General features: G+C 36.4%; 9 protein-coding genes across 9 annotated transcripts; 7 read left to right on the forward strand and 2 right to left on the reverse strand.

Moving 5' to 3' along the window:
• The first annotated feature begins 21,239 nt into the window (after positions 1-21,239).
• On the forward strand, positions 21,240-30,171 carry LOC145584116 (uncharacterized). The gene is made up of 5 exons (XM_081641041.1): positions 21,240-21,811; positions 23,357-23,420; positions 23,907-23,960; positions 28,051-28,640; positions 29,937-30,171. The coding sequence occupies exons 4-5, from the start codon at positions 28,058-28,060 to the stop codon at positions 30,035-30,037; spliced, it is 684 nt and encodes a 227-aa protein (XP_081497167.1). The 5' UTR covers positions 21,240-21,811; positions 23,357-23,420; positions 23,907-23,960; positions 28,051-28,057; the 3' UTR covers positions 30,038-30,171.
• Positions 30,172-51,668: 21,497 nt separating this feature from the next.
• LOC145570077 (uncharacterized) lies at positions 51,669-54,035 on the forward strand. The gene is made up of 5 exons (XM_081629075.1): positions 51,669-52,448; positions 52,586-53,328; positions 53,427-53,738; positions 53,808-53,907; positions 54,000-54,035. Exons 1-5 carry the CDS (start codon positions 51,669-51,671, stop codon positions 54,033-54,035), a joined length of 1,971 nt encoding a protein of 656 aa, XP_081485201.1.
• Positions 54,036-57,739: 3,704 nt separating this feature from the next.
• LOC145584124 (uncharacterized) lies at positions 57,740-59,824 on the forward strand. Its single transcript, XM_081641045.1, has 3 exons — positions 57,740-58,299; positions 58,475-58,591; positions 59,235-59,824. The coding sequence occupies exons 1-3, from the start codon at positions 58,105-58,107 to the stop codon at positions 59,694-59,696; spliced, it is 774 nt and encodes a 257-aa protein (XP_081497171.1). The 5' UTR covers positions 57,740-58,104; the 3' UTR covers positions 59,697-59,824.
• A 707-nt stretch (positions 59,825-60,531) lies between these two features.
• Positions 60,532-62,896, reverse strand: LOC145570089 (uncharacterized). Its single transcript, XM_081629086.1, has 4 exons — positions 62,891-62,896; positions 61,349-62,835; positions 60,708-61,265; positions 60,532-60,613 (listed from the first exon to the last, which is right to left on the reverse strand). The coding sequence occupies exons 1-4, from the start codon at positions 62,894-62,896 to the stop codon at positions 60,532-60,534; spliced, it is 2,133 nt and encodes a 710-aa protein (XP_081485212.1).
• Positions 62,897-111,348: 48,452 nt separating this feature from the next.
• On the forward strand, positions 111,349-112,254 carry LOC145570096 (uncharacterized). Its single transcript, XM_081629091.1, has one exon. It carries the CDS (start codon positions 111,349-111,351, stop codon positions 112,252-112,254), a length of 906 nt encoding a protein of 301 aa, XP_081485217.1.
• Positions 112,255-115,984: 3,730 nt separating this feature from the next.
• Positions 115,985-117,421, forward strand: LOC145570132 (putative F-box/FBD/LRR-repeat protein At1g78760). The gene has a single exon (XM_081629136.1). The coding sequence runs from the start codon at positions 115,985-115,987 to the stop codon at positions 117,419-117,421; it is 1,437 nt and encodes a 478-aa protein (XP_081485262.1).
• Positions 117,422-118,252: 831 nt separating this feature from the next.
• On the forward strand, positions 118,253-119,704 carry LOC145570138 (F-box/LRR-repeat protein 13-like). The gene has a single exon (XM_081629146.1). The coding sequence runs from the start codon at positions 118,253-118,255 to the stop codon at positions 119,702-119,704; it is 1,452 nt and encodes a 483-aa protein (XP_081485272.1).
• A 1,379-nt stretch (positions 119,705-121,083) lies between these two features.
• Positions 121,084-128,242, reverse strand: LOC145584131 (calcium-dependent protein kinase 20-like). Its single transcript, XM_081641050.1, has 7 exons — positions 127,605-128,242; positions 125,780-125,923; positions 125,535-125,687; positions 123,582-123,697; positions 122,656-122,823; positions 121,466-121,690; positions 121,084-121,333 (listed from the first exon to the last, which is right to left on the reverse strand). The coding sequence occupies exons 1-7, from the start codon at positions 128,125-128,127 to the stop codon at positions 121,238-121,240; spliced, it is 1,425 nt and encodes a 474-aa protein (XP_081497176.1). The 5' UTR covers positions 128,128-128,242; the 3' UTR covers positions 121,084-121,237.
• A 3,660-nt stretch (positions 128,243-131,902) lies between these two features.
• On the forward strand, positions 131,903-135,650 carry LOC145584140 (arginine-specific demethylase JMJ22-like). The gene is made up of 2 exons (XM_081641056.1): positions 131,903-133,197; positions 135,216-135,650. The coding sequence occupies exons 1-2, from the start codon at positions 131,903-131,905 to the stop codon at positions 135,451-135,453; spliced, it is 1,533 nt and encodes a 510-aa protein (XP_081497182.1). The 3' UTR covers positions 135,454-135,650.
• Positions 135,651-144,179: the final 8,529 nt, after the last annotated feature.

The raw sequence follows: 144,179 nt of genomic DNA on the forward strand, positions 1-144,179 counted from the left end.
GGTTTTTAATGAACAGTCTCACAGAATCTTTTTCACTTGGTACCTCGATCATTTTAGCTGAGGTTTCTCTCCACTTGTTAAAGAAAGCAGTGAAGCCTTCATTCTCTTTTTGTTTGAGGATTTCAAGTTCTCTATGGTCAGTTTCGACTTGAATGTTGCATTTGTACCTATCAACGAAAGCGTTTGCTATGGATTCCCAGGTAGAGGTCTTTTCTTTTTCAAGAGAAAAGAACCATTGTTGGCAAACGGTCTCGAGAGATAGTGAGAATAGGGAAGGGAAGACTTTCTTATCGATACCCTTGATACTCATTATTGTTTCAAATGCCCTTAGATGGAAGTAGGGGTTGTCAATTGCTCTAAATTTTGGGATGTCGTTGGCACTGAACTTCTGTGGAAGAAGATCTTTATCCACCGAGACCCCTTGGGATGTGAGTTCTTAAAACTTGTAGTCGCTGGACAACTTGCTTAGGCTCTCTTGCATGAGGTCCATTTGTTGTTGTTTCACGGGATCCTCGATCTTGAGTGCGAGAAGCTTTAGTGTCTCAGTTACAGTAGCCAGTTGGTTCTTGAGATCATTGACTTCTTCTTGAGTTGCCATTATGACTCTTGCTTTCCTCTTGCGGGCTATAGGTTTATCGAAAAGTTGGATTTGTACGAAGAGGTTATCTTTGATTAATTGTCCTTCCTTTCTTGACCACGCGCTGTGAATTAAGCCAATTTGCGTTTTAATTACTTGACTCGAATCAATTTGACTTTATGGTTTTTATTAAAAAAAAATATGCATATTTTTAGGGAGCAAAAATGTACATGTGTTTTTGGGGAACAGTATTACTATTTATTGGAGGATTAATATCCGACTTACCCCCCTAAAAAAAATGACGAAAAGACGCGCGCACACAAGACTCTCTTAATCATGGTCAAGACATGTGCATTGGTGTGTGTATGGAGTGTAAGTGACATGTTTGGACTCTTGTGTAAGACCATGGGACTTAGTGTCTAAACTCAAGCATTAATTTAATTAAGCATCATTGTCGGCAAAATTAACCGAATTAAACAGAAAACTGACTAATTAGACATTAGGTGATGACTCGACAAATAATCCGAACTGTCGGCCAAGCGATAGGACTGGCATCACAATAAGGTGATTGGCGCCAGATTTTTAGTAAATGTCTGGCGCTACACACCATACAGTGGCGCTACAGTTCAGACTTTGGCACCAACGTTTGAGCTTTAGTCTGGGACTGTTTTCGGTATTATTAGTCAACTGGGGTATGCCTAAAGTCGTACTAGGTCAATTCCGATTAAAAAGAAACTTTATTGACTCAAATTAATTAATTAATTAATTAATTAGGCAAAGTTCTTTAAGTCATTAATTTTAATCTCAACACAAATCAAAAAACGGTTAAGAGGAGCATAGAATATATATGCACAACAAATAATGCACAATTAGTCAAGTAGGCACAATATGATGCAATGAGTTCGCAACCTAACCATGGCTCTAGTTCTCTAAAGTTCGGGATATGGTTTAGTCAAATAAGGTCCATGGTTAATTGTCCAGATGTACCGCGTAGAAGCCTAACCGTGAAGGGTTAACGCGTGTGGATAGGACACCGCGAGTTTTTAGAAAAAACTCACTTCCATGGTTTGGTGAACTCAACCTCTCAGATGTACCCTTTGTTGCCTGGAGCGTTCAATCGGGTAGATAGAGCATGAATTCCCAGAGGGTTATGTCCATATGTAGAACACATATGGGTTTCAGAAAAGTGAGAAAAAATTCAATCAGGAAGCAGGATTGAGCAAACAATACGAAAAACCGGTCGAAATTAGAACGCATATTTCTGGCTCAGTATTGGGGGAAATTGGCGCCAGCAAACAGAGACTGGAGCCAACTTTTAACTGTAGCGCTTGGCGCCAATACTGGCGTCTGGCGCTACGGCTAAAAGTTTGGCGCCAAGCTCTGGCCCCTGACGCTACTTCCCACATGCCTCAGCAGCTTTCTGTGCTCAATAAAATCATCCAGTTCCGCGCGGTGTTATTTCAATCCTAGTTGTGAAAGACGTTTCTCAAATTTCCTACGTGTAAAATCCTTATGTTTTTGACTCATTACGGATGGTCTTTCCAATGAGAAACTTTTTATGCATATGACAATAATGTTAATCAAAATTACGCACATGAAATACTTAGAACTTTTCGAGTCTCATCCACTCATTCTAAATCATTGCCGAAACAAATTCAGGAATTAAAATAGAAATCCTCCCCAGTGGAGTCGCCAAAAAACTGTAGGGAATAGTTTCAAGCCTTTAAAATCCCACTAGCTTGAACCCCACTGTGATCATACACTAAAGTACGGTGGCGTCCAAAAGGGAAGAAGATAGAGCAAAAGAGTCGCCAACAAGTTTTTAAGGAACTTGTAAACCGTTCACGAGGTGAAGGTTACACCCCTTAACGATCCAAGAGATCGTCAACTCCATAAGGTCATGAACCAAATAAGGGTTCGGGGATGATGGTACAAATCCAACCTAAAAGAGATTGAACCTGCCCTAATAATAGGCCTCTACTTTATTCTGCTCGTATTCATGTGTGCTTTCTGACTAACATACAATCAATAGGTTAACCCTAAACCTGTTTAATCTATATTGGTTGAATTTAATGCACAAATAAACTATTATTGGCAATCACTTGAATTATAATCACAATTAACCTAACAAGATTATTAATTATCTTATTAAGCGTGGTTACAAGTACTAATTCCCTTTAAACATACAATAAAAGGTGATCAAGCAATAACAATACAAAATATAATATGTGTCAAGCAACATAATAAATAATATCATGATAATAAAAATCATAATCATCATAATAATAATAACAATATTCATAATCATGTTCATCATCACAATCATGTTAAAACATAGCAAGATCCTAGGCATGATACTAACAAGATTAATAACAAACCCTAGCATGTCACTAAGCAATAAAAATCAAAGCTTTAGCCCTAACATGATACTAACATGAATAAACATTAGGAAGAATATAGGAAGCATCGTACTTTTAATCATACTTGATATTAAAGTTACCCTAGACATGATACTAGGAATCAAAATAACAATCTAAGCATGATATCTATATCATAATATCAATTAAACCATTAAAGTACTTACTTGGATGCCTCGTACCTCTTTCTAATGACAAAATACACACGTTAGTAACTTCAAGGAAAATAATAATCAAAGCAATTAAATTAAATAATTGAAAGAGAGATTTGGGACCAAACCCTCAGAAATTGAAACCTTTCACGTCTAGGGCGAAGGCAACTTCGAATATGGCTAGGTGTATCAAGATCTTGTGAATGCGGAATTTTGTATTAAAAAGCAAGAAAGAATATTTATTCTAAAGAATTAATATTAAAAATTGATGAATGAATGAATTGTGAATGAAGAGAGAATTGATAATTCTTGGTGAATGAAAACGGAGTTTTTGATACGATATTTATAGAGAAAATCATCCAAAAAAGGTAATTTAACAAAACAGAGTCTGAAGATCGGAAAACAACCTTGGCGCCAGCCCTGGCTAGTTGGCGCTAGGACCAGTGGTTAGCGCCAGGCGCCAATGGCTAGCGCCTGACGCCATTCCTGGTTCCAGGCGCCAAGGCCTGGGGTTGGACGCCAAACTGATTTTTAACGCGTTTTCGAAAATCTGATAAATTTCTCGTACTGGAAGATAAAATAATATAATTTCAGTCGAAAATGCTATTTGATCTTGATTAAAACTCAGAAGAATCCTAATTGAATCAGGAATGATAAAGACCTTCTAGAATGTTCTAGAAGACTAAAACCATTCCTAATTGCATTAGGAATGATACATTATATTAGGCCCTCCCCTAGATCATTAGGCCGTACTTAAAGCTCAAATCGGGCCCAGTTTAGTAAATTGGCCATAACTTCCTCAATATTCATCGGAATTGGGCTTATAATATATCGTTGGAAAGGTCTTTGCAAGCCCCATCCAACTACACCACTATTAGACCCATATCATGGACCAACCAAACTGGATTGGCTGTTTTCTTAAAATAAAGTTTTCAAAAACAGGGAGAAGAGAAAAAGAAATTAAAACTTTCCGCAACACTAAACCTTTCCACACTTTCGTTTCATTCGATTATGATCCGACGTGAAAGGCACTCATCACCGGGTTTGGTTTTGGGGAGACACAAATGGGTGTCTACAGTACTGCATGTGAGGCTCCTGCAAATAACGCCTATCAGATAAGAATCCATCAAAGGTAATACGAAAGTGTTCAAATATGCAAAGAACCATACCGAGATGATCTGATCTTGGACATAGGCTGTAGACATTCCAGCATGGCGGCCTCCCCAAGAGGCGCTCACTGGAAATTCGCGCGGCGACGGTCTCGCCGGCGCAACCGAGGGAAAGTACTCATAGAACCAGATCTACAAAGAGCAAAAAGCATCAGCAAGTGCTATCCAAAGCTTAGAGCTATACTTTATAGGAGATAAAGTGTACCTCTACGACTCTCCAGAAACCGGATAAAGCAACGTTTCCCGTGAAGGATCGGTGTCGACACGAGTCTCGTAATGCTCGAACAAAGTCAACATAGGCCAAGTTGACCCAGTCATAAGTCCCGATCAAGTGTTAATCGCGGACGGCAGGCAAGTAGTAAAGCAGCACTCTACTACCATTGTTAGGGGAGAACGTCCCTAACAGCAAGATAAGCACGAAGATGCGCACCCGCTGCTCTCGGGTGGTCGCATCATCCTCGAAAGCCGCCGCTAGAGTCGAACGGCGAATCTCCTTGGCGCTGAACTAAGTCGACTCTACCTCAGCACGAGCCCGAATAGTAACCGGACCCAACAGCTCCTCAACCTCAGGAGAAAAGACGCTGACCTCGTTGTCGAACGGCAGCGCAGCAGAACTAAACTCGAGTCCTGTAATAAGACTGAAGTCGGTCGGGGTAACCATCATCTCACCCCAAGGAAAGTGGAAAGTGTTGGTGGTGTGCCAAAAGAACTCCACCAGGGCACGAGCCACTTGCTGACCCCCGCTTGAGGCAATCATGGCCTCCGAGGTCTGAAAAAGCGTCGTCAACCCGCAAGACTCCCAAAGAAGTCTCTTCTCACCGTCAATACCGATGTACATCTTGTACAGATCGCCCAAGGTGTAGCAACCTGAGCCGTGGTAGCGCGTCCTACCAACCTTAATCTCACGTCACACCCTCTCAGAGATATGGTGGACGGTGGAGAAAAACAGAGTCCGCTCATCCCACTTAGGGAGGGGACCAAGAGAAGTGGACAGGTCGGCGTCCTCCTTTACGGGCTCATGCTCCCGTCGTACGTCTTGGGACCGTAAACCCGAACCTCACTGTCAAGCCATGCTACATTGTGCAAAATTATCATAAATCAAAGTTCTATAGTATCTAAGGTTTGGCTAGCCGCATGATACTATGTTCGCAAAAAAAAGATTACGTAGTACTAAAACAGAGCACAAATTCAAATTGAGCATACACGGCATTTTTCAAGCATCTAAACAATTTCTTGCAATACTATGGTAATTATTGTGACAAATTGGTCAAGAATTTGTAGCAAAAATGTCAAGAACAAGCCACATTGTCTTCCCGACTTTAAGAGGTCCAACAATGGTGATTTGTTCGTTTCTCCACCAAATTGAGTCAAACAAGTCTCAAATTATTCCCAAGGCAATATATAAACATAATCAAACAATTTCATGGCATAAAATTTGACAAACAAAGTGAATTAAGCAATTCAAGTTTTGAATTTTTAAGAAATTCGTGAACATTCATGCGCAAAATTCATTAAAACCGGAGTGAGTTTGGAGAAAACTTACATAGATCGGGAAAATGGATTGAATAAGCTTTGATTTGCAACAAATTTGAGCGAATTCGGTTGAAAAACGAACGAACACGAGTGAATTGAAGTTCGCGGACAATTTCTCGAGCAAGGGTGAGCAGCAGCAGCGAAAATGAAGAAGACAAGGGTATATATGGAAATCCCAACTCTAGCGCCAAGCGACAGGCCTTGGCGCCAGACGATAAGGCTTAGCGCCTGGCGCTAGAGCCAGCGTCTGGCGCTAGAGCCATATATACGGCGCCAACAATATTTCAGCGGCGACGGCTTGTTCAGCCACTCAATGCGGTTATTTCGACCTCTTTCAGCGATTTTGGGTTCCTTGGTATGCCAGTTAGCCCCTCTAAGAAATTTGACATGATTTGGTAATCGAATTGATTACATTTCCATAAAGTGATCGACCTGATGAATGATCGTCTCACTTAGCTTAAAGCGCCTAAGCATTGGCTCATCACAAGGCACCGACGTACTGGTTCATAATTCAGAGAGCACCGACATACTGGTCCAAAATACAACAAAAGGCACCGACATACTGGTTCAAAATTCAGCAAAAGGCACCGACATACAGGTTCACAAGCAGCAAAAGCGCCGACGTACTGGCATAGCGGAAGCAAAGTTCAAGCGAGCTTTTAAAGATCGACAAGCGTGGGTCTTCAGTAATTTTCCTCGGAATATTATCACAACAAATGAGGATAGCTTCAGGCGAGGATATCTTCGGCAACGTTCCCTAGCTTGCAAAGAGTTGTCACAAACAATTGAAGGTGATTTAAAGCGAAGTTGTCTTCGATCGTGTTCCTGGCTTGCGGAAGATGGTCACAAAGTGCTAGAAGGTCATTTCAAGCGAAGCAATCTTCTATGGGGTTCTCTAGCTTGCAGAAGTCTATCATGGCAGAATTGGAGGTAGTTACAAGCATAGTAGTCTTCAGGCAGCATTCTCTAGCTTGCAAGAGGTCATAAAAAATGCAGTAATACAACAATTCGGCAGCAAATCGATTACTTTTTGAAGCGTGTGCTCGACGGTGGAAGATACGCGTTTCATAACTCTTTTATCTGTTTAACTAACACTAGTTTGCATGTATTGGCGTTGCAAGAGTGATTTAGGATCGCTGAACGTTCAGAATCATTCTCCGTCCCTATCGCTACTTTGACTTTTGTTTTCAAAACTTGCGTTTCTCCAAACTCAGTCAAAGTGGGGGCTTCTGTAGACACCCATTTGTGTCTCCCCAAAACCAAACTCGGTGATGAGTACCTTTCACGTTGAATCATAATCGAATGAAGTGAAGTGTGGAAAGTCTAGTGTTGCGGATAGTTTTAATTTCTTTTCTCTTCTCTCTGTTTTTGAAAACCTATTTTAAGAAAACAGTCAATCCAGTTTGGTTGGTCCATAGCAAGGGTCCAATAATGGTGTAGTTGGATGGGGTTTGAAAAGAACTTTCCAACGATATATTATAAGCCCAATTCTGATGAATAATGAGGAAGTTATGGCCAAATTACTAAACTAGGCCCGATTTGATACTTATATGCGGCAAAATGATCTAGAGGAGGGCCCAATATGGATTTATCATTCCTAATGCAATTGGGATTGATAAATTGACTTTGGTTGACTTTTTAGAGTTTTAATTAGAATAAAAGAGTGTTTTTAAGGAAAATACGATTTTGCCCTTCTGTACGGCTAAATTTTATCTGAATTAAGAAAACGCGTGAATATAAAAGTTAGCGCCTGGCGACAGACATTAGAGCCTGGCGCTAGCCTTAGCACATGGCGCTAATGTTCAGCGCCTGGCGCTAACTTCTTTTATCCTCGTCGAAACTCTGATTTGTTTTTCTATCCGTTTGGCTGATTTTCTCTATAAATAGCCTCCTAAAACCTCCGTTTTTTATCATCAAATCATCAAATATTCTCTACTATAAACAATTCTCTTCTCTCTCTAAGCTAAAGCTTATTCTCTCTCTCTTTTCTAAACCACCCCTTTTGAATACAAAATTCCGCATTCACAAGATCAAGAAACACCTAGCATAGTTCGAAGTTGCCTTCGCCCTATACGTGAAAGGTTTTAATTTCTGAGGGTTTGGTCCCAAATCTCTCTTTCAATTATTTAATTTAATTGTTTATTTTATTATTTTCCTTGAAGTTACTAATGCTTGTATTTTGTTATTAGAAAGAGGTACGAGGCATCCAAGTAAGTGCTTTAATTGATTTACTGATTTTATGATATAAAAATCATGCTTAGGTTGTTTTATTGCTTCCTAGTATCATGTTAGGATGCTTTCTTTTGTATGATATTTAGGGTTATTTGCTTATATCAATTATGATTTCTGTGATGCTTCTTATGTTCTTTCCTAATATAGCATGTTAGTATCATGTTAGGGCTATATATTTGATCTTTATTGTTTAGTGACATGCTAGGGTTTGTTATTAATCTTGTTAGTATCATGCCTAGGATCTTGCTATTATTATGCTTTAACATGAATTATTATGATTATGATTATGGTTATTATTATTAATTTTTTATTATTATTATGTTGCTTGATGATTATTGTTATTGCTTGATCACACCTTTTATGTATGTTTAAAGGGAATTTGTACTTGTAATCATGCTTAATAAGATAATTAATAATATTGTTTAGGGTTAATTTGATTATAATTCAAGTGATCGCCAATAATAGATTTATTTGTGCATTAATATTCAACCAACATAGATATACAGGTTTAGGGTAAATCTATAGATTGCATGTTAGTCAGAAAGCGCACATGAATACGATTAGAATAAAGTAGAGGCCTACTATTAGGGCAGGTTCAATCTCTTTTAGGTTAGATTTGTACCTTCATCCCCGAACACCAATCATGGTTCCAGACCTATTGGAGTTGACGATCACCAGGATCGTTAAGGGGTGTAACCTTCACCTTGTGAACGGTTTACAAGTTCCTAAAACTTGTTGGCGACTCTTTTGCTCTATCTTCTTTCCCTTTGGACGCCACCGTACTTAGTGTATGATCACAATGGGGTTCAAGCTTGGGGTAATGGTTAAAATATTCCCTACAACTACACTTACCACTACACTTTGACAACACTTTGGTTATATAAGGTCAAATTTGATCATGAAAACACTAGATTAAGCGTTTTTATGGTCGAACTTGACCTTAAAACCATGAATTTTCTTAGAGAAGAGGAGGACGAAGCGAGAGGAGGGGGCGGAGAGAGATAGAAAGGAAGAAGATAAGAGGAGAAAGAGAACATCGAGGATAGAGGAGGAGGAAAAGAAGATGAGAGGACACAGGAGGAGAAAAAGATGAGAGGAGAAAAAGAACACCGAGAAAAGAGGAGAGAGAAAGAGAAAAATATGAGAGGATAGGAGATTTAATGAAAAGGAGGAGTAGGGTAAAGATTAGGGAGCGGAACGCGGAAATGAAAAGGGTTGTTTTAGGGTTTTGGTTTTTGTTTTTCTTTTTTAATTAGATTCCGACGGAATTTCCGTCAAAAATTACCGACGGATCAGATAAAAATTCCGTAGTAAATTTAAAGTTCCGACAAGATATTCCGTCGAAAAGTTCATATTTTCCGACGGATTTTTATTCTGTCGGAAATTTCCGACGAAAACAAAATCCGTCGTAAAAAATGCACTTTCCAAGGGAATTAGGTGTCCGTCGGAACCAGTACGTCGGAAATCGACCTGATTCTAGTAGTGGAGGTTCGAATACTCGACCTTATTACCATCTTGACAAGTTGGTGTCATGAGTCTTCATTTGGAGCTTTTCACTCAGTGTTACGCTGCGTCTTTCTCTCCTTCATTGAAGCATATTCCCAAGTTCCCTTGAAGCGACTTTTGATCTTTCTCTTCTCCATCGAATCATCTCAATTATGATTCAATTTTAATTATCAATTACAAAATCTAGGGTTTATCATTGATTTATTTGTTCAAATTGGGGTTTTTTCTAAGGTGGATTATTTGACTATTAATTGTGATGACTGAAATTATGAAATTTTATAAATAGCCATTTTGTTGATTTTCTTATGCTAGAAATATTTGATACAAGTATGATTTTTGGAGCTTAAGACAATTAAGTCCGATTGGATTGCCAATGTGTATTAGCTTTTTGTTGGCTCCGGCGGGTCGACATTTCAGCTGAGGGGGTTCGGGGGCTCCGGTGAGGTCCAGGTGGAGGTGGTGCTGACTACATCTGGTGGGGATGAGGGTGAAGGTGGTGGCTGGATTGGTTGGTTTTTGTTTTTAGTTTTTTTTTTATCAAAGCTAACCATAGTTAGTTTTTTTAAAATCAATAACACTCATAATGTCTGTAGACACCTAAAAATGTCTCCCAAAAACCAAACCCGATGATGAACAACCTTTCACCGCCACTATTGGTCGGGTTTAGTATTTAATCCCGAGAGTGCCTAAAAAATCGTATTTAATTAAATTCAATTTTTGAATAGTCCATGGATGAGTCTTGATGTTTGGTCAAAGCATAGTTTTAATTTCAGCCCAAACTTATTTTACTGTTTTATTATTTAATTTTAGCCCAAATCTTTTTTATTTTATTGTTTTATTATTTATTTTTGGCCCAAACTTTTTATTTATTTAATTTATTTTAGCCCAAATAATAATAAAATCAGAAAATGGCCCGAAATTATCAATCGACACTTAAAATACTGAATGAATTTAGGGTTAAAAATGAATTTTGACGGAAGAGCGGACTGAAAACTCTCGCTTCACGGCAACAGTCCACCGTGTCACGGGAAACTGTCTCGTCTGACGGTGGGGTTCCCCGTGACACGGGACACCTGCTGTGACACGGGGGTTTCTGTGTCCTTTCCGCGTAAACCCTTAACGCGTTTTCTTCCCCGTTCACTAAATATTTCCCGCGTCACACAAAAAGTACACCGTGTCACGGGAATGTTTTCCGTCTGACGGTGGGATTTCCCGTGTCACGGTACACTTTGCCGTGTCGCGGTATACTTTTTTAGGGTTTTTATTATTTTAGGGTTTCGTGTGTTCCCTCAGCACATTTTTTCTATAAATACCCCCCTCATTTCTGATGTACGGGGCATCAATTAATTCTCTATTTTTCTCTCTTCTATTCTCTAGCCTAAACACTAGCCTACCCTTCTTCTTTCAAAATTCCTTCTTCAAACACTCCCAGGAGTCCATACTTTACTTGTAAATCTGTCCTTAAGCTAAGGCGTGAAAGGTAGAACTGTTTAAGGGTTTTTGCCCCAAATCAACTCTACATTATTGAATTTAATATAATTATTGTTTTATTATTATTTTCTTGAAGTTACTAACTCGTTTATTATTTTGTAGTTGCAAGCAAACAGAATCAAAGTAAGAATTATGTTCCTTTTATTTCTATTATTTTTCTAATGATTTTATATTGTTGGAATTATTAAATTGCTTCTAGTATTAATGTTGGTTCTATTATTCTATTGTTATTGATCACTATATTGCATGTTAAAGGGAATATGTAATTGAAAATCACGCCTAATAAGATAATTTGGACAACCGGTTTAGGTTCCTTTTTAATCTTGTTGTTTAATCAAGTGATCACTAATATTTTAGAAATATGTGTTGCATTAATATTAAACCAATTTAGCCTAATAATAGTTTGGAGAAAATTAAATCTTTGTTTGCATGCCTTTGAGATCGCATGAATTACTTTTCACTATAAGAATCGAGTAGAGGCCAATACGGGCGAATGTGACTCCATGACTCACTTCGTACCATCATCCCCGATCCTCCTTTCGTGGTTCCGAACCATATGGAGTTAGTAATCTCATGGATTATGAATGGGGTGTAACTTTCACGGGTCAATCGTTGTTGCCTATCGTTATCCCTTATCGTGGTTGCCTTTTTATGATCCGTGAACGGTTTACAAGTTCCTAAAAAAACTTGTTGGCGGCTCCCTACTTTGCTTTGTCCTTAATCGTATTATGTCAATTCCCACTTCCTATGAGTGCCAAGCATATTCACCACATGCTTTTACGTAGGCGCACTTTGGGCGACGCCTACAATGTCATATGTAAGATAAAATTCTTAATTAGGGTCATTTTGTATAATAAAAAAAGGAAGGTCAGCGTTGGTGTGTAGCAGAAGTTGGGGGGTCACCAACCGTTGAGAATTTCCCATCTATTTTCTTAGGTTTACATAAAAATTTTCCATCTTCCTCACTTTATTTCTCAATAGCTCTTTATATTTTATTTTCTTGACTAATCACTACTAGAAAACAACGCAATTCCAATGGAAAAAATCCGTCGAAAACACCTCATTTTCCGTCGCAAAACCCGTTTTCGTCGGAATAGGTGTTGTCGGAAAATTGATGTTTTCTGACTGAATTTCCGTCAAAACCAATTTTTTGACGGAATTTCCGACGGAATTTTTCTGTCGGACGACAAATTCTGGCCTAGAAAAGTCCGTCGGTAATCCTTCGAAAAATTCGATTAAAAAAATAATGCACCCCCACCCTTCAACCACCAGCCCATACCTTATAACCACCGGCCCCCAACCAAAACCACCAGCCCAAAAACCAGAACAACTGCACACCAAACCCCAACCACAAACCCATTCTTATCCTACCACCACCGACACTACCACACCAAAAACGAACCCCAAAAAATCAATCCCGAAAACACCAAAAAACGAAAACGAAAACTAAACCCAGTAAATTAAACACCAAAACACGAAAATCAACCCCAACGAAACAAAAATCCCCCAAAAAAATCAAAAAATTAACACCAAAAAATGAAAATTAGCCCAAACATCTGAAAATCAACAACGAAATCAAAAAAATAACACAAAATAAAATCAAACCTGTAGATCTACAAATTTAAAAAGAATTTCATTTAAAAAAAACGATAATTTTATTACATGAAATATATAAATATACAATTATCCAATAAAATTCATAAATTAACATAACAATTACAAAAAAATTAACTAGATCTACAATTACAATTATTGTTGCGTCGTTGTTGTTGTTGTTGCGTGGTTGTTGTTGCATCGTTGTTGCGTCGTTGCTGTTGCGTTGTTGCGGTCGATAGTGGTGGACGGAGAGAGAAGAGGATGATGGAGAGAGACAAGATAAAGATGAGAGGAAAGGGAAGAGGAGAAGATCGAGAAAAATAAAGGGAGGATTGGAGAAGAGGAAAGGAGAAGAGAAGGAAAGGAGGGGCAGAGGGAAAAGAGGAAAGAGAAGAGGAGAGGAGAGGAAAGGAAATGAGAACTAGAAGGGGAAAGTGAAAAGAGGCGGAGAGGAGAGGAGATGAGTTTGATATTTAGGGTTTTTTTTAAAACAAGTTTTTTTTTTTAAAAAAAAAAATTAATTCCAACGGGTACAAATTCCATCGGAAAATTTAATTTCCGACGAAATAATCTGTCGGAAAGTACATATTTTCCGATTGAATAATTTTCTGTCGGAAATTTTCGACGGATTTCCGACGGAATTTTGTATTTCGTCGGATAATTTCGTCTGAAATTTTGGTGACGGAATTTCATGTTCGTCGGAACTGTTCCGTCGGAATTCCACCTGATTCTTGTAGTGTAATTCAACAATTGATTTTATTAATCTTCTCCTCCTCTCCCTCTATTTTTCATTTTCACTAGGGGGTCTGATGCGCGCGATGCGAGCAAAATAGCTAGCCCTGAAGTGTGTGTTCTATGGTTATATATAAGAATATTGAGGCTCGTGATGATTTGGAGCTCTATGGCACTATAATTCTAAGTTTCCGTCAGTATGTATATGAATGCATATATATATATAAATATACATATATATATATGTTTATATATATATATATATATATATATATATATATATATATATATATATATATATATATATATATATATATATATATATATAAATGTTCACCAACTCTTCTATACTAATCTTGTTCATATAAAAAAATTTCATTTTGGAGAGCTCCTTCGGCTCGGCTCCAATTTTGCCATTTGGCATATGATGTGTTGTCGCCAAATCCAACCATAGCATTAATTATTGAAAAACTCTATGTCATGTGTCAACAATTTTGCCATTTGGCATATGATGTGTCGTCGCCAATCATACCATAGCATTAATTATTGAAAAACTCTATGCATTAACTTTCGTGTATTAATGTTAATTTTAATTGATAAACTCTTCATATGCATGACAATTTCCCTTGGACTATAACTCCTTAATAATTACATAATAATAAAGTTAGTAAGAAATTAAACATTACTCCATTTTTATTTTGTGCATTAACTTATAAAAGGAAAATTGTAACCTAATAATCCCACCTTTAGCCGGTCTTCCATAAACAATCCCACCTCTTGAAATTCCAGAAACAATCCCACCTTTGACCCCCCATCTTCCATTAACAATCCTTGACCGGTTGTAATGTTTTGGTAACCGGTTTTCTTAGGTTATATACGACACGTGTCGGATTTTAATAGGTTTAGTCTAATTTTCAAAAAAAAAAAAAAAAAAAAACAAATCTAATTTTAAAAAAAAAAAACAAGAATAAAATCCCCAACCACGCCACTACAATCCTCTCTTCATCCCCGCCCTTTCATTCCCCAGCAACCCTTGAAACCACCACCCTCAGGCCCACCGGAAACACCACCAATCGCACACCCCATCCACGACCATCAATTTCGCACAATTTCAGAGTTCAACGATAATATAATTTGAAGACCCAAGCTAGGCAACTGCAACCAGAAATCGGCGATTGGGAAGTGGGAATTTCGTCGGGGTTGGGGCTTGAGTTTTGAGATTTTCGTGGGGGTGGGATCTCATTGGGTTGGTGCTTGGGTTTCATGGGGCTGTAGGCCCGGGTTTCGTGGATTGAAATTTGTGGAGGTGGGTTTCATGGGGTGAATTTTGTGGAGGTGGTGGCCTGGTTTTCGTGAGGGTGATTTTCTTGAAGATGGTGGGTTTTCGTGGGGGTGTTGGTGGTGGTGAAGGCGATGTGAGCAGTGTTGCCAAGTCTTGGTGGTGAAGGTGGTGTGATTGGTGTTCTTGGTCTTGGTGGTGATGCTGGGTGGTTGGTTGGTGTTCGTGTTAGATCGGGGCTAAGTGGAGTTTTTTCGTGGCTTTGGTGATTTTTTTCGAGGCTGGGTTGGTTTTTTCAGGGTGGTTGAAGGATTTTTGATGTGGCTGGAGAGTTTCGTGGTGGGTGAGGTGTGGGTGGGGGTGGCCATGGCAAGGTTGCAATTCAGGTGGTGTTATGGTGGTGGATGGGTGGTCCAAGGAGAGATTTTGAAAAAAATTAAAAAAAATGATATAAAAAAAAATAACCTGCTTAACAAGTTCTAGGTAAAAGGAATTGTTAATGGAAGATGGGGGTCAAAGTTGGGATTGTTTCTGGAATTTCAAAATGTGGGATTGTTTATGGAAGACCGACTAAAGGTGGGATTTTAGATTACATTTTTCCCTTATAAAATTGTAATCATAGAGAAAAAGATTTTAATGCATTATGAAGTAGTATATATTTTGACATCAAATTTATAAATATTTGTTTTATAATAATTTTATGATTTTAATGTAAAAAAATTATTCTTATAATCAAACCAACTCATATAAGCAGCAAAGTACTTAAGCTATCAAATTAAATAAAAAAAAAAAAACCACTTAAGCTCTTAATGACGAACAAGCCAAAATATATATAGTTCGATTAAATTAATAAATTTATAATGACCCGGGGCATCGCAATAAAATTCAAGTGCTTGACATATATATGAGCTCGCAAATCTACATACATAATCATGTTACACCTTTAAAATTCATAATCAAAATTAAAATTGAAAAGGTGAAAAGGTTGAAATGTCTTCTATACAACATAAAAATATGACTACCTACCCAATATTAAACAATTAAAGAATAATATTCGTTCACATTTTATATAACACCAGGTTCTCGTCAATTGGATTTGCCACCTCCAACCATTAATATACTTCTTGGTCACCCTTTTGTAGTAGGCCTTTGTCGCACCATCTTCTAGTACTCCACAATATTATGAGCACCAAATAAGCTATTATTGAGATGAGCCTAGAAACTTCCATGGTAAACTCTTCTTCGTTACGTAGAAGTATTGTTCAATGTAGTTTTATATTTCACCAAGAAGCCTAACAAAATGTTCACCTTCGATCTCCATGGAGGCATCCTGCATGTTGTCGATAGAGATGGCAATGGATCGGAGGTGGCTCGGGTGATGCTTCATCCGCCTGGCCTCCATCCACCAACGATCCATCCATCACCCGACCCATCCATCACCTAATTTTTTTTCATCCACATCCGATCCATCCGTCATCCATGAATGAATCGGGTGGATCGGGTGATAATTCGGGTGAAATAAATATATAAATAAAACTTTTCATTTTCATAATTAAAATCAAGATTTGAAAAACAAAGTGATCAATTTTATTAAAACTTTGATACATCTTTCTAATACTTGTTTCTTTTTTACTAAATTAAAACAAATGTCAATTCCTAACACTATAATAGACATTAAATTATTAAAAAATGGTATTTATTTTTATTTTTTTATATAAATTTAACGGGTGGATGGATGGCTCGGGTGATGGATCGGGTGAAGGGTTGGATGTATCATCATCCGTATCCGACCCGATCCGTCACTCGATTCATCCATCATCCATCCGTCATCTGCTTAAGTTCGGGTTTTCATTCATATATTTGGATCGGGTGGATGGTTATCCACCGGTTTTGGATGATATTGCCACCCCTAGTTGTCGACGATTTGCTTCTTTAAATCCTATTGCCAGTGGTTGCAGTGAACTTGATAGGAAAAGAAGTTTTGCCTTACTACTTGATTACATAAAATTCATAGTATTAAGGAAAATCCAACCCCGGACATCATTCTTATTGATAAAACTTTCGAAATTCTTAGAAGCTGTAAAAGAATGAAAATAGTGTTGCTCTACTCCAAATGAACAAGAATAGAGAGAAGAAAAGGATTTCACATTGTTCCACATTCAAATGGTCGGCCAAATTACATTTCAGCACTTAAAAATCAAAAGAAATCGATTAACAGATAAAATAAACTACTCTGTTTATGAAAAGATTCAACTTTTAAAAGATGAAGCTAACGAAAGAATTACAAATGGGGTTTCGAGCTAAGAATTTGGGAGAAAACTTAAGATGAATTGAAAATCAATAATGAATAACATTATTAACATATAACAACCACTACATAAAATGAATATCACTTATTAAAACCTCATATTAACTCTAAAATGGAAATTATTCAGCAAGTAAACTTACAAGATTGAACTTCCTGATCGTCCGAGAATTTCGGCAACCGTACTTTCGTTGATCCTTAATTCAATTCGTTGATTTAGGAGACCACCAAATAAAACCACTAAAGCAATCAAATTCTATACTAAAACATCAAAATTAAGGAAAAATAAATAAAAAAAAACAAATAAAAACATAAATAAATTCAAAAGGCAATACAATTGAAAAATTACAGGATAAGAGAGGTTGTTTTGGGGTAAGGTATTGCACGTATCTATGGACGCACGCTAAGTACGATTAACACGTTGAAAGTTTAACACTTTCTTCCTCACTCTCCCAAACCACCATTTCTAAGGTTTTTGCAATTTCACCAAACTCCAACAATGGTGTCCCCTTAACAAACTCCTTTCTACAATCGTCTCAATTCAATTTCAATACACGACTAAATTGCATTGTAAGATTCAATCAAACCAAAGTGAGAGAAAGTGAAGAAAGCAAAAATAAAATTGATTCAGATACAGCATTTCGGATTTCTAATGAAAAAAAAGTAGACCATAAATTTAACAACAAACACATATTGTGAAATTTGAAATTCAATAGTTTAAAAATAAATTAACTAATTAATTTAATTCACCTCAGAAACTAATTCAATGGAGAACTCATAGGTCGCTTCAACGGAAAAGGAAGAGGAGGAGAAAAGAGTGTTTAGGAGAAAGTAAATGGATGAACTTAGATTTTAAGGTTAATAGGGATAAATATATAAATATACGTTTTGAAGGGTATAATTGAAAGAACACTATTCATAAGAGTTTTTTTTCTACTTTTTAAAATTTATAATAAATTTATAAAAGTAGGGATTTAAATATTTAATCACACTAGTCATTTAACAAAGTATTAATAAGGAATCAGAGCTCAGTAACGGAGTATGTCATATGAAACACTAGGCGAATCTTTTTTATCCACACCCTCATGTATTCAAATTCCTTGCTGAGCGCTAATTTATGTGCTACATTGTTACCCTTTCCACCAATATAAGAGAAATTAATATAGAACACTAATTAGCTAAAAACTACCCTTTCTACCATTATGAGAGAAATCAATATAGAACACTAATTAGCTAAAAGCACAATGTCTATTATTATCAACCCAAATTAAAGCATCTTAACTTCCATTACACTAGTTTTCTTTGCACATGATGCGTATGTGCTATTTTGAAAAGTGTACAATTTATACATTTATAATAATTTTAACTACATGGAAAATATGAGTTAAGACAACAATTAGGCCCTCAATTCTTGATTTTTTTCACCTTTTAGGTATTCAATTTTTTTTTCACCCTTTAGGTACTCTAACAAATTTTCAGGCCAACTAACCATACATAATTAAAAACTAATTAAATTACCCTTTAACCATACATGATTAAAAACTAATTAAATTACCCTTTAACCATACTTAATTAAAAAATAATTAAATTATAATTAAAAAAAGTAATTAATTCAACCGTTTCCACAGAATAAAAAATAGCCGTTATAGGCTATTTAAAGGGATCTAAAGCAACCAAAAAAAGCCATGAATACATCCTTGCAAAATAGAAAACAGATTTAGTTTTCTAAGGCTAAATTCATCATACACGATTTGCCCAATTTTATTATTTTTTTTTTTAAAAAAAAAATTCTAAAGAATTATTGCTTCATCCACTGTGTGATTCAGTCCACTGTCATCCATCTACAGCGTCCTAGTTGAAGAATTGCAAAATCAGAAACTCAGCCCATATTGATGATTTTCAATACAGATTGTATACATATATATAAAAAAAATAAAAAATAAAAAAAAGAAGACGAAGAGGCCACAGTAATAGCATACAAATCAATCGGGAGTATAAAAACTTTTTCCAATTGATGATATTCAATAGAGATTGTAGCAATCTTTATAATAGGCTTACAGTAGCTTGAATTTTGGGTGGTTCAAAATCAATAAAATCCAAAATTTTTACTCTAATTTCACAAATCAAACACTTACAAGCCAACAAAACCCATTAATTTAAATTCACTACTTTTCCACTCAAAAATCAAAAGCATAATATTTACCAAACATTTAAACTACTCTAATTGACACGCATAAATCCAAAGTATATGAAACCATTAATTCAAATCCACCAAATTACCTCTTAAAAACCAGCTAACCAAATCCATGATTCAAAAATGACCAAATGTCCCAAACACATCAAAACCCATTATGAAAATTTTTTAAATCAACAACATTTACCCACAATCCAACAACATCGCTCACATATAGAAGCAACATACAACATCACAAGCATAAATTATTCGACAAAACAACAACAAATCACCATTTCAATTTCGTTATTAACCCAAAAAACCAAAATCCCTAAATCGCAACAAAACGATAATCAATCGCCTAAAAAATCAAAAATTTTAACAAATTAACTACTACAAGGTTTTGTAATCAAACATACCTCAAAAAATGGTTGCGATTCTTGTCATTTTCCCCAAATTTGGCCACAATCGAGCTTGTGTTCTTCACCAACCTCCGCGACAAATTTTCCAAGAAAGACAATAATAAAGGAATATGAAAAGGGGAAAGAGAGAAAGCTACACGCGGTTTTTTTCGGGTCGGCCCCACATGACTTAACCCAAGGTACTCAATTCTTAACCAAGGGTACTCAATTGTTTGGGTGGTTTAATTTTTTTTTTTTTACCAGAAATTGGGTCAGAGTACCTGTAGACACCCATTTGTGTCTCCACAAAACCAAACCCAGTGATGAGTACCTTTCACATCGAATCATAATCGAATGAGGTGAAAGTGGGGAAAGTCTAGTGTTGCGGATAGTTTTTATTTCTTTTCTTTCTCTCTGTTTTTGAAAACCTATTTTAAGAAAACAGTCAATCCAGTTTTTTTGGTCCATGGAAAGGGTCCAATATTATTGTAGTTGGTTCGGGTTTGAAAAGAGCTTTCCAACGATATATTATAAGCCCAATTCCGATGAATGATGAGAAAGTTATGGCCAAATTACTAAACTGGGCCCGATTTGATATTTATATGCGACCCAATGATCTAGAGGAGAGCCTAATATTGAATTATCATTCTTAATGCAATTAGAATTGATTATAGTCTTCTAGAATCTTCTAGAAAGTTCATTTTATTCCTAATTTAATTAGCATTGATAAATTGACTTTAGTTGACTTTTTAGAGTTTTAATCAGAATAAAGCGCTTGACGACAGGATTAGCGCCTAGCGCTAATGTCTAGCGTATGGCGCTAGGCTTGGCTTCTGGTGCTAATGTCTGGCATCTGGCGCCAATTCATTTTATTCTCTTCGAAACTCTGATTCGTTTTTCAATCTATCCAGCTGATTTTCTCTATAAATAACCTCCTAAATCTCCGTTTTCAATCATCAAAAAATCATCAACTCTCTAGTTTTCTCTCTCTCTCTCTCTTTTCTAAAATAGCTTTTCTCATACAAAATTCCGCATTCACAAGATCTAGAAACACCTAGCCAAGTTCGAAGTTGCCTTCGCCCTAGACGTGAAGGGTTTGATATTTCTGAGGGTTTGGTCCCAAATCTCTCTTTCAATTATTTAATTTAATTCTTTGATTTTATTATTTTCCTTGAAGTTACTAACGCGTGTATTTTGTTATTAGAAAGAGATACGAGGCATCCAAGTAAGTGCTTTAATTGATTTATTGATATTATGATATAGAAATCATGTTTAGGTTGTTATTATGATTCCTAGTGTCATGTTAGGGCGTTTTGATCTTCCTAGTGTCATGTTTAGGGTAACAACTATAATTTCTAGTATCAAATGTGACAATTATCACTACTACAAACCCCTTAGTTTCTAGACGCTGTTTGCTCGACGCCAGGTAACAAGCGTTAGCATAAAATTTAGTTTCCGTTCTTTTTGGACGATTTTCTACGTCACAATTGGGTCTTGACACAGAAAAGCGTCACAAATTAACATGTCGTACTGCACGTGACTATAATCCATCACGGAACATCAAAATTTTTAGGGAAAAAGTAAGCGGGCTACATAAAAAAAAATTTAAAAAAGAAAGGAAAACCGCCCACAATTCTACAGTATACCAAAATGATAAATTGAACAAATAAAAAAAAGCCTTTTGTTCTCATCGGCACTCCTCACACAACTAAACCCTAATCTCTTTCTATGCTTATACGTTCTCATATGATCTGCTAAACCACTTGCAACTGTTGAATTTTTGTTCCTCTCTTCAGTAATATCTTCAATTTTCGGTAATCCCCTTGCTCTTATCATCAATTTTCCCTAATCTCTTTGTTATAGGCATCAATTTCGTAGTTTTTGGTTGATATATCACTCAAATTAGTTTGCTTATGTTGATATCTTATCAAAATTTTCTTTGTTTATTCATTACATGTTCTGGGAATTCATCTTGATAACGGGCATCAATTGTTGAATTTTTGTTCCTCTCTTCAGTATTATCTTCAATTTTCGGTAATCCCCTTGCTCTTGTCATCATTTTTCCCTAATCTCTTTGTTATAGGCATCAATTTCGTTGTTTTTGGTTGATATATCACTCAAATTAGGTTGCTTATGCTGATATCTTATCAAAATTTTCTTTGTTTATTCATTGCATGTTCTGGGAATTCATCTTGATAACGGGATTTCAAAACGGTGGACGCAGAGAAGTCAAGAATATATATCACAAGTTAGGGTCTAATTAATTAGATACTTCTTTTATAATACTTTTTATTTTTGATTGGTATTTGTTTTACTTGATTATGTTTATTGAATTGTTGAGTTTTTTGTGATAATTTTGTGAAATTTTGATTTTTTTGGGGGTTTGTGGGTTAAAATTTTAATTTTTTTATGGAGAGATAAATTACCACTCTGTTTATCATATGACAAGGTTTACATTTTTGTTGATATTCTTTAATTTTAACCTGATCATCATACAATTCTCCCAAAAGTTGTTTCAGTTTTAGAGCTAAGTTTGTAGCTCATGAATAGGCAGTTGAATATGAACTGTTATAATTTGTGATAAAAAAAAAATGAGTTTGCAAAACAAATTAGTCTTCTAGTTTTCTGTTTTTAAATCCTTAAATGTACATTGTCTTTGTTTAACTTTTAAAATATGAAAATGAAATTCAGCCACTACTGTATATATATACCTACTTATAATCCTAACAACTATAATTGATTTTCTAATCTGAAGCAAAATAAGTTAAAAAAAAGGCATCAGGTTATAATATATCTAGTTTATCGCATGACAGATGTTGCTGCTGTTTATTGTGTGGATATCTTTTGTTGCTATGGTTGAAAAGACTCTATACTCGGTAATTTTTACCCAATTGCTTGTCTGGATACTTGTTCTTATATTTTTGAAATCCATGGATGTGAATAAGTGATGTTCATGATAGGCAAAGATAGTGATTAATATTAATTTGGACAATATTTGATGGCTTGACTATTTTGGTTGACATTCATATTGCTATCTTAGACTTGCTTATGAAGATGACTGAGATTGTGTTTTGGTTTTCAATGCTCATGTCATCATGTGAGATGGAGTACCTATGTAGTACAGTAACATACATATATGAGACACTCTGACTTGATATGTTATTGAGAAGTGATTCATTGAGGGATAACTTTACAATATGTAAGAGCTACTGTTTTTATTGTGCAAAGGTGACTGTTTATATAGTCAGAGGGTTACTTGCTTGCTGGTGCCTCACTTACAAATGGGTTGATTCGTTTTTATCGAGTTGTTCACTTGGTATCTATGTGTTATTATTCAAGGAAAGAGTTTCATACGGTTTTTTAATTGAGTTTCTTGGCTGGTTGCTGTGTTAGTGATTATTAAATGAGTATAACTTGATTAATTTGGTCACCTTGTATTTTCTTATCATTTCCTTGCATATTTTTTTTCTTTTTCGTAAGACATATTGACATTCTTAATCACTCATGATATTGTTGAGCTCATTTATGTTAAACTTTCATGAGAGTTATCTAAGATCAGAGAAGAAGAGTGAGACTGAGACTGTGACTCTGTGAGAGTAACCATCTTATAAGTTATGTGGGGGGAAAAGAATGGAGCCACCCAAATTTGCTTTTTATAATGTTCTTTTTTTCAATAATCTCACAAATTATGTTTAGATAGGGGTTAGGTATGGACTATAATGCATTTACACTTGCTTCTTTACATCCTTCAAAATGTAAAAGCTTACTAACACTACCTTTTCTGTTTTTACAGCCTTGTTCAACATCTGGATTCGCACAGATTGTATGCTCTTACTGTACTTTTGCGGCAAGAGAAGGTACACTCTACCTTAGACATTAGCCCAAAGTAGAATACATTTTTAAAGATGTTGGCTTGATTAGTGTATGTCATATACTTATTTCAATTGTGTAGGCTTGATTAGATTTCCCTAATTGGATGTTTCATGTACACTATCTTCTACTTGCTTGAAAAACATGTGCCTACTGCTTTGGAGTCATATATTGTAGATTTTCAGTGGTTTGTTGAATGAGAAATTCATCGAACTTGTATAACTTTTTATTTGTTGTTGCATGTTTCATTCTAATTTTCTTCTTTCACCCCTCAACAAGTTTGCAGGCTTGAATTACTTACTTACATTATTTTTAAGTGGATAAACTTCTTGATATTATAAGTTTGATGGATGTCTATTTACTTAGTGAAAGTGATGTCCCTATTATATATTGGTTTAAGGATCCTTGTAACATGATTTTTTTTTTTAATGTCATTGTTTTTAATTAGCAATTAATTATATACTTCTTTGTAGAAATGGATACTAGTTGGATTGATTTACCAAGAGGTGATCCTGGATATTTTAAAGGTTGCATGAACTTCTTGAAACTTTCTAAAGAGACTCTTTTACCAAATACATGGGAAACTAAATGCCCATGTAATTAGTGCAAGTTAAATAAAACGAATTCTGTAGAAGAAGTTGGAGGCCATATTTTATATTATGGTTTTTATAAAAACTATAGAAATTGAATATTTCATTGTAAAGATGAAGGGAGTAAGACCTATGATCTAAGTGATGATCAAGTAAATGCAGTAGGTCGAGATGATATGGACGGGTTACTAAGAGCAGTTTTTAGAGTTAATACACGACAAACCGACAAAACTCAAGATCCATCATTTAATGAACAAAGTATTGAAGATGACAATTCACATGACATGGATGAGGGCTTTACCATTTATCGCGAGGTAGATGATGAGTATCAATCAACTTTCTCAAATGAAGAACAGGAAAAGTATAGAAATCTCATGGAAGCTTCTGAAAAAGGCCTGTACGAGGGGTGTACTACTTTTTCGAAACTTTCATTTCTATTGCATTTGTTTCACCTAAAGTGTATGTTCCATTGGTCTGCAGAGTCATTTAATAAAATACTTGAACTTCTAATTGACGCATTTCCCATTATTAAGGAGTTTCCATCGTCCTATTATGAAGGCATGAAGATAATAAATGATTTAGGGTTAGGATATGAGAAAATCCATGCATGTCCAAATAATTGCATGTTATATTTGGGCGAATTCGCAAATAAAAGTGAGTGTCATATATGCCATACATCAAGGTGGAAAAATGTGAAAGGAAAGGAGGGTGATGTAAATGAAAAAGGAAAAGAAGCATGTAAGAAAGGCGAGGCAGCTAAAGTAATGCGGTACTTTCCCCTTATCCCTAGATTAAAGAGGCTTTACATGTCATCTAAAACTGCAGAGGACATGAGATGGCACTTTAATCGTAAGGATGATAAGATTCTACGACACCCTGCTGATGGCGAGGCCTGAAAAAAATTTGATGAAAAATATACAGAGTTTGACGTTGATCCTCGCAGTGTTAGATTAGGCCTAGCGAGTGATGGTTTTAATCCATATCGTCTTATGAACACAAATTATAGTACATGACCGGTGGTCCTCATTCCTTATAATTTACCACCATGGCTTTGTATGAAACCATCATCCTTTATTTTTTCTATAATTATTCCTGGTAAATTTGGTCCCGGTATGGATATTGATGTGTACTTGCAACCACTAATCCATGAATTGAAATTATTGTGGGAAGGTGTTGATGCTTTTGATTCTTATAGTGGAAGCAACTTCAAACTGCGAGCAGCCCTACACTCTACTATTAATGACTTTCCGGCTTATGCTATGCTGTCAGGTTGGAGTACGAACGGCTACAAAGCTTGTCCTTCTTGCACTCATTCTACTTATTCAGACAGATTTGGTGGCAAAATTATCTACACTGGGTATCAAAAATGGTTGCCTATTGATCACCCATATCGTTCACAAGCTAATTTGTTTGATGGGAAAGAAGAATATGGTATTGCTCCGATTTGTACCAGCGGGACCAAAGTTTTGAAGCAACAAGAAGGGGTAAAGTATGTATATGGGAAGACAAAAAAAGTTCCTAAAAAAAGAGGGAAAGAAGCTGCCAATGAACTTGATGATGATTGCGATCCCGATGGTGATCATATTCTTTGGAAAAAGAAAAGTACATTTTTTGAATTAGAGTATTGGGAGCATAATCCTCTTAGACATAATTTAGATGTTATGCACATTGAAAAGAATGTGTCCGATATTTTATTAGGAACTCTTTTAGATATGGATAATAGTAAGGATGATGAGAGTGGCAGAGAAGCCCTAAAGAATTTGAATATAAAACCTCATCTATGGATCAACGCTCAAGGTTACATCCCGCCGGCTGTATACACCATGTCTAATGAGGAGAAAGAACGATTTTTGAAAGTCTTGAAAAAGATGAAAGTTCCTGATGGATATGGATCTAATTTGCAAAGATGTGTGAATCTAAAGCAACGGAAACTTATTAATATGAAAAGTCACGACCATCATATTCTCATGCAAGATATCCTCCCGGTTGCTTTAAGGGCGTCGAATGCCACAAGAGTTATTGACTTGCTTGAGGAGTTGTCTCAGTTTTTTAAAAAGATATGTTCAACTGCTATAGATACAAGAGAATTAGATACCATTCAATCAAAGCTCGTGTTGACTCTTTGCAAGTTTGAAAAAGAATTTTTACCAACATTTTTTACAATCATGGTTCATCTACTAATTCATTTAGTGGAAGAGGTCAGACTAGGCGGACTGGTTCATTATAGATGGATGTATCCTGTTGAAAGGTACTTATTAATATTAATATTATTATTATTATTATTATTATTATTATTATTATTATTATTATTATTATTATTATTTGTATTATTTTTTTTATATAATAATTTTTCTATTCTTTCACATTCACATACAAAATTGTTACTATAATTCAAGGTACTTGGCCTTTTTGAAATCTCATGTAAGCAATAAAGCGCAACCAGAAGGATCTATAGCGGAAGGTTACCTTTTGTGGGAGACAATTGCATTTTGTTCGAGATATTAAGAAAGTGTTGAGACTATGTTCAATAGGCCTAGAAGGAATGAGGATGGTGTATCAAATATTGACAACTATTTGTATAACTCTTGTGGTCGTGTTGTTGGAAAGAAAGAAAATGTCCGTTTGGATGATAGAAGTTTAAAGCAAGCTCATCGCTATGTTTTACTTCATTCTGATGAACTAACCCCGGTGCTCAAGTAAGTAGCATTATGTGTTTAGTTAAAGCGCCCAATATATACTTGTTACTAACATAAAATTTACAATCTCGATAGTGAGTTCCTAAAACTAAAGAGGCAAGAGAATGACGTTGGAGGAAGTCAAGCTGATGAATCTATTGAAAATCAGTGGATAATTGATGAATTTTCAGATTGGTTGCAAAGCCAGGTCATATGCTTTTACATTTAGGGTCTTTTTATTTTCATATTATACAACTTTCTAATTCAAACTTTATTATTCTCGAATTATAGGTCCATAATTTAGATGATAGCACGGTAGATGGAAAGTTAAGAAAAGCCTTAGCCGGTGGCTTGAGTAACCGCGGGAAATGGATGAAAAGTGTTATTATCAATGGTTTTCTCATCTCAAGCAAAACAAGTTTTTTATATTGAGGATGAGATACAAAAAGGGTGGTGTCATATTGTGAAAACTAAGCCTAGGGACTTATCTGATATACCTGAATAATTTGTTTACAACTTTTATAATTTATTATAGATTTGAGTTCATAAATTTGGATGGGTGTGTATTTTTATATTTCATTTAGGTATTCTAATTCATCAAAGTTTGTATTTTGTTAACTTAATTTTTATTTTTATGTTACTACGTAGTATTATCGTCTTGGTTTCTTATTGGTCGAATAAGAACTTAAATCAGAGCTGAAATACAGAATTTAATTCAGATCTGAATACCAGAACTGAATTCAGAGCAGAAATCAGAACTGAAATCCAAAACTGAATTCAGATCTGAATTTCAAAACTGAATCCAGAACTGAATGCAAAAGTGAACGCAGAGCTGATCTTCAGAACTGAAAATCAGTTCTGGAATTCAGTTTTGAATTGTAGCTTTGAACATCAGAACTTGTGTGTGTGTGATTATATTTCAGAGCTTGTGTGTGTGTGTGAGTCATCAGATTTTGTCTTTTTGATCAAATTTATTTCTTGTTATTTCAACTATGATGCATTGATTTTTGTTGTTCTTATTTTGTATTTCAGTTTAGATGTTTAGTTTAGCTGTACATATAGTGTCTTGTCTTTATCTCAGTTTTGTCTTTATATATTGTCTTTACTTTCCACTGATATTGTGATTACATCAGTTCAAAACTGTAATTGAACAAAGTGTTGTTTGTAATGAACCCACTGTAATTGTCATATTGTGATTATAGTTCAGAACTATACAGTTTAGATATATAGTTTAGATCTGTATATCAGTTTATTTTGTATTTTAGTTTGATGTATAGTTTGTATTTTAGTTTATGTCTTGTATTTATATCAGTTTTGACATACTAATGTAGCTTGTCTTATGGTTTAATCAGGTAAAAGATGACTTATCGAAGCAAGAGAGCAAGGGAAATACTTGCTGCCACATCTAAGTCAAATGCTACTGAAGTTGTTTCACAACCCACCAAAAAACAAGCTACTAAGTCACCACAGACTGAGGTGCTTAAGGATGACAAATGGGGACCTTTTTCTCCACCCATTACCACTACAAAATCTGACCAACAACCACCTAATAGTTTAGGATCCATTTGGAAAAACCCTCCTGGTTCAACATCGAGTTCAGTCAAAGAGGTAACTACATCAGGTTATCATAATAAATACCCAGCAAAAGTCCCACCTAATATCCCACCTAATATTCCACAATCAAGTAGACCAAACTCATCATTGAACTCCCTTTTTACTTCTCATAAACCTCCCGAGCAAGCTGTGAGACGAGGAATTCAGAACCTTGAGACTGGTGCTGTTAAAACTTCAGCAACAGCTCCACAGAATAATCAAGAACGACAAAACAGTGGGAAAGAATCAGAGAAGATCCCGAAACAATCTAAGTCTTTACGACCAAAAGCACTTCCGGATTGGCCTGTAGACATAGATTTTGACGACAAGGAGGAGGTTCTAACCATAGGTAAATATTTTTATTAAAGTTGTCTACTGCTTGTTGTTGTTGTGGTGTGTTTCTGCCATGTTGCTTCTGCTTGTTGTTGTTAGGGGGGGTGTGAAATTCTGAACGAAAGAATTTCTGAACCTTTAATTGTATTTTTCTTGTATTTATGATTTGATAATTAGGTTCCTAATTACAGTTGGTAGTCTTGTATTGTTGCTGCAGCTAAGTAGGACCATTAGAACTAGATAGTAATACCATTTGAAACTGTTGAGACTTAAGAGGCAAAATCAGGAGAAACAACAGATAAGTGCAGATGTAATTTGATTATATAAACTGTAACACTCTAGTGGGTATTTACTTGTAATAAAATAAGTTAAAGCAATAAAGATTCAATCTTGGGGAGAATTGACAGCTTTTTGATTAATTAGAAAATGGAGTAACAAGCATAAGGGTAGCTTTAGGCTACTAATCTCTAGTTTAGCACCTTTAGGGCACCACTCTCTAGCTCTAAGTATCACAATGATCTTTCCTAACTAGCACATCCTACCCTCCCTTTCTTATACACACATAATCTGCCAAAAGAAAGAAAACAACAGAAGTTGTTACTGCAGCTGTCAGAGCTCCTCAATGATTGGAGGTTGCCCTGCTAGGTGATTGCCCTGCTGTCCCTTTCCTGACATTCCAATCTACTGACCTCTCCTCCTTCTTCTTGAATAAGTAATCAGCCCATTGCCCTTGTTGAGTAATGCATTCGTTACACAAACTTGCCAAAATATTAGATTGCCTTTATCCTAGAAGAAACTTTCTTGACATGTTATAAAAATTACTAGAAACTGACAAACAGAATACAGTTTCAGTGAGGTACTATGATCTTATTATTCACATGAAGACCTAAGACCACACTCAGTTATCATAACTTCATGAGGAACAAAGCAATCTTTCCGAAGAAAACATGCACAAAAACTCTAAACTCCACTAACCAGATTCTATACCCTTGTTTTTTTAACCTCATTGGATCTTCTAATTTATATGGCATTTCACCTTGCTTTCAGAGATGTGGTCAATTTATGTGATTCAATAATATATCTTTATAAGTTTAATTTTATTGTTTGCTTTAAGGTGCAAAAGTTATTTTAAGATGTTTGGAAGGGTTGCCTTACAAATTACTAGCTCTGAAATTTCTAGGATGTTTAATAGTATTTTTCTATTTGGTTTGAGGTATAACTGATAATATTACTTGCAACTTGCCACTTAATTTGTTTGCTAATCCACTTAAACTGATTATTTCTTTTAACTTAATTTTGTTATTTTATTTAGATGCCAAGGGTAATACTACATTAGTAAGTGGTATTATTCTGCCAATTGATGTATGGAGTAATAACGACGTCCACTACTATGTCGAATTCAATGATTTATGACAGCCAATTAGGAAGGGTGGACATATTTTGGTTAAATTCATTAGTATGATTGCGAAGATGGAGTCACATTGTCCAGTTGGGGAAAAAGATTGGAAAGAAATCGACAAGCATTTTAAAGGGAAAATAATTAAATTCATAAGTGTAAGTATATTCATCCCTAAGACATCCCCTTGTCATTGCCTAAACACACATACTTAGCCGGTCTCTTACTTCTAATAGATTACTTACTGATTTATATTTTTAACTAATTATTTTTATTGAAGGACCGTTTTGTGATTCCTCCTGGTGTGGAATATGACACCAAGCTCTCAAGCGTGCCATTAAATGTTGGAGGCAGTTCAAATACTCTCTGAAACTGCTTTATTACAAGCCACTAGAGAAGAAATTGGATGATATTTGTAATAATGTGCCACATGGAATTACCAGTAGTAACTGGGTTAAGTTGGTAAAATATTGGAATTCGGATTACGAGAAAGTAAGGACAATATTCACCTTATTGTTTACTCTATTAAACGTTATTTAATCTCTAACTAAAAATCTGAAAATGTGATTCCAGTCTATGTCAGAATGCGGTAAAAAGGCACGAGCTTCTCAAAATCAGATTCATACATCTGGCTCTAAAAGTTTTGCAAACCAACAAGCTGATTATGTATGGAATATATATGTCATTTTTTATTTACTTAGGATGTTAGTAAGAGCAAAGCCAAGTTATATGCTTTATATACTATTGTACATATATTTAATGCTTGTTTTGCCTTATTATTTATAGGAAGATGAACATGGACAAAAAATGAGCTTGTTAGCGCTGTGGATTAAAACCCATACGGGTAAAGACGGAAAATTTCTTTTTGACACAGTCACTCAAGATTTTGTGGTTTGGTTTTGTGACAGATTTCTCGTATCATTTTGTGTAGATTTTGTGGTGTGATTTTGTGTTATTTGTGGTCTTACATTGCTCCTAAATGTTGGTATAGGATGATGTTAAAGCTAAGGTTGAAGAGTTGAGGATGGTGCACCCTAAAATGTCTGAACAAGAGCTCGAAGATGAAGCATTTCAGCAAACTATGTATGGCGCTGAGATTCCCGATCGTCTGGTGGGTTACGGACTAGGGGTTAAAAAGGGGGACATTTTTGGAGTACGTGGTGTGTTAAGGAAGGAAGGATATGGAAAAGTTCAAAAGAGGACTATTGTGATGGATAGTTTTAAACAAGAAGTGAATGCTTTGCACAAAAAAATGATACACTATCTCAAGAAAATGAAAAGCTGAAAGACGAGGTCGGACACAACAATATTCTTCTTAAAGCGTTTATTGGACAATTTTCTCAGATTGTAGGTGCAGTTCGTCAAGGGAATGCATCTCCGGGTCTTCTAAACAAAGCATCTGAATTCTTAGGAAAGGCATAACATCAGGTAGCAAAGTCACATTCTCTTTATAACTGAAATCAGAGCTGAAATCTAGAATTGAATCCAGAACTGAATCCAAAACTGAATCCAAAACTGAATCCAAAACTGAATTCAGAACTGAATCCAAAACTGAATTCAGAACTGAATTCAGACCTGATTTTTTGGGAGTTTGAATTCAGAACTAAATTGAGAAGTGAATCAAGAACTGAATCCATAACTGAATTTAGAATTGAATCCCCTGTTGCTTGTTGCTTGCTCCCCTGGTTTGCTCCCCTGCTGCTTGTTCTACTGCTCCTCTGCTGCTTGTTGTCCTGCTCCCCTGCCTAAGCTGGATGCGTGAGATTTCTACGACTTATCTTCCTTCTTTTGCTGCTATATTTGAGCCCAAAACCATGATATAAAGCATGATGGACAGGATAACAACTTAGAGAAAAGTAATCTATTGTAGAAGTTAAAGTAGAAACTCAAAATATTAATCAATACTCGTGAACTCGTAGAATTCAGTTCATTAAAGGTAGTAAGCTATAATTTTAGATCTTCCTTTGCAGACCAAGCTTTAATATAATTCTCTGCTTTGGTGCTTGTAAAAAAAAAGCTATAATTTTAGATACCTAAAGCTTACAGGATCACCTGAGTGAGATGATAGCATGGATTAGTTTTCCTCTGATTTGAGGCTATGATTTAAAGTAGGAACCTGCTGTGACTAACATAAAGGAAGAAAACTGCAAGAAATAATGTAATATAGCTACATAGGGTAATGATAATGATAACTTGTCATAGTGGCTCCCCATTTTTGGGTCAGAGGCTACAATTTAGGGAAATAGTTCAATTCTATATGAATGGACAGAGGGTGCTTAATTACGGCTAATTATTCAGTGATTTAAAGGGGGAAGGGTGTTTCATAATGGGAGTGTTAGTTGATTAATGATTCAATTTTTGTATAATGAAATCTATTGAATCAGTAATGAAAGATTAAAATAGACTTATTAGGAAGTTGCTGTAATTATCAATTATAGAATATTGAAGAGTTATGACGATACACGGACATCAAAGTGATCTGACAATTTTGAAATAATATAATCATTTTTATCTTTTGCAATGAGACGTCATTTACTTTTTTGTGAACCTCTTCCCAGTAGCGCCTGCACATGTTGTAATTTTCCTCTGAAATCTTACACAACACCCACCTGCACAATAAGTGCCTAACAAAAGACGCGCATGCACAAGGCATAGGCTATTGATAGTAGATGATTTCTGTTTTATGGTTCAATGATGTTACTAATTGCTCTTATTCTAGGTTCTCTATCAGCTGTTTAATGATATTTTTTAACTTCATTTAGTGTAAAGATTGTGTGTGTGTGTGTGTGTGTATGTATGTGCACGCGCGCGTGCTGCAATGGCTGTATAATCAGTTAGTTTGGAAATGCTTTAAATGCATAATGATACTACACTCTCGGCAAGGTTTAGTTTTGAATTAATCATAAAACTATTCCCATTATTAGACAAACTCTCTTAAGCTTTCTAATGGACAACAAGAAAGCTTAAAAATTTATAGGCCTACTTTACAGATTTATATATGTGCATTGTACATAATTAATTGCCTAGGTTAAAGTATAATGTCCGTGTTATTGTCTCAAATCGATTATGAAGCTTGAGCCAATATTGTGTAATGTACTAATTTATAATTTGTATTTTTTTTTTAAGATTGGAAAAGGCAATGTAGGTACAACAAGAGAATAGGTCGGGTGTTAGAATCCGACCTCTTAAATTATGTATTCTACTTTATTTTCGTTGTATTTTCCCTTATGTAATGTCTCTTTAGTATTTCTTTTTACTTTCTAGGCTCTAGGGAGAATCATTGTGTTACTGTCATGTCAACGTTCACTTGTAATTCTCTACTAATGCAATATAAAGCTCTTTAGGGAGCGAATGGTTATTCAATCAAAGCTCTCTACCCCGTTGCTATTGCTTTAAGACTAGTGTGTTGTTTAAGCCTTTTTAGATATTGTGCTTGCCTTGTTTTAAAGCATCCCCCACCAAACCAAGAGACCCCGGAGACGCCCTCGTTTCGTCGGTTCCGCTTGTGCCCGCTTCGAAGTATCGGCCGTCACAAGCCTCGACTCCGCACTTGTTGTCCTCGTGTTCCCTCTTGAGACACCCTAGGTTCGTATTGCTGTGTGCTCATGAACCTCCTTTGCTTTAGGCTTGCGCCCTTGTCGCCAATAGACGAGAGCGCCCCGCACGATCCGGTGTTGAATCACTCGAACCGTGACAGTTGGTATCAGAGCCAAGTTTGCCGTAGAGATGGCAGAAGAAGGAGAGATGCATGAATACACATTTGAGGAAATACTTGCTTGGCTTGAAGACAAGTCCGAACAGTGGGCTATGCTCGAAGAAAGGTTGCCCAAACTCGAGGATATTGTGATAAAACAAGCCGAACAAATGGAGAGGCTTGCAGCAACCGTGGATGGGTTAACGGAGCAACTTAACTTCGTGCAAGGCGTTGCTGATGAAGCAAAAGATAAATGTGCAACTTTAATGCGTGCCCAGAGAGGGCTCGGGGGAAGTGGAGGTGCCAAGATAAAACCTCCCAAGCCCCAGACCTTTAATGGTACGAGAGATTCAAAAGAAGTTGATAACTTCATTTTCGACATGGAGCAATACTTTCGGGTCTGTCTATTGGAGAACGAGTTAAAAGTTGATACCGCCACTATGTATTTGGTGGATGATGCAAAGCTTTGGTGGCGCACCAAGTACGCCGACATCCAAGCTAAGAGGACGTCGGTGGATACTTGGGAGGATCTGAAGAAAGAACAGATGGCCCAATTTTATCCCGAGAATACCGAGTTTGTTGCTCGCACCAAACTCGCTACTTTGCAGCATAAGGGTTCCATCTGGGAGTATGTCAAAGAGTTTTTAGCGTGCATGTTGGAGATCCACAATATGTCCAAGGAAGGTCGCCTATTCAACTTTGTGCGTGGTCTGAAGGAGTGGGCCCAAACAGAAATTTGGCGCCAGAAGATTGATACTTTATCGGGAGCCATCGTCGCAGCTGAAAGGATGATGGACTACTCCTCAGAGAGAGGGCAAAGTTTGAAGAAAGGAAATAGTGGCCGACACCGAACCCTCCTAGGAACTCGGGACATGGTTCGCAAGTGAGCTCCAACAACTCGAACAATAGATACAGTAGGAGTGGGGGAGAAGACTCTCGGAAGAGTGGAGCTTCTTCCTTCTCTAGTATACGAAGCACCCCTAGTTCATCTTCGGCAGCCAGACCATTGACGTGTATCCTTTACCGAGGACCGCACAAGTGGTTTGAATGTCGACACAAGGGAGAAATTGACAATCTCCAAAAGAAGTTGTCCTCCATGTCCTTAGAAACCCCTGAAGGTGAAGAAGTCGATGAGATAGAACCTAGTGAAGGAGAACATTCAAGACTGGGGGCCATTCGCATGATGTGTGCTATGGGAAGAGAAGTCTCTGAGGGCCAACCCAGAAACTCTTAGGGCCAACCCAGAAACTCTAAGTTGATGTATATGAATATGTTGGTAAACGGAAAGGAAACTCGAGCCATGGTGGATACAGGTGCTACCCACAACTTCATTTCAGAAAAGGAGGCAAAAAGACTGGGGTTGAAGCTGCAACCAGAAGGAGGCAGTATGAAAGCGGTGAATTCAGTTGCCAAACCGATCCGCGGCGTTGCCAAGAAAGTAACAATGAAGCTAGGAGATTGGAGCGGATAGGTGCACTTTACCGTAGCGCCAATGGACGACTTTAGCTTGGTGCTCGACATGGACTTCTTACACTCTAGTAAGGCAGTCCCGATGCCGCACCTTAGATCTATTCTTGTGCCCGGGCAGCAACCATGTCTGGCCGGGTAGCAACCATGTCTCCTCAGAACCTACGATCCGGGAAAAGGCCTGAAGGGGCCCCTCCTTTCAGCAATGCAATTGGAGAAGGGGTTGAAGAGGAACGAGCCCACGTTCCAAGCAACGCTTTCCACTAAGGAAGATGAAGCAAGTGGAGACCTTCCGCCTGCAGTTTCCGAGCTACTAATAGAGTTCCAGGATCTCCTCTCGAAAGATCTACCAAAAGTTCTCCCACCTAGTAGGACAGTGGACCATGAGATCAAGCTGGTTCCAGGGGCGAAACCCCCAGCACGAAGCCCTTTTCGCATGGCTCCCCTGGAATTAGCCGAACTCCGGAGACAACTGGAGGATTTACTTGAGGCAGGCTTCATCCGCCCATCAAAGGCTCCTTATGGGGCCCCTGTGCTTTTTCAGAAGAAACAAGATGGAAGTCTTCGATTGTGCATCGACTACCGAGCATTAAATAAGGTTACGATGCGCAATCACTACCCTATCCCTTTGGTGGCGGATTTGTTCGATCAGTTAGGGGATGCAGTGTACTTTACAAAGCTAGAATTGAAGTCTGTCTACCACCAAGTTCGCATTGCCGAAGGAGATGAACCAAAAATAGCTTGTGTAACGAGATACGGGGCATACGAATGGTTAGTCATGCCCATCGGCTTGACGAATGCACCTGCTACGTTCTGTACTCTAATGAACCAAGTATTCCGAGAATACTTAGACAAATTTGTGGTCGTGTACCTCGATGACATTGTTGTCTACAACAAGACTTTGGAAGAGCACCTCGAGCACCTAAGATTGGTCTTCGAGAAGTTGAGAGAACATCACCTGTTTGTGAAACGAGAAAAGTGTGCCTTTGCGCAGGAAAAAGTCGGATTTCTTGGACACTTTGTGGGGAAGGGTCGATTGAGGATGGACCCAAAGAAGATATGTGTTGTTTGCGATTGACAGGATCCCAAGAACCCCTCTGAGTTGCGATCCTTTATAGGAGTGGCGAACTATTATAGAAGATTTATTAAGGGATACTCGGAGATTGCAAGTCCCCTCACTGACCTATTGAGGAAAGAAAGTCGTTGGGAATGGTTAGGGCCCCAAAAGGAAGCTTTCTAGAAGTTGAAAGAAGTAGTGGTGAAGGAGCCGATCCTTACCCTTCCAAACATCACCAAACCATTTGTGGTCGAGACGGATGTTTCAGATTTTGCTTTAGGAGGAGTGCTCTTCTAAGAAGGGCATCCTATTGCTTTTGAAAGTAGGAAGCTGAATAATGCTGAGAGGAGGTATGCGGCACAAGAAAAGGAGCTACTAGCCATTGTGCACTGCCTAAGAGGGTGGAGGCACTACTTGTTGGGATCAAAGTTCACCGTCCACACCGACAACATCGCGACGAGTCACTTTCTCACCCAACCCAAGCTGACAGGAAAACAAGCTCGGTGGCAAGAGGACTTAGCCGACTTTGACGTGGAGTTCACCTATAGAATGGGATCCAGCAATAGAGTGGCCGATGCCCTGAGTAGGTGGGCCAATCTTGCTGTGATGTATAAGTTAGTGCCAATGACTGCAAGCAACATTGCCACATCCGTTAGAGATCAAGTTCGTGCTTATCTCCCAGATGATCCGATGACAAAAACCATAACAAGGATGATTGAAGAAGGGAAGACTAGACGCTTTTGGTTGGACGATGGCCTCATCTTCACCAAAGGTACAAAGCTTTTCATCTCAAAAGCAGGAGGATTGAGGAAAATGTTGTTGAAGGAATGCCATGATACGCTGTGGGCGGGACACCCAGGTTGGCAGAGAACCCTCAGTTTACTCGCGATGGGGTACTACTGGCCAGGAATGAAAGAAGACGTGATGAGCTACACCAAAACTTGCCTTGTGTGCCAGCAAGACAAGGTTGACAGACAAAAGCTCGGGGGCCTCCTTGAACCACTTCCTGTACCCACTCAACCTTGGGAGAGTGTGTCGATGGACTTCATTAGTGGCCTCCCGAAGGTGGACCAATTCTCTTCCATCATGGTGGTGATAGACAGGTTCTCCAAATATGCAACGTTCGTACCCATGCAAAAGGCTTGTGGAGCGGAAGAAACGACATCGCTCTTCTTTAAACATATTGTGAAGTACTAAGGATTGCCAAAGAGCATAGTGAGCGACAGGGATACCAGATTCACGAGCATATTCTGGTCTGAGCTATTCCAAATGATGGGGTCTGATCTCAACATGTCGTCAAGCCACCACCCTCAATCTGATGGGAAGACAGAGAGATTCAATGGGCTTCTTGAAGAATACTTGCGTCACTTTGTGAGCGCCAACCAGAAAGATTGGGTGAGACTTTTGGACGTAGCACAACTTTGCTTCAACGCTCAAAGGAGTTCTTCTTCCAACAAAAGCCCCTTTGAGCTGGTCACGGGTCAACAACCTCTCCTCCCGCACACAGTGGCTGACTGGGAGGGCCGTAGGAGCGCTCAGGCTCGAGATTTTACAAGAGAGTGGAAGCAAAACACCGACATTGCGAAAGCCTACCTAGAGCGAGCATCGCGCCGGATGAAGAAATGGGCTAATCAAAATAGAAGGCCAGTAGATTTTGCCATTGGGGACATGGTGATGGTGAAGGTCTTACCAGAACAGCTGAAATTTCTCAGAGGAAGAGATCGTCGTCTAATTCGGAAATACGAAGGCCCCATCGGCATCACTAAACGGATTGGGAAGAACGCATACAAGGTAGAACCGCCTGCGTGGATGAGTATTCACCCCGTCTTCCACGTTAGTCGTCTCAAACCCTACCATCCAGATCCCGATGACAGCAATCGCAACGTCAGCTACCGCGCCAACATCAGAACCAGGACAAGAGCCATCCCTACAACAGAAGACTGAAGCTGTTAGGATCTTAGTGTAGAATTTTTGAGTCGACAAGGTCGTCGACGGCTTAAGTGAGGGAGATTGTTAGAATCCAACGTCTTTATTATGTATTCTACTTTATTTTCCTTGTATTTTCCCTTATGTAATGTCTCTTTAGTCTTTCTTTTTACTTTCTAGGCTCTAGGGAGAATCATTGTGTTACTGTCATGTTAACGTTCACTTGTAATTCTCTACTAATGCAATATAAAGCTCTTTAGGAAGCGAATGGTTATTCAATCAAAGCTCTCTACCCCGTTGCTATTTCTTTAAGACCTGTGTGTTGTTTAAGCCTTTATAGATATTGTGCTTGCCTTATTTTAAAGCATCCCCCACCAAACCAAGAGACCCCGAAGACGCCCTCGTTTCGTCGGTTCCGCTTGTGCCCGCTTTGAAGTATCGGCCGTCACAAGCCCCGACTCCGCACTCGTTGTCCTCGTGTGCCCTCTTGAGAAACCCTAGGTCCGTGTTGGTGTGTGCTCACGAACCTCATTTGCTTTAGGCTTGCGCCCTTGTCGCCAATAGACGAGAGCGCGCCGCACGATCCGGTGTTGAATCACTCGGACCGTGACACCGGGACACTTGAGCATCAAAACAAGTGACTATATTGTCTATAAGGCCATCACCTATGTATTTTGGTTTTTAGTCTTATATTAGTGATGTATTTATTTAGGGACAAGCTACTATAATATGCGACGTTTTTTTTCTTAATTTGTTTTTAATTGTGTTGATGTTTTCTTTTTATAAATTTGGTAATTAACTACGTACTCTTATTATTGTTGATTAATAATTTTTTTTTTAAATCTAGTTATATACAATATTTGTTTATTTTAATTTTTATGTTATTAATTTAATTTATGATAAATTTTAATAACTATAATATATGTATGATGATGGTAATAATTTAATAAAAGGAAAAAAAAAAAGCTTAAAAAAAATTCTAGACGCTTTTTAATGTCTACATATTTTGCACATTTTCATATTTCAAGAGTTTCCCGCCATACCATAGGTTGACACGAATAAACGCAAGACAACAAAAAGCGTCGCTAAATTTAATTATGTGGACATGTAAAAGTGTCGCTAAAAAACTACACACATTTGGGATAATGCGCGAAATACATAATTTTCGACACTTCGTATATTAGTCAGGACACAAAAAAGCGTCGTGATTCTCGACGCTTTTTTGTGTCCCTCGAAATTCTCGACTCACGTATTTTCGACGCTTTTTTGCAGCGTCGAGAAATATTTTTTCGATGCTTTTTAGCGTCGAAAAAAGGCCTAAAAAGCGTCCAAAAAACACGCTTTTTGTAGTAGTGAATTATTCCTACGACGCTTCCCTTTCTCTTCCTAATATTTATGTTAGTATCATGTTAGGGCTAAAGCTTTGATTTTTATTGTTTAGTGACATGATAGGGTTTGTTATTAATCTTAGCTTGTTAGTATCATGCCTAGGATCTTGCTATTATTATGCCTTAACATGAGTATGATGATTATTATGATTGTTATTTTATTATTATTATTATGTTGCTTGATATTTATTATTACTGCTTAATCACATCTTTTATGCATGTTTAAAGGGAATTGGTACTTGTAATCACGCTTATATAAGATAATTAATAATCTTGTTTAGGTTAATTTGATTATAATTAAAGTGATCACCAATAATAGATTTGTTTGTGCATTATATTCAACCAATATATATTAATCAGGTTTAGGGTAAACCTAATAATTGCATGTTAGTCAGAAAGTGCACATGAATACGATCAGAATAAAGTAGAGGTCAATTATTAGGGTAGGTTCAATCTCTTTAAGGTTAGATTTGTACCTTCATCCCCGAACACCAATCATAGTTCTAGACCTATTGGAGTTGACGAACTTGGATCGTTAAGGGGTGTAACCTTCACCTCGTGAACGGTTTACAAGTTCCTAAAACTTGTTTGCGGCTCTTTTGCTCTAGCTTCCTTCCCTTTGGACGTCACCATGCTTAAGTGTATGATCACAGCGGGGTTGCTAGGGGTAATGCTTGAAATATTCCCTACAGTACCCAAACGGTGAAATAAAATAATTAAGTACCTAAAACGTGAAAAAATCAAGAATTGAGGGCCCAATTATTGTCTTAACTCTGTTAAATATATTTTGTACCTCGTAAATGGAGTTAACACAACAAATGGGCCCTCAATTTTTTATTTTTTCACCTTTTGAGTACTCAATTTTTTTTTCAATCATTTGGGCACTCTGACCCAATTTCTGGCCAAAAAATTAAATCAACCAAACAATTAAGTACCCTTGGTTAAAAATTAAGTACCTTGGGTTAAGATGTGGGGCCCACTCAAAATTTTTTCTTTTTCCTCCCCTGTTCGGAATCAAACAAGCTAAGGGATGAAGTAGCTCAAATTTCTCGGTTTCCATTGAAGCGCACCCAACATTCCATTGAAGCGCACTCAACGTTCTCCATTAAAGCAGTTTCTGAGGTAAAATTTTAATTTCTTGTTTTTTTCATCATCTAGTTTCAATTTCTCAATCTAGGGTTTTATCCTACATTTTATTCACATTACACACACATTTAGGGTTCTCCTAAGCTCCACAACATCCTCCATTTCTCGGCTTTCGATTCATCATCCTCCACCGTCGTCTCTACAAGTCCTGGTTTCAATTTGTGCAATTTATTAGGTAGAATTCGATAAATTTTCCTCAAGAACGAAAATATCCAGCCTTAAATTGAGAAAATTTGAGACTAAATTTTGAGCCAATATAAAACGTTTTTTCATACAATAATTCAAGAATCAGCAAATTCGAATCAATTTTGAATAAAAATAAGAAAATTGAGGTTAGGGTTTTTGGTTATATAGCTTTGCATTATTTTTTGGCTTTTTGGGTTAGTACCTTGGGTTAACAAAGAAGGGATGAAGCTGGACTGAATCAAACAAAGGATGAAGCATCTCTGTAGTATTTTGTTTTTAGCAAATTGTGGAATGAATTTTACCTTACAGAATTGGTTTTGGATTCTGGTTTGCAAGGATATATTAATGGCTTATTTTGGTTGCTGTACAATCCTTTAAAAAGCCTCTAATGGCTAGTTTTTTACTTCAAAACAGTTTTATTAAATTAATGCGTTTTGTAATTAAATTTAATTAGTATTTAATTATCTGTGGTTAAAGGTGAATTAGGGTGAGTTAGCTTGCCGGAAAATGGTTTAGGGTACTCAAAAAGTGAAAAAATCAACAATTAAGGGTCTAATTATTGTGTTTACTCTCTTAAATCAGGAGTAACACTTCATTTATCCCTTAAACATTCTCTATCCTTTACATTTCAATAAGTTAAGAGTTATAGATAGATAGATATACAGGATTAGTTATAGATAGATAGATATATAGTAGAGTTATTGATTTTGGAAGAGAGCTGACTAGTAAATATACTAAAAATCCACACCAAAAATGACAGTGTAATCTTTTGGTATGCTCTTAGGGCCTGTTCATATTTACTGAACTGAACTGATTGGAGCTAAACTGAATTGAACTGAACTGATTGGAACTGAACTGAACTAAGCTGAAATGAATATTTTATGAGAGAGGTAAATTAAGAGTTGAACTGAACTGAACTGATTGGAGCTGAACTGAACTGAACTGAAAATAAGTAAATATGAACAGGCCCTTAGTATATACTTTTTTTTTAAAATACTTTTTAAAAAATTAATAGAAAATGTGTCAGGTTTTAACATGGATTAAACCTAGCAATGTGTACTGCTAGTCTAATCGAGCAGAATTCGAACTCATAAGTTATTTATTCAAGCATGTAGAGACTCGGAACTCCCGGCTAATTCAAGGGATGATCCAAGGTTTAGAGAGGTGGATGGGCCTGAAAATTCCAATGGTTTCGAGGACAATACAGTAATACATAAAATCATACAAATGACATACCTTTTATTGGGAAACTGGAAATGTCTTAGTGGATGGGCCTACAACTTCTTTTCTTTTGAGTATTTTTTTTATTTTTTAAAAAAGGCATATGATGTTTAACATTATTGTAAAATATAAATATGGATAATGAGAACGACAATAACTTGACTTTACTTTAAATAGGAATCCATATTGTCACGGTCTCACGCATAATTGTAAAATAAATGTGCAACATTGAGCCTTAAATTTAAAGATGGAGTATGGGAACGACAATGATTTGACTTAACTTTAAATGGGAACCCTTATAGTCATGATCTCACGAAATTGTACAATAAATGTGCACTACTAAGCCTTAAATTTGAAGATGGAGAATGGGAATGACAATGACAATGACTTGATTTGACTTTAAATAGAAATTCTTATTGTCACGGTCTCATGAATAATTGTAATATAAATTTGGCTGAGCCTTAATTTTTTTTAACAACTATAAACTTCATTCTTCTGCCTCTAATGTCAGCTAAAATAATCTCAAACTAGTTCTTTCTGACTTTCTCCTTGAACGAGAGAATTCCGCAGTTTCGCCATCAGTCACCAGTGATTAGGGGTTGTTTAACGTTGTATGGTTCTTGCAAAGAGAGGATAAAAGGTAAGCCATTTGTATGATTTTATGTATTACTGTATTGTCTTTATTTGTAGGAGGAATTGGTGAACTAAAAATTTCTGCATACCCCCCTTGTTCTCATCGTATCAGCTTCTCTTCAGGTTATATTGTTCTCCCTTCATTCCTATAACTTATCTTATTTCCCCTGTATCGATTAATAGTAGAAAGATAAAACACAACGGTTTACTTATATTTATTTCACAAAAATTTTAAAATAAAATGATTTAATGAGTAATAATGATTTTACTGATGAATTTGTCTTAATCATATATTTTTTACCCTCAAAATAGTAATGATATACAAATTACTACTTGAAAACAACCTCGTTTTTTAATTCTTTAATTGTATGAAAAGATTTGGAAAATAATTCAACTCAATGAACTAATAATCAATAACCACATAAAAAAATGGAATGTGTCATTCCTAGTATCGGTTTTAATATTATGTTATTGATGGTTGGCACGGGACCTAGCCTAGTAATAAAGATAAACTAACTCGTTAAAATTACTTAAAAAAAAAAAAAAAAACAACTCCCTTTCAAAAAAAATATCACTATAATTGAAAAAAAAAAAAATAAACATATTCTGTAAAATAAATTAGGACATTTTGTGAGAAACTACCTAATAAAAGAAAAATGTTGTAATATACTACATTTGACCGAAATTCTACCGTTGACTTAATTTTAGGATCTTGGTCTATTAGAACACCCCCAAAACCACCGTGAGGATTGGTTTTCAAGGTGGTAAGGTTATTTTCGGGGTAGTTGGAGGATATTTCAAGTCGGTGATGGTAGATTAATGCTTCAAGATGGTGATTTTTAGGGTTAGAGGTGGTGGTTTTTGGGTTGAAAGGTTGTTTAGATGTAAGGGAGACGATTTCAAGCAAGTTGCGTTAGTTTTGGGAATGAAAGTGTCGGTGGTTTTGGGAGTGTTTTAAGGTCGATCAACGGTGAAAATTCAGTTTAGGTAGTATTACTTCCTCCGTCCCCTTTTGATAGTCCCTTATGGGCTTTTTCCACAGGAATTAATAAATACAAAAAAGAATAGCAAATGTACATTGAAAAAGTAAATTGACATTGGGTATGCAAAAAAGTAGAAAGAGAAAGTAATAAAAGTGCATGGGAAAAGAAAATTTACATGGGAAATTTAAATTTGCACGAATATTGTTGCAAATTGGAGGGAATTTTGGTAAAAAATTAATATAAATGGTTGTGGAAAAAGCAAATGGGGTGAACATTTTGGGACTAAAATTTGCCCATAAGGGACTATCAAAAGCCCAAAAGGGGACGGAGGGAGCACAACATTTTACATTTTCTAAGGTAGTTTTCTCACAACATTTTACCTTTATTATGTAGTTTATTACAATATTTTTTTTATTTGGTAGTTTCTAACAAATTTGGATTCTATCAGGTAGTTTTTGACAAAAAAAAACCCTAAAAATTATTACTCCCTCCGTCCTCGATTGATAATCACTTTTGCTAAAAAATCACGGGAATTAAGGAGAAATAAATAAAGTATATTGAAAAAGTAAATTTACATTGGGTATGCAAAAAAATAGAGAGAGAAAGTAATTAAAGTACATGGGAAATTAAAATTTACATGGGAAAATTAAATTTGCATAAATATTTAGAAAAATGGAAATAAATAATCCCACATTTGCTTGGTCTGACAAAAACAATCCCACCTTTCATTTATTATGAGGCAAACCCACTTTGGTCAGTAATCTTCTTCTAACAGGCTTCAACCTTCTAAAACAGGTTAAATCACCTAAGATTTAAAAACTTCCGGTTTCTTCCCCTAATTAATGCTGACAGTTGAGATTTAATTCAACTGTCATTAATTCTCTCTTTCCTCTACTCTCCCCTGTTCTTCCCCTTTAAATTCCAGTCAGCCCCCTTTCATTTTCTCCATTAAACCTAAAAAGCTTACCCCTTTTTGCTCTAATTTTCTGATTTCTCTCTCTTCGCAATGGCAAGTCATGTTTCAATTGGCTCTGCTTCAAAATCGAAGTCTAGGGGTAGGGCATACTCTGCTCAGTCACAGCTAGGGCTAGTGTATTGCTACCATGACGAGGTTCTCCTCTAAGAACTGTACGCCATGATGGTCCTACAAAGGGAAAGCGGTTCTATGGGTGTTCTTATTGGCCCGTAAGTCGTCTTATTTGTGAAATTAAATTTTCTAGGTTTTTTTTGTGTATTGATGTTGAGAAGTTTTTTTAATTGAATTTTGAAATTTTTGGAGTATTAATTTGCTTAATTTTTATGAGCATAGGACCTGTGGGTTTTTCAAGTGGCATGGTGAAGTTGATGATGTACGTGTGCTGCAACAAGGTGTTGCTGATAAGGGCTCTAGGATCATGAAGCTTGAAGATGAGAATATGTGTTTAACAGAGAGGGTGAAGAGAGGGTGAAGAAGCTGAAGTCCAAGAAGGAGGTGCTCGAGGATGAGGTTGCAGAGATGGGCATCGCAACCACTGAGACAATGTATGAGCTCAAAGAACACAACGCTGACAGGAAGCTCATGCTGACATTGGTTTTCTCCTGGTGCTTTTTCACTTTGGTGCTCTTGTTTAAATAAGTGGTGATGCAGTAGTGTAGACACCCATTTGTGTCTCCCCAAAACCAAACCCAGTGATGAGTACCTTTCACGTCGAATCATAATCGAATGAAACGAAAGTGTGGAAAGGTCTAGTGTTGCGGAAAATTTTTATTTCTTTTCTCTTCTTTCTGTTTTTGAAAACTTTATTTTAAGAAAACAGTCAATCCAGTTTTATTGGTCCATGATATGGGTCCAATAGTGGTGTAGTTGGATGGGGCTTGCAAAGACCTTTCCAACGATATATTATAAGCCCAATTCCGATGAATATTGAGGAAGTTATGACCAATTTACTAAACTGAGCCCGGTTTGAGCTTTATGTACGGCCCAATGATCTAGGGGAGGGCCTAATATGATTTATCATTCCTAATGCAATTAAGAATGATTTTAGTCTTCTAGAATCTTCTAGAAGGTTCTTTTCATTCCTCATTCGATTAGCATTGATAAGTTGACTTTGTTGACTTTTCAGAGTTTTAATCAAAATCAAATAGCATTTTCGAAGAAATTATATTATTTTATCCTCCAGTACGGTAAACTTATCGGATTTTCGAAAAACGCGTTAAAATCAAGACTGGCGTCCAACCCCAGGCCTTGGCGCCTGGAACCAGGCTTGGCGCCAGGCGCTAGCCATTGGCGCCTGGTGCTAGCCGTTGGTGCCTGGCGCCAGCTAGCCAGGGTTGGCGCCACCTCTGTTTCCTGAGCGTCAGACTCTGTTTTGTTAAATTATCTTTTTTGGCTAATTTTCTCTATAAATATCGTATCAAAAACTCCGTTTTCATGGATCATTCATCATCTACATATATCATTCACCAATTATCTTCATTCACAAGTTTAATTAGCATTCTTTAAAACATTCATCTTTTTTTCTTACTTTGTTTTCATACAAAATTCCGCATTCACAAGACCTAGAAACACCTAGCCATATTCGAAGTTGCCTTCGCCCTAGACGTGAAAGGTTTAATTTCTGAGGGTTTGGTCCCAAATCTCTCTTTCAATTATTTAATTTGATTATTTTGTTTATTATTTTCCTTGAAGTTACTAACGCGTGTATTTTGTTATTAGAAAGAGGTACGAGGCATCAAAGTAAGTAGTTTAATGGTTTTTAATTGATGTTATGATGTAGATATCATGCTTAGATTGTTATCTTGATTCCTAGTATCATGTCTAGGGTAATTTTAATATTAAGTATGATTGTTGTGATGCTTCCTACGTTCTTCCTAATATTTGTGATTGTTAGTATCATGTTAGGGTTAAAGCTTTGATTTTTATTGGTTAGTGACATGCTAGGGTTTGTTATTAATCTTGTTGGTATCATGCCTAGGATCTTGATATGTTTATTATACTTTAATATTAACATGAACATGATTGATGTGGGGTTTTTTTTTTTCTTTTTTTGCTCATCTGGTTGATTGATGCTAGTAGAATTGAATGTCCTAAGGGACTAGTAGTTAAGTTTAGTTTTAAGAAATGGACATAAAGTCTATGTAAGTGCAGAAGTATCTAAATTTTTTTGAGAATGTAAGACTTTCTTATGCAATATATATGACTGTTTTAAGTAATTGTTGCTATTTTAGTTATTTCTTTAATTTACTTAAATGTAGCATCATAATTGCAATTATGTACCAAAGTCATTCTTGTTTTTTTTTTTTAAAAAAAAAAATAAATAAAATAAAATAATTGTACCAAAATCATGGACAACATAACAATACTGATACTATCATAAACCAATACCCAAAGGTATGATAAGGTTCACAGTTGAGAAATGGTATCCAACAGTAAACAAAACACTTAACCCAAATCTATTACATAAGATATATTACATGCTGAAAATGAAATCTAAAAGTTCAGGCTAACACAAAATACAGAGATTTCAGCTTCTAGTATTGAACACAAGATCTTTAGGAGGTAGACCCTTGGCTGAAGTTGTAGCTGACTGTTGTGGTGCATGTATACAATCACATCTTTTGCTCCTGATCCTCCAGGTACCTATACAAACAAGTGTTAAGTCACTTAAAAATGAACATACTTAATCATTATCATCTATTGATACAATGGGAGAGGCTTACATTTGAGTATGTAGAGCCATCAGGTGTAACAAACACCCCAAAACCTTGTGGCACCTAAGCTCTTCCTCTGCCACCCCTGGAGCCCCTCCCAGTAGTCTGACTTCCCCTTGTGGAAGAGTCTCCCCTCCCTCTAGCACTTCCCCTACACCTTGCAGCAGTGTTACCCCTTCCCCTGGTTTGAGTTTCTCCCCCTCCTCTGCCCCTGCCCCTTACATTTCCTGTAGCTCCTCCCCTGCCCCTCACATTTGTAGTAGCTCCTCCCCTGCCCACTACTCTTCCTCCTTTACCAATTTTAGAAGGTTGGGATGTTGCTGTTAAATGGACAGATGGGCCTGGTTGATCTTGTGGAGGTGGATCAACTTGCTTTCTAGGCCTGCCCCTTGGTCTCTTTGGAGGGGGTTCTATGCTGGTGGTGGCAGTTCCTTTGTTGGGGCAGCTTCTTTTGTTGTGTCCTTTGGTGTTGCATACACTACAAGTTATCTCCATGTCATGTTTAGTGAGCTTCCATGGGTGCTTAGGGTCTTCAAATGGGTCCTTTCTCCTATTTTTCCTTGGTCTACCAGGGTCTATTTTTATGGGTGGTGGCTCTAACACTAAATCACTCCTAGGCCAATGTCTTTCACCATCCAATGGTGGAATTGAATTTGAATAGAATAATAGGTACGTATCCTTTTTGTAACAGTCATCCACAAAATCCTCTGCATTCTTGTGAGACAAAAACATTGCTGCAACAACATGACAGCATGGGATTCCAGTCATATCCCATTTTCTGCAAGTGCATGTCCTGTTTTCAAGATGAACCGTGACTGTGTCCAGTCTATGGTTCACTTGGAACAATGCTGGGCTTGAAGGAAGTACTTCACATTGAGCAGCCTCCTGTTTTTCCCAGTCCAGTTTCTTCTGAATCCTAGGACAAATTATAGTGGTCCATTTCTCCATCTCTTGTTTTTTGGTCACTAATCTCTTCATTAAGGAAGCTCTTATGTCCTCAAACATGTAAAGTAAATGCTTTGTCCTAGCATTTATAATATACCCATTGAATGTCTCTGCCATGTTGCTGTAATCACATCAGCTTTCACTTCTGTCTTCAAAAAGGCTCTACAGAAGAAATTAGGGTTACATGCCTTGAAAGCTTGAGCAGCAGCTGGATTTGTCTTTGCTAATTTCTCAAGTGCTTCCTTATATGCTTTTGCACAATTCCAAAAGAGGAGCTTATATTCATCCCCTTTGAAGGATTTATGCCAATTAGCATATATATGCCTTGCACAATGTATGTGCTCAGCTTTAGGGAGTACCTCGCTGACTCCTCTCAAAATTGACTGCAAATCAAACCAATACAAAAAATTACAAATTAAACAACAAATACAAGAAAGCAAGAAAAATAGAAAAATGTAATGCAAGCTAGAGCAGGGAGTTACCTGATGCTCATCAGACACTATCACAACTCCAGAACTATCCCCAATGCCAATGCTGTTGCTGAGATTGCTTAAGAACCATTCCTATGAGCTGTAGTTTTCCCCTTCCACCACAGCCTAAGCAATTGGGTACATTTGGTCATTCCCATCTCTCCCTACAGCTCACATTAACTGCCCTCCAAGAAAGGTTTTCAAGAAACAAGCATCTACACAAATTATCTTCCTACACCCTTCCTTCCAACCTTTCTACACACCCTCAAAGCACACATATAACCTTTGAAAAATCAAAGGAGGTTTGTCTTTTTCCATATAAGTCACTAAGTCAATCTGTGTGTTTGGAGTAGACCTTTTCAGGGCCTCCAAATACCTACCTACTTTCCCATAATGCTCCCTCATTGAACCATGTAGTTTCCTATGAGCATGCCACTTCACCTTGTATGCAAAATCAGTCTTCACAATAACCCTATAAGCTCTCCTAACAGTCTCCACAATTTCTTTAGCAGGCTAGTGAGGCCTAGCCTTGAACACATCAAGCAATTGGTCAGCAAGCCAGCTACATTTCAATTGCTTGTTTTTCTCCATGTTTCTAATACAACTGTGGTCAGGCACAACAGTTTTAACTACAAATGCACCCCTCCTAGAATCCCAGTTTCCATACAACCTAAATGGACAACCATCACTACACTTTACTCCTATCCTTTGTTGCCTACTCTTGATAGCCAAAACAATGTGCAAATTTCTACCTTGGAACACTGCAAACTTAGCTACAGCTTCCTTAAAATCATCCCTAGTAGTAAATCTTTGACCAACCCTCCACTAAAAAACTGTGAAATCAGTTTGCTTCCCCGCTAACAGCCCTCTTCTCTCCTTTCTTTGTTTGATGGTCTCTTCCTCATCCCCACTACCAACATATGTGTGAATCTCATCCCCAGAATCCTCATACTCAGACTTAGGGTCACCCTCCCCCTCTGCATGACTGTTCTGAACCACTCCTGCCCCCACTTGTTGTGCAGTAAGGTTATCCTTATCAGCATCAGCTTGTAGTTTATGAGCTAACTCTACAATACTACAGTTGTATCCCCTAACCCTATCCCTACCCCTACCTGTCTGTAATTCATCATCACTACTATCCACCCCATCTAACAACTCTGGATCTTTTAATTGCTCTATGTAATTGTTTCCAAAATTTGCCTCATAAATCTCATAATCAGCTAACCAATCCTCAACCTCAGTACTCCTTTCATTCAGTTCATCTTCTGCTTGAAACAAATACTCATCATCTTCATATTCCTCCTCGCTTGGTCCTAATTCATAATCAGCATCTGACCTATCCTCATCATCAGACCACACATCATGCAACAACAAATCTAAAGGAACTGGACTGCTTGGTCTGTTTTCCTCCCATTCATAATCTTCATGCACTTCAGATCTAAGAAATAATGGTGAAGGTTCAACTGTGTATGTAGGTTCAGTTTGGGGTTTGTGTGTTTCACTGGGGTCTTTATGTTGTTGTGGTTTGTTTGAGACTTTTTCACATGCTAAAGTGTTGGAATCAGCCATTACTTTTGCCTTTAATTTGTTTGATGTGGGAATGGGGACCACCTCAACTGTTGTCTTCCTTCTGTCAGGAAACTCAGCATCTACAATAGATTCTTAGGTCAACCTAGATCCCTTTTTTGGGGTTAATTTTTTAAGCCTGTTTGTTTTACTAGGGTTGTGTTTTGGGCTGCAACTTGGTTGGCTGTGTTTTGGGCTGCAACTGGGATGGGCTGGACTGTGTTTGTTGATCTAGTTTGGGATAGATGGACTGGGTTTAACAAATCAACCTCAACACAACCATGATCAACATACAAATCCAAACATCTAGAACTAAGCAACACTTCCCCCATTGCTCTGACCTCATCATCATTATAGACACTCCTTAACCCAACCCCAACATCAGAACCAGGCATCAAGTAGTATATAGTGTAAACATCAGTATAATTACCATATTTAGCTACCAATTCTTTTGAATAAAACCAACATAAATCATTAGCATCAATGGAAAATGTCCTATACTTCCCTCCAACATAATTCCATGCACCATTTTTCCCCATCTTAAACTTCCCCCCATGGTACAATTTCAGACATACATTTTCCATAGTTAACAAATCAAACCAGGATATTCGTGCAATTAAACTATTTCAATAACCTTAATTCCTTCGATAAACACACAAATTTAACTCCAATTAATCCAATTACATGCAATGAGAAAAATTCACAGTTAGGGTTTCAGAAATTACCTCGAACAATACCACTATCGATTGAACGGAAATTGAATTGTGGCCACGATTCCGCTTCGAAAGTTACCACCTTTGAGTTTGCTAAACAACACCGTGATTTTCAAGAATCTTCAAAGATCAGATGCCCTTGTTCAAAGTGTAAAAATGTTCCTTTTTTAGATGTTGAAAGTGTAAGAGAGCATTTGTATAAAAAAGGATTTCTTAATGACTACTATGAATGGGTTTGTCATGGAGAGGATTTTGATTCTTTAAAAGCATCTGATGAGCCATCGGATCCGTATGTTGACATGATTATTGATGCATTTGGTCAAGTTGATGGTGATCCAATGCATGAAGATATTCGGAATGTTGAAGAAGAACCTAATCCTCAAGTTAAGATGTTTTTTGAGATGTTAGCGGCCGCACAAAAACCATTGTATGAAGGAAGTCGATTATCTGTTTTAGAGATGGCTTCAAGGATTACAAGCTTGAAGTGTGAATACAACTTGCCCCATAGATGTGTCGATAGTATTTCATCGCTCATTAGTTAAGTAATTCCTGATGAGAATTCAATGTCCAAGACGTACTATGACACTAAAAAGGTGGTAAAGAGCCTTGAACTTCCTCATGAGAAGATACATGCATGCCCTAAAGGATGCATGTTATTTTGGAAGGATAAAGCTCACCTTGAAAAGTGTTCAAAATGCGGAGGGGAGCGTTATAAGAAGACTTCTTGTGGAAAATGTGTGCCGGCCAAAGTGTTATTCTACTTCCTGATCGCGCCAAGGTTGCAAAGGCTCTATGCGACTAAAGACCTTGCACATGAAATGCAGTGGCATTCACAAAATTCTAGGGTAAGTGGAACACTCGCCCATCCAAGTGATAGTGAAGCATGGAAACATCTTGATAACACATACAAGGATTTTGCAAGTGAGCCCCGTAATGTTAGATTGGGTCTATGCACAGATGGTTTCTCAGCACATGGAAAATTTGGAAGGCAATATTCTTATTGGCCAGTAATTGTTACCCCATATAACTTGCCTCCATGGTTATGTATGAAGAAGCCGTTTATATTTTTATCCTTGCTCATTCCGGGTCCTAAAAACCCAAAAGGGAACTTGGATGTGTACATGCAACCCTTGATTAACGAACTGAAATCTTTATGGGAAGTAGGTACAATGACATATGATGTATCCACAAAGCAAAATTTCAAGTTACGAGCTGCCCTTTTATGGACGGTTAGTGACTTTCCTGCGTTTGGGATGTTATCTGGTTGGACTACATCGGGAAAGATGGCTTGTCCATACTGCATGGACAAGCATATATCTTTTTGGCTAGACAACGGCTCTAAAGTATCATGTTTGATAGTCACCGTCAATTTCTCCCACCTACACATCCTTATAGAAAAAACCACACTGCTTTTTTCAAAAAAAGAGCAGAAACTCGATTGCCTCCTCCAATATTGACGGTCCATCAACTATGGGAGCAGGTTAAGGAGATTCCAAAGTCCATTGATCCAAAAATCCGTTCGACAAAATCAAAAAAGGTTAAGACAGGGTGGCATAAGCAAAGCATCTTTTGGGAGCTTCCTTATTGGAAAGATTTGTTGATTCGACATAATTTAGATGTTATGCACATTGAAAAGAATTTTTTTGATCAACTCATCCACACAATAATGAATGTGAAAGATACCGCAGTTGATACAGATAAGGCTCGCCTAGATGTTCAGCGATATTGTAAGCGGAGTAGCTTAGAGCCTATTGAATCTGATGATGGGAGCATGATCTTCCCAAAAGCACCATACACTCTTGATAAAGCACAACGTAGAGTGTTGTGTGAATGGATAAAAGATCTTAAGTTTCCAGATGGATATGCTTCTGATTTTGGTAGATGTGTGGATTTACAAGCCTGTAAGATACATGGAATGAAAAGCCATGATTGTCATGTGTTCATGGAAAGGTTGTTGCCCGTTGCAATGAGAGAACTTCTTCCTGATAATGTTTGGAAAGCAGTCACTGAAATCAGCCAATTTTTTCGCGATCTATGCTCTTACACTATTAAAGTTGATGATGTGACTCGTTTAGAAAAAAACATTCCAGAAATCTTATGCAAGTTGGAGAAAATATTCCCACCTGCATTTTTCAATTCAATGGAGCATTTACCCGTTCATTTGCCACATGAAGTAAAAGTGGGTGGTCCTATGCAATACAGATGGATGTATCCATTTGAGAGGTAATATACATTTTCCTAATCCACTCCATTGTTTTCAAGTTTCTTCTATATGATTTATAATTTTACATGTGAATGAGTCAATTTAACTTATTTTGTAGATTTCTTAATCATCTGAAGAAGAAAATTGGTAATAAGGCACGAGTGGAAGGCTCGATTTGCAAGGCTTATCTTGCAGAAGAGATTTCTAACTTTTGTTCTTATTACTTTCAACCTCATGTTGATACGAAATCTAGAGATCTAGGACGCAATGTTGTTGATGATGATGATCTAGATTCAACTATACCAGAATTATTCCAATTTAGCAAAGGTCGTGGCAAAGGTGTCCAAACAAGGTTTTTAGATTCGAAAGAAGTCAAGCATGCACACCACTATGTTCTTTCCAATTGTGGGGTGTTAGGAGGATATGAAAGGTACAAATTTCTATAATTGGTAATTATTTTATGAAATTTGCTAGATAATTAACGTTTTAAGGTTTATAGGAAGTTTGAAGAGTCGATGATGCAAAAATATCCTGGTATTGACCTACATGATATTTGGAGCAAGTTTTCACATGAATTTTCCAAATGGTTTCAGGATTTTGTAAGTTTTTACAATCAAGTTTCGATATATCATTCGCTAAATATGACTAAGGTTATATATTTTATTAATTAATGGCTTGAATTTGAAATTAGGTTATCGAATCTAATGAGACTGATGAAGTGATTTGAGCACTTGCCATGGGTCCGTCTAGACAAGTCAAAACATGGAGGCAATTTGACATCAATGGCTTTAAGTTTCACACTTTTGATTATGGAAAGCACAAGGCAACTATGAATTATGGTGTGGGTGTAATAAGTGAGGAGGAAATTGATTACTTCGGTATTTTAGAAGAAGTCATTGAGCTGGTCTACTTGGGGACCGTAAATGTCTTCAAAACCATCTTGTTTAAATGTAATTGGATGGATTCAGTGAATGGCATGAATATTCATGAGCAGTATAGATTAGTTGATGTAAGCCACTCTAAGAAATACCCTGCATATGATCCTTTTGTTCTAGCACATCAGGTTTATCAAGTGTATTTTACCTCTTATCCAAGCTTAAAGAAAGATAAGAGCCAATGGTGGGCTGTTTTTAAGACTAAAGCTAGGTCAAGTGTGGATGCCCCAATCGATGAGTCAATTTTCCAAGTAGACATTGTTGAGACCCCAACCCTTTGTTCGTCGGATGATGATGATGGTGTTATGTAAGAGGATATGGATGAAATGGAGGAGGACGACTCTGGTGGTGAAGAGGAAGAACAACATGAAGAAGATGAATGGGATGATACTGAATCTGAATCTGAAGAAGAGGTTGATGGAGAGTTAGGATATACTGACAGCGATGACGAGGATGATGATGATGATGATGTGGATGAAGAAGAAGAATAATCTCTAAGCTTGTAGTTTTCAATGTGTTTTCTTTGTTATGGGCTTATTTGTTTGATAGACAATGTGTTTATCTTATTTGTTTGATATATGATAAATGTTTTAAAATTTGTTGATCATATTTGTGAGCTTACTTTTTAATTTTTTTTTTTTTTTAATTATGGGTTATTATGTATATATTAATTATTGTGCTTCTGATCTTTCTAGTTCTTTGGAAATGAAATCCTTCATGAAAAATTCAAAATTTGGCCGGGGAGGTAATCAAGGCGGTGTCCGAGCCAATAATCAATCGGTTGACCAAGAAAATCCTGTGGTCACATGACCGACATCACCACCTTCTAATGAACAAGTACAAGTAAATTCTAATGCTGATGTTGCTGTTGAGAATGATGTGGCACCACAAAATTTGAATGGAGTGGAACAAGGAAAGATTGAGCTCTCACCAGATGGGCTATGGTCAGTTATATTTATCTATGTATTATATTTGTTGTCTTAGTAGCTTATTATCATTATTTATGCTTGTGCTTAATCTTTCTTGCATCAGGTTTGATGACCATACCGTTAGTGGAAATGTCACAAAATCTTGGAAGGCACACTACAACCACCCATACATGAATTTTACTGAGGTGCCACTTATGGTTAGAGATCGTTGGTTCACTGAGTTTAAGGTATGTTTAGAATTTAGTTGTCATCTTAGATATTTTTATAGTGTTAGTTATATTACCCTTGGAGTTGGAATTTGCAAAGAGGTGGTTATGATATCTTTGTTATGTATATATTGTTTATAGTTATATTTATTACGGAGTCTAGAAAAAATGGAGAAATTTGATTTAAGGCTAGAGATGGCTCAATCTTGATAGGTGTCTTTCACATGCTATGAATATTACACCCTCTGACAGCCTAACTCAGTAGCCAAAACCACCCCCATTCGTGCTGCGAAAGCCTCTGCCATAGCCACACGGACCTGAGCACTCACATGACGAACCATCACAGCCATAATGCTGCCATCAGAGTCCCTAATCACAGCCCCCAAGCTCACAACCCACCCTTCCAACACCGCTGCATCAGCGTTGATGCGCACAGTGCCAGCAGCAGGACACCTCCAACAACCACAACCCACAGCAGCAGCACTTCTAACCCCACCAGAGACAACATTCATGTATTCCAACAGCCATGCCAGGTTTGTTTTAAGAAATTTTAAGTACCAATCCAAATGTGTAACCTCTAAATTTTATGGTAGGGCACGCTCTTTCGAATTTCGTTGTAGGATCTTGCTGAAAACTCTGTCTTTCTTGCTCCTATTTACTGCATCATTGCTAACTGTTTGAAAACTCTGGTGGTTGTGTTCTAGGGTTCGCTTGATTTTCTGAAATTGCTGTAGGGCAAGCGGGGGTTGCCTATACACTAGAAGTGTTTTGAATTTTCTGACTGTATAAGAAGTGTTCATTGTTTTGCTCTGAATGTAATATGGGTTGTTGCTGATTTAATCTGTTATATGAGGAGAATGCTTCAATTTTATGTCTTGATTAGGTTACTTATTTATTTGCAGTGAATAAGCAGCATTACGTACTCTAGTTTTTCTAGCTATTTATGAGTGCAGTGTTGTGAATTTGACATAAAATTCTGAAGAATATTTTGCTTCTTGGCTGTAGTTCAGTTTGGAGTCATAGTGAATGATCTAGGATGGCTCATCCGTCTCCCTATTCTAAGTTTATGATAAATTGTGAAAACAGGTGAGAAAGAATAGATCGAGTAGTGGGTAACTCAACAAAATATGTTTTAGCCAAAGAGAAACCTTTTCCTAGTTACTTTCTTCTGGCTTTTGTTTCAAACTAATTGTCATGCAAGCAAACGCTTCAAATTTTCATTTTCATACTAATATTAATCTGCTGTAGCTTCAGGTGAGTTCAGTTTTTTCTGCATGTATGCTTGTAAAATATGCCTGAACTTGTGCAGAAGACTGGGCAGCTTGAAACCTGTGTGTTTGGAAACTAGGCTAGAAGTCTGAGAAGCATAGCCATTTTAGTGTACCGTAGAAAAGGAAAAAATACAACCGTTTCAAATCCTGGGATTTAGTTTCATAAGGGTAGCTTAAAGTTGAGTTGCAACCAGGTTTGATGACAATGCTGTCTTTACGGCGTTGATTTCTGGGTTTCGTTAATTAGTTGCATTGGATAAGCTTTAGTTAACGGTCCCTTTCTGCACCCTGCTTTCCTGACACCAATGCAACCATCGTGAGCTAATATTTGCTGTAATTTCCTTGTTTCTCACATTAAAACCCCATGTTATACTGAAATTCACTTATAATATTGTTTATCAGAATTTTCTTATCACACAAGAGACCTAATGACTGCAGTGTAAATGTATGATCGTATTGCTAATATTTTTGCAAGACTAAAGAGTAGCTTTCATAGTTTTCATGCTGGGCGGCCTGCCTGAATCAGTTTGTTTGGGGATTCGGAGGGGGCAAGTAGCATTCATTTGTCTGCAGTTGGTACGATACATCTTTCGTTTAATTCTATCATGCCGATCCTCGCAAATAATTGCTCTACATTTCCATTCTTACTGGTGGTAACTGGTTCAATCTCACTCTGATGTAAACACGAGTGCGTTTCTCACTCATATGCTCACTAATGTGTGTTTTGTCTATTTTCTGTTCTTTATTGCTTTTCTATTTCATTCTTGCATTATTGATCTAAGCTCACATGAATGAGAAATAAAATCAAAGAATTAAACACTGCACCATCTTTAATCTTCTCTGCTTGCACATACTCATAAGCAATGCAAAACCTTTTAAGCCTATCTAACTCTGCATTCCCATTAGCCCACTGCATGTACTGCATTCTTTCCTTCCTCAACTTTTCCAAAGCAGGTAAGATTTCCTGATCAAGAAGCTTATCAATCTCATCAACTTTACTTTGCTTTTTTTTCAAGTGTTTTCAAAGCAGAATCTTTCTTATTTTCATACATCCTTGTCCCAACAGCCTCTTCAAGCATAGACAATATTTCAGGAGGCTTCATGTTTAAAACTTTTGTAATACGCCCTTGCATAATTAGAAAATGTGGATTATTCACATTGAGCTGCACTGAATGGAAGAGGTTTTGTACCCTACTAGGTTGGGCAAGGTGCCCATTAATCAGATACTTGTTCCTGCCGCCAACCACAATCTGCAAAATTTGAGTTAAAATTATAAATTAGAAATAAAATTATTTATGTATAATATGCTATTTTGAGTTAAAATTATAAGCTTTACATGTTAACTATGTGCAGCGTACATATACTTGGAGAACTGAGTTCGATGCTAAGGCTAGGAGAGAATTTGACAAAAAAGCTGGGGACCGACTTAGGGGCACATTGAACCAAGTTTACAAAATGCCTCTCCATAAGGAAGTTAGTTTCATGACTGACACTGTTCGAGTTGAATTCATAAATAAGCGTAAGCATCCTGATTTTCTGAAACGTTCTAACCAAGCAAGAGATAATCGGTTATCTGGCCAAACATTAGAGAAGTTTGACCCTGGCCATCGCCAAGGTAGCGTTTCTACTCCTCAAGTGGTTAAAAAAATGGTAAGTGTATGATTTTAGAAGCTAACTTGTGATTTTATATAAGATTGAAGCAAGTAGAAAATTTTTAGCCACTAAGAGATGACAATAACTAGTCTTTATTACAATTGCTTTGTAGTCTATGTCCCCTATTTTTTGTTGTATTTTTTTTAGTGCTAACAACTTCTTCTAATACAAGGCAAAGAAAAATGATGGAATTTTACCAACTGCTGTTGAAGTATATGAGAGCACTCATTCTGTTTGTGTGGGCAATGATGAAGTTGAATTGATGGGTGACAAGTCTCAAAAAGTCATGGTATGAGTATACTTCTATATTTTGCTAAGATTACAAAAATAAAAAATAAAAATAAAAAATGTGGTAGTTAATGTTTGGAGATATTATAGATTGTTTATTTGTTTGTGTGATTGAGTTGGAGGATGAGAATGATTTGCCGACATTAATCATATGATTAATGTGGTATGGCACAATGTGAATTGAGACAGGTTTATTTTGAAGCCATACCCTATAGGAGGGGATTCTTCAATTTACAAAGGAGACTCTGCCGAAATTTTTACTAATAACTGTTTACATAAATTATTTTGCTATAAGTGTTACCTTTTTTATTTAAAAAAAAAAAAAAAAAAAACAACTATAATAAAAATACCCATGATCCTCTGTTCCCAATAGTTGTACCTTTGTAATCTGGAACATTTATTAAGAGGTAACTCTGACTGTACTTGTATTCATGTTCTTGCATCATTGATGGGTAATACTCTATTAGCTGCTCTAAAGCAATTAAATTAAATTGTGTTTTAGAAGTCCAAACAAGTTTTTATCCCGGACGATGTCCCGAGTCATTGCTTGTATTTTTATTATAGTTGTTTTTTTAAAAAATGTATTTAGTTTATTTAAGTTTTAACATTTGAGATCATAGTTACTAATACATATCTTAATGCAGGGAGAATATATGGAAAAACTTGAGGAATATAAGAACAAAGGAATTGAGATAAACCCCGACAAATTCTACTTGGAGGTTGTAGGTGGGCAAAAGAAAGGAAAAGTCTACGGTTTAGGGAGTGCTTCACAAATGTATTACAAGAGTGATCCTACTTCTCAATCTACTGCATCATCTTCCACTCCTTCCATGATTTCTCAATTAAGTTCTCAAGTTGAAGAACTAAAGAAGATGGCGGAAGAAAACCATAACAAGGTAGAAGAAAGCCAAAAAATAGCGGCAGAGAGCTTAAAATGTGCTAAGGAATTCGTCGAAAATCATGAGATCGAAAAAGCTACATGGAAGAAGGAAAAATTAGCTATGCAAAAAACATTGCAGGAAATGGCATCACTTGTAAAACAAGTTTACCGTCCTTATAAGCCTCCTACGCCTGTAGTCACCCGCTCTCGTGATACAACTAAGTGATTTTTATTTTCTTGGTGGTAATTTTATGAACAACTGGTCTTTTACATTGTCATTAATTCTTGTTTGAAGTAGCTTTTTTTTATATGGGAGGTGACTTTTGGAACAATTAGTCTTATAAGTTAAATATTGTTTTTTAATACATTGATACAAAATTGATTGTTATTTTGGATATTTGAATAAAATTAACATTTTGGTTTTTTGAATTTATGCGTGGGTACCTTTTTTGCTGTGTGATTAATATTGGTTGTCGCTTAATTATGGTCTCAAATATTGATAGTTAGTCGCAAATATTTAGCAACTGCAAATTTGGTTTAGAGACTAATTGGTTAGTTGCAAAATCATTAGTCTCAGTAGTCGCTAATCTGTCACAAATAATTAGTTTTGTAGTCGCAAAAATTTGGTCTCGTATGTAGTTGCTAATCCGTCGCAAAAAACATTAGTCTCAATAGTCGCAAATCCGTCGCAATTAAACTAGTCTCTGTAGTCGCAAAAGTTTGGTCTTGTAGTCGCTAATCCGTCGCAAAAGTAGTCCTAAAACATTGATCTAAGTAGTTGCTAATCCGTCGCAAATATTTTACGACGGACAATAATTTAGTTGCTAAAATTTGAAAGTTAGTCGCTAAATGGTAGTTGCAAAGGCGTTGCAAATCCGTCGCTAAATTTGCGACTGTCCAAAAATTAGTCGCAAAAATGGATTTGCGACGAGGTATTTGGCAACGAACCAAAGTAGTCGCAAATCCGTCGCAAATCCATTTTTGCGACGGATTTGCGACTACATTGGTCGTCGCTAATTACCCTTTTTCTTGTAGTGCAACATCATCATGAACATTACGACCTAAGTCCCGTGTTTTGGTATCCACTCATTGTTGGAAGTAGTTAGAGTACTGCCAATTTTACGTTTCAAATGATTAAGGAACCTATAATAAAAAATATTGAATAAGTTATATGTTATGCAAACAACTATAGGTGTATAAACGAAAATGGCAGTTATGAGTTTGTAGGAGCTTAAACCTTTCAAACGGATACATCCAACGATATTGGACAGGACCACATAACCTAGCTTCATAAGGCAAGTGAACTGGTAAGTGTTCCATAGAGTTGAAGAACGCCGGTGGAAATATCTTCTCGAGCTTACAAATAATTTCTACAATGTTTTGTTCCAATCTTTCCATATCACTCAATTTGATGGTGGAACAACAAAGATCACGGAAGAAAAGACTAATCTCAGTAATAGCTTTCCAAACATGGACCGGGAGCAATTCCTTCAAAGCAACTGGCAACAATCTCTTCATGAAGACATGACAGTCGTGGCTCTTTGAACCATGAAGCTTACATGATTGTAAATCTACACATCTACTCAAATTAGAAGCATAACCATCGGGAAATTTCAAGTTCCTTACCCACTCACATAACACTTTCTTTTGAGCCTTATCGAGTGAGAATGGGGCTTTCGGCAAAATGTCTTTGCCTCTCGCATCCTCCGTCACATGTAGTTGTGGTCGTTTGCAATATTTGGCAATGTCATTTCTAGATGCAACTGTGTTTGAAGTATTTTTTTCACATCCATCACTGTGTGAATTAGTTGGTCAAAGAAATTCTTTTCAATATGCATCACATCAAGGTTGTGGCGGAGGAGAAGAGTCTTCCAGTACAGTAGCTCCCAAAGAATGTTTTGCTTAAACCAACCTAGTTTCTTCTTTTTCAAGCTTGCAAGTGCTTCTGGTCCATCTGTTGCCTTAGCAAAGTGTTGAACTTGTTGCCATAGCTCATCGCCGGACATTATGTGAGGTGGTGTCCCCTTTTCAACCTTGTTCTTACAAAAAGCAATTTTGTTGTTTCGAAAAGGATGTCCGGGAGGAAGAAATTGTCGGTGACAATCAAACCAAGACATTTTACCACCATGTTCAAGCCAAAAAGCTTTTGATTTTTCTAAGAAATATGGACATGCTTTTTTACCAGCTGTTGCCCATCCAGAAAGCATACCATAGGCTGGGAAATCACTTATAGTCCACAAGATTGCTGCACGCAAATTGAAGTTTTTTCTTTGCGAGATGTCGTAAGTTGTTGCACCAACATCCCACAGTTCTTTCAGTTCTTCAATTAACGGTTGCATATACACATCCAAGTTCCCCTTCGAATTTTTAGGACCAGGAACGAGCAAAGAAAGGAACATAAATGGTTTTTTCATGCACATCGATGGAGGCAAGTTATAAGGGGTCAGAATGACTGGCCAACATGAATACTGACCCCCAAACTTGCCATTAGGAGCAAACCCATCGGTACACATACCAAGTCTCACATTTCTAGGTTCAGATGCGAAATCGGGGAAGGATCTATCCAAGTGCTTCCAAGCTTCACTATCACTAGGATGCGCCATTGTGCCTTGGACTCTTGGATTTTTGGAATGCCAAGTCATTTCCTCCGCAACGTTCTTTGTTGCAAACAACCGTTGTAGCCTTGGAGTGATTGGAAAATAGATGAGCTCTTTTATTGGAAGCAATGACCCCTTTGAATTCCTCTTGTATTTATCCCTTTCGCACACTCTACACTTATCCAACTCAGCATCAGCTTTCCAAAATAACATACAACCCTTTGGGCATGCATGGATCTTCTTGTGCGGAAGCTCAAGTCCGTTAAGAATCTTCTTTGTATCATAGAATGTTTTCCCCATCTTATTATTGTCGGGAATCGCTTCGTTTAGTAATGAAGCAAACCCATCAACGCACCTATGGGGTAAATTGTATTTCGACTTCAAAGATACAATTCGAGATGCCATTTCTAGAACAGACATGCAGCTACCTTCGTATAGTGGTTGCTCGGCAGCCTTTAAAAGCTCTTGAAATGCTTTTGCTTGAGCATTTGGCTCTTCGTCTGAACCACTAGTACTATCGTCACCTTGTGGTTCATGATTACTCCTAAGAGCATCCAGAACCATTTCACGGTAAGTATTTGGTTGCTCTACACTTGATGTAGGGAACCCTTCACCATGAGAAACCCAATCATAGTAATCAGGTATAAACCCCTTTTTGTACAAATGGAGTTTTACTATGTTGGCATCATGAAGACGTCTATTCTTACATAACAGACAAGGGCATCCTACTTCATCTATGTCCGGGCTCTCAGGATGAGCTTCATAAAACTGTATGATTTTTCAACACCATCCACAAACTCTGGCCTAAGTCTACGAGCATTACCGCCATCATCGTATCTATCGTACATCCACCAACGCTCTTTCCTTTTCATGGTGACAAATTCTACAACACTATGAAAAACAAATCACATTAAGCATTCACACTGAACTTGTATTCATTACAATAATGGCATACGATACAATTAGAACCGAAATGATATCCAAAGGTCCTTATCATGAGTTGAACAGGAAAGCTGATTTCATATTCTTTATTAAGAGATTTAAACATATCTTATGTCACATGCTTCTAACTTGATAAATAATTATAATTTTTACAACATTTTTTCTAAGATACTTATTATTTATAATTTACAATATTGATTAAATTATTTATAACTTACACTAAAAAATTATATTTATACCATTTCAAAGTAAATTGATGTAACATTAATAAAATAATAGAAGCAATGTGATTTGTATACTTAACAAAGATGAGAGTTTGATAACAAAAATCAAAATATAAAAATATTAAAAAAAAACAACCACATGTAACCCTTCATGAAAAAACAAAATAATTTACAAAATACTTTATAGAAACATAATACAAATTATTGTTCAAAAGATTGTAATAACCCCTTAAACATACATATTTCTAATAAAGCCATTGTAATTCAATAAGAATCATTTTTTTTTTTAAAACGAAAACTAAAATTATCCAACACATGAGTTCACACCATCCAATAGTCCTACATTGGACATAAAGCAAAATAAATTTTTTATTCCAACCAAACCACATCCAAGTTCTAGCCTACGCACAATAAAGCGTAAAAAATCCAACAATGAACCAAGCTATCAATAGCAAACTAAAATTATCCAACACATGAGATCACAACTCCATAAACAACTAACATAAATATGAATCATATTGCACAAGTAAAAAAAGTAGATAAATAAGGGAAGAAAAACACACAGCGGAGGAGTTGATCAGAAAAGTAGAGGCAGCGACGAAGGTGTTCCTGGTATATGGTGGTGTTACACTTTTGGACAGGGAATTTATAAAAATTTTAAAATGAAAAAAATAAATAACTATAGCCCACTTACCTAGTGGGGGCGATGGAAAAATACAGAAAAAGGAGGAAGGACAGGTAGAAGAGGAATCTGGCGACGATGGAGCTGCAAAGGGGGTTAATTTGCGACTCACAATTAGCTATTTCAGATTAAATAACGAAATTAAAAAAAAAAAAATTTAAAAAAAAATTCAACCAAAAGGTCAAGACTGAGAACATAGCTTTAATCAAAAGTTCAAGAGTTAAATTTCACCATTTTTAACCAAAAATTAGGCGAAAAGGCTATTTATACTATTTACAGAAAATATTCAACTATGTATCCTGATATTAAAGTATTTACAATGAGATAAACCCATGTATTAACACTAGTAGAAAATATCAAAAGGCACCCCCTAATTGGCACCGGTTCAGTCCAAACCGGAGCAAAAAATGGGCTACAAAATTGGTACAAAGCTAAACCAGAAGAAAAGGCACCGGTTCACTTCAAACCGGTGCCTAAAACATAAAGGCCACCGGTTTGAACCGGTGCCTTTGCGAACCAAACCTTTTAACTATTAAAAAAAAAAACCGGCCTTATCTCTCCTTAAAACCCTAAAAGCGCAGCTTGCTCCTCTCTCTCCTCTCAATCCGCCTCTTTCACTCTCTCCTCTCCCTTCTCTCTCCTCGATCTCCCTTCTCTCTCCTCGATCTCTCCGCCCCATTCACTTCTCTTTCTCTACAACAACAACAACACCACCGCAACAAGAACAACACCACCACCGCAACAACACCACCGCAACAAGGGTTTCACCACCGTAACAACAACAACAACAACATTAAGGGTTTTTTGTTTCAACTTTTTTGCGTTTCTGGGTTTTAACGGGTTTTTTGTTTCAATTTTTTTGCGTTTCTGGGTTTTTGTTTCACTTCTCTTTCAATTTTTTTTGTTTTCTGGGTTTTTATCGATTAAAATCCAAATAGTAAGGGTTTTGTTCGATTTCAATTTTTGTTTTCAAATTGAGTTTCCGGGTTTTTTTTTATTGGGTTTTTGTTTTTGCGTTTCTGGGTTGTTATTTTCAGATTGGGTTTTTCAGATTTGGGTTTTTGCGTTTTGGTTTTTCAGATTGGGTTTCTGGGTTTTCGTTTTACAGATTGGGTTTGAATTTTTTTTTTCAATTTTTGGGATTAAATTCTGGGTTTTTTTGTTGTTTAGGGTTTGAATTTTTTTTTTCGTTTTTCAGAATGAATGGTGTTTTTGTTGTTTTTTTTTATTAACAATATTGTAATTTTTTTTTTAAATTTATATTGTAATTTTTTTTTTGTATTTATATGTTGTAATTTTTTTTTATTATGTATTGCAAATTTTCGATGATATTGATGTTGTAATTTTCGATGATATTGATGTTGTAATTTTCGATGATATTGATGTTGTAATTTTCGATGATATTGATGTGTTTTACGTTTTGATGTTGTTATGTATTTTAGACTAATTAATTATTTTTAAGTGGAAAAAACAAAAAAAAAAAAAAATTATATTTTTGGCACTTTTGGCACCGGTACAAACCGGTGCCTTTTAAAACCCCTTTTTGGCACCCCCCACATTGGCACCGGTTCAAACCGGTGCCTTAGGCCGGGTTTGAACCGGTGTCAAAATCCTTTTTTCACGTAGTGTAATACACATTTACGATAAGGTAGCTTATTTGGAATGCACATTTACCATGTCTAATTCTTAACTAGTCATTATGAATCTTGCATATTAGATAAAATCATGTACAAATTCAATAGTAAATCTCAAAGCAAACAAAGTTACATGGCTTATTTAATCGATTCAAGACAAAAATTTCATTACATCCAAACAATTCAATGTGATAGTGGCTCCCTTTCTAATCAAATTGCCACCCCAAACAGTTTAATTAAAACCAAACTTGAAATTCACTGCGACATTAGTTCCTTTCTACTCAAATTACACCAAAGCAAATCAATTCAATTTTAACACAATCACATTAATCATCAGACTACACCACAATCTATCAACAACAACATCAATGGACTTCAGTATTTCATCATCAAAATATAAACAATTACAAATGAAAGAAAAATTAAAATTGGTTACCATTTAACTCAAATTAAACCAAATAAGACTTCAGAATAACCATATTAACCCTAATTCAATCAAAAAATGAATCAAACCCAATTCCATAAATAAACTGCTTCATTAATTAATTTTTGGGAAACAATTTTTTTGTCAATCTTAGTGGTGTGTCTACAATTTGTTGATTAGAGTTTTGTTCATCTGTGGTAAAATATTGGTTCTTACCCTGCTGAAGCCTGAAGGTATCCAGTGGTATCTCTTGGGTCAAATTCACTCTAATACATATGCTACTGAATACAATGTCAGTGTGAAAGGCAATTTGAAGCATATATGTGAACTAATTGGTATCAGCTTGCAGAAAATTTTGTGCAATCATGCTGTTTTATGTTACATTTTTGTTGTAATATTTATTGATCATTATCTATGTGTAAAATTGGTTACCATTTAACTCAAATTAAACCAAATAAGACTTCAGAATAACCATATTAACCCTAATTCAATCAAAAAATGAATCAAACCCAATTCCATAAATAAACTGCTTCATTAATCAATCCACAATAAGGTAATTAGTTCATCTAGGAAAAGAAAGAAAGAGAGAGAGAGAAGGTCATAAACAGTAAATAAATTTTTAAAAAATAAAATAAAATAAAAAAAAACCCCAAAATTGCATGACTTGCCGGATTACAGTCGACGAAAGACGGAGGAGGCTAAGATAGAAGGAGGAAACCGGCGACTTTTCGCCCTGCAAACGTTGATTTGTGACCCAATTTTAGGGTTTTGGCCCAAATTAACAAAAATTCAAAACAAAATAATAAAATCAAAAACCAAAAATCAATTGTATCGACTTACCTTGATACAATCGTCGGAAAGCAAAGGAGAGACGACCTGGGGGGAATCCGGCGACGGTGGTCTGTGTGGGGGTTGAATTGAGACCCAAAGTTAGGGTTTTCGAACAAATTAACTAAACTAATACAATCAAAAACAAAAAAAATAGAACGGCATACCTGTGTCTTGCGTCGCTGGCCAGAGACAGGCGTCGGTGGGAACAACGGCGGAGCAGCGACCGTCGTAGCTGTTCTCCCTCTTCCCCCTTCTTCTCTGCTTCAAACTTCCCCTTCTGAAAATATGAAAGCCCGACTTTGTTTTAATTTAGGATTTAGCGAAACAAAAAAAAAAAAGATTTAAAATGTTACGACCGTCTCTACGACCGTTTAGACCGGTCGTTATTATTTTAAAAAAAATTAATTCTAATAATTTTAACGACCGTTATAACGGCCGCAATTTATTAAAAAAACGGTTGCAATTAATTAAAATTACGACAGGCTAATAAACGGTAGTAAATAATACTAATTGCGACCCTTTTTTGGCTCGTCGCAAGAAAACAATCGTAATATCACCGAATTTTAGTAGTGGGGATTATTTATTTCCATTTTTCCTAAATATTTTTGCAAATGTTAGAGAATTTTGGTAAAAAAATAATATTAATGGTACTTAAAAAAAGCAAATGTGACTAACATTTTGAATTATTAAAAATGCCAAAAATGACTATCAATTGGGGATGGAGGGAGTAGATTATATATTAATTATTACCATAATCATTCAACTTGTTATGTACAAAGTAAAAGATTAAGATTAACGATACCACAATAATTTTATTATAGAATATTCTACCTCCATTATGTATAATGCTATTGATATACGTATAGAAACAGGGGGGAAGCCAGGATTTTAAAGCTATAGAGGCCGACTAAAACTTTAATAAAAAATTAATGTGAAAATAGGCTTGATCCTATGATCTAATTAAACCCCAAACAATGGTATTCAAACCGCTGCGGCAATCCTTAAATACAACTTAAGTTATAACAATAATATTACTACTCCCTCCGTGTTTTAATAAGTGTTTTCGCTGTTTTCATTATTCACATCATGGTTTTGACTTGATTATTTTACCAATATATAAAAATCAAATGTCATTGTATAATACATCGTTAGATTCGCTATAATATATACTTTCATAATATCAACTTTTCTATAATTTCACTAATATATAATTACATAAATTAATGGTCAAACTTGTGCCTCGGCGTGTTTGGTCAAATTGTAACGCTTATTAAATACACGGAGGGAGTACATCTGTTTCATATTATTTGCAACGATTAGACATAAAGTAGAGAGAAAAAATGTCTAATCGTTGCAAATAATATGAAACAAAGATAATATTTGTTCGAAAAACTTATAGGGGCCATCAGTTAAGATTAAAGGCCACAAAATTGGTCCATGAGGGACCGGGCCTCCACCCGCCCCCCATGTAGCTTCGCCCTTGTATAGAAATCAATCGGTACTTACCTTACCAAATTCATCTAACTAAAGAAGTTAAAAAGATAGAAATAAGAAATAACTAGAGTATATCTTTTCCAAAAACAATTTGATTGACTTTTGGTAAATATAGCGGGTTTCCAAACACAAAATCCAAGTTTACCTTACCCGGCCAAATTAAAGTCTTGAGCACCCTATACTCAATTTTTTTTTTAAGAAATGGAATAAAAAGGGGTGATTTACTGATTTAATTGACTACTCCGTAATAATCGCTTGACGCTTTTTTATTTTTATTTTATTTTTTATTTTTTTAAGAATAGACATGAAACTTAAAATCACTCAACAACAAAGTAGGGGCGGATCGATTAAGGTGCACAGTGAGTCACATGACTCACCAGCGCGCACACACACACACACAAAAAAAAAAAAAAAAAAAAAAAAAAAAACCCTAAGAGACCGCCTATTTACAGATATGAGGTCTCTTTTTTTTTTCTTCTATTTGAGATTAGCCCACTGTCAGTTTTTTAAATATTAAAGAGACCTCCTATTAAAATATTAGATAGATGGTCTCTTTTTGTCAGCTATTGAATTAGAATAATTTTTTGTGCTGCTTTTATATTTCATTAAAGAGACCTGTTATATTTAATAACCGGTCTCTTAAGTTATCTAACTTTTTTTTTTTAAAATAATTCTTGTTTTTAAGTAAAAAATCATAAAGTTAGTTTAATGTAATAGTTTTATAGTATGTATTTTTATATACTATTTTTGGATTAAAATCATTTTGGTGAAATATAATTTTTTTTATATAATTTTTGGATTGAAACAAGTGATCAATTATTGATGGTAACTCATAAGTTCGAAAATCCTTGATCCGCCACTTGTCTTTTGAAGTGATGGCCAACAATAGTTTAACTTTATAAAAAAAAAAAAAATAAAAATCATAAAACAAATAAAAATAAAAAAAATCAGCCAAACAGGACCCGATGTAAGTAAAACACTCATAAAAAAAATGCAAGTAAAATACCTAAAGCCTTTTTAAGCCTTTATAACTTGAAAACTTTATTTCAAGTCTTTTGAAGTCCCTTTTTCTCAAAAAAAAAAAAAAAAAAAAGTCTTTTGAAGTCCCTTTTTCTATCTCCTGTTTAAGCTTTATTACTGCAAAAACCCTTGTTAATATGGCTGCCAATAAACGATTCAAAGCAATGGAGAAGATTGATCGATTAAGTTTTCTCCCAGACGCCATTCTTATACAAATTCTGTCTCTCCTACCAATCAAATCCGCCGTATCAACCTCCGTCTTATCGCACCAATGGCATTATCTCTGGACTCACATCACAAACATAGTCTTCACCCGAACTTGTCTCCCTTTTCGTACTCATGATTTCTCTGCGGCTGTCAAGCACATCCTTCCGCTGCTCACCTCGACGAAAATTCACCGTTTCTATTTCGTTTTTCCTGAAGAAATGGAAAGAGTTTTCAATATTGAATTATGTATTCGCGGTATATGCACCCGAAATCCAGAAGAATTTGTAATGGAAGCGCAGGGCTATTTCTATAAGAAAATTCTTTTACCTGCTTGTATTCTTCAATGTCAATCTCTGGTTGAACTTACACTGATTGGAGATATTAGTATCAAATGTCCCGATGAAGGATTTGTTGTTAATCTTCCGAAATTGAAGAAACTACAACTATTTGCCGATTGTATTTTGTTGGCTATAATATTAAGGTGTTGTCCACTGTTGGAAGATTTAAATCTGGGGATTAAATTTAAGGCTGAGCCTGAGAGTGTGAAAATATTGGATCTATCGGCTCATAATCTGAAAAGATTGGTTGTTAAGGAACAGTATAATCCAGCCAAACAAGCAAAACTAGTAATCAATGTGTCAAAGCTGGAAGATTTTACATTACACATTGGTAGGATGCCGTTTCTTAGTGTTATTGGGGATACAGGTGCGCTAATAAAAGCAGATATTTGTTTACGATGTCCTTGGAAGCAAGATGATTTAGTAGGACTCGTGAAGCTGATATCTAGTGTAAAATCCCTTAGCCTAAAAAGTAGAACTTTGAATGCTGTTATTCATAGTTTACGGTACGAATGCGCTGCTAACTTTGATAAGCTGTCCGAAGTAAGTATCGACGATACTTTTTATAGTGTGGTGCCTTTTCTAAGATGGTGTCCCCGTTTAAAGGTCCTGCAATTAGTGATATATTGGCTAACTAAGGTTGCTGGTTTATTAAAGAATGTCATCGAACATATTTTAAAATGCCCAAACAAGATAGAATTGCTGTCGGTAGAGTATCGTGGAGATGGTACCAAAGAAAATATCATATCGCTTGAATATGATTTGTGTGAGAAATTGTTTGGTCTTCGGAATTCTTCAGGTATTGAGATCATTTATTCTGGTAAATATGTCAAAGTTTCAAATAAGAACTTCATTCCTCGTCGTCGGAGCATTCGCTTGGCTAAGCACAATATAATTTAGTACTCCGCACTAGTTATTGACGATCTTGGTAATTAAAGCCTAGCATGCTCTTTTGGTTCATGTACTGTGTTAAATTATATTCATAATTTTATTTACAATGTAGTTTATTGACAGAATGATTCTTGATTGACCTTGGAGTGGTTGGTTTGCGTCTCCTCTGTTTTATATTAAAGTGTTAAGTTAGATATTTCTTGATTTTAATTCGTCTCCTAATAAACTTTTGCGTAATGTTGCAGATTCTTAAGTGATACATAATTTGATAACATTTTAATGTTGTGTTGCATTGATGTTCATCTGAATCATTTGCCACTCTAAATCTATTAGTTCTTGCACAACAGAATTAGTATGACTTGGTTGATATTTATAAGTAGTAGTACAGAATAAACTAGTCGAATCTATTAGTATGACTTGGTTCAAGAGCCTTTTCAAGTTGTAGCTTCAAAACTTAACTAGTCAAATTCATTATCTCGTGCTCAATCAAAATCGATGAATTAAGGCATCAATGATTCATATAAAACCGAGGTATTTAATTCTAACTACGCTGAAACCCCTGCTTTTCAAAACAGATAGCCTACTGGCTACTGCTACTGATTTCAGCACTATCGTGACATCAAAACTTCAGCTAAAGATTTCTTTAATTACTAGATTAGAAATCGAAGTATATCAGATCATCATATTCATTAGGTCTCCCATATAGTAGTTGTCAATAACATTTTCAAACCATACTAAAATATTATTAAAGATTAAAAAAATCGTAACCAAGTAATATTATAGATTTAATTGAAACTCTATTACACAAGAGATTTAGGGGGTGTTTGGTATGAAAATTTATAACATAGGAAACGTAAACAAATAAGTGTTTCCGTTTCTATTAGTTTGGTATGAGTTATAAGTAACAAATACCGTTTTCAAAGGGTAACAAAATCTCCCAAATTGTTACCCTTATTCAACTAGTGGAAACAAAATGTGTTTCCCTCCTCAATCATAAACTCCTCAATTTGTTTCCATTTTATAAAGGTACCAAACATATATCAAAGGTAACGTGTATCATTACCCTTTCCCTTATATAAATCATTTTCATTCCGTTTACGGAATTTATACCAAACACCCCCTTAGGTTTTTACATCATACAAGTAGAATGATGATCGATTTGATTTTGAGAAGTGTTGAGAGATAAGTTAAGTTTGTACATTAAACAAGTGAGTAAAAAAGCGCGTATAGTTCTACAAACTTCATTGTAATTTGCATTTTTTGTATATACGGTAAGAATGTAAGATGCAACTCACTCATCAGCTAATTAATTTGTACTTTTTAAAACATGTCAGTAAAATACTAATATTACTCCCTCCGTCCCCAAAAGAACGACCCATTTGGCCTAATTTTAGTCCCAAAAACAATGACCCATTTGCATTAAAATCTCCATCAATTTGCAATAATATTTGTGCAAATTAGCTTCCCCATATAAAATTTTGTTTCTCTATGTACTTTTATTACTTTCTCTCTCTACTTTTTTATAAACCTCATGTAAATTTATCTTTCCAATATGCTTTTACTTCTTTTTATTTAACTTTCTTAATACCCGCGAAATCAACCCAAATGGGTCGTTCTTTCGGGGAAGGAGGGAGTAGTTGATATCTACTCCGTAGACCGTAGTATATACAAAAACTTACAAACAATGTGGAAAAACAAAGATTGCTAAGCTAAATTATTTAAATGTTCAAAACATCTTGGCTTGATAATTTCATTTGAAGACTCTCCAGACTTCCATCACTTCATTAAATATAATTGAGTAATTAAAAAAATGATTTTTTGGTAAATAACTACCCCAAAATTTACCTTGTATTGAATTTACCACCCATTTTTTTCGAAATTAAAAATAATTACCACCTATTAATGTCAAAACCAGTAGATTTTACCACCCTTTTTCAATTCTGGCCAGTTTTCCGACTTAGCGCCCACAAAATATAAAATCAAAATTATATTATAAAAAAAAAAACAAAAAAACAAACCCACCACTACCACCTCTGGAAGGCGGCAGCTCTGCCACCTCCGACACCCCTCCCCTTCCCCGTTTCGATTTTCGACAACCATAATTCCTGCAATTTCCTCCACTCCTCAATCTCACCACCACCACAACCCACCTCTTAATCTCTTATATAGTTCTATCCATAGTTACCACTGTCAACCCATATTCTAGAATTATCAGCCAACTCTCTAAATCTCCTCCTCTTCAATCAATTACAAGCTACTCACTTGAAATTTTAGAAGTCTGTACATGCTTTAAATCTATTGTTGGTTGAATTAATTCAACAATCTTATCAAGCCAAAAAATCAAAACCATAAAAACAGAAAATTAAATTAAAAAACGAATTGAAGAGTGCAATCAACCTTGGAATGAGCAGAGGAAGCGGCAACGTGAAGGTTTCGTGAGGAAGCGGTAACGTGTAGGTTTCGTGAGGATGGAGCGGTGATATGGGTAGGGGTAATTTGAGGAAGTGACGAAGTGGGTGGGGTTTGGTGGTGAAGAGGCGATGTGGGTAGGGGTTAGGGGTGGAGGCTAGGTGGGGCTTGGTAAGGTTTGCCGGCAAGAGTGGTGGTTGGTTCGGGTGAGGGTGAGGGTGAGGGTGAGGGTGGTGTGTCAGGTCGTTTATTTGGGTGGAGTGGCAGGAGATGGGAGAGCTCCAAGGGTTGGGTTAAGGGGATTTTTTTTAATTTTGATTTTTTTTTAGCAATTATGTGGTGACACTTGTACCCTAAGTCGGAAAATTGGCCAGAATTGAAAAAGGGCGGTGAAATCTACATGTTTTGACATTAATGGGTGGTAATTTTTAATTTCGAAAAAAACGGGTAGTAAATTCAATACAGGGTACATTTTGGGGTGGTTATTTACAAAAAATCCTTAAAAAAAAATATATACTCCCTCCGTCCTATAATATAATTCCTATTGTGTTATTTTGGAAGTGTCTACTATGTTATTCTTCTAAGAAAGGGACCATAACATCTGACGTGACATGTTATAAACTTATAATTGGTTAAATTTTCATTAATTTTTAATAGTCAAATGTATCATGCATGTATGTATAATTGTTAATGCATGCATTTTTTTTATTAAAATATATAATTATAGTATTTGAAAATTTTATTTTTAGTTTCAAAAATCATTTTCGAAAATTAAATTATAATTATAATTTAGAAAATCAAAAGGCCATCATCGTTCTTCATTGTTATTTGCCCTTCATTCATAATCTTAATTAACCACTCTCAAAATCTTGTATGCATAATCTAGTTGAAACATAGAACAAAATTTCAATCAACAAGTCGTCCCAATTATACCTAGCAATTCTGTTTTGCTAAATTAGAGAGAAAATAGAAGAGAATGACTTGATTGTTATTGATGGCCTCAACCCTAATATATAAAATACAAGCTAACCAAGCTAACCCTAATTTGATAGGATTAAGAAACTACCAAAAATATATCTTAAAGATAATCTAGGCATAAAATATGGAACCAAATATATCCTAAAATATTCCCAAAATATATCCCGCAATATCCCCCCTCAAGTTGGAGCATGTGGATAAAAGATGCCCAACTTGGAAAGGAGGTGATTAAACTGAGTCTTCCCAATCGCTTTAGTGGAAATATCTGCCAATTTCTCCTTAGTGGAAACATAAGATGGCGCAATTAGTCCTTCTGTAATAGCATCACGAACAATATGACAATCAATCTCAATGTGCTTTGTTCGTTCATGGAAAACTGGATTTCTGGCTATATGGAGTGCTGATTGACTATCACAAAACAATTTAATTGCTTTAGGGTGTTGAACCCCCAAACTTAAAAGTAAAGCCTTCAACCATTTCAACTAGTGTGTAATCGACGCCATTGATCGATACTCATATTCATAATAAGAATAGGAAACTGTAGGTTGTTTCTTGGTTTTCCAAGAAATAGGGGATTTACCAAGAAACACAAGCCAACCTGTCAACGAACGACGAGTAAGAGGACACGCCGCCCAATCTGAATCACATTAACCTTGCAAAGTCAGGTCACTATCCGCACTCAACAAAATACCTTGTCCTGGGGTACCCTTCAAATAACGAACTACCCTTAAAGCCGCCTCCCAGTGCTCAATGCGAGGTTCTTGCATAAATTGCGAGAGAATATGAACAGAATACGCCAAATCTGGTCTAGTGACCAAAAGATATATTAACTGTCCTACCAGTGTGCGATAAGACTCAGGAGTAGCAAGTAACTCACCACTAGCAAGGCTAAGCTTATGATTTTGCTCAATCAAAAAGCCACTTGGCTTTTCCCCTAACAACCCTGCTTCTGAAATAATATCCAAAATATATTTTCGTTGACACAAAAATAATCCTGATTTACTACGAGCTACCTCAATGCCTAAAAAATACTTCAAAGGACCAAGATCCTTCATCTTGAAACAATCACCAAGATAAGCCTTGAACACGGTTAATGCAGCGGAATGATTCCCATAAATAATTAATAAGATCATCAACATAAACTAAGACATTAATCTGAACATTGCATTTAGTGTATGTGAAAAGAGAATAATTAGAGTAAGATTGAATAAAACCGTACCCTTTTAGAGCCGTAGTGAGTTTTGCAAACCAACACCTTGGAGCCTATTTCAACCCATACAAAGACTTTCTCAAATGACACACCAAGTTTGGATCCGAGCTCTCAAAACCCGGCGGTAATTTCATGTACACCTCCTCTTCTAGATCACCTTGTAGAAAAGCATTATGAACATACATTCGATGAAGCTCCCAATTTATAGAAGTGGTTATAGCAAGAAAAGCCCGAACTGTAGTCATTTTTGCAACCGGAGCGAATGTTTCACATAATCAATACCTTCCTGCTAATGATTACCAAAAACAACCAAGCGAGACTTGAGACGTTCAACATCACCATTAGACAAAAATTTTGTCTTGTACACCCATTGACTGCCTAAAGCCTTCTCACCGGGAGGAAGATACTCTAAGGTCCAAGTCCCATTGTTTTCTAAAACCCTTATTTCTTCTTTCATAAAATTTTGCCAATCTTCAGATTTCATGGCTTCTCTAAAGGATTTTGGATCCTTTCCCAAAACTACGGCTGCAAGAAATTTGCAATAATTCATAGAAAACATGTCACAGTTTATGTAGTGTGCCAGGGGATATGGGGTACCTGGAATCTGATTGGAAGTAGGAGACGAACTCTTAGCAACAACCGTGTGTGTAACAAAATCACCAAAACCGAGGGATATTTATCCCAAAAACCACAACCCAACTCATGAGAAGACAGTTGTGTCGTAAGAACTGCCTGGGAGGAGGGCTACTCGGACTGACAGTGCTGGTCCTTGGTAGTTTTCGAACCTGGGGAGTTGTAGACACCCATTTGTGTCTCCCCAAAACCAAACCCAGTGATGAGTACCTTTCACGTCGAATCATAATCGAATGAAACGAAAGTGTGGAAAGGTCTAGTGTTGCGGAAAGTTTTTATTTTTTTTCTCTTCTCTCTGTTTTTTGAAAACTTTATTTTAAAAAAACAGCCAATCCAGTTTATTTGGTCCATGATATGGGTCCAATAGTAGTGTAGTTGGATGGGGTTTGCAAAGACCTTTCCAACGATATATTATAAGCCCGATTCCGATGAATATTGAGGAAGTTATGGCCAATTTACTAAACTGGGCCCGGCTTGAGCTTTATATACGGCCCAATGATCTAGGGGAGGGCCTAATATGATTTATCATTCCTAATGCAATTAGGAATGATTTCAGTCTTCTAGAATCTTCTAGAAGATTCTTTTCATTCCTAATTCGATTAGCATTGATAAGTTGACTTTGTTGACTTTTCAGAGTTTTAATCAAAATCAAATAGCATTTTCGAAGAAATTATATTATTTTATCCTCCAGTACGGTAAACTTATCAGATTTTCGAAAACGCGTTAAAATCAAGACTGGCGTCCAACCCCAGGCCTTGGCGCCTGGAACCAGGCTTGGCGCCAGACGCTAGCCATTGGCTCCTGGCGCTAGCCGTTGGTGTCTGGCGCCAGCTAGCCAGGGTTGGCGCCAGCTCGCCAGGGTTGGCGCCAGCTCTGTTTCCTGAGCGTCAGACTCTGTTTTGTTAAATTATCTTTTTTGGCTGATTTTCTCTATAAATATCGTATCAAAAACTCCGTTTTCATGGATCATTCATCATCTACATCTATCATTCACCAATTCTCTTCATTCACAAGTTTTAATTAGCATTCTTTAAAACATTCATCTTTCTTTCTTACTTTGTTTTCATAAAAAATTCCGCATTCACAAGATCTAGAAACACCTAGCCATATTCAAAGTTGCCTTCGCCCTAGACGTGAAAGGGTTTAATTTCTGAGGGTTTGGTCCCAAATCTCTTTTTCAATTATTTAATTTAATTGTTTTGTTTATTATTTTCCTTGAAGTTACTAACGTGTGTATTTTGTTATTAGAAAGAGGTACGAGTCATCAAAGTAAGTACTTTATTGATTAATTGATGTTATGATGTAGATATCATGCTTAGATTGTTATTTTGATTCTTAGTATCATGTCTAGGGTAATTTTAATATTAAGTATGATTAAAAGTACGATGCTTCCTATATTCTTCCTAATATTAATGATTGTTAGTATCATGTTAGGGTTAAAGCTTTGATTTTTATTGCTTAGTGACATGCTAGGATTTGTTATTAATCTTGTTAGTATCATGCCTAGGATCTTGCTATATTTATTATGCTTTAATATTAACATGAACATGATTATGATTATAATTGTTATAATGATTATGAATATTATTATTATTATTTTGATGATGATTTTATTTATGATGATTATTATTATTATTATAATTATTATTCGTGATATTGATTATTTATTATGTTGCTTGATGCTTATTTTTATTGCTTGATCACCTTTATTGCATGTTTAAAGGGAATTGGTACTTGTAATCACGCTTAATAAGATAATTAATAATCTTGTTTAGGGTTAAATATGATTATAATTCAAATGATCGCCAATAATAGATTTGTTTGTGCACTATATTCAACCAACATAGATAAATAGGTTTAGGGTTAATCCTAATGATTGCATGTTAGTCAGAAAGCGCACATGAATACGATCAGAATAAAGTAGAGGCCTATTATTAGGGCAGGTTCAATCTCTTTTAGGTTGGATTTGTACCTTCATCCCCGAACCCTTATTTGGTTCATGACCTTATGGAGTTGACGATCTCTTGGATCGTTAAGGGGTGTAACCTTTATCCTATGAACGGTTTACAAGTTCCTTAAAAAACTTGTTGGTGACTCTTTTGCTCTATCTTCTTCCCCTTTGGACGCCACCGTACTTTAGTGTATGATCACAGTGGGGTTCAAGCTAGTGGGATTTAAGGCTTGAAATTATTCCCTACAGGAGTGCTGCTCCGACCGCACTGACTAGGCAGTTTCTGCCTCAGGAGGCAGCTGCCCTTCATGCTACTGCTGTACAATTTCTGTCGCAGGTGGCTGCTACACTTCAACGTGCTGTTGTTGCTCTTGAAATGGCGGAGCCGAGGTGTTGGCAGGTGACTTTGCACCCCCCTGCGGCTAGCAGCATTATGTCGCAGGTGGGGTGCGGAGGAAACTGTTTCCTCCCTTTCTTGAGATGTAAATGCACCTTGGTCAACAAAATTATTATATGTGTCATGTACAGCCGTAACATTGTCATCATAACTCAAATTATGATCATCAAAATCCACATGAACCTCATCCTGCGTATTTCCCAAATTGACATCAATATTTACATTATCCAGACTACCAAAAGGAACATATCCTCGACAAATTTCACATCACGAGAGACAAAAAATTCCTTTGTTTCAAGATTAAATAGCTTACATCCCTTTTTCCCGCATGGATACACCATAAAAACACATTTACAACTCCTAATAGCAAACTAATCCCCCCTCGTCTTTTGATTGTGTGTTGCACACAAACAACCAAAATACGAATAGCACCAAAAGAAGGAGGTTTATTGAAAAGAATTTCGAAAGGAGATTTGTTTTGTAGAATAGGGGTAGGAGTACGATTAATAAAATGAGCCGCGGCTAAAACACACTCACCCCAAAAATAAATAGGAAGATTTGGTTGGAATCTCAAGGCCCAACTAACATTATGAATGTGTTTGTGTTTTCTCTCTACCCTTCCATTTTGTTGAGGAGTCCCAACACCAGAGGTTTAAAAGAGAATACCAGTTGCAACAAAATAATCGTTAAACCAATTAAATTCAGTCCAATTATCACTCTACACAATTTTAATTGTTTGATTAAATTGCCTATCAACCGTAGTAACAAAAGCCATAAACATCCGAAAAACCTCAGTTTTATCAAGAAGCAAATAGATCCAAAATTCACGGGAATAATCATCAACAATAGTCAAGAAATAACGGGCCCCACACAAGAAAACATGACGATATGAACCCCATAAATCACAGTGTATTCTTTCAAAAAATTCTAGAAGCTTTATTATCACTCAAAGGAAATTTGTCTCTAGAATGTTGAGCATGAAAACATACTTCACAATCTTTTGCTAAACTAGTGTTATTTTTGCTAATATGAGGAAGCAACTTAACTACCTTCTCAGAAGGATGACCCATTCTTCTATGCCAAAGATCCAACTCCGAAGTAGCTCCAACCACCGACACACGTTGCACCCCATCCAGTGTACTAAGATAATAGAGTCTGTCTGGACTAAGACCCGTACCAATCAGCTCCTTCATTGGATCCTGTATAGCACACATATGCGAGTTAAATTGTACAACAACTTTCAATTGATCACTGAGTTAAGAGATGGAAATTAGATTGCATTTCAAATTCATCAGGACAAAAAGAACTCCAGATATAGTAATTTAATCAGACAAACAAACAGATCCGGCCAAAGTTACGAGTACACTGTCACCATTGGGCAAACCAGCAGGGCATTCAATGTTGTAAGAGTCAAATAGCCAAGATTTATTTTCGGTGACATGATGAGTTGCACCTGTATCAATAATCCAACAAGTGCTGTCAAATTTACCATTGAGATGGATTTCCGAAATTATTGTATTACCCAAAAAACCGGCCATGGTTGTGAAGAAAAAAAAATTAATCTGCTCTTGATACCATGCTAAATTAGAGAGAAAATAGAAGAGAATGACTTGATTGTTATTGATGGCCTCAACCCCAATATATAAGATACAAGCTAACCGAGCTAACCCTAATTTGATAGGATTAGGAAACTACCAAAAATATATCTTAAAGATATTCTAGGCATAAAATATGGAACCAAATATATCCTAAAATATTCCCAAAATATATCCCGCAATATGTTTTCATTTTTAATTGAAATCCCAATTCCCAACTATACGTTATTTTAAAAATAAAATAAAATAAAATAAAATTATAGATTTTATTTTTTAGGAAAGATTTGTGGAATTCTTATCATATTATTTTAGCAAAAAAAAGATTTGTGGGATTATTATCTTATTATTTTGGAAAAGATATTTTTAAAATCTTGGGCATATAAATTAGTACCTACAATTTTGGTATATTGGTGATTAGCTTTTATTCACCTTGTTGTTTTATGTTTATTAGCTATAGTTCTTCCTTATCATCAAATCCTTCCATGTTCATCTGTAGAATTATTTAAGAACAAATATAATACGAGTACATATGATTTATAAAAAAATTGGCAAAAACGGATTCCTTAACTATAATTAAAACAAATTCATTTGTTAAGTGGATTGCTAAACACCGCCAACAAAAATGATCACCACCGCCTACATTTGTTGTGAATGGACAATCGTACCCTACCTACTTCACCATCCCTTCATCCTCCCGGCAACCCACAATTCCTTCCAACCGGCGATCACAACCCCTTTTGACCGACGACCCACCACACCTTCCTCTATGACAACCCACCACCTTCCCTGGCCGATGTGAAGGTGGTGGTTTTTTTATTTAGGCAACCGTGGTAACCGGAGCCCAAAATCGGTTACCGTGCATGGTAGCCGGAGCCCAAAATCGGTTACCATGGATTATAACCGAAGCCTAAAACCGGTTTAATAAATTCCCGTTATGAAAACCTGTAGTTTCATTTGATATGAAAGAAATAATGTGCTGACACACTCTCATGTTAAATATATGAAATAAATTGAATGGCAAGACAGAACATTGATATTGAGTTATATTTGGATTGTGATTTTTTATATTTTGTATTAAAAGAAAAGTTCAAGAGATAATACATTAGTTTTTCTGAATAACTGGTGACCAGAAGTTCACTAGAATAATTTATATGTTGACAAATATTAGGTGACCAGAAGCTCACACGTACAAGTTATATGTGGAAATTTTAAGTAACTAGTATCATACTATCAATGTTTCTAGTGATCCCGAAGATCACCACCTAGTGAAATTACAAGAAAGTTTATATTTGTATAACAATTCTCTTGATTGGGGCTATAAATTGTATGTCAGCATATAAGGAATAGAATAAGAAATTAGCAACTGCGCAATTTATTACCCCCTATTAATATTGATCTCTGGAAGAGAACAAAGTTTCATTATTCTCCAGAAGAGATAGAACTTTGTTGAATATATATATGATTATCGAAACTTAATGCACTTGAAATTATATTCTAAGTTGGTGAAGAATTGCCCCAATATTTGAGATATTTTACCAACTTAGGGGGAAGAATCGAAGAAAGTTGGCAAAATTATAAAACTATAATTAGTTGATCCCTCTAATGATACTTTGTAAAGTTATATGCCAACTTTTGTATCAACATATGTTGCACATCTATGATTTGATTGTATACTGTTATGGCTCATCGAGAGGAATAAAGAGATATATTTTGATTATAGTGATAATGATATTATGTGCTTACATTAAGATAGATTTTGCCAATTTTCCTTTAAATCACTGCGAGTATAGTTTGTATGATCGGTTCCAATATAAATACGCAATATATGGCAAGATAATGCAGTTGATACTTTTAAAGTATAATAATAGTATATTAATATCATAGTGTGAGAAATACCCTTGATAGGTGGTATAGATATCTGAATTAATATAATATATGGCCTATTATGTAAGAAATGTTATGATGGTACCAACAATGAGAAATGTATTCAGATATCATTATAAAATAGCATGCAAAATGTACATTAAAGTAATTTTATGATACCGGTACACAATGAAACCGATGAATAATATGCATATGAATGATAGAATGGACTATTGAATAGGGGATCTAAAACATATAACCATTATGATGTTGACAAGATGATAATCATCAAAATTTTATCATGGACCAGAAGTGTAATGAAATATGGATTTTTAAATCCACACTGTACAGTGTCCTGCATTAATTTGAGTCTTATACCCATGTACGTGCATGAGTCATAGGTTAATGGTTTGCTTATTGTATGTTTAGGGTGTTGTTAGATGCACTACTCATTGTATATATTGTTCAATATCTTATCATGATTCTCATATCCATATTTCATGCACTAGCTAGTTTCAATATAATAATTGTAATATGTGTGAATGTCTGTCTAATGTATAGTAAGGCATATATACAACATTGATGGGAACTTACAAAGAAATATTTATATTACAATGGGCTTACACTAGTGATGAAATTATTGATGACGTCATTTTAATAATAGCTTGTTATGATTCATGTAAGAAGAACTACTGAAGAACTTATATATGACGTATTTATATACTCAGCCCTACATATTTTATATCTTGAATGTTGCAATTATTATCAAACTCATGATAAGTCAATATGACTACATACATCATCGATATCTCAACTTGAAGTTTGAGTATGTGAGATTCAACCAGTCTATGTATTCATTGGTGAACTCTTATATAAAACATGAAATGTCTATTAAAGAATAAAGTTGAGATCCCATTTGTTTTGGGTGTTTTTGTCCCTTGGGAGAGTTACGTCACGAAGGCTGATCCGGCTGAGTTGTACCTGCAAAATAACAGAGACTCCGGGAGGTTGGAGCTCCGCCTCCGAAGGTCAAGTTAGTAACTTGAAACGGAATAAAGAGAACGGAAATTTAGGTGGGTCTCTGCTCGGATTCCAAGCTTAGGTCTTTCTCTGATGTGAGAGAATAAGGGTGTAATAAATGATTCAATGTGTCCCCAAAATGGGGAAATATCTCCCTATTTATAGGTTCGTTGGGAAAAGTGCCCCTACCTAGGTCACTTGACCTAGATTTTAGTGGGCTGCGCCGTTTTACGGCGCTCCTAGGAGTTTGGGCCTTTGAAAGCCGCCATTGCAGAAACATACCTGAGGGCGCCAAGTGTCAAGAGGACGTTGAGCCACATGGGCCATCCTGAGCTCGACACGTGGCAACCTCTCATTGGTCGACGTGTCAAGAGGATGTTGGGCCACATAGGCCATCTTGAGCTCGACACGTGGCGACCTCTCATTGGTCCACGTGTCTAGGGTAAAAATACCCTAAACATTTGCCCCTCACAGGTCGCACGCGCATGTCACGTGGGGCCTATGACACGTGTCCACCTTTCATAGGTGAACAGTAACGGGTTAAAATTTTGAATTTCAAATCAAAATTTTCCCCCCATTTTACTTTCTATAAATAGAAAGTTACCCCCCCTCCTTTTCACACTTTACACTCATATTGACTTTTTAGAGAGAGAAAAAGAGAGATTCTAGAGAGAGTTTTCTCTGCTCCTGCCTGCATAACAGCGAGTTTCAAGCTTCCGAGTGCTAGCAGTTCATCATCCGGTTCACCGGCTGTAGCGGTTTTCAGATTTTTCAGAGTCAAAGCAAGGTAACCGCCTGTACCATTTTAGCTTTCCTCCCTTTCAATTTACATACCATTTTTTCCGCCTGCATGCCCGGCTTTCTTTAGAAAATAGAAAATATAAATGAGTTCCCAATCCACCCACTCGGCACTGCCTAGGACACTCAGCCGATCCCCTAGAACGGCTGAGTCTAGAACAGGGGGTGCCTCTTCTGGACTGTCGGAACCAATATGCTCATCTCCGAATTCCTCCCTCTTTGTGTCTGTGCAGGACACAATGGCCAGAACGAAACAAACGGCCAGGGGGTCTAAAAGCCGACGCACCATGAGAGTGCCAGCTGATGAGGTTTTCCCGGATGGGGATCAGAGGAATTGGGAGGAGAGTGGATCCGACGAAGAGGCTCCCTCTACCTCCGGGAGCTCTGGAGTGAGAGAAGTAGACGGCGAGGGAGCTGCCTCCTCCAATGAAGCCGGCGACGCTGAGGCCGGCCAGGGATCAAGAGCGGAATCCTCCGGCTCTGACCAGGGAGATTTTGCGGCTGACTATCAGTAGCCGCCCAAGGTAGCTGACAATCCCAACCCCAAAAGGACCCGGATGCTGCCGAGTAACATTGCCCTTCTTAATAGCGGGTTCAGGGCCTTTAAAGAGAAACACCCCTTTGGAAGGGGTTGGGAAGTTATTGTCCCTCCGGCTGATGTTGTGATGGCCTGGGGGGACGACATTGACCATGCAGATGACTACTTCATCTGCTATGAGGCGGTAATAGAAGTCGGCCTCCGGTTCCCCCTCCACCCCGGGATTAGGAAAATCCTTAAGGGGTATGATCTGGGGGTTTGGCAGCTCACCCCTAACTCGTGGGTGAACATATTAAGTTACATCGCCGCCTGCGAGTTCCAAAACTTGAACCCCGGTTTCTCTGCCTTCGCTCACATGCACTACTTGAGCAAGGCTCCAGGTGGCCATGGGGCATGGTATACACTAACTACCTTGCCCCAATACTTGATGACTTTGGACAAAGTGTCCAAATGGTCCGGGTGGAAGGACAAGTTCTATTTGATTTCCTCCCCAACCCTAAGACATAACCGGACACTGCTCCAGTATAACACCGAGCCGGCTCTTCTAGGCCAAAAATGCCCCCTCCCGGCGCTATCTACTAAGGCCCGGGAGCAAATAATGGAGCCGGGATTTTTTGAGACAACAACTGAGCCCATGGGGGATGGGACTCACATCATAGTTCCCAAGAACTGGATCCCCCATCCGGACTTCTTCAAAGATGAGTGCTTCTTGTCCGCCTGTGGACTGAGTACAATGTTTCCCAAGGGTAGAATACTTCTCATCCGGAATGATTGTCATTTCATTTTTATTGCAAACTTGCCGTAATTCTTTCTAACTTGAAATTCTTGTTTTTGCAGAAGAAGCCCTGAGGATGGTTGACTAGGACAAGACTCCTGCTAAATCTGCGGCGCAACTGCGCAAGGAGGCGGCACTTGCCAAAAAGGCAGCCGTCGAGGCTAAAGACACGAAGAAAGGCGGGGTAAGACCGCCTGACTTTATGTTTGCATTTTTTTTTTTTATATATATACCGGTTGGGTATACTTATATTTGCTTCTTTCTCAGGAGTCCGTCAAGAGAATCCCTCGATCATTCTCCAAGCTTCTCAAAAGGCAAGGAGATGATCTGGAAAAGGCTCCGGCTGCCAAAGCCGCAAGGAAGGACCCCCCCAAAAACAAAGTTCTGCCCAATCCGGTCGTCCAACGACTGGGGGCAAATCCCCTGCTGTTCTGAAAAAGCTAAGTGAAAGCTTAGAACAGCAGAAGACGTCGGATGCCTCTACGGCATCGAAGGGTGGCGAGCCACCTAAGGTTGCAGGCGGCGCGACAACCACTGGGGAGGAGAACAAGCCGGAGACCCATCCGGAAGCTCAAGGTAAGGAACGAACTGAAATACCTTGGCCACTTTATTTTATGAGAATCAAGACCAAGGTTGATTCTTCAAAAGGGTCAGTCAGCAGCCGGCAACGGATGAATGCCAGCTACGCTGCTTCTATCTCACAAAGCACTACTTTTGATGCAGATCTGACTCCTGATCAGCCGGATCTTCCAAGCTTCACAAAGCGGATGGTGAGGACCCTCACCCGGTCTGAGAAGGCCTCCATACCTGATCTGCAGGTCGTGGACTTCAACCGGATAATGGGTTCTCTGGCTGAGGTACATGATTCCTCTATCTTGATGTCTTTCATCTTTAATTTGACTAAGTAACTCATTAACCGGCTGTTATTGACTCAGGCTATGGTGAGAGTGGACAATCTCCGGGGCCCCTTCAGGCGGAAGCAAGAAGAGGTAAATGACGCCAAACGGAGGGCCCTAGAAAACCTCAACTTTGCTGAACATTCTGATTATATGTGTAATTTAAAGATTAAAGCAGTAGAGTTGAAACAGGAGGAGCTGATCCGGAGTTTAACGGCTGCAAACGATGAAGCTAACAGTCGGGCTGATGACCTTGACAAGCAGCTGAAAGATGCCAAATCTGATCTCAAGGCATTAGAAGATGCTGACAAAGAGAATGCCCAACTCCGGATTGACAATGACCGCCTGAAGCTCGAGCTCATGACCCTACGCAACAAGCAGTCGGATGAGCTAGCCCGGGAGCAGACCCGGCTGACTGAGGAGAACGAACGGGACAACTTGGCCCGGCTGAAGATCACCTGGGGCCTCCTTTACCCAGAAATAGACTTTGAGGTCTATAAGCTGAGGTATGATTACGCCACTGAGGTGTATGATGCCCAGCAATTGGGTGATGCTCCACCGCCTCGCTTTAAAGACTGGGCTGCTGAGCAGGGATATGAAGTCTCTGATGATGAGGAGCAGGCGGATGATCATCAAGAGGGCCAAGCCAGCCAAACTCAGCCGGAGAAGACTCCGCCTCAGCCTTAAACGAGCCTCCCACCTTTCTGCGGCAGTATGCCAATCATTGTTATTTACCGGCTTGCATGCCGTGTTTTTGTTGTATCTTTTTACCAACCATGGGGTTGGATTAACAATTTTTACTTTCTTTCTTTTACCGGATGTGTCCGGTTAACAATTATCCTGGCCTTTGTGCCATTTCAAATATGAATGAAGTATTCCGACTCAGTCGGATTTTATATATGTCTGTTTTGAGTTTTTTCAATTTGAATATTTCATATGTCTGCAATTTTTCAGTATTTTGCCTAACGTAAAAAAGCATGCGGTAATTTGCAATCCGGGTGCTCTTGCCCCTGGGCGGCTATGTGGTTGGTTTAGTGCCAAGCTGATTGATTGGCTTAAAAACACTTGATACTTGGAGAAGTATGGAGTGTTTTTAGGCCAATCAATCACAATGGTGATTGCCCCAAACCAAGTGCACAGCCGGCCATAAAAGCGGGTGCTTTGAGCTTCTTACCCAGGCGGTTATATTCCGTCTGGGGTTAACGCATAGCCATTACACAATCCTTTGCCCCAATAGGGGAAGTGAGTGCAACTTTGGAATAAATAACCCAAGTAAGAATTTCTACCAATGACCGACTGATGCCTATGAGCATCCGGTATCTGGAAACTTATTCATTCTTCATAGGCTATTTTGGTCAGATGGCTATGAGTTGGCCAATTTGGTCGTTCAATTTTTGTCGTCTGCATTGGTACGTAGAAACGACAAATAGTCTGTTCTCTGCGACGATTGCACCCGGAGGGGTGTCGCCGGACGCCTTTGTCCATGTTGGGACAGGCGATTTTATAAAATGAGCAACCATCCGGCTATTTTAGCCTCTGGTCTTGTTTGAGACCGGTTGTATAGCCACTAAACGTTTTTGTGCTTAGTTTTTAGTCAGTATTGGATTTATACTAAGTATCAAACTTAGTTTTTTAAACAAGCGAGTCTGTCTGGGTATTACCCAGCAGATAATCAGGCAGTTGAATAAACAAAGTATTAAACTTAAATAAACAAGGGATCCGAGTATTACCCAGGCGGTCCAACAAATGTAACCTTTACTAAGTGTCAAACTTGGTTAGGTAAAGAAAAATCCGCCTGGGTATTACCCGGATGGATAATTAAGCAATAACTCGATTTTGCAAACAAAGTCTGAATCTTCATTAATTGACTCACAGTTTACAAAAAAATTTACAATCTCAGAAGTAGTACTTTTTAAGATTGTCTACATTCAAAGTTCTAGGCAGACGCCTGCCGTCTGGGATTTCCAGGCGGTAGGTGCCATCCCTTACTTCTTCATAAATCCGGTAGGGGCCTTCCCAATTTGGAGTTAGCTTTCCCAACTCATTGGCCCTACCAGTTGCCTCCATTTTCCGTAACACAAAGTCATCCACTTTCAGAGGACGCTTGTGCACTCTCTTGTTATAGGCTCTGGTCATCCTCAGACGGTATATCTCATGGCGCAGGGCAGCATTGCCCCTACATTCCGGGAGGGAGACCAATGCCAGCCGCATGGCCTCCCAATTTGCCTCTTCATCATAGAGCATAACTTTGAGAGTCGGCTCGTAATGCTCAATAGGCAAGACGGCTTCAGCACCGTATACCATAAGAAATGGGGTTTCTCCGGTTGCCCCTTTAGCAGTTGTCCGGATAGCCCATAGGACATGGATTAATTCTTCTGCCCATAAGCCACCAGCCCGTTCAATTTTCTTTTTAATGCCGTCTGAGATGAGTTTGTTGAAGGCTTCAACTTGGCCGTTTGCTTGGGGTCGGCCGACTGATGCAAAACAATGTGAGATACCCTGATCTCCTAACCAAGTCTTTAGTTGGGGGGTTTCAAACTAAGGGCCGTTGTCAAACACCATAGACATAGGTACCTCATACCGGGTGATGATGTTCTTCCAGATGAAGGAGATGACATCCTTTGTCTTGATGTTTTTAACCGGCTCAGCTTCTACCCATTTGGTGAAATAATCCACAGCCACCAAAATGTAGCGCTTTCCGCCTGGAGCAGGCGTATAAGGACCCAATATATCCATGCCCCATTTGGCAAATGGGATTGGGGGCTGCGAATTGCCGTCAGATCAGTAGCTGGACGACGAATAAGTTTACCAAACTTTTGGCACTTGTCACATTTTTTCACCAACTCCTTGGCGTTTGCTTCAAGAGTGGGCCAAAAGTAATGTCGTCTGGCTCTGACGGCTAGGGACCTGCCGCCTATGTGGGAGGCGCAAAATCCTGAGTGCAAGTCTTCGAGAACTTCCTTCCCCTTTTCTGGGGTGACACACTTCAACAGGGGCTTAAGAAACCCTGCCTTGAAGAGTTCTCCATTTTTCAACTCGAAGCTTGCAGCTCGCTTCTTCAAGGCGGCTGCTTCCTATGGTGAATCAGGAAGTGTGCCATCTGAAAGATAAGCCCGGATGGCATCCATCCAGGTGGAGCTTCGGTCTAAGGTTCCAATGGGCTCTTCATGTATGCTTCTTTTTTCAAGAACTTCCCAAAAGACCGACCGAGGAGTATCACAGCAGGCGGATGAAGCCAATTTGGACAATGCATCCGCCTGGTTGTTACCTGACCTGGGCACTTGATTTAGACGGAATTCCTCAAGTGCCCCAGTCTCTTCCTTGACTGCCTGAAGATATTTGATCATAGCCGGATGAGTTGCCTCATATGTTCCCTCATACTGGCTAACGACCAACTGTGAATCAAAATAGGCGTCAATCTTCGTTGCCCCTGCTGCCTTACACATGCGGATTCCGGCTAGCAGGGCTTCATATTCCGCCTCATTATTTGAGGCTTGAAACTTAAAGCGCAGTGCATATTCAAATTTGTCCCCCTCTGGGGACTCATATATAATTCCTGCACCACAGTCGTTCTTTGTTGAGCTTCCGTCTACATACACTTTCCAAACCTGGTCAAGATTATCCGGTTGCACTGGTCGGGTCATTTCAACAATGAAGTCGGCAAACGCCTGACCTTTCACTGCTTTTCTAGGTTCGAAAGTGATTTCAAGACTTTGCATTTCAATAGCCCATTTCAACATTCTTTCGGATGACTCCAAAGTAGACATTGGCCGCTTGAGGGGTTGGTGGGTGTAGATAACCACCGGATGAGCCAGGAAGTATGGCTTCAATTTCTTGAAAGCCATATACAGAGCAAGGCCAAATTTTTCCACCATGGGGTACCGGAGCTCAGCATTTTTTAAGACATGACTAATGAAATAGACCGGAAGCTGAACACCGTTTCTCTCAGCAAGGAGAACGGCACTGAGGGCATGATCTGAGACGGCTAAATACATGTATAACACCTCCCTAGGCAACGGACTAACAAGTCTTGGCAAAGAGTGGAGGTGTTCTTTCAGCCGTTGAAAGGCCGCCTCAGCCTCATCCCCCCATTCAAATCTGGCTTTCTTCCTGATTGCTTGGAAGAAGTAGAGGCATTTGTCACCTGACCGGCTGAGGAATCTTCCCAGAGCAGCCAGGCAACCGGTTAGTCTATGCGCTTCCTTGACAGTGCGGGGTGACTTCATGTCAATCACCGCCTGTATCTTCTCAGGGTTAGCCTCTATCCCCCTTTTGATCAATCAGGAATCCGAGAAACTTCCCAAACTTCTTTTCTTTTCTTGCTCCCTTCTTTCTTTTTGGTCGGCTGCCTTTTTGCTTGTCAGACTTCTTGGAGTGCGACTAGCTTCCAAGCGAACAGAGGTCGGTTGCTTGAATATAGCTTTCCGCCTCCCTCAAGACCGCCTATAAAGTGAAAGCCCCTTTTCTGACTAAGTCGAACTTAAAAGTCGACCCGTCTCTCAGACCCTTGAAAAAGTCTGTAAAAGCTACCTCATCAGGCAGTCCTTGAATCTAAATTCTAATCTGATTGAACCGCCTGACATAGGAGCGCAACCCTTCTCTCTCCCCCTGCTTAATGGTGCTCAAGTCCAGGCTTGTTTTCTTAGCAGGGATGTTCATTGAGAAGTTGGAAGCAAACAGGAAGGCAAGCTTCCTGAAGCTATCGATGGACCCGGCTGGCAGATTGCCAAACCATTGTTGGGCAATGCCCTTCAATGTAGCCGGGAAGCATCGACACCAAGTGGCATCATCCAACCCCTGCAGATACATGAGGTTGGTGTAAGCTATGAGGTGATCTTCTGGATTGGTGGTACCATCATAAGTACCAACCAACACGTTCTTAACCTTGGCCGGCTGAGCCGCCTCGGTTATCTCCCGAGTGAACGCAGAAGGCTGTTCACCCAGGCACAGCAGACGAAGCTGCCAGTCCAATGGCTGGACATTTGGATATGCCGCCTGACCCCCAAAGAAGGCCGGCTGCATGAAGTGAGGAGGATACTGCCCGTAAGCCTGAGTAGGCACATACGGGGCAACTCCAATCATATGAGGGCCAGAATGGACGGTATTACCGCCTGTCTGACTCTCATGCAAGGAGGGTGCACTCCCTACAGAAATGTTGTTGAAGCTGTCTGAAAAATTCGACGTTGAAGCCAACTCAGACAATGATTGGTTTTTCTTCCAGTTGATGATCTCCCGGGCATCAATAGTTGATTTTTTACTTCTCACCGGCTGCTGAGTCCGGCGAGTGTTATTGGTGTTCTTCCCAGGAAGGAGAATTTTTTACCAATCAATGGTCCCGGCTGCCTTCTCCTTTGGATGGGGAGTGGGATGCCGGTTTCTGACTGACTTCCCCTTCTCTGGAGGAGTCTTCTTCGCCGACTGACCTTTACTTGGGCCAGCCCGGCTTTGGGTGATCAGCTCTTTTATTTCACCCTTGAAACTTGTCATGAATCTCATGAGTTCGTCTCGAGTGACAAGGGCTGATCCAGCGGCCGTTTGGGTTTCCCTTTCCGGCTGCCCAGAGGGTCGACTTGGACCCGCCTGGGAGGCACCCTGCTCCAGAGTGTCTCTGGGTCGGATGCGTTTAGTTCTGAGAGAGCCGTCTTCGGCTGTAAAGGCTTCGACCTGAGGGTCTTCATCCTCCTCATGGTCTGTAAAAACTTCTGGGTCTTCACCCAGACGGTTAGGGGGTGGTACAGACTCTTGAACCATCTTCGAGGTACTCTCCCCACAGACGGCGCCAAATGTTTTGGGTGTTTTTGTCCCTAGGGAGAGTTACGTCACGAAGGCTGATCCGGCTGAGTTGTACCTGCAAAATAACGGAGACTCCGGGAGGTTGGAGCTCCGCCTCCGAAGGTCAAGTTAGTAACTTGAAACGGAATAAAGAGAACGAAAATTTAGGTGGGTCTCTGCTCGGATTCCAAGCTTAGGTCTTTCTCTAATGTGAGAGAATAAGGGTGTAATAAATGATTCAATGTGTCCCCAAAATGGGGAAATATCTCCCTATTTATAGGGTCGTTGGAAAAAGTGCCTCTACCTAGGTCACTTGACCTAGATTTTAGTGGGCTGCGCCGTTTTACGGCGCTCCTAGGAGTTTGGGCCTTTGAAAGCCGCCATTGCAGAAACATATCTGAGGGCGCCAAGTGTCAAGAGGACGTTGAGCCACATGGGCCGTCCTGAGCTCGACACGTGGCAACCTCTCATTGGTCCACGTGTCAAGAAGATGTTGGGCCACATGGGCTATCCTGAGCTCGACACGTGGAGACCTCTCATTGGTCCACGTGTCTAGGGTAAAAATACCCTAAACACCATTGAGTGAGAATAATATTCTTATGGTCTAGAAGAGCCATGAGCAAAATATGTAATTATTTTAATTTCTTAATTCATATGATACAGGAAAATGAAATATATATATGATATCAAGTGTTGCCATGAAATTATGTTTGGATAATGTAATCAATTATTGATAATTATTTTGTAGTATATATGACCTCCAGAAGAAGGCATACATATGATATAATTGTTATGATAATTCGAAACAAAACTATCGAATGAAATAGTGGTAAACACTTGTATTATTTCCACAAGTATGAAGAAATGAAGACGACTCAATAAGTCTATTTGAAGATCTGAAGATTCAAGTTCAATTTGAAAGGATCAATCATCAAGAAGTGGTGTTCTGCTACATGGAAGAAGTTACCCAACCATATTGCATGAGATTTATTGCACTAGAAGATTTCACGTTTACGTTATACATTGTGGGACAAAATCATTATAAAAACCCAATGTGGGACAAAATCATGGTTAAGGAAAAAATAATTATCCGACAGGGTTTTTCCTAATAAGGTTTTAACGAGACACATTCTTAGATAATGGACATCCAAGGGGGAGTGTTATGAAATATACATTTGTGGATGCCCATTATACCCTTGTATCATTCCAGAACTTTCTAGATTTTAGGGTTTGTTATTCTCCAAGCAAACCATATCAATTGTATACATACATACATACATACATATACACACACACACACACACACACACACACACACACATATATATATATATATATATATATATGGCGGAGGCTCTCATGAGAATTTTTCTTATGTGAGAACACTCTTTATGTTCTAAATTTTTACTCGTATGTTCTAAATTTTAAATCTGATGTTCTAAACTTTTCCTTAAATGTTCTAAATTAAATCAAATGTTCTAATTTAGTACTCACATGTTCTAAACCATAAATTAGTTAAGTTTGATATTATAAATTTTAAATAACTTGTTTCAAAATTTTAACTTATATGTTCTAAATTTTAAAATGTGTGTTCTAAGATTTTTAATTATATGTTCCAGATTTTAAAGCGTATGTGCTATTTTTTTACTCGTATGTTCTAAATTTTTTACTCATACTTTCTATATTCTATATCAGTTTGTTCTAAATTTTTAATCACATGTTCCTAATCTTAAATCAGATGTTCTAAATTTTACTCATATGTTTTAATTTTCATACAACAGATTTTATAAATTTTTAATTTCTTGTTCTAATTTTTAAATCAATGTTCTAAACATATTACTCACATAGATGTTCTAAATTATTACTCAGATGTTCTAAATTTTTACTCACATGTTCTAAACTTAAAATCAGTTCTCATATAAGTATGAATTCTCACATATGAACCTATACTCACCGGATCTCTACCCTATATATATATATATATATATATATATATATATATATATATATATATATATATATATATATATATATATATAGATAGATAGATAGATAGATAGATAGATAGATAGATACATATGAATATAAGGAGAACACAATGATTAATTCTCTCTCCATCTCTCATATTTTCACCTTATTTTATAACAATAGTTACATAATATTTATATTATTTGTTTATGGACTGGGAGCTTAATTATGTACAAAGTAATGTATTTTATTAATTTATTTGCTTTCTGTTACGATGATATATTCAGGCCCCGTTCTTTAGAGCTGCTTTGCTCTGCTCTGCTCTGCTGAAATCTGCTTTGCTCTGCTCTGCTTTGCTGAAATCTGCTCTGCTCTCCTCTGCCCTGCTCTGCTTAAAATTAATACTTAATATTAAATTATTATAATAATAATTAGTAATTAATAATAATAATAAATAAATAATATTTAATAATAATAATAATTAATACTTAATAATATTAATAACAATAATTAACTATTGATATTTATTAAAATAATAATAATAATTAATTATTGTAGGGAATATTTCAAGCGTTAATCCCCTTGCTTGAACCCCACTGTGATCATACACTAAAGTACGATGGCGTCCAAAAGGGAAGAAGATAGAGCAAAAGAGTCGCCAACAAATTTTAGGAACTTGAAAACCGTTCACATGGTGAAGGTTACACCCCTTAACGATCCAAGAGATCGTCAACTCCATAAGGTCTAGAACCAAATAAGGGTTCGGGGATGAAGGTACAAATCCAACCTAAAAGAGATTGAACCTACCCTAATAATAGGCCTCTACTTTATTCTGATCGTATTCATGTGCGCTTTCTGATTAACATGCAATCAATAGGATTAACCCTAAACCAGTTTATCTATGTTGGTTGAATATTAATGCACAAATAAATCTATTATTGGCGATCACCTGAATTATAATCACATTAACCCTAAACAAGATTATTAATTATCTTATTAAGCATGATTACAAGTACAAATTCTCTTTAAACATGCATAAAAGGCGTGATCAAGCAATAACAATAAATAATATCAAGCAACATAATAAATCATCAATATCATGAATAATAATTATAATCATGACGATAATCATAAATAAAATAATCATCATCAAAATAATAATAATAATAATAATAATAATAATAATAATAATAATAGTAATAATAGTAATAATAGTAATAATAATAATAATAATAATAATAATAATAATAATAATAATAATAATAATAATAATAATAGTAATAATAATAATAATAATAAAAATAATAATAATAATAATAATAATAATAATAATAATAATAATAATAATAATAATATTCATAATCATAATCATAATCATCATGAATTATACCAATTATAAACATAATCATGTTCATGTTAATATTAAAGCATAATAACAATAGCAAGATCCTAGGCATGATACTAACAAGATTAATAGCAAACTCTAGCATGCCACTAAGCAATACAAATCAAATCTTTAACCCTAACATGATACTAACAATCATAAATATTAGGAAGAAAATAGGAAGCATCGTAACAATCATATTTAATATTAAAATAACCCTAGACATGATACTTGAAATATCATAATAACAATATAAACATGATGTCTACATCATAATATCAATTAAAACCATTAAAGCACTTACTTTGATGCTTCGTACCTCTTTCTAATAACAAAATACACACGTTAGTAACTTCAAGGAAAATAATAATCAAAACAATTAAATTAAATAATTGAAATAGAGATTTGGAACCAAACCCTCAGAAATTAAACCTTTCACGTCTAGGGCGAATGCAATTTCAAATATGGCTAGGTGTTTCTAGATCTTGTGAATGCGGAATTTTGTATGCAAAAAGCAAAGTTTAGAAAAAGAAAGAAAGAAAGATGAATGATGAGAATTAATTGAATGAAAACTGATTGTCGGTGAATAATCGTGAGGATTCGTGAATGATAAGAATTGGTGAATGAAAATGGAGTTTTTAATACGTTATTTATAGAGAAAATCAGCCAAAAAGATAAAATAAACAAAACAGAGTCTGACGCACAAAAAACAGAGCTAGCGCCAACCCTGGCTAACTGGCGCCAGGCACCAACACTAGCGTCAGGCACCAATGGCTAGCACCAGACGCCAGGGCTAGTTCCAGGCGCCATTGCCTGGAGTCAGGCGCCAAGCCTGGTTTTAACGCGTTTTCGAAAATCAGATAAGTTTACCGTACTGGAGGATAAAATCATATATTTTCCTCGAAAATGCTATTTGATTTCAATTAAAACTCTAAAAAGTCAACAAAAGTCAATTTATCAATGCTAATTGAATTAGGAATGAAAAGAACCTTCTAGAAGAATCTAGAAGACTAAAACCATTCCTAATTGCATTAGGAATGATAAATCATATTAGGCCCTCCCCTAGATCATTGGGCCGCACATAAGGCTCAAACCGGGCCCAGATTAGTAAATTTGCTATAACTTCCTCAATATTCATCGGAATTGGGCTTATAATATATCGTTGGAAAGGCCTTGTCAAGCCCCATCCAACTACACTACTATTGGACCCATATCATGGACCAACCAAACTGCATTGACTGTTTTCTTAAAATAAGTTTTCAAAAACAAAGAGAAGAGAAAAGAAATTAAAAACTATCCGCAACACTAGACTTTCTACACTTTCGCTTCATTCGATTATAATTCGACGCGAAAGGTACTCATCACTGGGTTTGGTTTTGGGGAAACACAAATGGGTGTCTACAGAAGCCCCCACTTTGACTGAGTTTGGAGAAACACGAGTTTCAAAAATAAAAGTCAAAGTATCGATAGGGACAGAGAATGATTCGGAATGTTCTGCGATCCTAAATCACTCTTGTAACGCCGATACCTGCAAACTAGCGTTAGTTAAACAGATAAAAGAGTTAAGAAACGCGTATCTTGCACCGTCGAGCACACGTCTGTGAAAGTAACCGATTTGCTGTCGCTTTACTGTTGTTTTGATGACCTCCTGCAAGCTAGAGAATGCCATCCCGCTTGAAAACCGCTACGCCTGTAACTGCTTCCAAATTTGGAAGATTGCTTTGCCTTAAACGATCCTCCTCCGCTTTGATAATATTCTACATCCAAGGGAATACTATCGAAGATTATTTCTCTTGAAACAATCCTCAGTTGTTTGTGACAACTCTCCACAATCTAGGGAACACCACCTTGCTGTTTCGATGTTCACTCGTCTCTGAACAAAGAGCTTCTTTTGATATGTTCACGCGTCTATGAGCAAAAGAGCTTGATAATAGGATGCCCACGCGTCTCTGAGCAAAAGAGCTTCTTTTCTTTTGAATATATCCACGCGTCTCTGAACAAAGAGCTTGATAATAGGATGCCCACACGTCTCTGAGCGAAAGACCTTTAAAAATAGGAAATCTTTGATGATATGTCCACGCATCTCTAAACAAAGAGCTTTTGATGATATGCCCACGCGTCTCTAGAGCAAAAGAGCTTGTTGAAGATGTTCACGCGTCTCTGAACAAAAGAGCTTGAATAATATGCCCACGCGTCTCTGGAGCAAAGAGCTTGAAAGAAATGTCCACGCGTCTCTAAACAAAGAGCTTTTGATGATATGCCCACGCGTCTCTGGACAATAGAGCTTTGGTACTTGAACGTTTGTTGCGATAATATTCTGAAGAAAAATTTCCGAAGACCAACACTTGTCGATCTCTAAAGCTCGCCTGAACTTTGTTTCCGCTAAAACCAGTATGTCGGTGTCTCCGTGATTAGGCGTTTTAAGCTAAGTGAGACGATCTTTCATCAGGTCGACCACTTATTGTGATTGTAATCAAACTGACTACTTAGTCATGTGAAATTGCTTATAGGGGCTAACTGGCGTACCAAGGAACCCGAAATTGTTTTATGAGGTCGAAATTACTTTTCTGAGAGGCTTCGATCTCTGTCGCTACTGAAATATCTCTGGCGCCAGGAATTGGAGTAGGGTTTTCTCTATTCTGCTGCACCTGTATTTATTTTGACTATAGAACTTTGCCAATCTTTTTAATTATCTTAGGGTTGACCTAAGGTTTAGCATTGCTTGACTCATCGACTTGACACGACTCAAGGTATAAACTTGACTCGATATGATCGACTCGAGGTTGACTCGACTCAAAGTGAAATGTCACATGTGTTAGACTCAAATCAAGGCGATATGACACGACATGACTCAATGTGTACATGACTCATGTGTGCATTGTGATGTGATCGTGCGACTCGAAAAAAGCAAAAAATTTCCGTCATTTTTGTGGAGGGTACCGACTTTCTCCCGAAAAAGAAAGACGTGAAAAAAAGAAGGTGCATGTTGAATGATCTTAGTCAAATGTTTTTTGATACTATCTCTCAAGGTGCAAGGATTAATCCATCCTAGGCTATCTCAACTGTTGATTCAATGATGAAAGCATTTAGGTAACTTAGGCACGGAGGCTAAGCACTTCATACTTCGTGATGCAATGATGATCATGATTGATTAGTGATGTGACAAGGCATACTTTATGTTAAGATTCCATGACAAAGGGTTCCTAAGGGGAGTAAATTTGGTCATGTATTTGTGCAGTGTGTGAAAGTGACACTAAAGCTAGGCCGCAAGAGCTAAGTGTGTGGAAAGAATATTATTGAAAAGAGTCAAATGGTGGTGACTCTTAGGCTAGGTAAGCTAATGATATAGGGATCAAGCCCCCAAGTCTAGCTCTAAGTGAAAAGGGACGAGCATAAGGAATCCTTGATATGATCATGGTGCAAGTGTGTGAATGTGAATATGAATGCATGTTTATTACAGCCGCACCTCAATGTGAGGTTGCCTACGTATCCGTTAGGAATCAGGCCGAACGTAGCTCTAGCCGAACCTCGCACAAGTATGTGTATACCTTAAAAAGGTCTTTTAAGGGTTGTAACGCGGTTAGGCTAAAGGCTGAAGAAGAAGGGGATAAAGGCTCAAAACCCTAGATAAGCCCCCAAGGTGTGCAACCTTGCTTCTGAATCTTTGTATTTTCATGCTTGAGTTTCTACTATTTTTTAGCTCTCTTTTATCTTTTGCTTTAGCATCTATTTTATTTTTATAAGCGTGGACAATCCCGATCATGCGGTCTATCACTCACTTGGCATTCATGTTTCTCAGGCACGGTACCGAGCACTCGATAAGAGACGCAATCTGAGACGTGTTCTTATCGAAGATATTTTCATATCAAAGACATTGGAACACTTACCCTTTTGTACACTTGCTTTCATTTTTTATCTTTGCTTATTTTTTGCTATTGCTTTCTTTTGAATTTGCTCAAGCTTTTTTTTTTTGTAGAATTGCATAAGTTGCACGCTGTCCCATCCCAAGGTTAGATAGATGTAGGTTGAAAAAATAAGGGTATATCGTTAGACGAGGCTCAAAGTGGTTTATGAAGAAAGGATTGCATATTTGAAGGGTGAAAGGAGATATGATGTGGCTACAAGGGGTGCCTCAAATCATTGGTATATCTTGTGCTTAGTTCGACATGGATTTTTTTTTTTTTTATATAATGCAATATAATGAAATGACCATATGCAAGGAAATGAATGCTCATTTTATTAAAAAAGGGAAAAGAAAAGGTGCCTATGCTAGACTTATTGGAGAAAGGGTAAATAAATAAAAAGGAAATAGAAAAAAGAGGTGACGAAATCTCGTCGTTGAAGCTCGCCTCTTGTCTTGCGTTGTTTCCTTTATCATCACTCGCTCTTCTTGTTAACTGGAGGCATGGGAAGCTTGTTATTATCAATCAAATGTTGGATAGCCTCCTTTAGCTTCCAACAGCTCTCAGTAGTATGACCCCTACCTTGGTGGTACTTGCAGTGTTCGTTTGGATTCCAACTAGGTGTAGACACCCATTTGTGTCTCCCCAAAACCAAACCCGGTGATGAGTGCCTTTCACGTCGAATCATAATCGAATGAAACGAAGTGTGGAAAGGTCTAGTGTTGCGGAAAGTTTTATTTCTTTTCTCTTCTCCCTGTTTTTGAAAACTTTATTTTAAGAAAACAGCCAATCCAGTTTTGTTGGTCCATGATATGGGTCCAATATTGGTGTAGTTGGATGGGGCTTGCAAAGACCTTTCCAACGATATATTATAAGCCCAATTTCGATGAATATTGAGGAAGTTATGGCCAATTTACTAAACTGGGCCCGGTTTGAGCTTTAAGTACGGCCCTATGATCTAGGGGAGGGCCTAATATAATTTATCATTCCTAATGTAATTAGGAATGGTTTTAGTCTTCTAGAACATTCTAGAAGGTCTTGTCATTCCTAATTCAATTAGGACTCTTCAGAGTTTTAATCAGATCAAATAGCATTTTCGATTGAAATTATATTATTTTATCTTCCAGTACGGGAAATTTATCAGATTTTCGAAAACGCGTTAAAAGTCAGTTTGGCGTCCAACCCCAGGCCTTGGCGCCTGGAATCAGGATTGGCGCCAGGCGCTAGCCACTGGTCCTGGCGCCAATTAGCTAGGGCTGGCGCCAAGGTGTTTTTTTGATCTTCAGACTCTGTTTTGTTAAATTATCTTTTTTGGATGATTTTCTCTATAAATATCGTATCAAAAACTCCGTTTTCATTCATCAACAAGCATCATCGATCATCAACTCTCTTTATTCACAAATCATTCATCAATTCTTTTTCATTCATCTTTTTCATTCATCTTTTTCATTCATCTCTTTCATTCATCATTAGAATTCTTTTTTATATTCTTTCTTGCTTTCTCATACAAAATTCCGCATTCACAAGATCTAGAAACACTTAGCCATATTCGAAGTTGCCTTCACCCTAGACGTGAAAGGTTTTAATTTCTGAGGGTTTGGTCCCAAATTTCTCTTTCAATTATTTAATTTAATTGTTTGTTTATTATTTTCCTTGAAGTTACTAACGTGTGTATTTTGTAATTAGAAAGAGGTACGAGGCATCCAAGTAAGTACTTTAATGGTTTAATTGATATTATGATGTAGACATCATGTTTATATTGTTATTATGTTCTTAGTATCATGTCTAGGGTATTTTTAATATTAAATATGATTGTTATGATGTCTTTTATTCTCTTCCTAATATTTATTCATGTTAGTATCATGTTAGGGCTAAAGATTTGATTTTAATTGTTTAGTGACATGCTAGGGTTTGTTATTAATCTTGTTAGTATCATGCCTAGGATCTTGCTCTTTTTATTATGCTTTAATATTAACATGAACATGATTATGATTATAATCGTTATAATTTATGATTATGAATATTATTATTATTATTATTTTGATGATAATTATTTTATTTATGATGATATTATTATTATTATAATTATTATTCATGATGTTGATTATTTATATTTATTGCTTGATCACGCCTTTTATGCATGCTTAAAGAGAATTTGTACTTGCAACCACGCTTAATAAGATAATTAATAATCTTGTTTAGGGTTAGTTGTGATTATAATTCAAGTGATCGTCAATAATAGTTTATTTGTGCATTAAATTCAACCAACATAGATTAAACAGGTTTAGGGTTAATCCTATTGATTGTATGTTAATCAGAAAGCGCACATGAATACGAGCAGAATAAAGTAGAGGCCTATTATTAGGGCAGGTTCAATCTCTTTTAGGTTGGATTTGTACCTTCATCCCCGAACCCTTATTTGGTTCATGACCTTATGGAGTTGGCGATCTCTTGGATCGTTAAGGGGTGTAACCTTCACCTTGTGAACGGTTAACAAGTTCCTGAAAAACTTGTTGGCGACTCTTTTGCTCTATCTTCTTCCCTTTTGGACGCCACCGTACTTTAGTGTATGATCATAGTGGGGCTCAAGCTAGTGGGATTTTAAAGGCTTGAAACTATTCCCTACACTAGGCAATCTCTTCTTAAGTGGGGGATCTTGAATAGGTCCAATGGGAGTGATGATTCCCTTGGAATGGAGTCGATCGAAAGCATCATCGTAGCTAATTCCAATAGGGGTAAATTCCCTTTTTGGTTGCTTTCGATTACCCATGGCTAGGATCTCACTAAGGTCGAAAGTACCAACACTGTTGCTAGAGTAGGTATTTTCGGAAGAAGAAGGATAGTCATTCTTCTTCCCTTTACAGCCACTGTTACTATTGTTACTAATCTTGGCCTTCTTGTCGCGTGGAGGAACATGAAGGAGATTTGAATCAATGAGATCTTGAACACGATCTTTGAGGGCGAGACATACTTCGGTGGTGTGACCACGACCTCTATGGTATCGACAATAAGAATTTGGATCCCAATTGGGAAACCGTTTTTCAGGCGGAGGGTCTTGACTGGGACCAATGGGGTGGATAAGACCTTGATCGTGAAGACAGTCGAAAGCTTTATTGTAAGTCATTCCTATTGGTGTGTATTATTCAATAGTCCGTTTTGCCTGTGGCTTAGGAGTATTGAGTTCTTCATTAAACCCTTAGCAAGAATTTTGTTCAATGGCCATCACCCGATTTGCTAGTCCTTCTACCACATTCAAAAGCATGGCAATGACATCTTGCAATTTTCGAACGTCCTCTTTTAGACTTGACGGGTCTTCCCTAGAATTATCTAAGAAAAGACTTTCATCTTCCTCAATTATGGCCACTTCATCAAGAGAGGTCATATAAGCTGTCTCGATCATGGGCTCTCCTACAGGTGTGATAAGAAGTGATGGATCGAAGGATGCTTGGTCATCTTCGATGGCTAGAATCTCAGAAGTTTCATTGTTATCGATCAGATCTTGAATAGCTTCTTTGAGTTTCCAACACTCCTCAGTGTCGTGACCCTTTCCTTGATGATATTTGCAGTGCTTATTAGGGTCCCACTTAGGTGGCCTGGCTTCTGGAACCGGATCTTTGATGGGCCTTATGGGCATGACTAGTCTTTTGTGATGTAGCTTCTCAAAAGTCGTTTCATAACTCATACCAAGTGGAGTGAACACCCTCTTTGATCTTTGGATTCGTGGTTTAGAGGCGTTTGCGGCATGTACTTCATTAATGGGAGAGGAAGAAGAAGGATGGTCGTTCTTTTTTCCTCTCGCACTATTATCTTTCAGAAGGTCATCTTCAATGTCAATGCCTATATTATAGACAGCTTTGAAAGTATTTAAATTGTGTTGGTACTTTAAATGCCTTGAATACTTCCCTTGGAGATTCTTGATAAACATCCTCACAGATTCCTTTTCAGTGGGAGCTTTGACCATATTAGCAGAAGTTTCCCTCCATTTGTTGAAGAAAGAAGTGAACCCTTCGTTTTCTTTTTGTTTTAACATCTCAAGTTGTCTGTGGTCTGTTTCGTCTTGGATGCTGCACTTATATCTATCTATGAAAGCATTCGTTATCGACTCCCAAGAAGAGGTCTTTTCTTTCTCGAGAGAAAAGAACCATTGTTGACAAACGGTTTCGAGAGATAGTGGGAACAGAGAGGGGAAAACCTTCTTATCGATACCCTTAATGCTCATTATAGTTTCGAAAGCTCTTAGATAAAAATAAGGGTTATCTATTGCCTTGAATTTAGGGATGTCAGTGGCGTTGAACTTAAGCAGAAGAAGTTCCTTGTCGAGCGAGACCCCTTGTGAACTCATGCCCTGAAATTTATAGTCACTAGATAGCTTGCTTAGACTCTCTTGCATGAGGTCCATCTGTTGTTGCTTCACGGGATCATTGATCTTGAGTGAGAGTAGCTTCAGTGTCTCAGTCACGGTAACCAATTGGTTCCTAAGCTCATTGACTTCTTCTTGACTTGCCATTATCTTTTTAGCCTTCCTCTTTTGACGAATCGGTTTATCGAAAAGCAAGATTTGAATAAAGAGGTTGTCCTTGATTAATCGCCCTTCTCTCCTCGACCAAGTACTGTGGAAAAGGAAATTGGGGATATTTATTGTTAATTATTTGACTCAAACTTTATTCAACATGCAATGGAAGGAGGAAGTGAAGAAATATTGAAAGAGAATGTGAAGAAGATTTAGATGGAGAGATATGAAGAATTAGGAATAGAATGTACCCCCAACTCAAATGACGGAAAAGACCGACTCATGCATGAACCTAAGACATGGTCATGGTGATGTGTACTCAAAGTGTGTGCTAAGACTAGTGAGTGTAGATGGTACGTTAAGACTCGTGTGATGACCATGTGGCTAGACTATGTGACTAGACTCAAGCAAAGACTAAGTTAAGACTTCACGTATATGCATTAAACTTGACAGACTGTGGTATTTTAGTCATAACTTTTTATCTGTGACTTTGATTTGGATGAAACCAACGCCAAATTAAAGATAAAAGTCGGAGCTACAGATCCATAGGTTTTACGACTCGTAGTTCTTCCTATAACTCCGGATATGACCAAAACAAGTTGACGTTTGTGCAGTATACGGGAATAAAAATCCGGGTTGACTTAAAGGAACTATGACTCGATTTTATATTTATTTATTAGCTCAAATTAATTAATTAATTAATTAAACAAAGTCCTTTAGTCATTAATTAGTTTATTTAGTCTTAACACAAGTCAAACAAACGGTTAGGAAAAATCACATAGAGTATGCACAACAAACAATGCACAATTAGTCAAGTAGGCACAATATGATGCAATGAGTTCGCAACCTAACCATGGCTCTAGTTCTCTAAATTTCAGGATATGGTTTAGTAAATAGAGGGTCCATGGTTAATTGTCCGGATGTACCGCGCGGAAGCCTAACCGTGAAGGGTTGGCGCGAGTGGATGGGACACCATGAGTTTTAGAAAAAACTCGCTTCCGTGGTTTGGTGAATTCAACAATCTCAGATGTACCCTTTGTTGCACGGAGTGTTCAATCGGGTAGATGGAGCATGAATTCCCAGAGGGTTATGTCCATATGTAGAACACATATGGGTTTCTAGAAAAGTGAGAAAAAATTCAATCAGGAAGTAGGATCGAGCAAACAATACGAAAAACCAGTCGAAATTAGAACGCATATTTCTGGCTCGGTATTGGGGGAAATTGGCGCCAGCAATCAGAGACTGGCGCCAGCTTTTAACTGTAGCGCCTGGCGCCAATACTGGCAGCTGGCGCTACGGTTAAAATGTTGGCGCCAATGCTTTGGCCCCTGACGCTACTTCCCACATGCCTCAGCAGCTTACTGTGCTCGATAAAATTTTCCAGTTTCGCGCGGTGCTATTTCGGTCCTAGTTGTGAAATATATTTCTCAAATTTCCTACATGTAAAATCATATGTTTTTAACTCATTACGGATGGTCTTTCCAATGAGATCTTTTTTATGCATATGACAATAATTTTAATCAAAATTACGCACATGAAATACTTAGAACGTTTCGAGTCTCATCCAATCATTCTAAATCATTGCCGAAACAAATTCAGGAATTAAAATAGAAATCCTCCCTAGTGGAGTCGCCAATAACTGTAGGGAATATTTCAAGCGTTAATCCCCTTGCTTGAACCCCACTGTGATCATACACTAAAGTACGGTGGCGTCCAAAAGGGAAGAAGATGGAGCAAAAGAGTTTCCAACAAGTTTTAGGAACTTTTAAACCGTTCACAGGGTGAAGGTTATACCCCTTAACGATCCAAGAAATCGTCAACTCCATAAGGTCTAGAACCAAATAAGGGTTCGGGGATGAAGGTACAAATCCAACCTAAAAGAGATTGAACCTGCCCTAATAATAGGCCTCTACTTTATTCTGATCGTATTCATGTGCGCTTTTTGATTAACATGCAATCAATAAGATTAACCCTAAACCTGTTTATCTATGTTGGTTGAATATTAATACACAAATAAATCTATTATTGGCGATCACTTGAATTATAATCACATTAACCCTAAACAAGATTATTAATTATCTTATTAAGCGTGATTACAAGTACAAATTCCCTTTAAACATGCATAAAAGGCGTGATCAGGCAATAACAATAAATAATATCAAGCAACATAATAAATCATCAATATCATGAATAATAATTATAATCATGACGATAATCATAAATAAAATAATCATCATCAAAATAATAATAATAATAATAATAATAATAAAAATAATAATAAAAATAATAATAATAATAATAATAATAATAATAATAATAATAATAATATTCATAATCATAATCATAATCATCATGAATTATACCAATTATAAACATAATCATGTTCATGTTAATATTAAAGCATAATAACAATAGCAAGATCCTAGGCATGATACTAACAAGATTAATAGCAAACTCTAGCATGCCACTAAGCAATACAAATCAAATCTTTAACCCTAACATGATACTAACAATCATAAATATTAGGAAGAAAATAGGAAGCATCGTAACAATCATATTTAATATTAAAATAACCCTAGACATGATACTTGAAATATCATAATAACAATATAAACATGATGTCTACATCATAATATCAATTAAAACCATTAAAGCACTTACTTTGATGCTTCGTACCTCTTTCTAATAACAAAATACACACGTTAGTAACTTCAAGGAAAATAATAATCAAAACAATTAAATTAAATAATTGAAATAGAGATTTGGAACCAAACCCTCAGAAATTAAACCTTTCACGTCTAGGGCGAATGCAATTTCAAATATGGCTAGGTGTTTCTAGATCTTGTGAATGCGGAATTTTGTATGCAAAAAGCAAAGTTTAGAAAAAGAAAGAAAGAAAGATGAATGATGAGAATTAATTGAATGAAAACTGATTGTCGGTGAATAATCGTGAGAATTCGTGAATGATGAGAATTGGTGAATGAAAACGGAGTTTTTAATACGTTATTTATAGAGAAAATCAGCCAAAAAGATAAAATAAACAAAACAGAGTCTGACGCACAAAAAACAGAGTTGGCGCCAACCCTGGCTAACTAGCGCCAGACACCAACACTAGCGTCAGGCGCCAATGGCTAGCACCAGGCGCCAGGGCTGGTTCCAGGCGCCAATGCCTGGAGTCAGGCGCCAAGCCTGGTTTTAACGCGTTTTCGAAAATCAGATAAGTTTACCGTACTGGAGGATAAAATCATATATTTTCCTCGAAAATGCTATTTGATTTCAATTAAAACTCTGAAAAGTCAACAAAAGTCAATTTATCAATGCTAATTGAATTAGGAATGAAAAGAATCTTCTAGAAGAATCTAGAAGACTAAAACCATTCCTAATTGCATTAGGAATGATAAATCATATTAGCCCCTCCCCTAGATCATTGGGCCGCACATAAGGCTCAAACCGGGCCCAGTTTAGTAAATTGGCCATAACTTCCTCAATATTCATCGGAATTGGGCTTATAATATATCGTTGGAAAGGTCTTGTCAAGCCCCATCCAACTACACTACTATTGGACCCATATCATGGACCAACCAAACTAGATTGGCTGTTTTCTTAAAATAATTTTCAAAAGCAGAGAGAATAGAAAAGAAATTTAAAACTATCCGCAACACTAGACTTTCTACACTTTCGCTTCATTCGATTATGATTCGACGCGAAAGGTACTCATCACTGGGTTTGGTTTTGGGGAGACACAAATGGGTGTCTACAATTATTAATATTTATTAATAATAATAATAATAATAATAATAATAATAATAATAATAATAATAAGTTATTAATTGATAATAATAATACTAATAATAGTAATTAATATTTAATAATAATAATAATAATAGTAATAATAATAGTAATTATACTAATAGTAATAAAAATACTTATAACTAATACTATTAATTATAATAACAATAATTGATTTTTTCAATAACAATTAATATTAAGATAATAACTAATATTTAAAGATAATACTAATTATTAATTTTTAATACTAATAATAATTAAATAATATTTAATAATAATAATTAGAATTAATATAATAATAATAATTAATGTTTAACTTTAAAAATTTAATGATTATAATAATAATGAGATAATATTAGTAGTAGTAGTAGTAGTAGTAGTACTAGTAATAATAATAATAATAATAATAATAATAATAATAATAATAATAATAATAATAATAATAATAATAATAATAATTATTATTATTATTATTATTATTATTATTATTATTATTATTTTATAATAATAATTAATATTTAATTTCAATAATTATAATAACAATAATAAATAAATAAATAAATAAATTCTAATAATAATAATAATAATAATAATAATAATAATAACAATAATAATAATTAATATTTAATAATAATAATAGTAATAATAATAATAATAATAATAATAATAGTTATAATAATAATAATAATAATAATAATAATAATAATAATAATAATAATAATAATGAAATCTGCTCGGCTCGGCTCTGCTCTGCTTTGCTCTGCTGAAATATGTTCTGCTCTGCTCTGCCCAGAAGCTCAAAAGAACAGGGCCTCAGTATTCTTGATGTGTGCTAAGGAGTATTATCTCCTTAAATGTAGGCTTTGATTGAGTAGTCTTCATTGTGCATATATATCTGATATTCAAATTTACTACAATTAAGGAAAATATATTCGTAAGAATATATCATGAAAACGGAGTATATCATAACATAAAAGTAAGTGAGAAGTACAATATAATGAATTCAACACTTTGATAGATACATCAAATCAGGGTCGTCTTGAACAATTTTGATGCCCTGTTCTAGTTTGAAAAATGGGCCCTAATACTTATATAAAAAAAAATATATTTATATTGTATTAAAAAAACGTGTATATATATCAAAGTGTTGAATTCATTATGTTATGATATACGTAATGAATTCAACACTTTGATATATTTATATTGTATTAAAAAAAATATTTATATTGTATTAAAAAAAACGTGTATATAAATATATATATATATATATATATATATATATATATATATATATATATATATATATATATATATATATATATATATATATATATATATATATATATATATATATATATATAAAACAAACTTATTAAATAAATCAAACTCCTTACTAAACTACTACATCTTAGTATCAAACTACTACTTAAAAAGAGTCATTCTTCTAACAATCTTTGAAGCAAATTCATCCACCAAATTTTCGTATTGTATATTCTCCAAAATATCATTTTCAATTGCTATCATTGCTAATATTCAATTGAACAATGAAGATGAAAGCTTCCATTAATCCTCTTCAAGACTCCAACAATAAAATTGTATCAAATTTTCGGACAATTATAAAACTTTGCCGATTTGTAAGGCCAAATCAATCTAACTTTTTTTCCCTTAAGAACAAAATTGATCAATAATTTTTTATGAAAAGATAAAAATTTGGTAGGAGTGTATATTGGATTGAAAATTTTAACCGTTGAAATGAAAATTAAATGAGGCAAAAATCGGTTTAATTGCTCCATTATCAATTACAGAAATTAAAATGAAGAATATGGAAGGTTTGATATTTTTGTGGGAATTGCAAAAGAAAAAAAAAAGAGTAATAAGAGGGGGTTTTTTTTTTTTTGAAAAAATGGAAAAATTAAAGGAAGGTAAATATTTGTAATTGGAAAATTGGATCTTTCAGTTAAAAACTATGAAGCTAATTTGAAGGAGTAAACTAGAGTATATTGTTGTATGTTGACTATTGCCATTAAAGATAGCTAAGAAGAACATAACAAACTTAACTTGGACGTGTGATTATTGACTCTCGATGGAATTCTCTAAAATGCTTGCTGCGAAACCTAACCTTGTGAGGGAAAATCCGACTCAAGGTAAGACTGTAAGTGATAATATCCTCATCCAAATCCTCCTGATTTGGTTGATCAATTGCAGCGTTCAAACAAAAAACCTAAAAGAAAAATTACCCATGAAATTTTTGGGAATAATTCTGAAAACTCTAATGGTCACCAAAATCAGAATGGAATGGAGGTGGAAAACCCCATTTCAAATCCCCTTTTTCAAAACTCTGTTCAAAACTCCTCTGTTCCTGGAATTAATCCTAAGTCCTTTAGGGATCTTCTTAGGGATACTCAAATTGCAGCATCTGCAGAGATAGGAAATCCAATAGAAATTGAGGATGATGATGTTTCTGATGATGATGAAGTGCCATAAGGGGTTGAAGACAATGAACGATGTCCAGTAATTCTTCTCACAAAAGAGGAAAAGCGTGCAATGCGAAAACCTTGGAAACATACACTGATTATACGTATGTTCGATGGTAGTCTAGGCTATATGGGACTCATGAAGCGATACCAATTTCTTGATCAATTGTTTTTGCTCACTATTGAAAAGGAAATGGCAATTGAAGGGTGACCTCATCCTCACTGATATTGGTTGCAAGTATTTCATTGCGCGTTTTACCAACGTAGATGACTATACTTATGTGCTTACACAGGGACCGTGGCTAATAGATGATAAGTATCTGACAATTCGCAAATGGACTCCTAACTTCATCCCTGAGGAAGCATCGATTAATGTACTGACTGCTTGGGTAAGAATACCCAACCTATCAGTTGAATACTTTGATAAAGAATTCTTGAAGAAGGTTGGAGCCAAAATTGGCAGAGTAATTCGTGTCGATATGTCCACAGCGTATGCAGAAAGAGGTCAATTTACCAGACTGAGCGTGGAAATTGATTTGTCCAAACCCTTGCTAGCTAAATTTTGGCTGAAAGGTCGTATTTGGAGAATTCAATATGAGGGAATTAAAATGTTATGCTACAAGTGTGGAATGCTTGGACATGTAAAGGATCAATGTGCCTCAAGAATCCAACCGGATAATATGGTAGTTGACCATGTTAATGACCAAGTTAATGAAGTAGCCAGGCAGCAGCAAGAGGTAGGAGTGCATCAAAAAGCTCCAATTACTAAGCCCGAGGAAGTTGACAGCTATGGAGATTGGATGCTCGTGAAGAAACCGGGTCGTAAACGCAACCCAAAAATCGACAAGGGTGGGTCGAACCATGGGCAGGATGGACAGAATCAAAGCAAAAACCAAGGTCAACAGTTGGCTAAACCCCAAACTAAATTCACGGGGGGGTATTGAGGAAACAAAATCAAGTTTTGAGGTACTTGCGGGCCAAGCTGAGCTAGAAGATATTCCTCTAGAGAATTTAGTGTCCAAAGATAAGTTTACGGGAGCTATAAATTTGGAAACTGATAGTATGGAAAAAGATTTGATCTCATCTTCTCATACGGCTAGTGAGGTTAATATTCCCACGGTCAAATTGGGCGATAATTCACAAAATAATTTTGGTAACTATCCTAAAACAAAATCCTTTAATTTTGGTAAAAAAGATAAGGAAAATATTTTGGGAAATAATTCTCAGCAAAAGAAAAAAGATCCTATCAAAGCTACAAGAAGTGGGTCTCGAAAAGTCAATCCACTGGAGCCAATAACGAATTTGCAGAATTTGAAAGAAGCCAAAAAATATTTTTCTAACAAAAATAATACACAGAAGGAGCTTTCACAAAATAACCCCTCGGCAGAAGCTACTCAAAAAGATCAAGAAGATATTCGAGAGGTTGTAGAGACAGAAAATCCAGATGCAACACCAAAGGAACTCACTCATGTTTCCACCACCTTCGGATGTAGTCCAGTTGAAGATCTTAACGGACAAGATTCTATGCGTGGGACAACCAATGGAGATTCCGTATTTGGGCATAGCAGACCCCCTGACGAATGTATTGGAAGTAAGGATGGAGTCGTGGATGGAACCAATTCCGGAGCCAATGGAATTGGTAGTCACTCTCAAGATCCCCAATGAAGTAAGTCGTCTTATGAGACTTATTTCTAGTGCCTATGTAAGTTCTTTACCTTCTATTCCTTTATTAATGGAAGATACTATTCCCAATTTAGCCCTAAACTCTCAATCTATTTCATGCATGGTATGGAATGTTCAAGGAGCAGGAAGTCGTGCTTTTATTAGCGCTCTTAGAGAAGTTGTTAGAAATCATAAGCCGAATGTTTTAACCCTTGTAGAAACCCATATGGGTGGTCAACAAGCCGAACATATCTCCAATGTGCTTGGGTATACAGGACATACAAGAGTAGATGCTCAAGGTTTTAGTGGTGGGATCTGGATTTATTGGAAACCGGATTTAGTTACTGTTGAACCTATCTATCAGCATAATCAATACATTACTATGAATATTCGAAGGGTGGGTGAAGAACCGTGGTATTTCACTGCAGTTTACGCAAGCCCGGATCCTGTTAAGAAAAGTGAATTATGGCGTGATTTGAACGATTTTACAACAACTCATAATAAACCATGGATGATTGCGGAAGACTTTAATGACACTAGGTTTGCTCATGAACGTAGTTCTAGTTGCTCTGAAACTACTAGACGTACTGCTCAGTTTAATGAGTGGGTTGAAGATATGGATTTACTCGAAATTGAATTTTGTGGACCAAATCATACATGGGCTAGAGGAAACACCATAGAAACTAGAGTCAGTGCTCGGTTGGATAAAGCTTTGTGTAATGCGGAGTGGAGTCTACGTTTCGCCAATGCAACAGCTAAGAACCTACCGGCTGTACAGTCGGACCATTGCCCGATCCTAATATCCCCAAACGGTTTTGCTCCTACTGCCTCGATCAACAAACCCTTCAGATTTCAGGCCGCTTGGTTGAATCATGATCGATTTAGAGATTTTATGGTGGAAAAATGGGATAAATCGAGCCCTCTTGTTCCTTTACTGAAAAATATGGGTGATGAATTACAAGAATGTGTTCCATAACATTTTTTTTTAAAAAAGAGAAATTTACTCGCTAGAATCGCTGGAGTTCAGAAGTGTTTAGCCGAGCAACGTTCGAGAGACCTTATCAAACTCGAGTCTAAACTCCGTAAGGAACTAGATGATGTGCTTTAACAGGAGGAGCTTCTTTGGTACCAAAAATCCGGAGTTGAATGGATTCGAGATGGGGACCGAAATACTTCTTATTTCCATCTTAGTACTATCACAAGGAGATGGAGGAATAATATCACAGCCATTAAAGAAATTGAGAGTAGCGAATGGCTTTATGAGAAAGAGCAAATTAAGCAAAATATCGTATCATATTTTCAGAAATTGTTTGAGGCCGACGAGCAATAACCAATTGGATCACTGCCGACTGGAGTATTTCCGGAGTTTACAACAAGAGATTGGGACTTATTGTCTCGCCCCTTTGCTAAATGTGAGATAGAAAAGGTGGTCTTTGAAATGGGTGCTATGAAAGCCCTGGGCCCGGATGGTTTTCAAGCATTATTTTTCCAGAAATATTGGGATATAGTGGCAGAAAATTTTTATAAGGTTGCTCTTGATGCATTGAATGGTAAGGGTCTCCTGGAGAATTTAAATGATACTTTTACTGTGCTCATCCCTAGGGTGGATACTCCGGAACTAGCTACACAATTTAGACCAATTAGCCTTTGCAATGTGGCTTACAAAATTATTACAAAGACTATAGTTAACAGAATTAAGCCTATGATGCCCCATCTAACCTCTTGTACTCAGACTAGTTTTGTGCCCGGAAGACAAATTACTGACAACATAGTTATTGTGCAAGAGGTTATTCACACCATGAGACAGAAAAAAGGAGGAAAGGGTCTAATGGCGATTAAAATTGATTTTGAAAAGGCATACGACAGACTTCGTTGGGATTTTATCAGAGACACCCTCTATGAAATCCTTCTTCCTCCTTTGTTGATTGACCTTATTATGGAGTGCATTACTACCCCTTCTATGAAGGTTTTGTGGAATGGAGAACCTACACAAGCTTTCAAACCGGGGCGTGGAATCAGGCAAGGGGATCCTCTCTCTCCTTATATTTTTGTTTTATGCATGGAGCGTTTGAATCAACTAATAAAGGAATCAATTATTGGTGAAAGATGGAAACCGATTTATGCTAGTAGAAACGGACCGAAACTCTCCAACCTTTGCTTTGCAGATGATGTAATTTTATTTGCGGAAGCCACTGTAGAACAAGCAGTGATTATTCAAGAATGTCTAGCTATCTTTTGTAGTGCTTCCGGACAAAAGGTCAGTTACCCGAAATCAAGAGTATATTTCTCTCAAAATATGCCTATGGATAAAACTATAGAAATATGTCATGCCTTGGGTATTGATGAAACTGATGATTTGGGTACGTACCTTGGAATGCCTACTCTCACTAGTAGAGTGACTAAGGACACTTTTGCCTATTTATGTGAAAAGATTGATCGTAGACTTGCAGGGTGGAAGTCTAAATATATTTCTTTGGCTGGAAGAATTACACTGGCTAAGACTACCTTGACTACAATGAGCTCATATGCAATGCAAACAGCTAAGATCCCCAGATCAATTTGTGATGACATTGATAAAAAAAATTAGACGTTTTATTTGGGGTGGTGATGATGAGCACAGGAAAATCCATCTAATCTCATGGGATTTTTTGCAAAGAACAAAAGACCAAGGTGGATTGGGAATCCGATCGGCTAGACAAATAAATTCAGCGTTTTTAATGAAATTAGGATGGCGTGTCCTAACCGAGCCTAATGCTTTATGGGATGGGTTCTACGAGCTAAATACTGTAAGGGGAGGTGTGACATTGATATGTTCGAACCTAAGACTAATATGTCCAACGTCTGGAGGGGTATATCAGAAAATGCAAGCTATATTTCTCAAGGCTCAAGAGTTGTTGTTGGCAATGGTACGTCCACCCTTTTTTGGGATCATAACTGGGCAATGCCGAGTCCATTGAGGAATGTTGCTACAAGTCCTATTCCAGACCATCTGGACGGAGCAACCGTAGAAGAACTTTGGGATGAGGAGGTTGGATGGAAGTGGGATGAGTTCGCTGAATTACTCCCCGCGGATATTCTCAGATTGATTGAGGCACATGCTTTGCGAAAGGACAATGATATTGGTGATCTCATGTATTGGGGTGGAGGAACGAAGGGTAAATTCTCAATAAAGTCTGCAATGAGAATCATTCGAAGAGATGATGATATAGGTGATGATGGCACCTGGAATTTAATCTGGAGATTAAAAGTGCAACAACGCGCTAAAGTCTTTCTGGCAATGCATGATAGGATAATGACCAATGCTAATATAGTTAAGCGCAATCTCACTAACTCCCCTTGGTGCAAGACATGTGCTAACTCGGAGGAGACTACATTACATGTATTACGAGATTGCCAAACTGCAAAGGAGGTCTGGCGTCAGGTTGGTGGACCAGCTGTGGCTCCAACCTTTTACCAGGGTAATCTAAAGCAATGGGTAAGCAAAAATATCAAATCCCAAACTCGCAGTGATCAGTCACCTGAACTTTGGCCAACTTACTTCTCCATTACTTTGTGGTGGATTTGGAGATGGAGGAATCTTGTGGCTTTCGATATATAGGCCGCAAGAAATTCCTATAGATATAAATCAATTCCTTCTTGCAAGATTTGAAGAAGTGTGGCGTGTTCTAGGAGAGAGTAACCCTGCTATATCTCCAAATGATCGAACCAGAGAAGAGATTCTTATTAGATGGAGGGCACCTCCTATTGGATGGCTAGCTTTGAACACGGATGGGGCTGCGAGGGGTGCCCCTAGTCCTGCTGGTAGTGGGGGATTAATCCGAGACCATACAGGAAGAATGTTGCATGCTTTCTCCATAAAAAATGGTCATTGCAATGCGTTTATGGCGGAGCTCAAGGCTGTAGAATAAGAATGAATGCTGCTAAGTTACAAGTTCAAGTGGATAGCCAGCTTGTTGTTACAGCATTGAACAATAATGAAGTTTATAGAGGCCAAGGTTATCACATAATTCGGCAGTGCAAGAGGCTCATTGAAGAAACTAATTGGCAAGTTCAAGTCCTTCATGTTTATAGAGAAGCAAATCGGGCCGCAAACTGGATTGCTAATCAAGGGGTCACCCAGAACAACAATATCGAGTTGATTCAATTCCCTCCTCTCGAGCTAGGACGTATTATCCATGATGATATTGTTGGGGTGGCGTGGCCACGTTTTATTTCTGTTTAGTTCTTTTTTTGTAATTTTCTTTTCCGGGGCTTAGCTCCTCGTTTGCATCAAAAAAAAAAAAGATAGCTAAGAAGAAGTTTCCAGATTTTATTTTAATACTTTAAAAAAAAAAAAATTGGGCCCTTTGGTTATGATTTTCTATTATATATTTTTTATTTTAAATTACTGATTTTTATTGAATTTAAATTATTTGAACTGAATTGAACTTATTTTTATTAATTTGAAATTATTGCCGTTATTTTTACTTAATATTATTTTGTTAAGGTGAACTGAGTCCTATTTTATATTTTTATAAAAGCATAAAAGGTACTCACATGAAGCCCAAATGGATAGAGCACAACTTGCCTAATTTGGGCTACTTTACAATAATGTTACTGTGCACTATGTTTTTTAAAATAATGTCATTAAAAAAAAAAAATCCCAAATTAGCATTATTACAGCAATTTACAATTCACTGTTTACAATTCACTTGAGAATCACATAAATGGCAGAACACCAAGAGAGTAGCTCAAAAAAGCAGAAATTGAGCTCCATTAAAGACAACAATGGCGGAGACTCAGAAAATGAAGACCGATTAAGTTCTCTCCCAGACTCCATTCTCACCGACATCCTCTCACTTCTCGGCATCCCTTCCGCCGTCGCCACCTCCGTCTTATCCCGCCGGTGGCGTTACCTCTGGACCCAGGTCACCCACCTTGAAATCGACTACGACGATTTCGAATCGCTAATTTCTGAGGATGACTGCTTTTCCAATGTCTCCACCACCGTCGACCACATTCTCCGCCAATGTTCGTCCCCCAAAATCAACACCTTCAATCTTCGTATCGAACATCCTTTTATGGATGAAGAATTTGAGACTACTCAAAGGTTTATTGTTTCGTGGATTACTCTCTTTTGCAGTAGATTTGTCAATCAACTTAAGGTTGATGTTTTTGATACTGGTATGCCTCGATTTCCCGTACCTGTTTGTGTTTATCAGAGCGTTAATTTGTCGAAACTCGAATTAAGGGGACCTTTTGCTTGTGTGTTATCTGATAGTTTAGCTATTCATCTTCCTAATTTAAAATCTCTGGTGTTAGATTCTGTCGACATCGCACCTTATTTGATTGGTAAACTTACTAAATCTTGCCCGTTGTTGGAGTCTTTAGATTTGCGATTGCCTTGGGTTGAGAATGCGGATACTATGAATGTATCTGCTCTGAATTTGAAGTCTTTGGTTGTGATTTTGAGAGGAAATACTGGAAATTGGAAACATTGCAAAGTTGTGATTGATGCCCCGAAATTGGAACGTGTTTCGCTAGGTGGCTGGTTAGCGTGTTACCAGTTTGCTAACAATCGAAACACATTACTCCACGCTAAACTAGATTTTGATAGTTCTACTTTCGAGGTTGGAAATGATTATCTTAGCCACTTAGCGAAACTTCTTCAAGAGATATCTTGTGTTGGGAGCATTCACATAGTGGGTGGCCTTAGAATGTTCAATCCGATCAACTATGTAGTGGCCAATGTTTGGAAAACCTTTCATAATCTGACACGGATTTGCTTGATCCATCCTTCACTACACCAAGTGATGTTCTCGGATGCTCCAATTCCTGCTTGTTTGTTAGCTAAGGTTAAGTGGATGAAATTAGACGATCTTAAGGGTGATGAAAATGATATGTGGTTACTCAACTACATTCTTTCGAATGCAGAAGTTTTAGAGGAGATTTTGGTTGATGTTCCCACTGTTGAATACCTTGGAGGAAGTGAACAAGATCAACTCTGGTGGGAGTTGAACTTTTGTAAGGAATTGTTTGAGCTTCCTAGGAAATCCTCAACTTGTGATATTAAGTTCTCTGGTAGTTTTGTAGATTCATCGAGCAATGATTATAGGCATGGATCGATTGCTTGTCGACTTGAATGGAGTCTATGGGGGTCTTAATTTGTACACCTGAATTGTATGTTTCAGCTCATCTTTTGTAGGGAGTAATTCATGTAAGCTTTTCCCTTGAGATTTTACAATGTCCAAAGAGCTTGTAACCCTTATCAGTCTTTTGCCTGTTATTGTAACTCTCATGGAATGGCTAATATTATAAACTTTGCTCTCTCTGTATTAATATTCTCAGTGGCTAGTTCTGGTTTAATATCATACCATAAATGTTGATTTCCAATTGATCAAAGTTTGTAGCCTATGTTAGTAATATTAAAAAGTTAAATGTGTCAATTATTTTGAGATGAAAGGAGTAATACATATCTCTTACATTATCACGACAAATTTCTACTCCTTCTGTTTCATGAAATTGCTTTTCACTTTACACTTTAGATCATTTTAAAATTTATGTCAAAATTGGCATTCATAGTAATTAGGAATACATTGATCATAGATGCTGGGGAGAGTAGTTGCTTGACAGTTGACAAGTTGAAGTAATAGTCATGGACTTTATGTTTGAAGATAACTTTACAAATGTCTGAGAAAAGAAAACTGTTCACCACATTACACTATAAAGCTTGAGCAACAACCATTTTCCCGCCAAAAATAACACAACTGTTGCAATTTCCCTCCATTTGTTTTATTTATAGTTACCATTTTCCCGCAAAAAACAACACAACTGTTACAATTTCCCGCTAAAAAAATCATTTATTACCATTTTTCCAAAAACATTAGTATTGAGTCAATAGTAATCATCACCTTTTTTATCTGTCATTTATCCTCAATTCTTTTCTTTTTTTTTTCTCACTCGCTTGTCTAACTCTCACAAACTCAAAATTACCAATGGAAAACAGCGTCAACAATGGCAAGAAGAGAAGATTGTATCCATGTGATACCACTAACAATGGCAGCAGCCGCGGCAACGGCGAAGTAGACAGATTAAGCACTCTCCCAAACTTCCTTTTGGGCAACATTCTCTCTCGCCTACCCCTTCATTTGGCTGCCACCACTTCCGTCTTATCTCGTCGATGGCGCGGTCTCTGGTCCCAATTCGTCACCCGCCTCATCCTCCGCTACTTTCAGTTCTCACGGGGATCCTTTACTCCATACTCTGGCGGTCGTCACAAATTCCTAACCATTGTTGATCTAATTCTCCGGCAAGTTACCTCCCCTGACATCACCACCTTCCAACTTCAATTGTACTGTGAAGATGATGATAGGGAATTCTGCTCTTCGCTTTTGCAGTCCTGGTTTCAACAGGTTTGCACCCGAAACGCGAAAGAAATCTTGGTGAAAGTGGAATTTGATTCTAATCTACCTTTAATCCCACTTCCCATTTGCATATTTGATTGTCATTCTTTAATTGAACTTGAATTTCGTGGAAATTTTCGTTTTAATTTGCCTGAAAATCGAATTATTACTCTTCCTAATTTGAAGAAGCTTGAAATTCATCTTCCTGTTCTGAATACTACATTCATTAGAACAATCATCACATTACTTAAATCCTGCCCGATTTTGGAAAATTTGACTTTGATATTAAAATGGTCATGTGATGAATTTGTCATGGATATATGTGCTCCTAACTTGAGGTACTTTAAGGCGAGTATGTCTGGAACATCGTGGCGTAGCAGGTTTATGATCGATGCACCTCGGCTGAAAGACATTGTAATTGGCAGTAGTTTGGCCTGTTACAGCTTTGTGAATCATCCATGTAGATTACAAAATGCAAACATCAGCTTTCGGCATTCTACCAGTAAAGGCGAAACTGATTCTGTGAGTGTTTTATCATACTTTATTCAAGGAATTTCTAGCATAAACTCCCTTGACTTGTATGATGATCTTACTATATTCAACTGCTTTCGATATATGAGTGTTAAAGTGAGGCCGGTTTTTCACAATTTGACGCGCCTCATCTTGACAAAATATACTAAGGAGATTGAGAATGAGAGTGTTCTAATACCGGTATGTTTGTTGAGGAAGCTCCAGTATATAGAAATTTCGGAACTTACAGGGGATGAGAGTGATGTAAGGTTCGTTAAGTACATTTCGAAGAATGCAAATGTGTTGGAGCAACTTCGTGTAATGGTTGACAACCTCGACAACCTCGAAGATGATGATGGAGAAAAGGATCAGCTATGGAGGGAGTATATGTTCTGTAGAACATTGTTTAATCTTTCGATGAGATCATCAGCTTGTGAGATCGAGTTTGAAGGTCACTATATAATCAAAGCAACGACCCCTAATTTAGATGTTGGACCTAGTATAGTTAATTATTCAACTGCTTTCGATATATGAGTGTTAAAGTGAGGCCGGTTTTTCACAATTTGACGCGCCTCATCTTGACAAAATATACTAAGGAGATTGAGAATGAGAGTGTTCTAATACCGGTATGTTTGTTGAGGAAGCTCCAGTATATAGAAATTTCGGAACTTACAGGGGATGAGAGTGATGTAAGGTTCGTTAAGTACATTTCGAAGAATGCAAATGTGTTGGAGCAACTTCGTGTAATGGTTGACAACCTCGACAACCTCGAAGATGATGATGGAGAAAAGGATCAGCTATGGAGGGAGTATATGTTCTGTAGAACATTGTTTAATCTTTCGATGAGATCATCAGCTTGTGAGATCGAGTTTGAAGGTCACTATATAATCAAAGCAACGACCCCTAATTTAGATGTTGGACCTAGTATAGTTAATTATTTTGGCCGTCAATTGTCTGAATGAATTTTGAATGGATGTCAAGGTTAAGTATTGTTGTAATTTCTAAATGCTAGTCGTTTTTCTGTAAGATATTATCATCTGCTCTACAATGTATTTCTATGTTCTGTATGAAATGTGAAGTTCTTTATGTTCCCGATTATGTCCCAATTGTAAGAAATTTGAGCTAGTATGTTGTAATTTATCTCAGATTTAGAACTTTGTTCTGTTACAGAGATCGATTTAAGAGGTATTTCATGGTTTCTATTTATGTAATGTACCGAGCAACGACTTCGAAGATGGAATACTTCCTAGTCAGATGAATAATCTTGGACGCGAATTATCTGAATGAACTATGAATGGGAAGTCAGGGTTGAATTTCAGTTTGCCCATCTTTCTATCTTATTTTTTAGATGTTACTCAATTGTCATTTTGTGCTCCCTATCTATTCCAATGAGAAGTAAAAATTCTCATTTTCTGTAGTCCTTACTGCAGTACTCTTAGATGTATTCTTGATGCTTGGATCTGATGAACTGAATGTAGGTATTATGAGTTTGAATCTAGGTTGCCACACTCCCTTTTGTTTAGGTTCAGCTTAAAACGATTCCGAGGGGCTAATAGTCGGTATTTCCAACCATACTACAAGGGGATCAGAGCCTCACATTGACAAACGAAAACTAGAACAGAGCTAAATATCACTTATTTATCATATAATCCAGAATTAGAGAATGTAACAAGTAACTTCTCTACAACTACATTGTTGTCTTAACCCACATTTGAACTTGCATGTGAAAGATCAAAGTGGTCTTAATGTTAAGATTTGAGACTAATTGTTATGAATTTGAGTCTACAGCAAATTTCTAGCTGACAAAAAAGAATCAAAGACTACGAACGAAAAACGTGAAAAACCAAGTCAGCTTGTGATAATTACATTAGAATCTAAGCAAAATTGAACTATTCCTTGCTCATCCTTCCTTGTTCTCTCTACAAACGTTTGGAATTGAGATTTACAACAAAAACACACTCCGTACTTGAAGTGCCGTTACGAAAATCAACAAAACAATTTTCCAAGAAGCTACATGATATATATGTAAAGCAACTTTTTTATTTTACCAGGATCAGGATTTGAGAGCTAGCCAATTTTCAAATGAGCCAATCCCTTTCCCTTAATGGAAAAACCAGTGTCTTGCATCATTGCCACAAATTCACTGTAGTCAATGAGTCCGTCCTGCGATGCATGAGAAATTTATTATCAGATATCTCTTAGACTTTAAGACAATATGAATAACTACGCGATATTTTCCTTCATATTGCCAAATGGGAGAGATAAACATATGCAAAGGGATGATTAAGACTTTACATTATCCTGATCAACCTCACGGATCATCTCATCCAAGTGCACATCTCCCAAACCGAACTGCTCACAAGCCTGCTGGAGCTCATCCGGAGTGATATAGCCACTCCCATCTTTATCAAAGTATGAAAATGCGGCAAAAAGGTGATCCTCCTTCTGAACTTTATTTAGATGGAGCATTGCAGCCAGAAACTCGCCATAATCTATTGTGCCGCTGTTGTCAACATCCGCCTGCAATAAGAAAAGAATTAATTTTGGTTCTGAAATAGGCATGTAAGCCATCTTTACCATAGTCCTACATACCACCGTAGTCATATATTTGCTCCATGTCAAGTTGCATAGCATGAAACTTGAACTATAATGTTTTCAGATAATAATATGACATAATGCTCTCAATCTTCTGGGAAATTTAAGTAATTGTAACATTATCCGTTCTCTTTAACTCGCAATGTATTTATTGAATACAAGTTTATCTTCATGATAAACAAAAAACGTTTATCTAGTGGCATTTTTGTAACTAAATCAACAGTTTTTTTTTTTAAATGTGGGCCCAATGATGACTAACTATTTAGGTAGGATTGCATATGTATGAACCCCAGACCCATGTGGCCATGTGGGATTTTCATCAAACTAAATAACCAGGGATTAAGAACATTTCAGAAGCATGTTGACAACACGATATTGGCAATGTTCTCTAGAAGCTTATTTTCATCTCCAAGCCGCAACAAACTAACCCACTCTACCTAGTGGATTGCCATTACATATACAAAACAATTATGTTGACAGTGTACACGATAGGAAATGTCAGGGCCTAGGTTTTGGTCACGCCAAAGGGTTTAATGCATATGCACTGTGCAGCAATGATTGGTCTGCCTGAGGCTTTCTATGGACAATCATTTAGTTAAAATAGGATTTCCCCGCCTATAACTACATGCTGTATCCTTCGCTGATTTAAGCATCTTCTTTAATTAACACATAATCCATTAGCCAATCACTTCAGATTTCAGCTTTTAGATGATGTTACAAAACCAGTATGAATAGAGTGGAATCTAACAATCTATGTTTGTTAGCAGGCATTCAAATGTAGACAGAAAATGGACGTTTTCATTTAACATAGCCAATAACAATGATTGGAGAAGGAAAAGAAAGACAATAAAGAGCTGATTATGTGTAAATCTAAATTTAGCACAACTTACTGCTTGCATTAACCCAACGATTTCAGAATCCTTGAGATTGCCACCAACTTTTTCCAATCCCTTTTTCAGCTCCTCAAGGGTAATATGTCCACTATTATCAGTGTCTATCATTTTAAACATTTCTTTCAGACCTGCAATCTCGTCTTCAGAAAGGTTCTCTGCAATAACCTGCAAAGATGATTATGAATTAAGCCCATATTGGAGAAGAATAATTCAGTGAAAATATTCCTTTGTGGTTATTTTGTATTGACATATGAATATGATACCAACAATACCTCATCTTTATGGGCTTGGTAGTTCTGTAAGACTATACCCTATTATGATGTTATACGTACTACCAGATGTTGAGGTTCATCCGTTCATGTTAATTTTTCATGTTTTCTCTGAATTAGCTATATGTATAGATTAATGATGTCCAAATACTACTTCTACATTAGTCTTACAAAGATTTTACTCTTGTGGAAAGGAGGAACTTATTGTGGAAGAGTATATTCTAATTGGCCTGAATACTGTTCCAATGCCGAAGTTGATGCAGCTACTTAAATCTAAAAATGCAAATGACATGCCCTACAAGCACTGCGGAGCTGTAAGTTGCATTTCAGTTAATATTTTGGATGGAAACATTCTCTCTGCTGTTATTGGAAGTAAAAATTCAAAGGTCTGCCAGGACTGCCACTCCCTTCCCTTAACTCGCTAAGAATATGAACATTTTCAGACATTATGGTAATGTTGAGTTAATGATCAAGATTTACTGGCATACAAATGCAGTGAAAATATTGTATAGTCATTCAGATAGCTGACTTGCATGACATGCTCAGTTAACATTATGCATAGTACCATTACCATGAGCTAAATCCCATTTGAGCTTGTGACACATCAGTTTTAATTAGCCAGGCAGAACTGTTGGAATCATAATCAGAACATACCCTTATAGCTATCTTTTTTAGCTTGTTCATGGCAGAGAATTGTTTCAAACGAGAAAGAACAGCAGAGTCAAGAGGCTTATCAGGAGCCACACCACCAATCTGAACCCAAGGATGGCCTGTACACAAGAAGCTCGAAGATTATAGTTCTCTATATAAGTAAAAACATCAACCATAGTACTACCCACCGTATTAGACTAATTTAAATTCCTTTACAGAAGATTTTCTCCAGCAAAGACAAGACAAAATAAATAAATAAATTACACCTGGTGATCAAGCTGGTTACATGTACAGATGATAACTAGCAAACTAAGTCATCTTATATGCAGTGAATCTTGCTCGAGTGCTCGACTAGTATTTTTTTTTTTTTTTTAATCTTTGTTTTTATTTTATGGATTAGAAACTTGCACATTTTACTCATCCTTTGGTAACCTCGCTTCTCAATTCTGAATCATCATATTGAGGCATGTAAAATGTAAGAAGATACCCTTTTATTTTATTTTTTTATTTTATTTTTTTTTTGTTTTTGTTTAATTGACATAATGATAAATATTAACAGGATTAGTGTGATCAATAATGTCTACATTGATACATGTATAGACAAAATCACTGGACTCAAGCAATAATATGGAAAGACAAACAAGGTTTAAGGAGTAAAGACTGGAATATAGCAAGATTACATACAGAGAGACAAACAACACAACTACACAAGTATGATGTCTTAACCAAACCACCAGATCCAAAAGACTGAGATGCAATGAGGATTAGGAAATAGAAAAATCTCTAAATACTGCTTAAAACACACAGGAAACAGCGAAAACAGTCCTGACTCACTAGGCAGGAATTTATCCGATTCTTATAGGTAACAAGATGATTTTGAATCTACAGATGCAAGACAATAGAGTAAAGGCATTATTGAGAGTAATTAAACTATTTAATTGCCATGGTTAATAGGTAAAGGAGATGTTAGAAAAGTGTACAGACTATTTACCATAACAGTCAGATGAGTTATTTAAATCAAGAGGGCCTTGTAAGGCAGCTATCTTATTGGCCACATAGTGATAATGAAATTTTCATCAAGAACATGCACCTTGGCAAGATCTAGACAATGGGTGGAAAATCATATAGCTAAACAATTAAGAATTTCTCCAGTAAAGCGAAAAACCTACACCTGAGACAAACGAGTAACCAACAGCCAGAATTTCTATAGTCAACTATGACCATCAAATAACAGAGAAAGATGTAACCAGCAAATATTTGATTCACAAACATTTATATTGGAAACATAATTATATTCATAACTGATGCAAAACAATAAAATGTGTCACGTTTATTTGATGGAGCAATAAATTCTGAAATCTTCTCACACCGAATAACAGAGACAAATGAAAGTAATAAAGATAAGATATAAAAACATTTTATTAACAAGAAAAGAAGAGAGTAGTTTGAAGTAAACAACGGTAAGATCCATATAAAATATAATAAAGTCTAGAAGATGCACAATCCAGATTCTCAATTACACCTTATAGTCTGTCCACCAAGATATTTCCATGGATGCACAATCCATGGATCTGCTGCTACCATGTTTTTCAGAGAGAAAAGCTGACAATAGGTTCATTCATTATTGCTGAGAGTAAATGCTTACTACAACCAAAAACAAAGTCTGCCTATGTTAGCGCATGAAACTAAGTGAGGTACAAACCAAATCACTAGTTTAGTTTAATTTGAACATTTTCTTTACTTCCGGTTTTTATGACCAGTTCATAATACAGACTACAGAATTTTTCTGTGTACCTATTCAACTGTTGGTGAATTAACTGCTTATTGCAAAGAATTATCTTTAGCTTTGTGAATGGTCAGGACTAGCACATTTTTTGTGTAAATTTTATAATTTGACATGAGCATAGGCACCAATTTTAAACAAGAGATTTTAGCATTGTAAATCATAATACTCACAAAGAACTTGATGAGCTGTCAGCCGCTTCTTAGGGTCCCTTACAAGCATTTTTTTCATCAGGTCCTTAGCGCTGTCGGAGATACTAGGCCATGGTTCAGATATAAAATCAAGATCACCTTTCATAACTTGCTCAAATATTCCTTGCTCCGTTTCTGAACCAAATACAAAGAAGTGCACCAAGTGAGCCAAATGCAATGCAGGTAAGCATATATAGAACTAGAAGTAGGTTTAGCTGAATACCAACCATCCCAGAATGGGGGCACACCACTAAGCAATATATAGATGATCACACCAGCACTCCAAACATCACATTCTTGACCATAAAATTTCCGTAAAACTTCAGGTGCCACATAGTATGGACTTCCCACTACATCTGTAAATGTTTCACCTGCATCATAAACCTTTAATTAGATATTTCACATCATAAACTAAGTTGACCATCAAATCACTAACCCATGGTAGCTAAAGGGGCTCCCACACAAGGAAGGGGGTCCGACATGCACAGTTTAAAGGGATATCATTTAGTGTAGAATATTCCACCAAACAAAGACATCTTGACTACCATTTTTATCAAGAACTTGTAAAAGAACAAGTACTTCCTTTCAAATCCTTTTCTTCAATGTATACAGATCACATTATAGCAATCATCAAATTTACGCCATGTTAAATAAGCAAAAAAGAAAACTGATTCTACTAAGCAACATTCATGTCTTAGCAAAGCTAACTATGAGACTACAACAAGATGGAATGGGGTTTGGAAACTTTGCCTGATAAGTTGCTGCGAGTATGGTAGCCCAATAATCAATACTAATAATTTAGGAAGACAGAACGTCGAACATACTCATAGACAAAGAAAGAATGACATTGATGGTGAGGCACATTGCTATGACCACTGAAGAGTCAAATCCATGTCCTTTATAACCAACAATCAATAGACATATGCTCAAATGTAAATTTATGGAAAAACAAAAGCTCATTGTGCTAGTGTCAAGGTGATGACTACGGGAAACAATGGGTAGTTCCTATACAAGGTCCCAAGAATCAGTAATCAAGGTCTTTTGGTGACAAAAGTATATACCAGAACTTCAGAAGTGGCTTCATAGTTCACAACAACTCTCAAAAACTAGATGATCAAGCTAGTTCCTACATTCCCCGTTGTTACATTTACAGACTCATACATATGATGATCCCAATAACCCCATATTCTATAAAAAGCTACCCTTTATTCCATTAAGTCAGTCACAAAGGTCACACCCTGTATCCCACAGAAAGCCACCCCCATCTCACCAAAGCCTTGTCTTATGCAAGGCCTACTCTAGTTAATATCATGAGAAAGTGCAAAAGCCATTTACTTCAATAAACACTCGTTATAACATTATATATAAAGTTATAAACTATTTGGATTGATCCAAGAGCCATTTTAATGTAGGATCACTGCCAAATGCCATGCATTTCATATAGCCCATACTTCATTCCAATACCATGGCAATATTAGTATACAACACCAAATCATAACAATAAATTTGACATATTTATAATTTCAAAACCAGCATAGATCACTACAAAATCTCCATTCAAACTTAAAAAGGATTTTTTATGCATGGATGTTTTATTGCAGACCCTGTCCACACAAGACCAATCACTCGAATCACTCCCCAAACTGCTATGGGGTATTCTATGAGCTACTCTATCCCTATTACAATGACACAACACTATCATCAAACAAACCCAAATTATAACATTTACGCTAAGCAAATTTGTAATACCAAAACTAACTTAAACACTAAAATAATCTCCACCAAAACACAAGTGGAAAATTCAATCTATGAGATAAACATAGAAATTTATCTCCTCGCACAATATGTTGTTCTATTTTTATTTTCAAATTAATAAAAGTGAAATAATAAAATGGCACAGAAACAAATGAATAAAGTTGTCAGAGGAGATTAATTGAGGCTTCCTCAAACACAAGAAGGTATTTTTTATGCATGGATGCACAATAAGATTATTGTGGACCCGATCCACCCAATCAAACTACAATAATGTAATCCAACACTGCATCAAAATACCTGGTTTAAAAAACACAGAGAGACCAAAATCAATAGTCTTCAAAGCAGAGTCCTCATCATTATTAACAAACAAAAAATTCTCAGGCTTCAAATCTCTATGCAAAACCCCTAAAGAATGACAAGCCTCAACAACCCCAACAATAACCCTAGCCAACTCAGCCGCCTTTCGTTCCGAATAATGTCCACGTTGTATGATCCTATCGAAAAGCTCTCCACCCGCACACAAGTCCATAACCACATGGACCGCCACGACATCCTCGTACGCAGCCACAATGTTTATCACATTAGGATTCCCTGCTAAATGATGCATGATCTGAATTTCCCTCCTTACATCCTCGATGTCCTCCATAGATGTTAGCTTTCGTTTCGCAATCGATTTACACGCAAATTCTTTACCTGTGCTCCTCTCTACGCACATGAAGGTGGTACCGAATTGACCCTGACCGAGTTTCCGACCGAGAATGTAGGTGTCTTTAAGGTTGCCGGTTTTACGACCGAGAACAGATTCTAGTTGTAACCCCATGTTGGAAATCCGCCGCACGTGCTGGGGTGGGGGTGGTGGTGGTGGTTTCTTGTCGGTGGTTGTGGGTGTTTTCGGGGAGGGTGGATTGGTAATTTCCTTATTGACATTGTTGTTATTGTCGGAGTTTTGGATGAGATCATTGTTAAGGTTGTTAATGTCGGAGATTTGGTCGGTGTTAATGTTGTTATTGTCGGGATTTTTGTCGGTGTTGAGGTTGGTGTCGGAGTTTTTGTCGGTGGTGGTGATGGTGGGAGGAGGAAGGGTGTTTTCCGTTGCACGGGGACGCCACACGGCGGCGGTAACAGAATCGAAAAAACTAGATTTAGTTGTTGTGGGGCCTGAGCTTGTGTTCCCCATCCGGAAAATGATTATTTAATTAAATAATTAAATTAATTGGGTATGGTTAAAAATCTTTAAAATAAATTATTTTTTAGGAAGAAAAAGTGGAAATTGTTCAATAATGACTTTGTTTTTTGTCCAAAAAAAATTAATAATAATAAAAACACAAACTTTAAAAAAAATCGGGTGTACAATAATTATTGTACATCCATTTTAAATCTCTCTTAAAGTGATCAAAAGTTACCCTTAAAATGAATAAAAGTTACCTTAATATATATAAAAGTAACCCAATACAAATAAAAATAATCTACGTTTTATTGGTAAAGAATCACATTTTAAATGACTAAAATTCAATTATTAGTGATTGAAAGTAATTTTATCACTCTTATAAAACTTTTCTTATTCGATTTATAAAAAAAATCATATTATGTTCCAAGTTACCCAAAAAAAGGCAAAATGTTACCCTAAATTGGCTTAAAGTTACCCCTATACTGCTCGATCTACACTAATATTAGTGTAAACCGGATGTATACAAAAGTTTTTGTAATAAAAGATTTTTAGCTGAAAATGAAAATTCAAACAAAAAAATAAAGATGGTAGATAAATTTAATACTCTCTACCGTCAGGTAAAATTGTCCCGTTGTTTTTTTTAAGTTCAAATTTTTATTAGCTACGGAGTATGTCATACACGATAATTTTCATTTTTTTAATTTTTGATTTGAGGAAAGTAATTTTCACTTTTAATTATATATATAACGTTGTACATAATAATAATTAAATAAAAATCAAAAAATAATGTGCATCTATTCTTTTTATTTGTTACTTGGATTTATTTGTAAACCCTAAATCTATACCAGTTTCTGTTTGCATGCATTTCTCTCTTTTAAGTTATGGATGAAATTGTTCAAAAAGAGGTTGACATTCAAAATTATGGTGTTTGTAAGCCAATTTCTAATGTTGTAGATGTTGGTAAAGGTGCTAAAAAATCAACGGTCCAACCTGCTAGTCTTATCTCGAAGCAAGTTTGGCAAGTCCAAAAACATGTTTTTAATTAAAAATTCAAACTCAACACGAAAAAACCGAAAAGTTCCAATTTAATTCAAGCTAATTCTTTTTTTTTTTACATGTTTAAGTAAGATATCTTATGTTAAGGCCTAATCAACCCAAAATTTGATCACCTCTAAATATTGGTGGGTAATTACAAAAGGGTGAGATTGAGGACATATTTTTTAACCTTGCCTTACTATGTGCTTGTGTTATTGATTCGGTTGGGCCTTTTCTAGTAGTATGAGAAATCTATAAGAGAGTTCTATGGTTGAGGCCAATGAATTATCAATTCAGGTCGGATCCGAATTTTAAATCGGATTAGATCGGATTGAAATTTTTTGAAAATTCAAATTTTCGAATTGGATCGGATTGACCCTAATTGGATCCAATCCAAACCGAATTGTAAAATTAAGCTTGTATAAATATGGATTTCTTTGTTTTATAAAGTTTAGTTCAAATACTTACTACTATATAAAATTAATTAAGGAGACTTTGTATTAATTAATTAATGACTTGCTGTTGAACTATTTATTTTAATCATGATTTTGAAGACTTGTATTTATATTAAAGCTTGTTTTTTTTTAATAGTATCAGGCGCTAAAATATAATATATTATAATTCGGATTTTTGGATCGGATCCAAATAACCGAATTTCAATTCGGATCGATCGGATTAGATTGGACTGGGAGAGAAATCGGATCAAATCAGATTTAAAAATTGAAAACCGAATTATATTTCGAATTGGATCGGATTTGGACTAAATCCAAATCGAAAATCGAACGGACACCCCTAACCTTGAATCGAATAATCGATGGATATGAATTGAATAATCGACAAGGAACATATGGGGATCACACTATTTAATTTATACTCTATATATCATTCTATATTGTAAGCTGATATTGAATAATAAGTAATTTGTTTCAGTTGAGAATTTGTTTTGAAAAAATAGTTAAATACGGAGTATTGAAATGCATTATTAGTTCATCACAAAAATTTATATGTGACTAACTATATCGTGTGGCCAAGGTTACTTAATCAGTAGGAGTTACTTGGTTAAGGGTTACTCGATCGATAAAGGGCTACTTAGTTAGGAGTTGCTCGGGTGTGTTATCCAGCCACTCAGAAAACGCACAGGTTTTAATCCGATTTTGGATAGGTGAACTGAAATTTTTATCATGGAGGCGGATGCACCGTGCTCCATGCATCCGATTTTCTTTTAAAAAAGGCGGAATGAACATAAAGTTGTTCAGTAAAGAACATATAGTTGTTTTGTAAAGAACATATAGTTATTTTATAAAGAACATCACATATGGTTGTTTTGTAATGAACATATAGTTGTTTTGTAAAGAACATATAACTATTTTGTAAAAAAAAAAAAACATCTAACTTTATGTTCTTTGTATATATCTAAAGAACATCCATAATATTAATAAAGAGCATGATAATATAATGTAATGAATATTATTTTTATTCAACAAAAAAAAAAAAAAAAAAAAAAAAAAAAAAAAGCAGAAAGAACATAATACGGAGTAGTTTTTAAAGAACATCTAGCTTTTCAATCTTTAAATAAATTATTTGTTCCATAATTGAAGAGTTTTGGTAATTATTTCCCAATCTCAATTTAGAAATTTGTATATTTCTTCATATTTAATTTCACTTGTTTGAATTTTTTTTTAGAGAGGAATAAAAATCTTAGAGAGAGAAATAGAAAATTTATAGAGAAAAAGAAATTATTCTGATAGAAGACGATGGCTGTGCATTAGATCGAGTTTCGTGGTGCTTTTGATAATTGTTTTGTTAATGGAGGAATTTTTAATGAAGGTGAATATGTGGATTTGCTAATCAAGATCGAAGGTAATTTTGAATGAAATTTTGTATTTATTTTTCTTTAATTGTGTTACTTTAGATTTGAATTAGAATATTTTGTAATCATAAAATTCATTGTTTATTTTCTTTTTTGAAATTTGATGAATCTGGATAGATGTTGAATTTGAGAATAATGTGACAAATGTTGAAGATGATGTTCTTTATAAGATAGTGTTATGTTCATTTTTATTAATCTTTACAATTCTATAACATGTTCTTTTCACTTTAACTAAATGTTCTTTACATTTCTATACAATATTCATTCCGTTTTTTGTTTTTTTTTTTCAGAACGGATGCATCATGCGCATGGTACATTCGCCTCTACGAACCACTAATTAGTCCTTGTGGCAGTTCAAAAACGATCGCCCAACAAAAATAGAACACGCGGGTCGAACCAGAAATGCTAAATCAAGAGTAAAACCTGAACCCTGCATAAGTGTCCAAAACAGTTAGGCTTAACGTGCCGCTTTCATAGTTTCATATATCCCTTCCTCAAAATTACCGAACTCAACATTCCATAATGCTAAGCTGCAAGAGATTCCTGCAAAAACCCATTAAACGAAAGAAAAAAAAGAAGCTAAACAAGTCTAGAACAACTCCTAACAAAAATGACTCTAATTTTCCAAAAACCCAACAACCTACTCATAGTTTTGAAGAAGATGAACCAGAAGAAGGTGGTTTTAGGCTAAGAGCTTCTGCACCTTCAAATAATCATGGAGTTCAACCACTTGGTAATCTTTTTCTCAGCTCAAATTCTCATAATTCCAGAGACATTGGCTTAGGTAATTTGAAAGTTCTTACTGATGAACTTGTTCTTGAGATTTTAGGGTTTTTGGATGCTAATTATTTAGGGATTTTAGCTACTGTTAGTAAATCTTTATATGTATTTAGTACCCATGAACCCCTTTGGAGGGATTTGGTATTGGAAACCCTTAAAGGTGGATTTTTGTATAATGGGTCATGGAGAAAAACTTATATTGCTGCTCATTACCCATGTTTTGATAATTCAAAAATTGGGTCTTGTGGGTTGGCAATTAGGGATTTTTATTCTGATTTTCTGTTTCAAAGTTGGTTATGTGCTAATCTTGAGATGAAACATGAGTGGCTACAGAGGGATAACATACCGCGAAGGCGGGGGATTTCAGTTGAGGAATTTATAAAAGATTTTGAGGAGCCTAATAAGCCTGTGTTGTTGGAAGGTTGCTTGGATAGCTGGGATGCAAAGGATACATGGGATAAGGATTATTTGATTAAAAGTTGTGGTGATGTTAAGTTTTCGGTTGGTCCAGTTGAAATGAAGCTTGAGGATTACTTTAGGTATTCTGACCTTACTAGGGAAGAGAGACCCTTGTATTTGTTTGATCCTAAGTTTGCAGAGAAAGTTCCGACATTGGGTAGAGAGTATGAAGTTCCTATATACTTTAGGGAGGATTTATTTTCTGTTTTGGGTAAAGAGAGGCCTGATTACAGATGGATAATAATTGGACCTGCTGGGTCGGGTTCTTCGTTTCATATTGATCCTAATTCTACATCAGCTTGGAATGCTGTGATTAAGGGGTCCAAAAAGTGGGTTTTATTTCCTCCTGAGATTGTACCTCCTGGTGTCCATCCTAGCCCTGATGGTGCTGAAGTGGCATGTCCAGTTTCAATAATTGAGTGGTTTATGAATTTTTATGGAGCCACAAAAGATTGGAGGAGGAGACCCATTGAGTGTGTCTGTAAAGCAGGCGAGGTTCTCTTTGTGCCTAATGGATGGTGGCATTTGGTTATCAACTTAGAAGAATCTATTGCTATCACACAGAACTATGTTAGCAGGTATATCTCCCAAATTTCTCTGCTAATCACTCTGCAATGTCAAAATGACAAAGTTTACTGTGGCTAGACTAATCAACCCTTTTTGTATTATTGGCTTTCTGTATCTGCTTCCTCAAGTGTTTGAGTGCCTTCTCTAGCTCACCTTAAAATGCTACAATTGTGATAACTTAGTTTTCAAGTTAATGATCGAAGATTATTGTTGATGATTGTAAATTTATTATGATAAATTGCTTATCATTTACAGTTCTTAAAGAATTTAGCAATAGTGTCCACTCTCAAGGAGTAAAGTGGACTCTAGTGAAAGAGTGTATCATATGCATACTTATCAGACTGCTGCCAGATATGTCTACACATAGTATCACTAAGCTTGGTGAAGTAGTGAACCACATTCTTTTTTCCCTTTGTTTCCTCTCATTAGTATAGACAATTTAAAAAGAAATAAGTGATGGCATTTTGCTGTAAGTAAACCATATCCTCCTAGTTGATGGTACAGAATTTCTTTATTAAATCAATATTTTGATTTTGTAAGCATAACCTGCTGAAATATCTTTTTATTTGGGCTGCCCTCATTATAATAATAACCTGCTGAAAAGTGTTAGTATGTGTACGGTTGCTGAAAAAAATTGAATTGAGATGAAAAGATTTTACTCTTCCATATATGTTAAGTTGTTGATTCCTAGAACTAAGACATGTCCACTTTTCTCATTGTGCCAATTTAATTTTTATCGTTTTGCTGCTATGTGATTATAACTCATTCCGAGTGCACATGTTCTGATCTATGTTATAGTCCTATCGGTTGCTAGTTTGCTACTTTATATTTATATTATGTATAATCCTATAATTGTTTTTTGATATTTATATTATGGTCCTCTACTGTAAGGGGGTAGGGGAGTAGCTCCATACCTCAAAAATTACTGCTTACCTGGAAACTTTTGATCAAAAACTTGTCATCTACCAGAACACTGTCTAATCTCATTCCATTACTTTTCATCATGTTTTTGAAAGTGTAATCACTCTCTAGTCATAGTTGACAATTAAGGTAGCAATTCAATCAACTTATTATGTAATAATAGTAATTAGTTTGGCCATTTGTGGGCAACCCAATAATTGACAAGTTCTTATAAGGGTAAGTTGGGTCCTGGTCTATTAGAGGAGGCAACAAAGTTGAGTCATTTGAGTGTATTGAACTAAATCAATTTAGATGTCATGCTGGTGCAGCATTCTTTCTGACTCTAACGAGGCTTCTGGCTTGGACAGGATAGGGGCTGGCAGTGTATAAGTAGGAGTGCCTAGGCACTGAGGCCCAAGGTGACATGGGCAGTGTGCCTTTTTTGGTATGTCTCCAGAGGGGCACTATGCCTAGACGCTCCAGAGTCCAGATGTCGCACATGTTTTCTCCAGATTTTTTTTTTCACTTTTTTATTTAATGCGCAAATGTTCCTCACTTTAATGAGATTAAATCCCTATCACCTTGGTGCGCCTTGAGCCTTTTTATTCCTTGGGGGCTGGTCAGATGTGCTTGTATTTGCCCATATTATCGCATTGAGGCTTTTACTGCCAAGTCATCCTTGGGTCTGAGAATCTTCTTTTTGACACAGCCTATACAAGAGTCAAGAGCAATAACACCATTTTATTTTCAAGGAGAACAGAAGCTAAGAATGTCCAATTGATATCAAGTGTGGCTGTTCAAAGATAAGTACTGAATAAATAAATAAAGACATCCAGATTCTATAAATTGAATCACTAATTGAAATTCTATCCTTACATTGTTCTGGGATTGCCATGAGAGACTGTCCAGCTTGTCTTCAGTACATATTATCTTTATAAATTTGGCTTTAGTATGATTGCTGTCTGCTCGTGTTATTCAAGTTTACTTTGCTATGCATGCCTTGAGAAGTCAAGAATGCAAGAATTGTTCTTATATGGTAATTGGTATTAAGACTTGTATAAGCCACTGCAGAGCTTCACTGCTCCTAAGTGATGAATCATGTGACATTTTTCTTATCTTGCCTCATCAGGAGAAATTTGCTGAATGTATTGGAATTCCTCCAGAAGCCAAATGCGAGTGAACTTGTATCAGGAACAAGGGACCGTGTCAATCTGCACAATAAGTTCAAAGGAGCTATTGAGGTTGCTTTTCCTGGGACTATAGATCAGCTAGTGACTAAAGCTGAAGAAATGAAGAAGAAACGTCCATTTTGGGAAACTGTTTCAGATTCTAATGCTGGAGCTTTCAAGTTTTCCTTCTTAGGCTAGACTATGCAGGTTTTGGGTTGCTGGACACATATTCTGGTGGTGAGCTTATATATTGATATCTTACTCTGGTATATTCATTTAAGTTCATTTTCAGGATTCCTTTTTATAGTCAATTATTTACTTTAAAAAAATTTCTGATATGATCATATTACAGTCAATTTTGTTTCAGTATAATTATGTCTTTCTTTCCATGTCTCCATTATACTTTTGTCCTTGGCTGTCATCTTTTTTTGGAAGGAATTTCTTAATACAATTCCAAGGTTTGCTTGATCTTGTATTGCAATAGTTCTTCTGATGCGTCTGTAAAACAAATTGCCTCATTTCATACATGCTCTTGTGCATCTCAACTCTCAATGAAAGGCTCTGTATCTCTGTAGGCAATAGTAAAATTTTGAATAAGCTCCAAAAGTTGTTCTTTCTAGACGGTGCTATTTGGGTGTAATGTCTACATAGAAAGAATTGTACTTTCTTGTTCACAAGGAAATAGTTGAATTTGTGAAAAAATTCAATGTAACATAAAAAATTGTCATTAATCAGCGTTCACACATGTGGGATATTTCCTTGTTCACCGGTAGTTCGATAATTCTACGGTGTTGCAAATTCTCTCCGCTGAGCACCCTCTGTGTACAATGGATGATTTTGTTTATTGGAAGTTTACTCGTGATGGCCAATTTTTTATAAGGTCAGCATACATATTGCTAGTTCATGGCCTCCGGAGATCCCTAGTGGAGACGCTTTTGGGAATTGCCTCTCCTCCCAAAGTTGGAAGTTTTTTTGCTGGAAAAATACTACATACCACTGCCTCTGGGACTGCTCTAAGTTTATGAGGTTTCCGGTAAATCCTACATGTGTGTTCTCTGTCTATGTCTATTTCGCCTTCTGAGAGATGGTTTAAGGATTTGGTGTCTGCGTTTCGCAAATCTAGAAATTGGTAGGGTTTGCTATCTTTGGTCTATTTGGTTAACTCATAATCAAATCATCTTCAAAGGTGCTATCTCCCATCTTTCGAAGGAGTGGATATCTCGCAGCATGCAAGTTGGGTTTTTTACTCTAAATCGCAATTCTCACAACTCGCTCAGTCTCATTTTCCCAAAGATCCTTATTTCAGATGCCTCAGAGGATCCATTGATGGTTCTCTTGATAACTGCCTCATTTTGGATGGAGCTTGGAGTAATCAAGATGATAGTGCAGGGCTGGTTGGATTTTGCGAAGGATCAATTCAACTACTGGTGGATGTGCCTGGCAGGCCACACCATGTTTGCTCTTCCTTATTTATGGGGCCTTCGACTGGCTAGTAGTAGGGAGTATATTCGACTTCTCATTTATACCAACTGTGCTTCATTGGTGTCCCTCCCATAGTCCCATAAATTAAAATTTCAATTTAGATAGATCATTTTTCTTTTTAAGGCCTGTTTTAATTTACTGAACGGAACTTATTGGAGCTGAACGAACTGAATTGAACTGAAATTATTGCAGCTGAACTGAACTGGAAATAAGCAGAAGAGAACATACCAATATATCTCTCCTATCACATATGTACGAGCAAGCCCCAGTTACTCAGCCTGAGTAACGAAATTTGTTACTCAAGTGGCATATAGGGTTGTACACAGTTTGGTCTGGACCGTAACCAAACCAGACCAAACCACATTTTAGTGGTTTGGTTTGGTTTACGGTTTGGAAAAATACGGTTTGGTTTCGATTTTTTGGGAAATACGGTTTGCGGTTTGGTTTGGTTTTTCAAAAAATTATAAACCAAACCGTAAACCAGTAAACCGCATTTTAATATTTATTTAATTTTTAAATAAATTATAATAGTTATTACATATTATAAAAAAATAAAAAAAATAATAAAACATGAAAATCATTAGAAGACTATACGGTTAATATACTACTACTCTATACTCAATCTCAAAATATCAATACTTAAAATTCAATAGGTCATATAACTATAATGTAGTATGAATTATTTTTTTGGACAAATGTATTATGTTTTTTTCCACTGTTAATTTGTTATGTATTATTTTTTTTATTATGTGTTATTGTGTTAGCACTTAGCACTTGATTAGTTGGTTGTTATTTTTATTGAAAATTTGTAGTAGAATTTAATCCCTTTGGGCTAATTATTTGAACTTTATTATAAATTTATTAATATTTGACAATTTTTAGGAAAAAATGCCGTCTCATCATAAACCGCAAACCAAACCGCACCAAACCGCATTATTACGATTTGGTTTGGTTTGGTTTCAATACTAATATGGTTTGGTTTGGTTTGGAAATGGACCAAACTGTATTTTGCGGTTTGGTTTGATTTGGTTTAGACTCAAACCACACCAAATCAGACCATGTTCACCCCTAGTGGCATATATTGTAATTTTACACAAATTTTTTTATTATTAATTTTTTTTTTAAAAAAAACCTTCGTCTTCTTGGAGAACGTTGAGTGCGCTTCAAGGCTTCACCACCACCACCAGTTTGCGCTTCACCACCATTACCCTTCGTCTTATCCGTTTCCCGTCTTCGTTACACACACCAATACCATCGTCGTTATTCGTCTTTTGTCCTAACCACCACCACCACCACCACCATTCTTCGTCTGAACCACCGTTCACCGACGATCTTTGATCTTCTTCCCCGTTGTCCCCCTTTTCTTCTTCCTTCCTCGATAACAATGGCTTCAAGCCCTAAACGTCGCTTCGCGGCGGAACAAAACGAAACCCTAGGAACAAATAGTTTTAATTAGGGCCATATCAACCCCTTAGGGCTAGCATCGATCTTGTTTTGGCGGAGGTGTTACTCTTGCGGAGGGAAGGAGGAAGAACGGTGGAGAAGAAGAAGAGTACTGCTAGGGCCAAGGATTACTGGTGGGAGAATGGAGGAGGAAGGAATGTGTTGTTGAGGATGAAAGGAACTCATCCATTGCTATGAAATATGATGTGGACGTTTTTACCCCCAACTTAAAAGCATAAAATTACATCCGTGCCCCTTGAGTTACATTTGTTGTTACTCAGGATGAGTAACTTGTATTTCCCGCATATGTACCCTCTTAATTTTTCTTTCTATCACTCTTTACTCCAAAAAATTATCTTGGATTCCTCAATTACAAAAGTGATACATCTAATAAAAAACAGAGGAATAATATATACACAGTCAATTTGATAAAATATACTGTCAAATTCTAGCTTATGAACTTTAAAATTTTATTTTTATACATTAAGCAGTAAATCTTTTGACTCGTGACAAAGATTTATACTCCCTCCGTTTTTAAATACTTGCTCCACTTTCCTTTTCCGGTCGTTTTAAAATACTTGCTCCATTTTCTCTTTTGGAAAGCTTTTATAATATTTAATTCATTTCTCACACTAAGTGGACCCAACATAATACTCTCTCTCCTCATATTCTTCCACTACTTTTGCTATTTACAATTTTTTATTTTCTCAACTACCCCACTACCTCCATATTTTATTACTTTCTTCCATTTCTCCTAAAACTCCGCGCATGGAGAAATGGAGCAAGTATTTAAAAACGGAGGGAGTATGTGGCTGGCCATACCGTACGACCAAACACAATTTTATTTATTTTTTATTTTCTCTCTCCTCTCCTCTCATTTTCTCTAAGAAACAATCAAAAAAATCTGCAACCATTTCTCTCTCCTATCTCCTCTCCTCTAATTTTCTCTAAGATAACCCTTTTGCATGTTTAATTGAGAATATGTAATTAAAAACCACGACTAATAAGATAGTTTTGAAGTGACCCCGATATTGAAAATTTTATGTGCATTAAATATTCATCCAACATAGAAATATTAGTTTGTAGCTAATTGAGCTTTATTTTCATGTCAATCAAATTGCAAAAGAATATTTTTCGCAATAAGAATAGAGGCCAATACGGGCGGAATTGTCTCCATGACTCAATTTGTACTATCATCCACGATCCTCTAGTCGTGGATTAATTGTTGACCATATATATGAAGATATCACTCTCAAGGATTGTGAATAGGTGTAATCTTCATAAATTAATATTCGTGGCTGCCATTGTCTCTTTCGTAGAACTTGTGAACGGTTTACAAGCTCTTTAAAAATTAGTTGGAGTCTTCCTATTTTATTCATTGTCCCTAATGATTATACAACCAATAACAACTTCCTATGATTGCCAAGCATATTCACAACATGCTAAATTAGGTGCACGTCGCTCGACTCCTACAATTTGACAACTCCACTTGGGAGGACTTTTAATTATTTATCGATTTAATGGATTGGTATTATTTAATTGAAATGAGTGGATGAGAATTGAATGAGTTTTTACTTGTATTTTTTACGATTTAATTGGCATCTATTGCATAAGCATTGAAGTTAAAATTGTCGAAATAGATTCTGCAATATAGGTTAAAATCGAAAAACTTAACGCAATTGGAACGTACAAGACCACAACTTTTTTATTATTGTTGCACCTCGGTAGTATTTGTCGTGACACGATAATATCGTCGCACAGCGGAATAATTTCCTCGTCAATGCTAATTTTACTGCTGCTCGACAAAAATGAAAATGACGTGATGGTTTGTTATTTCGTGCAGTCAACTTTGCGACCTTTTCTCAAACCTGTATCATTGTATGTATTTTACACATGTTTCAGCCCCGATGATTTATGCTTTTCCGACTCAAAAATGCTCTTCACAATAAGGATTCATCAGAGATTTTATATCCACCAAGCCATGGAGACATCACTAACTCGCGAAGCCGCTTGTATGCATATTCCCTTAAGGGAGGTCGCCTTGTTACACGTCCAAACTTCTAACCATATACCTTTTGACCATCGAAATAAGCTTGACCATCGTAATACCATAGAACCATGACTTAAGGTTGCGAACTTCATTGCATCATTATTGTGACTATGTGCCTTACATGTGCATAATTTATGTGATTTTCATATGCTAACCTTAATATATGTTCTTCATTTTGGTTGTTGTTTATTTATATCTTCAACTAACGATTGTCCAATGGAATGTCTTCACCTATTAATTATTAGTGCAAACTCTAAAATCGACCTAATAAAACTTATCTATTAAAGTGAAAAAAAATGGAAAACTGACTTTGTCATGACATGATATTTTATGCCACGTCATGGCAATCAGTTCCGCACCATGTTAGATTTTGCCGCATAGCTACAGGGTCTACCGTGACGTAACAATTGTTGCTGAGTCATGGCAACCTAGCTAGTTTCATAAAATATGTTTTTAGATAAGTATTAATATAAAGTTTCTTAATATGATTTTCATAAAAATAATTTTCATTATCAATAATCATCAAACAATAACTATATACTAAAAGACGCACCAACAATGACACGTGTCATCTCCTGGTGTGTCTATAATTTTTTTTAAGTACTTTTATATCTATAAATAAAATTATAACTTTTAACATTTAAGGCAATCATTTTAATTTGTAAGGAAAGCATAATATTATCATATGGTATTTTTCTTATTACAAAATCTTTATATCTTAACTCCAAGCAATGTTTTTGTTAACTAAAATATACTTTGTATTAATTCGAACTTTACATAAAAAAAGTTTTGGGAAAAAAATGATAAAGATAGTTTTTTTCCAAAAAAATAAAAAATAAAAAATTTACTCCTTTGTTATAACTTATGACGCAAGATTAAGTAATTATATTAAAAAAAAATTATATGTATAAATACATATTATTAGCAATATCATTTTTGATTGAGCAAGTGTTACTTCAATTGTGATTTTGACTTGCTAAATTTTTGTTTCTAATATATTCAAAATAACAAACAAATGTAATAATATGTACAAGTTAATGGATTGATCGTTACATATTTTCATAATAATAATTTTTATATTATTTACTTATGAATTTAAAATATATTAATGGCCAGAGCTGTGTATTGGCATATATGGCAGGCAAAGTGATGCACTTAAAAAATGAAGAGAGTTTTGTAGTTATATGTTATTTTAACTAATTAAAATAGCATTAAAAATAGCTATGCAGTGTTTGGCACGAGACCTAAATTAGTTTATAATAAAATAAGGTAAATCATCGCATCGACATTTTTCCAAAGTTGGAAGGTGACACTTATTCTAGTTCATAGTTTTCAAATAAAAAATGAAAAAACTAAAGAAAGAAAATTTGTATTTTGGGATAATTTTATTTTCTCTTATGATAAGGTTTATTCATTTATTTATTTATTTATTTATTTATTTATTATTTTTATTTTTATTATTATTATTATTATTATTATTATTATTATTACTATTATTATTACTATTATTATTATTATTATCACCATCACCATCACCATTACCATCACCATCATCATCATTATTATTATTTGGCAATCTTGTATTATTGATATCATATTACTTATGACATAAATGATGATTTTTTTAATTAAATTTTGAATTATAGTTAGATATTTACATTTTTAACAATTAAAAAAAATAATTATTACTTAAATAACTTTTGAACAATTAAAATAAAAAAATAACTCACCCCTCCCACCTCTCTCCCCTGCCACCACCGGAAGCCCCCTTACCCACGCCGACCACCATCACTCTCCCCCCGTCGGCAACCCCATTCCCTTTTCTACCCGTTGCCCCAGCCGACACCCCACCCTCCCTTTCCCCTACTCTGACAACCTACCCTTCCTCCCTTTCAGTAACTCCAAAACGACCCCCTTTCCTGTCCCCCACTGCACCCCAAATTGAGCCATTTCTCCCATCTCGAAATGTTGTCCTTAAATTCTAAATCCCTCTAATAACCTAATATATCATGACTAAAACAAAATTTATTCTCCAAATTATCTTCCCAAAGATCTTTAATGTGAATTAAGTCACTATTTGGAAGAAGTGACATTTATTCGTGAATTACTGATTACAATAACATCAAAGATGAAGGAGACTATTAAGAAGGTATTCTAGGCTCATCTCTTTTTAGCATAGTTATATTTCCTCTCATTGTTGCAATTGTAAAGACCTATGAGATGACAACTCATGGGCTATATGAGACTGCACTGAGTGCTTCATACTATTTTCAGCATATCATTGTTTGCAAAAACATATCAAAAATCGTGTCGGAAAGAAAATGTGTCATTGAATTGTGCAAGAGTCAATTGTAGAACATATGTATAGCTTTCTCCAAAAACGAGATACAAGGTTGGACGCGACATGGGGGAAGGACTAGGCACCGGCGCCAATGGGAGAGGGGTAGGAGTGGTTGGCTAGTAGAGAGGGTAGGTTGTTTTTTTTTTTTTAATAATTCAAAAATAATTTAATTGTTTAAATATAAAAATAAAACTAACCATGGTTAATAATTGTAATTTAAATTTGTTATTATTTTTTGTAATCAATAATACAGAAGAAATATTTTTTTTTTTAATTCACTAAAGAGAAAAACAAAAAGTTAGGTGTTATCCAATATAAGATTCCTAATAATAATATGATAAGGGTGAAATCCTTATGTGACCTTGTAGACACCTAAAAATGTCTCCCCAAAACCAAACTCGATGATGAACAATCTTTCACCGTCATTATTGGACGAGTTGAGTATTTAACCTTTGAAATACTTAAATCCATATTCATTCCTAATACATTTCATAAACCAATCCAATTCCTAGCTCATTTCCCTAAACCATAACTTACTTTCCACTTTTCGTGTTCACATCACAAAACCTAGAATAAAATATTTTTGGCCATATAATTTTGATCAAATTATTATTTGATGGGATAGGGATTGAAATAAGCTTTCCAACAATATATCATAAGCCCAATTCCGATTTAAAACGAATAAGATATGAGCAAAATACTAAACTCGGCCCAAAACCGACACCCTTTCACTAAAACGGTCATATCTTAAAATCTACAAGATATTTTTACCTAATTCCAATTGGCTTGGAAAGTAGACTTGATAAGCTTCCAATGATATATTATATGTCTTATTCCAAGTTACGAATCAAAAGTTATCAAAGTCTTAAAAACGCGTAAAAAACTAGAATTACCGCGTAAAACTAAATTGTCGTGTGTAGGGAATATTTCAAGCATTACCCCTAGCTTGAACCCCACTGTGATCATATACTAAAGTACGATGGCGTCCAAAGGGAAAGAAGATAAAGCAAAAGAGTCGCTAATAAGTTTTAAGAACTTGTAAACCGTTCACAGGGTGAAGGTTACACCCTTAACGATCCAGGAGATCGTCAACTCCAATAGGTCTGGAACCATGACTGGTAGTTCGGGGATGAAGGTACAAATCCAATCTAAAAGATATTGAATCTGCCCTAATAATAGGCCTCTACTTTATTCTGATCGTATTCATGTGTGCTTTCTGACTAACATGCAATCAATAGGATTAACCCTAAACCTGTTTATTTATGTTGGTTGAATATAATGCACAAATAAATCTATTATTGGAGATCACTTGAATTATAATCATATTAACCCTAAACAAGATTATTAATTATCTTATTAAGCGTGATTACAAATACCAATTCCCTTTAAACATACATAAAAAGTGTGATCAAGCAATAACAATAAATATCAAGCAACATAATAATAATCATAATAATAATAATGATAAAATAATCATAAATTAATAATAACAATTGTAACCATAATATTCATGTTAAAGCATAATATTAATAGCAAGATCCTAGCATGATACTTACAAGATTAATAACAAACCCTAGTATGTCACTAAACAATAAAGATCAAAGCTTT

The sequence above is a fragment of the Chenopodium album genome, chromosome 2 (genome assembly GCF_948465745.1).
Source record: "Chenopodium album chromosome 2, dcCheAlbu1.1, whole genome shotgun sequence".
NCBI lineage: Eukaryota > Viridiplantae > Streptophyta > Magnoliopsida > Caryophyllales > Amaranthaceae > Chenopodium > Chenopodium album.

Excerpts from the sequence above, each read along its gene's own strand:
- LOC145584116 (XM_081641041.1), top strand. The coding sequence starts at position 28,058 with ATGACTTATCGAAGCAAGAGAGCAAGGGAAATACTTGCTGCCACATCT. Across the intron at positions 28,641-29,936 it reads GGAGGAGGTTCTAACCATAG|ATGCCAAGGGTAATACTACA; the intron begins GTAAATATTTTT and ends TATTTTATTTAG.
- LOC145570077 (XM_081629075.1), top strand. The coding sequence starts at position 51,669 with ATGTCCAAGACGTACTATGACACTAAAAAGGTGGTAAAGAGCCTTGAA. Across the intron at positions 52,449-52,585 it reads GGCTAGACAACGGCTCTAAA|GTTAAGGAGATTCCAAAGTC; the intron begins GTATCATGTTTG and ends CTATGGGAGCAG. Across the intron at positions 53,329-53,426 it reads TGGATGTATCCATTTGAGAG|ATTTCTTAATCATCTGAAGA; the intron begins GTAATATACATT and ends CTTATTTTGTAG.
- LOC145584124 (XM_081641045.1), top strand. The coding sequence starts at position 58,105 with ATGCCTCTCCATAAGGAAGTTAGTTTCATGACTGACACTGTTCGAGTT. Across the intron at positions 58,300-58,474 it reads CTCAAGTGGTTAAAAAAATG|GCAAAGAAAAATGATGGAAT; the intron begins GTAAGTGTATGA and ends TTCTAATACAAG. Across the intron at positions 58,592-59,234 it reads ACAAGTCTCAAAAAGTCATG|GGAGAATATATGGAAAAACT; the intron begins GTATGAGTATAC and ends ATCTTAATGCAG.
- LOC145570089 (XM_081629086.1), bottom strand. Across the intron at positions 61,266-61,348 it reads AACATTCTTTGGGAGCTACT|TGATGGATGTGAAAAAAATA; the intron begins GTACTGGAAGAC and ends TAATTCACACAG. Across the intron at positions 60,614-60,707 it reads TGGATGTATCCGTTTGAAAG|GTTCCTTAATCATTTGAAAC; the intron begins GTTTAAGCTCCT and ends TTTTTATTATAG.
- LOC145570096 (XM_081629091.1), top strand. The coding sequence starts at position 111,349 with ATGGAAGATACTATTCCCAATTTAGCCCTAAACTCTCAATCTATTTCA.
- LOC145570132 (XM_081629136.1), top strand. The coding sequence starts at position 115,985 with ATGGCAGAACACCAAGAGAGTAGCTCAAAAAAGCAGAAATTGAGCTCC.
- LOC145570138 (XM_081629146.1), top strand. The coding sequence starts at position 118,253 with ATGGAAAACAGCGTCAACAATGGCAAGAAGAGAAGATTGTATCCATGT.
- LOC145584131 (XM_081641050.1), bottom strand. The coding sequence starts at position 128,127 with ATGGGGTTACAACTAGAATCTGTTCTCGGTCGTAAAACCGGCAACCTT. Across the intron at positions 123,698-125,534 it reads GACAGCTCATCAAGTTCTTT|GCCATCCTTGGGTTCAGATT; the intron begins GTGAGTATTATG and ends TCTTGTGTACAG. Across the intron at positions 121,691-122,655 it reads TCGTTGGGTTAATGCAAGCA|GCGGATGTTGACAACAGCGG; the intron begins GTAAGTTGTGCT and ends TTCTTATTGCAG.
- LOC145584140 (XM_081641056.1), top strand. The coding sequence starts at position 131,903 with ATGCTAAGCTGCAAGAGATTCCTGCAAAAACCCATTAAACGAAAGAAA. Across the intron at positions 133,198-135,215 it reads ACACAGAACTATGTTAGCAG|GAGAAATTTGCTGAATGTAT; the intron begins GTATATCTCCCA and ends TTGCCTCATCAG.